Source organism: Elephas maximus, chromosome 26 (assembly GCF_024166365.1).
Source record: "Elephas maximus indicus isolate mEleMax1 chromosome 26, mEleMax1 primary haplotype, whole genome shotgun sequence".
In the NCBI taxonomy this organism is placed as follows: domain Eukaryota; kingdom Metazoa; phylum Chordata; class Mammalia; order Proboscidea; family Elephantidae; genus Elephas; species Elephas maximus.
The window spans coordinates 6,318,088-6,462,266 of record NC_064844.1 but is presented as its reverse complement, the minus strand read 5'-3'; the positions used below and the strand labels follow the sequence as shown (position 1 = coordinate 6,462,266).

The 144,179-nt window shown below is 42.0% G+C and overlaps 1 protein-coding gene across 2 annotated transcripts; it reads right to left on the bottom strand.

The window, feature by feature from the left end:
• Nucleotides 1-31,690: 31,690 nt before the first annotated feature.
• Nucleotides 31,691-103,206, bottom strand: EFEMP1 (EGF containing fibulin extracellular matrix protein 1). 2 transcript variants are annotated; one of them, XM_049870358.1, is made up of 11 exons: nt 103,123-103,206; nt 101,785-101,872; nt 97,440-97,488; nt 96,866-97,270; nt 54,159-54,281; nt 49,295-49,414; nt 48,180-48,299; nt 46,568-46,687; nt 40,961-41,084; nt 40,680-40,875; nt 31,691-33,068 (listed from the first exon to the last, which is right to left on the bottom strand). In XM_049870358.1, exons 2-11 carry the CDS (start codon nt 101,863-101,865, stop codon nt 32,907-32,909), a joined length of 1,500 nt encoding a protein of 499 aa, XP_049726315.1. In that variant the 5' UTR covers nt 101,866-101,872; nt 103,123-103,206; the 3' UTR covers nt 31,691-32,906. The 2 variants fall into 2 exon arrangements, with proteins under 2 accessions (XP_049726315.1, XP_049726314.1); XM_049870357.1 differs by lacking the exon at nt 103,123-103,206 and adding an exon at nt 102,958-103,098.
• Nucleotides 103,207-144,179: the final 40,973 nt, after the last annotated feature.

Below are 144,179 nucleotides of genomic sequence, written 5' to 3'. Positions count from 1 at the left end.
CGATAGTGACGTCGTAACTGAAGTCTGTAGTTTCCATCAGGGCTCACTTTGTGTTGTGCAGCCCTGTGGGTTTTGACAAATGTGTAACATCATGTGTCCACCATTACAGTACATGATGGTTCCACTGCCCTAAAAATGCCCTGTAATCCTCCTATTCATCCCTTCCTCCTTGCGTGACCCGTTGGCATATTGCTTTCTTAATGATGCATTTTTGAACTGGGCTATTCAAGGAAGGGTTGGGAGTTCCTGGGTGGCACAAAAGGTTAAGTGCTGGACAGGTAACTGAAAGGATGGCAGTTCAAACACACTCAGAGGCTCCGGAAGTAAGGCCTGGTGATCTGCTTCTCAAAGGTGACAGCCTTGAAACCCTGTGGGGCAGTTCTACTTTGCACACATGGGGTCGCCGTGAGTAGGAATCGACTGGACAGCAACTAACAACAACGACAGAGAAGGGCTTCTCAACCTCAGCACTGTTGACATTTGGGGTTGGGTGGTTCTTTGTTGCTTGGGGCTCTCTTGTGCGTCATAAGATGTTCAGCAGCTGCTCCGGCCTCTACTTATTAGATGTCAAGAGAACTTTCATTCTCTGTTGTGACAACCAAAAATATCTCCAAATGTCCCCTGGGCAGGTGGCAAAATTACTCCTGGTTGAAAACCACTGGGCTAGCGGAATCCATATCTTGCAGGCAGTAGCTTGTATCCGATGGTGTTCAGTTGCTGAGAATAGACCCCACTTGAGCTGGCATAGGCTGAGATGTTTCAGGCGTCTACAGAATTGGTCTTCAGGCTGAAGAAGCAGAGTCCCAAAGCCACACCATAACTGAGCCATCAAAGGAACTGCTGTCCTTGCCTTGACCATGATGTTGCCTGTCAAATGGAGAAGCTGCTGTCACAAAGCCACTTCTGCTAAATTAGGGAGTCAACAGTCCATCTGGACCAGCAGAACGATGCCTCCTATCCAGCCTTTCTTCCCATTACACTCAGTTCTGAATTCAAATTTTAAGAGCGCAATTGATGGAGGAGCCTAAATCATACTCCTAGTTGCAAGGAAGTTTGGAAAAAGTAGTTTTTCACTCACTAGGGAAATAGACAGGGAGGCCTTCCAGAGGAGGCTGGAGCAGATGCAGAATGAGTCCATCTAGTGTCTGCCACAGGGTTCTCTCTGGAGACCCTTAACTCACCACCAGGCACTCACCTCTTCCAGGCAACTGGGGTCGGCCCTAAATCAAACCAAACTCATTGCTGTTGAGTTGATTCTGACTCATAGCGCCCCCTGAGGACAGAGTAGAACTGCCCCATAGGGTTTCCAAGGAGCGGCTGGTGGATTTGAACTGCTGACCTTTTGATGAGCAGTTGAGCTCTTAACCACTGTGCCACCAGGGCTTCTGCCCTCCTTACTCCCTGTTTAGGTTTTTTGTATTGAGTTAATTTTCTCCTTGTTTTCTGTGCTCTAGTCTTTTTTTTCTCTTCATTCTTTCCCCCCTTCTTTCCTCTCCCTGTGCTAAACTCTAGGTTTTCTGATTTTTGAAGCATGTGTATTTCACACTTGGCTCCATCAGTGTGCATGCCATGTGAGAAGTCTTTGTTGATGACATGTGAGCTGAGACCTAGAGTACTCCGCTGTCATTATCCATGTCTCCAGCCCCCTGAAGACACTGTGAAAATGGAGGTTTAGGGGGCAGGGTCTTGTATCTTCGAATTGTGTTTTCTCTGGCTAGAAGAACAGAGCACCAGTGAACGTGAACGATCACATTCTCTGATTTAATGTACAGTGATCAGTAGCTTTGAGTCCAAGCAGGTAAGAATCAAACAGTGCCTTCTATCTCTGGGGTATAGGCTTTCACACCTTTGAAAAGGTCACTTCTTATGGTTGGGAGTAATAGATGATTGCTTACCTGGTGGAATATGTATTTCTTCCAGTGTCTTGTTCCAATCTCCTGATAATTACCATGGTTTAAGCTATGGGGACTTTGACCATAAGTGAAAATTTACCGAACATCCTGGGAGAGGTAGAAACATCCCGAGTGGTGAAAGCATCCTAACTCTTTAGAGTAGGGCTACCAGATAAAATGCAGGACACCAGTTAGATCTGAATTTCCAGTAAACAGTGACAGACTTTACTATAGGAGACCTGGTGGTGCAGTGGTTAGGAACTCACTGTTAACCAAAACGTTAGCAGTTTGAATCCACCAGCCACTCCCGTGGGGCAGTTCTACTCTGTCCTGTAGGGTCACTATGAGTCAGAACCGACTCGATGGCAACTATAAATAAAATTTTAGTGTAAGTATGTCCCAAATGTTGCATGGGACATACTTGTACTAAAAAAAAGTTTGTTGTTTATTCGACATTGAAATTTAACAGGGCATCCTATATTTGTATTTGTTAAATCTGGTGTGAATGAGCGGATGAAGCTATTTTCTTGAGAATACCTTTCTTGAGAGGGTCAAGGGATAAGGAAATCCTGAGGGCGATGGAGCCCTGTGACAGGAATAAGGGTGAGCAACTTGGCCTCCGTGCAGAAAGGAAGAGGGGCGACTGAAAAAAGCCAAACCCTCAACTGACCCTGGTTATGACTGACATGCGAAGGAGGCCCTTGATTTGAAGACAAAGTTGTGTTTCTGCTCTGCAGGTACAGCCATTTCCCTACAGCGTTTGGACCTGGTTCCCGGGTAGCATTCTGTTGCCTGGGCTGGACGAGCAAAGCCTGGAGGTAAGTGGAAGAGATGAGCAGCTCAGGCGCTGGATACCTTGGAGCCTTGTAATCTCGCTTGCACAACCTCCAGATTGCATGGTTCTTGGCTTCGGTGCAGCTGGGCACAATTTCAGCACACATCTATGGAGACCATGTCACAACAACAAAACAAACCGATGTAGCTGCGAGTTACACTCACAGCTTGAAAAAACAAGTCAACAGACTTGAAGACTGCTCTGGGAGCCCCTCCCAGGGAGTCAGCCTCTGGCAGAAAGGGAGATACTGTAGCTCCTCGTTGACACTGTTTTCGGCTGAGATTAGCCTGTATGATCTGCAGCGTGCCCCTTTCCAAGACTCCCCACCCCCGGGAGAGCCCGCAGGACTTAATTTGCTTTATCATCTGCATTATTGTTGATCAGCACTAGATCGTCCTGAGGTGAGGTATCCCGTATCACAGGCCAGTTTCTCGTCCTGAGATGGTTTCTGAGCTGCAGATGTCACAGCCGAAGCCACAGTGCATCCTGGCCACATCCTACTCATCACAAGTGCACGGAGCCAGCTTTTCCAAATTTCCTGGGGCTTCAGTCCCTGCCTGGTGGCAGATTTGTGGTCAGGAAGAGTTTCCACACTCCGCAGCAAAGTCTCATACGACAGTCTAAAGACGTTTGTTGGAGAAACCTTGTTCCTCATAGAGAGCACATTGTTGCTGTTAGCTGCCATGGACTTGGCTTCTGACTCGTGGTGGCCCCACACATAACAGGACTAAATGCTGCCCAGCCCTGTGCCATCCTCAGGCTTGGCTGGGCTCAGACCATTGTGATCCACTGGGTTTTCATTGGCTGGTTTTCAGAGGTAGGTCGCTAAGCCTTTCTTCCTAATCTGTCTGAGTCTGGGAGCTCTGTGGAAACCTGTTGCCTACCATAGCAACAGGCAAGCCTCCGCTGACAGACAGGTGGTGGCTCTGCATGAGGTTCATTGGCCAGGAATCAAACCTGGGTCTCCTACATGGAAGGCGAGAGCTCTACCACTGAGCCACCACTGCCGTCTAGAGAGTACATTCCAAAGTCAAAAAAAAAAAAAAAACCCATTGCCATTGAGTTGATGCCAATTCATAGCCACCCTATAGGACAGAGTAGAACTGCCCCATCGGGTTTCTGAGGCTGTAGATCTTTCCAGAAGCAGACTGGTGAGTTGGAACTGCTGACCTTTTGGTTAGCTGCCAAGTGCTTAACCACTGCGCCACCAGGGCTCCCTTTAGAGAGTGTGTTAGTATATGTAAATTAAGGCTGGTAGCACCTTGCCCATCACTGAACTAAGGACAAACGTGCTCCTTAAAGTATGTTAGTGGATCAGGCCAGGAATCTGTGTATGTTGGAGTCTTGCCAAAATCAGGAACCTCCTGTGCTCATGTATTTTCTTATTTCTGATTTTTACCCAAGTATTGATTTATGTGCCCATAACATTAGGTTAAAGATCCCTGGTGGTGCAGCAGTTAAGTGCTTGGCTGCTAACCCCAAGGCTGGTGTTTCGAGCCCATCAGCTGTTCGTGGGGGAAAGATGTAGCAGTTCTGTTTCCTTAAAGATTTATAGCCTTAGAAACCCTATGGGGCAGTTCTACTCTGTTCTACAGGGTCTCCACGAGTTGGAATCAACTCAACAGCAATGGGTTTCGTTTTTTACGGTAACCTCAGGGTGTCTGGATGAACGCACTGAGGCAATGGGCAAAAGAAGGAAAATTAAACATTTTGGAAGGGTTCTTTTAGCTGCTTAATGTGATATTTTTTAAAAAAACAAATTACAGGTATGCTTTACATTGCATCTTGAGTCTTTTTATCTGATTTGCTTACCCCCTTGGACTCCCCTCTCTTACCTCAGAAATTTCTTTCCCAAAAAATACAGTGGATTATAACAAATCTGATTTTTGCCTTATTCCATAAGTGTAAGAGTTACTGTTGTAGCTCTGTTGTAAAGAGAGCAGCAGCAGAATCAGCAAAGCCATCCTCATTTTCCTTCAGTTTTCTTTTTACCAAGCCTTTTCTGACTCATTTCCTGGGCTATCTTAATTTGCACGTTTCCAGAATTTGTTTTTTTTTTTTTTTTTTCCCATTTTCATCTTTTTTTCTTAATTCTTCTTTTTCTCATTATCTATTTCCCTCCCCAGCTCCTATTTTCATAGGTTCTCCCTTTTCTCCACCATCTCTTCCTATTTCTCTAGGCCTTTGTAGAGAGATTCAACCTTCTTCGTTCTATTATCACGGGACATTCCTGAGGTTCTGCTCCAAGTCCCCTTAATGTGTACCGAACAGATTGCCCTAGCTCAAGGGATTGCTACACTGGGAGACCTGGAATGACTCGGAGTTGCTATGAAGGAGGGTGGGTTATGCCGTCTCCCAGGTCCATCCCTCCCTTAGGATGCCATCATTCCATGAAGAGATACTCTTGGGATCGGTAGATCAGGCCAGATTAATTCATCCTCTTTTTGTGCATTTAGAGTTTCCAACTCAAATATTATAGTTCGAAGTTAACAAGCTGAGCCGGGAAACAGCAGGAAAATTCCCAATAAAAAATGTGACTGTTTCCAGAGAGGTCAAAAGGTCAAGACTGACAGGTGGCCAGAAATCTTTGTATCATCTGAGAAGAGATTAATTCTCAGAATGGAGGTTAGAGCCCAGAACAACTAGATGGTGCCCGGCTCCCACCACCAACCACTCTGACAGGGATCACAGTAGAGGGTCCCAGACAGAGTGGGAGAAAAATGTAGAAATTCAAATTCACATACACATACAAAGACCAGACTTACTGGTGTAACAGAAACTGGAGGAATTCCCGAGACTATGGCACCGGAACACCTTCCCAACTCAGAACTGAAGCTACTCCCGAAATCTACCTTTCAGCCAAAGATTAGACAGGCCTATAAAACAAACAGTAGCACATGTGAGGAACGTGCTTCTTAGTTCAATCAAGTGTATGAGGCCAGATGGGCAACTCCTGCTCAAGGGGAAGACGAGAAGGCAGGAAGGTACAGGAAACCTGGACAATGGACACAAGGAACCTGGGGTGGAAAGGGAAAGGGGGAGAATGCGGACATATTGCAGGGATTGCAACCAATGTCACAAGACAGCCTGTGTATAAATTTTTGAATGAGAAATTAATTTATGCTGTAAACTTCCACCTTAAGGCACAATAAAATTAAAAGAAGAAGAAGTAGAGAGATTAACTGGAGGGATTAACTCCTAATGCATCTAAAAAAGGGTTGGGTCTTTCACTGGCACACGTTGGCTCCCCTCACACGTATGGTAACAGGATGGTGCAAAAAGTTAGCACACTCTGCTGATAACCAAAAGGTTGGAGGTTCTTCTCCACCCAGAAGTGCCTCGGAAGAAGGGCCTGACACTGTACTTCCAAAAAATCAGCCACTGAAAACCCTGTGGAACACAGTTCTCTGACACACACGGAGCTGCCATGAATTGGAATTGACTCCGTGGCAACTGGTTTGGTTTATTCTTTTTTTTTTAATGGCAACTTAAACCTTCCCAGGGGAACTAGCAGTCCCCGATATGTGTAAGAACCCATGCCCTCCCTGGGATTCCTGTGGCCAGGGCTTTATTTGGGTGAAAAAGCTGTGGCCTCTATGGAACCATGCCCTGTATGGGAGCCAGTGAAAAGTGAAGCTACAAGGTGGCATGTCACAAACAATAAGCATAAATTCAAATATACTTACTAGGCCACATTTGTGCACTTGTTTGTTTTTTGTTTCATAGTTCACTTGGTATGTTCTAGGCACACTCGTAAACATTGGAGAACAGTGGTGAGCAAAGCCAGATATGGAGCTCGTAACCTTGTGGAGTGTATGGACCAGTGGGGAAGATGACAGTAATTGCGTGATCACAGAGAGGCATTTAAGACTGTATCAGTAATATGTGCTCAAAAGGAGAAGTACGTGTGGCTACAAGAGCATGCAATAGGTGGGTTTGGCATCTTATGAGGTAAGAGGAGAGCTGAAGGAGGAAGAGAAGTTACTTGGTGGTGGGATGGGGAGAGCAATTCCCGAGAGGTGACAACTGAAAGCTAGTGTGGCTGGAGTCCACGGAGGATGAGGCAGCAGGAGGGCAATACAGGAGTGGGCAGCAGGGCCGTATCTCCCAGGCCGTCAGAGACCAGGCTACAGATGATGTTGGTCTTTAATTCTAAGAACAATGGGAAACTATCAGAATGTTTTCAGGGTGGGGCAGTTGGGGAGATCAGACTTACGTATGGAACGTAATTCATTTAGATACCATAATAAGCACCGTGTCCAGCATAGTCGTCGTTAGCAGCCATTGAGTCCGTTCTGACTCATGGTGACCCCACGTACCACAGAAGGAAACTTTGCCTGGCCCTGCACTGTCCTCATCTTTGTTGGTGTACTCGACTCCATTGTGGAGGCCACCGTGTGTTTTGAATACCTTCCAACCTAGGGGACCCATCCTCTGGCGCTGTATTATTTTTGCTGCTAGTTGCCATCAAGTCAGCTCTGACTCGTGCTGACCTTACGTATAACAGGGTGAAACGCTGCCCGGTGCTGCACCGTCTTCCCAACGGTTGCTGTGCTGGAGCCCATTGTTGCAGCTATTGGGTCAATTCTTCTCTGGGAAGGTTTCACTTGTTTTTGCTGACCCTTTACTTTACCAGAAGCCCTGGCGATGAAGGGGTTAAGAGCTCAGCTGCTAACCAAATGGTATTTTGAATCCACGAGCCTCCATGGAAACCCTATAGGGCAGTTCTACTCTGTCCTATAGGGTTGCTGTGAGTCAGAATCAACTCGATGGCAACAGGGTTTTTTTTTTTTTTTTTTTGGCTTACCAAGCATGTTGTCCTTTTTAAGCGATTGGTCCCTCCTTATGTTGTGTCCAAAGTAAGTGAGACGAAATCTCACCATCCTCACTTCTAAGGATGTGCTTCTTCCAAGACGATTTATTCATTCTCGGGCAGTCCATGGTATATTCACTGTTTTTCTCCAACGCCACAATTCAAAGGCATCAATTCTTCTGTCTTTTTTATTCATTTTCCAGCTTTCAAATGCATGTGAGGTGATTAAAAACACCGTAGCTTGGGTCAGGTGCACCTTAGCCCTCAAAGTGACATCTTTACTTTTTAACGCTAAGAGTGTTTTGCAGCGGCTTTTCCCAATGCAATGCTTTGTTTCACTTCTTGACTGCTGCTTCCATGGGCATTGATTGTTGCTCCAAGTAGAATAAAATCCTTGACAACTTCAATTGAAATTTCTGGCACTGTACTGGACAATATTCTGTTGTGATCCATAGGGTTTTTATTTACTAATTTTTGGAAGTAGATTGCCACGCCTTTCTTCCTAGTCTGTTTTAGTCTGGTAGCTCCACTGAAACCTGTCCAACATGGGTGACCCTGCTGTTATTTGAAATACTGGTGGCATAGCAACAGGCCAGCCACCACAGTATGACAAACTGACAGATGGGTGGTGGTGTGTCTAAGTAGAAGATCTCAAATATTTAAAACTGAGGTATATTTTCAAAGGGTTAACATCTAGTTCTGGCTCACCTCCTAGGTAGCTGTGTATCTTGGACAAATCCTTCATTCTCTTCGTGCCCCAGCTATCATATCTATATGATTTCCTAGCCAACTTTTCAGGGTGATTGTGAGGGTCAACTTAGGCAGTAGATGTGAAAACATGTCGAGAAGGGTAGGTTGCTAAACAAATAAATATTAACTTTGTAATTTTTGAGAACCATGAGCAATCATTTCAGCAAATTAAAAACAAAACAAAACAAAACAGGAGAAGATAGCAGTCTTTGCTATGAATTACGTAGCATTGTGTTATATTTTCACCTGAATGAACTTAGTACAAAGGTGTTCTTGAAACTGTGGAATGGTTGTTAAATTATGATAGGGAATTCTGTCAGCATTAATAATGAGAGTTTCTTCTGTCTTTCTTTCAGGGTGGAGTTGCAGTTGAGTTAAATACCCTGTGTAGATGAAACAGCATCTCCTGACCCCACCTTTTGATCTTGCTGTTTTGATCTTGCCATCTTGACTCTATCATGACATCAAGGATATTTTGATCCCTTGTCTGCTCTTTTCTCTGCCACTAATAACAGTAGTATAAATTACAAAAGCTAATATTTATTGCGGGGCCCTGGTGGTGCAGTGGTTAAGAGCTTGGCTGCTAACCAAAGTGTTGACAGTTTGAATCTACCAGCTACTCCTTAAAAACCCTCTGAGGCAGTTCTGCTCTGTCCTACAGGGTCACCATGAGTCGGAATTGATTTGATGGCAACAGGTTTAATATTTATTTACTGCTAACTAAGTGCCAAGCCCTGTTCTAGGTGCTTTACGTGTATTCTTTTTTGTAATACGTATAGTAATTTGACGAAGTATACGATGTTATAATTCTGATTTTATAGATGAGCATACTAGGAAATAGTCAAAGAGCCATGTTAAGCAATTTGACCAAGGTTACTTAGTAATGATGCAGACAGTCCATGAATACAGCAGTGATTAGAAGTATACAAACCATACAACTGGCCAACCCTTAATAATAGATCAATCCTAGATTATCTGAGAGAAATTACTCATATATTCTCATGAATTGGTAACCAGGTTTTTTTTTTTTTAATTTTATTTGTTTTGTTGTTATTGAGAACGTACACCACAAAACATACACCAACTCAACATTTCAGTGACATTGAATACAGTATCCGAGTTGTACAACCATTCTCACCCTCCCTTTCTGAGTTGTTTCTCCCCCATTGACATAAACTTACTGCCCCTTAAGGTTCCTATCTGATATTTAAAGTTGGTGTTGTGAATTTAGTCCTATAGATAGTTTTTAAAAGAGCGTAATGCTCAAGGCAGATATTTTTTGCTAGTTAAGCTAAATGATTGGTTTAAAGAAGGTTTCAGGGAATATTTTTGGCTTGAGGTTTAAAGATTATCTCCGGGTACTAGTTTCAGGGATTCACCCAGCCCCCATGGCTCCGGAAAGTCTGGAGTCCATGAAAATTTGAAATGCCGTTCTGCAATTCCCCCCTTTTAATCAGTGTTGCTGTATATAATCCTTGATCAAAATGTTGACTAATGGTAGCCAGGCACTGTCCAGTTCTGGCCTCATGACAAACGTGGCAGTTGTTCACGGAGGCACTTAGCCACACATTCTGTATCCTTCTCCCGTTCCTAACTCTCCTTCCTCTGTTGCTTAAAACTCAACATCATAATGAGTATTATAGATATAAATAACCAGTAAGAAATAAAAATGATAAAACTTCACAATGCAAGACGTGTTATTTACCAAATTTAACTTTTTTTTATAACATAAGAATAAAGTATTCTTGACAAAATTTAGATTGCGAAATTTTTAGTTGGTTTGAAAAAATGGTCACAAAAAGGCAACTTGAAATTGTCGAAGGTATAATCAGTAGAATTTGATAATAGATGAAAACCTGATAAATGAATAAAATCTTCATTTTAAGATTTACCCCCAAAATAATTGATCTTGATGAAAGTAGTATTAGAAAATATAAAGTTAAAAAATTAGAAATATTATAAGTATGTGAATATGAACATATTCAGATATTTATAATGACTTAATGAAATTAACTTCAGAATATCTGTTCCCATAAAAATGTGGTCAAAATAGACGGGTAGAAATGCCTGAGACCTGTTCTCATTTTTTAGGTATATCTTATCAGTGTCTAATATTGGGTCTGTTCGTTATAGAAACTTCACTAATTAATGTGCTTAGTTTCATTGTCTTTCTTTAAATCAAATTTTACCTTAATTTTTTTGAAAACTAGTGAAAAATTAACCGTTGGAGCCCATATGTCATGTGGGAAAGGAAGAGCTAAAAAGAGGTTGATTTTTCATATTTAATCAATCAACAGCCCTTTTATTTATTTTAATCAATAAACAACTCCGCCTGTAAATAATATGGGTACTTGTTTGAAATTGATACTGTTTAGCCGCATCACAGTCACCTCGTAAGGTCTGCTGAATGCAAACACTCAATTAAATTAATTTACAATTTGACAGTGACTGTACTTTGCGATTTGTGATTTGTGACACAAATTTATAAACTGGCAACTTCTGACAGTGATTTGTAACTCGCTAGTCTGGAGAATTTTGATCAATTTAAAGGGTGAGATCAATATTTAACAAATAAATCATCTCCTATTTTTACCATTAAGAAAAAAATGCGATTGTGTTTTAAAAAGGGCTCACCTGAAGTTATGGTTAATCTCCCACTGGAAAGATGTATGCTCGATATCTTTCATTTACCCTTAGTGGAAACTGACCCCATTTCCAATCTGCATGGGATGTTCTAAAACCAAGCATAATTTTCACTAATAAATTATGATGAATGGAACAAGTTACGATTGATGACCAAACCCATTGCCATTCAGCCTATTTCAACTCTTAGTGACTGTATAGGACAGAGTAGAACTGCCCCATAGGGCTGCTGAGGCTGTAAATCCTTGTGGAAGCAGGCTGCCACATCTCTCCCGTGGTGCCTCTGGTGGGTTGGAACCACCAACATTTCGGTTAGCAGCTAAGTGCTTAACCACTGTGTTACCAGGGCTCCTTGTACCAGAAGAGACAGATGCTAAATGTTTAGTTAAAAAATAAGCAATCTTCTAGAGAAAAAAAATCCAGGTTCTTGAAAAATACCAGAACAAGTGCATAACTATAGTTCTTGAGCTAAAAGCAATTACATTAATTATAAAAATTAGTGAAATGAAATGCAACACGTTGGTGGAAAGGGTGACTTAAAAATTGTGCTATGTTGATTTATTCTACTGTTTTAGATCACAGTATAAAAGAAGAAAAACCTTGAATCCTGTATGTATAATGAAAACCTTTTTTAAGCTCTGGGGAATCTTTTTGCAAATCAGTCTTATGTAGTTTATGGTTGTAGATGTTAAGCCTAAATCTAGGCAATGCAGCGTAGTGGTTACAAGGGCAATCTCTGGAGCTGACAGCTTGGGTTCAAGTCCCTGCTTTCTCCTTATCAGCTATGGGGTCTCTAGGACCTTAGGGAAATTGCTTCCAGCCCTGGTTTCTCTATTTGTAAAATGGGGTTAACAACAGTGCTACTTCATAGGAGCGTTGTCAGGATTAGATGTGCTAACATGTCAAAAAAATTCCTTTCTCCTTCCTCTTCCTATTCTTCCTTCCAGTTCTCCTTCCCGCCTTGCCCCCCTTACCCTACCTTCTCCTTCCTCTCCTTCTCCTCCTCTCCCTTCTCCCCCTGATCTTCCTTCTCCTTCTTCTGCCTCTTCTCTTTCAAATTCTTCTTCTTCTTCTGGCCTACTCCAAATAAACTTCTCTCATTTTAATGTACAGTTGGAAGTTCCTTTCCTACCTAAATTGTTCTTAACTTCCATGTCCACTTTCTTCCTGAAAGCCCCTAGACAGCCGTGGGCTCTGTGTGTATGTGTGTGTGTGTTTGAGTGACTAAGGTCATGTGATGTAGCATGCTATCCTATTGTGATGTTGTTGTTGTTAGCTGCCTTAAAGTCGACTCATGGCAATCAGTTCTAATAGCGCTGGTATTAAAAACAGTAGAAACTCACTGAGGATAAAACGAATTCTCAGAAAGTACTTATAACTATGTGACCTTGGCAAAACTCTCTCTCATGTCTCAGCTTGTTTAAAAATATTTTTTAGCATGTAGAATGCGGGCATTGGACTAAATCCCTAAATTCCTTCCTGAGCGTCAGATTTACAATAGCCTTTCCCCATCTGAAAATGTTCCCCTTGTGCAGTTGGTCCCATTTTTAGGATCCTTGGGCACTTGGATCCTTGCATCACTGTAAAGAGTGCGTCACCTGGTTTTAACCCTCTCCGGGTTGTCAGTGGAAACCCAGCATAAGAGGCAAAGGTGTCTGGAAGGGAAGCACAGAGTTTCATAGGCAATGTTAATATGGAGGCAATGCTGAGGGAAAAAGATGAAGTGATGAAAAGCAGGGGCCGCCTGGACTCCTGTGGAGCTAATGCTAGTAGGTGTTTAATAACTCCTTACTGAGTTGAAGTTTCTTCAGGCTACATACCCCAGAGAGAAGCTGCAGGGGATTTCTACCTTAGTTAATGTCTGTCTTCACCACTCTGCCCTCTCTCCATTTATAAAACTCTCTGCTGAAGGGGCTGTTTGTGACCAGTGTTGATGAGTGTTGCCACCACCGAGAGCCCACCATTTTCAAGGTACTTGGCTGGGTGCTGAGTAAATACTTGCTGATGTTTGAATGCCAGCATCTCTTGAAAACTTAAGAGGAATGTTGTTTAGGCAGGGAAGAGGGAAAGGCAGAATAATTCCTGTCCTGCAGCTGTGCAGCCAATTTTGGAGGTCTGGGCTGAATGTGGAAACCCTGGTAGCGTAGTGGCTAAGAGCTATGGCTGCTCACCAAAAGGTCGGCAGGTGGCAGTTTGAATCCACCAGGTGCTCCTTGAAAACCCTACGGGGCAGTTCTACTCTGTCCTACTGTAGGCTTGCTGTGAGTTGGGATTGACTCGACAGCAACAACTTTGGTTTTTTTTTAGGGGGTACTGAATGTCTCCTGAAAATGTACCACACTGCTATCGCTTTAACAATTACTGTGTTGGGGGCCCGCATCTCCTTCAAGCTGCTTTGAAATTCTCTATCTCTCCTATGAGGAGGGCAAGGATTCTCCTACTCCATTTTGGGATTTGACCTAGGTTTGAAAAGGAATCACGGAAACGTAGGTCTGTAGGGGCTCACCAAAGTAAGCCGTTGACCGTACAATGAAGGTTCAGCAAGTTGCTTCATGTTTTCTGTTTCTAGCTGTCTCCTTTCTGTCGGTGATTTCGAAGCACCCATAAAACAAAATAGGCTCGTTAAATATGGGGGGGGGGGTAAATGATGTTGGCAGTTACACCTACTCAAGGAGCCTTTTCCTCTTAGATGTTTATAAAAAACAAACAAATAAAAAAAAACCCAAACCCACTGCCATCTAGCCAATTCCAACTCACAGCGACCCTATAGGACAGAGTAGAACCACCATATACGGTTTCCAAGGAGCAACTGGTGGATTTGAACTGCTGACCGTTTGGTTAGCAGCCAGGCTCTTAACCACTCCACTTATACTCCAGAAAAAAGAATAGAAGACAAATGCCTGTTTCTCAGTGGCTGCTCACGGCCTCCTTCATGAGGTGAGTGAGGTTAGTCAGGCCCAGGAAGATGTAGGCATTTTGCCCCAGAGTAGCACTCAACTGGCCCATGGTGGCAATGTCACAGTGAAACTGTAAGGTGGTCTTGTCACCATCATTTCATTCACGAACTGCATGTAAGAACAGATACTGAATACCCCGTGTTCCTTTCCCAACAGCCAAGGACATTTCTTCGTGACTTTCCCACATAGACACAGGCTTGACCTGGCTGTACTATTCTTGATGACAGGGACAAGCAACTCTGGCCCGTGGATCCCATCCTTAGGTTCTCTCCTTTCATGAAACTTTCCCTGCAGATTTGGCTCCTCTTCTGAACCTGCAGGATCTGCAATTTAATGAGCTGAGGGCTGCCAGGATACATAAGAGCTGGTTTTAACCCTTGAAATCTTACAGTCAGTAAATGAGGTAACGTGTGATGGTGTTCGGTAAATGGCCATGCAAATGTGAGGTAATTTGAGCTGAGCCTTGAAAGATGGAAAATGTTTTTATGGTCTCTGATTGTGAGAAAGGACATTCCAAAGTGAGGAAATAGTTGGAGGAAAGTACAGGATGTGTTTCTAATCACTGGGCACTCTCTTTCGCCCTTATTTTATTTGACCTGAGCAACGTTCTATCCTGTTGACCATTTGCTTCATCTTGAAGTGTTTTCCTGGCTTCTGTGATACCATAAAAGAGCACCAAATCAAAACAAACCAGTTATCCTGAGTTGATTCTGACTCATTGTGACTCCATGTGTGTCAGAGTAGAAGTGTACTCCATTGGGTTCTCAACGGCTGTAATCTTATGGAAGTGACACTGTCCTTCTGAAGCACCCTGTGGATTTGAACTACCAACCTTTAGGTCAGTAGTTGAGTGAAAACTGTTGGTGCCACCCAGGAACTTTTGCTTAGTAGCCAAGCATAAAATGTTTGTGCCACCCAGGATCTCCCCTGAGTTTCCTCCTGCTTTTCTGATGGTTGTTCTCTTTAAGCCTCCCTCCGGTTTTTGTGACCATGAATGTGGTGGTGATGCCTTGCCTGTTCTTCTAGCTCGGCCACTTTTCTAAAATTCAGACCCAAAGATCCAGTTCTTACTTAAATGCCCCCAGATCTGCAGCTTCCTCAGTGTTTCCTGCCTCAGTGACTAACATACATCCAGCTATTAAAGTCAGAAACATGGCATAATCCTTGACTCCATAGAATAAACCAACATGTTCCTTATATTCCACTTCCTTAACAGCTTTTGAACCTGTCCAGGTCTCTTTCTCCCCATTGTTACCTCCTTGGGTCAGCCTACGATCACCTTTTGCTTGGACTACTGCTGTAACTACCTGCCTTCAGTCTTTTCTTGAGCTAAAGCTTTCTCTGCATGCAGACAGAGGAGTCTTCCTAAAGCCAAATATGACCATGTGACTTCTTTCCTTACAGCTCTCTATTAGCTTCCCTTTGCCCTAAGGAAGTAGGCTTACTTGCCTTTCTTGCCTGGCCCCAAAAGGCTTCTCTTGCCTCATCTCTTGCCAGCACCACTCAGACCCCCTGAGCTTCAGTTATTCTTTTTTTTTTTTTTTAATTGAACTTTAGATGAAGGTTTACAGAACAAACTAGTTTCTCATCAAACAGTACACACATTGTTGTATGACATTGGTCAATAACCCCACGACATGCCAACATTCTCCCTTCTCAACCCTGGGTTCCCTATTACCAGCTTTCCTGTTCCTTCCTGGCTTCCAGTCCCTGCCCCAGGGCTGGTGTGCCCCTTTAGTTTTGTTTTGTTCCATGGGCCCATTTAATCTTTGGCTGAAGGGTGAACCTCAGGAGTGACATCATTGCTGAGCTGAAAGGGTATCTGGGGGCCATACTCTCAGGGTTTCTCCAGTCTCTGTCAGGCCGGCAAGCCTGGTCTTTCTTTTTGAGTTAGAATTTTGCACTACATTTTTCTCCAGCTCTGTTTGGGACCCTCTATTGTGATCCCTGTCAGAGCAGTCAGTGGTGGTAGCCGGGCACCACCTTGTTGTACTGAACTCAGTCTGGTGGAGGCCATGGTAGATGTGGTCCATTAGTCCTTTGGACTAATCTTTCCCTTGTGTGTCTAGTTTTCTTCATTCTTCCTTGCTCCCAAAGGGGTGAGACCAGTGGAGTGTCCTAGATTGTTGCTTACTGGCTTTTAAGACCCCAGACCTGAGCTTCAATTATTCTCAAGTGCACTTGAAGTTCCCGACTCACCAGAGTTTGTCAGGTCCCTGGGATTCCAGGCATATTGTCCCCCATCTAGTACACCCTTTTCCCTTGCTCTTCTGCTGGTCCCAGTAGGAAATCACTGTTCATACTGTATTCTGATGGCCGGTTTACTTGCCTGTATCCCTTTAGGTTCTAGGTAGAGACTGCCCCAATTGCTGTTTATCTCTAATACCTCTTGCAAAGCCAGGAACATACTGCATTCAATAGATACTTTTCAGATAAATACATGAATGGGAATATATGAAGTGCTTTAAAGAATGGCAGATCACCCAGTTAGACTGGAGTGTAGGGTATATGAAAGGTGTTAGTGAAAGATATGAGAAAAGATGGTTGGCTGTCTTAGTTTGGGTTCCCTGAATGCAGGCTCTGAGATGGAAATTTGAGTGCAGACAGTTGTTGGGGAGCAGCCTTGGGAGCAAAGCCTGTGAGGTGGTGAAGAAGGTAGAATCAGGCAGAAGGAGAAATTGAACTGAAGTGAAGCTGTAATAGGGCCTGTAGAAGCTGGCACGGCCCTGCAAAGTTGTTCTGAATCAATCACTGGATATGGGCTGCCTCTGGGGAAGAAAAAACTAGGGTCAAACAGCTCTATTTGGCCAAGGACAATTTCTGGAGTGGGATTCAACTGGGACTTGTCAGAAGCCAACAGTGCTGGCATCTGGGGGAAAGAGCACCTGTACTGGAGGGAGTCAGAGTGGCCCACCACAGCACCCACTAGCCTGGGCCGAGTGCATGCCAGACTGAGGGATTTATACTTTATTTGGTAGGCTTTGGGATGCCATTGAAGGTGTTTGCACAGAGAGCATGATTCAGAGCTGTATTTAGGAAGATTAATCTGGCCGAGCTGTTTAGATTGGATTGGAAGTGGGGGAACTGGAGACAGAGAGGCCAGCGGGAGGCTTTTGAAATAGCCCAGGTGAGAAAATAAGGCCTGGACAAGGGTTTTGGCAGTGGAAATGGAAAAAGTAGGGTGGTTGCAAGAGATATGACAATACTGGAATTCACTGGCCTTGGAAACTGGTTGAATATGGGAAGTAAGGAAGAGGAAGCAGACTCAAAGGTGGCTCCAAGGCTTTGAGCCTGGCTAAAATGTAAACATGATGGCGCTGGTAATAGAAATAAAGAAGGTTTGTTTGTGGATTTGTTGAATTTGCCGTGGAGCAGACATCCAAATAGAAGTGGGCAAATAGAAGTGGCTAGGCGATTTTTTTTTTTTTTTGGGCCAAATATACACAAATAAAAAAAGTTAAATACTGATGAGAATGGCCTCACAGCAGTGTAAGTATCAAATGAAAGTATAAACAATTGGCACTAAAGATGGTCAGAGAAGAGAGAAATCTGTGTGGCCAAGAAGTCTTCATGGAAGAGGTGGGATCTGAGTAGGGTCTGGAGGAGATGGGGGAGTTTTGATGGATGAAGGAGAGATCCAAAGGTGGGAAGATGACATTCTAAGTGAGGCAATGTTTTGAGCAGAGAGAGAGGTATTAATACATATGACATGTTCAAGGGGCCATGGAAAGATCAGTTGATCAGTTTGGCTAGAACAGAGGATTCCTTTAAGGCAATATTGGTTAAAAAGTTGGAAAATTTATTGTGGAGGGACCTGAATGACAGGACAGATGATAGGAAGGTTAGAGGGGTTTAGAAGACTCTTTGTAAAGCTTTGCCACTGTTTCTGAAGTTTGATCCTATTTGGTTGTGCGCCTCCTGAATGCGGGCTCTGTAAACCAATAGAACTACAACCTTTCACTCCAGAGGCACTCTTTGTGTTCTTTACACCGAAGTGGCTATGCGGTAAAGACTACTGGTTGTCGGCATTCTTCTTCCTGGAGATTATATGAAGGCACATTATGGGCAAACCCAGACTGCCTGTGCTTCTGGGGCTTTTGCTTCCAGTCTTTGCTTAGCTTTCACCAGGTGCAGAGCGTCTTCAGCCTCATTGGTCACTGGTTTACTAACTCACCCTTAAAAGTAAATATTGTGTATCTGCAAGTGGAAAGTCGGTGTGTGTAATCTAGCTGCCTAGTCACGTCTGCCCCAAATGCTGTTGAAAACTTTGACCAAGGATTATAAAACTCTCAAGAACTGGGGCCCAACCTTGCTTCCACACCAAGTAGCTCTTTACTGAAACTATTGGGAAGACAACATGGCATGTATTTGATGTGTTGGGATCTCACGTTTGCTATGGAAGCCTCTGGCGGAGCTACTGAGCTTTGTATTACATCACTTTTCATTTCTTACTTTTCATTTATCATATGCTTTGCTTTGTTGGACATGGAAACCTGCCCCACCCTCCTCTGAGCACACCCATAGAATAAATAGTGTAGCTCAATGTCACTTCGGTGACTTCGAAATGGAATCTTGAGATTGGCAGTCAGACCATTAAAAAAAAATAGGAATTTCTCTGGTGTCTTTGAGCAGGTGTTTAATTTCACCCTCCTCAGAGGTGACCATGGGCCACTGATAGGGGATTTCCCACTGCCATTCTGTAGCATTCACAATATTGTGTGTTTTTTTGGCATAATTTCCTCACAGTATTTGAAACATTTTGGGGGGAAAAGGGTGAGAATTTCTGCATAGAGGACTAACCTTTTTTTTTTTTGGAGCAGGAGGTGAATGATATGTGCTGCAGCACCTTTGTTGTTTTTGGAATGGCCTGCTGGCTTTGGGACCAGTGATGGAGGGCATGCAATTGATGATGTGCTAATGCGAGGTGGCCTTAGCGTGTCTGCAGCTTTCCTCACAGCTAATTGCATGGCTTTCACTCAGCAGAAGAAAGCATGCCAAACCTTGAGCAATTACAACAAACAAACAAAAATCCCCAAACATGAGCATATTATTAAGTTCCAAGTGATATTCAGCGGGTCTACACTGATCTCTGAGAAGCAAACAAATGAGTATTTATTGTCTTTCTTCCAGTGATTGTTCAAACTTGCACATTTGAATACATACTTCAATCCAAAGAAATGCTTACTGCTCTATAACATTTTTTAAAAGTTTATATCTTATTTAAATATCACTGTTTCTTATCTGGAAATCCTGGTAGCATAGTGGTCAAGAGCTATAGCTGATAACCAAAAGGTTGGTAGTTCAAATCCATCAGGCCCTCCTTGATATTCTCTGAGGCAGCTCTACGCTGTCCTGTAGGGAATTGACTCGATGGCAATGGGTATAAGCTATACATCTAGCATATACCTATATTTAGATGTCTGGTCTAAAGGAGGGGGTGGGGCGGGACATTTCAGTAATCCAAAGAATCTTATAAGGGTTATGCTGAGTTTTCAATTTTAATTAGAAATCTTAACTGCTTAATGCCTTACCTATTCCATTGAGGTCCTACCTGAATCTAGGTGAATTTTCACATCTTCTGCCTTAGACGCCTCTAGTATAAACTCTCTGTTTCCTCCCTATTTACCTGGGCTAGAGATGAAGGAGGAAGAGTCATTTTGAAACCCTCTGGTATGATGTTAGGAGTGCTGAGAAGACTTCCTTATTTCCCAGATCATTTCTCATAGACAGTTTTCTATTAGTAATATTTCTTTAACAGGAACCAAAGATCTTAACACAATTTACCTACTCGTGGTGTCTACCAACCCCACTCCCCTTTACTGAACTGTTGTAAAAAAGATGTTCAGCAAACATCCGTGGGCCACAAAGAACTATCCACTGACCGGTAAAGGACCATGGGCTTTCAGGTCAAGCTGACTCGAGCTACAGACCTGGCTCTGCCACTTTCTAGCTGTGTTGTTTGGCCAGTTCCTTATTTCTCTGAGGCTCAGTCTCTTCATCTTTAAAACTGGATAGAAATTCCCATGTCGTAAAATGAGATAATATCTGTAAAGCACACAAAGCACTTAGCAGAGTGCGAGGCCACACTGTATGGCATATAATCGGTGCTCAATTAATGTTAGCTATTTTTTTTTTTATTTTTATCATTACTGCTATTTAATATCTAGGCTTCAAAAAATGCCTTTCTTGGAAAATATTAATACAGATTTTCTGGCGTTAAGCTGCGCCCTTAGGATGTTTGAAGGCAAACCTGAAAAAGTGGGCCTTATATTTTTCAAATGAGGTACTGGCCTAATCATATCCTAGGAAATTGATGTGGACTGCCCAGCACCTCAATCCTGGCTCCCAAGCCTTACTTACCACTTCTGGATCCAAACCGCTCCCATAGTTTTTGCCTCTTGCATGTACTTGCTTGGCATCTGGCACATCTTGCTTCTGTTGTTTGGTAGCCAAGCCTCAGCCTGATTTCTTTCTTACCAAGGGGTTTGACTTTGTTACTGCACCTCATATACCCAGCCTTGACCTCCAGGCCTGACCCCTGATTTTTGGCTTTGCCCGACCAGGTCAGCATTGACAGACCTGGTATGTGAGCTGTAGAGAAGACACCAAGATGTTAAAAGCCTTGGTGAATGGGACTCATGGACTGTATATTAAAACACTAAAGAACATTTCAAGATCTATCCTGAAGAACAATGCTGTCAGTGATAGGATAATATCCATACGCCTACAAGGAAGACCAGTTAATATGACTGTTATTCAAACTTACACACCAACCACTAACGCCAAAGACGAAATAGAAGATTATTACCAACTTCTGCAGTCTGAAATTGATCAAACATGCAATCAGGATGCATTGATAATTACTGATGATTGGAATGCAAAAGCTGGAAACAAGAAGGAACAGTAATTGGAAAGTAAGGCTTTGGTGATAGAAACAACGCCGGAGATCTCACGATAGAACTTTGCAAGACCAATGTCTTATTCATTGCAAATACCTTTTCTCAACAACATAAACGATACATGTGAACCTCACCGGATGGAAAACATAGGAATCAAATTGACTGCATCTGTGGACAGAGATGATGGGAAAGCTCACTAGGCTTCAAAAAATGCCTTTCTTGCTGTGGAGTCGGTTCCAACTCACAGCAGCCCTATAGGGTTGAAGAGCAGAACTGCCCCATAGGTTTTCAAGGAGCAGCTGGCGGATTTGAACTGCCAACCGTTTGGTTAGCAGCTAAAAGCTTAACCACTGTACCAACAGGGCTCTGAGGAGACAGTATACACTTAAATATAGATCGAATGGATTAATAGGTATTAAAATGAATACATGAAAGTGTCAAACTAAGTAAGTCTTCTATTTACCCTTGAACACTAGAAGTTCATGAAACCAAAGGGTTATAGAAAAGCAAAGCAAAACAAAAACACACACAATTACAAATGAACCTGGGGGTTAGTAAACTCTTCTCTGCTCCAGTGAAATACTGTTCATTCCAGAATGAAGACTGTACTCATTTTCTAACTTTCCACTGAGGCTGAGACTATTAGCTAGCGGCCAAATCCATTTGGTCTTCTTCCTGGGCACACAGCTAGACTATTTCCCAGCCTTCCTTGCAGTGAGGCGTGGCTTAAGGAGAAGGAGCAGAGAGATGTAAGTCGCTTTCAGGCCTGCCCCATACCAAGCTCCCAGATTCAGTCCTCCAAGCTCTTTTCCCACTCACCTCTTGATGCAGATGAACACAGTGACCTCAGAAGCCACCTGATGAAGGTGGTAGAGCCCGACATGGACGGAGCCTGGGTTACTGAATCCCTACTGGAAAATGATAGCCTGCCTATCGGATCATGCAAACCAGAAACCTAGGCTCATTCTCAACAAATCATTTTCCCTCGCCTTTCACATCCAATCCATTTTAAGTCCTTGACTTTGCCTCCTGTGTATATGCAGAATCTATTCCTGTCTCTTCAGGCTCGCCATAACACTCTTGCCCTAATTAACGTATCATCTTTCCCCAGGCTGCTGGATTACCTTTCTAACCTGCATCCCTTCTAGCCCCCTTCCAGTCCATCTCCAGGTCAAAGGAAGTTTTCCAAACTACAAACTGATTGATATTACTTACCTGCTTAAAATATTTAAATAGCTTTTCATTGCTTTAACAATAAAGACACAACCCCTTCCATGATACCTACCTGTCTCTCTAGTCTTATCCTCTACAGTGCCACCTGCTAAACGTTCTTAGCTTCAGCCACACTGGTATTTCAGTCACATGGGTTCCCTTTTACAAAACGAACCCTTGCTCCAGAGGGTCTTAGCATAGCAGATCCCTTTTCTGGAATGCTCTTCTCTCCTTTTTAAAACTTCTAAATATCGTTAATCCCTACTTGTCTTTAAGATGTCAGTTTAAAGAGACACTTTTCCAGGGAAGTCTCAGCGGCTCGTTCTATTTCTTCCTAATAGGTGCCACATTCCTATCTTTTGTAGCATCTGTCACAGTTGCAGTTTTACATTTGTTTATGGGATTATTGATTAATTTGTTTCCCCAATAAACTGTAAATTCCCCCAGGGCAGAAATAGTGTCTAAATATCCATTTTATCTATGCTGAGAAAAAAAAAAAAATTTTTTTTTTTTTTTTGTACAAAGAAAGGAAGGAAGGAAGAAGCAATGAAAAAAGGAAAAAAAAAGATTGGAGAAATGAAAAAATTGATGGATGGATTGAGATTTGTCACCAGATAATTGAGCTATGAGTCGGAATCGACTCGATGGCACTGGGTTAGTTGAGCGTTAGGAGTCAAGATCTCGGCTGAGTGTTAGGAGCCATGAGGTTTATGAAGGTTGCTGACACGACCCTTGCTGTGTTTTACTTTCTTCCTTTGTGCATAAACCCCCATCTGCTGGAATGCCTTTTCTTGATAAACACTTTTCAATTTTAAAATGAGCTGAGGGTGCTTTCTCAGGCCTCCCTAATCAGGGTTAGCTGCCCTCTGCTCTGCTTCCATTAGAAAATAATCAGGCTTTGGAGAAAGATGGATCTGGTTTCCAGTCTTGGTTTTGCTCTTGCTTGATGTTTGGTCCCAAACAAGTCACTGATTCTCCTTCTTTACCAGTAAAATGGAGCTAATTTTCCTTCCTCATCGGATGAATGTTCGGAGTGAGATAATGGACTGAAAATACCTTACGCGTACTAAGTGTTCAGTAAATGGCAACTATTTTTTTCTATTGAACCCAACACATTGTGTTTAATTTTCAAACTAATACGTTGCATTTAATTTTATAAGCATATTGTAATCTCCTTGAGGCTAGGAACAATGTCATAATCATCTTTGTTCCCTTAGTACTTAATACAATACCTGGCACATGGTGGATGCCCAGTGAATGTAAATTATACTAGAGTTACGAAGCAGGATCCAGAAGCTGGGGTGTAATTGAGGGGTTAGATAGCTTCAGGTTGACTTCTTTGAGGCCCTGCTTTCTTATTAATAGCCAGTCAGTAATCCTAGGAGGAAACCAAGGCAGATAATCACTGCTAAGACAGAAGTAGGGGAACAAAATGTTGACACTGCAAGAGAAACTCATCTCCGGAGACCAAAGGGTGAATCAGGGTTTTCAACTTTTGAGCTTGAGTCAGAAACTTGTTATTAGGTGCTATCCAGTCTGCTCCAGCTCACAGCAATGTTATGTATGACACAAGGAACCTGTGCCATCTTTGTGATCATTGGTATGTTGTGTCCCTCGGTGTGGCTATTGAGTCAGTGCGTCTCATTGAGGGTTTCTCTCATTTTCACAGACCCTCTACTTTACCAAACATGATGTCCTCTTCTAGCGATTGATCTCTCCTGATGATATGTTCAAAATAAACGAGCTGAAGACTCACCATCCTCACATCTAAGGAGCATTCTGGTTACATTTCTTCTAAGACTGATTTGCTTGTTCTTTTGGAGGTCCAAGGTATATTCTTTGCCAACGCCACAGTTCAAATGCATCAATTATTTTTCCTTTTTCATTGTCCAACTTTGGCATGCATATAAGGCAATTGAAAAGACCATGGCTTGGGTCAGGTGCACATGAGTCGTCAAAGTGAAATTTTTTCTTTAACTTGTTGTCATTATTGTGTGCTCCTGAGTCCATTTTGACTCGTAGCGACCCTATAGGACAGAGTAAAACTGCCCCATAGGGTTTCCTAGGCTAGGAGCAGATCACCAGGTCTTTTTCTCCCACAGACTGGCTGGTGAGTTCGAACCAAGTACATTTTGGTTAGCAGTGAGCTCCTAACTATTGTGCCACCACGACTCCTCCTTTAACTAGCAAGTCTTAAAACTATGATTGCTGTTATCAAGACTAAATGATGCCTAAAGCTGGTGAGCAAACCCTGGTGGTGTAGTGGTTAAGTGCTATGGCTGCTAACCAAAAGGTTGCCAGTTCAAATCTGACAGGCACTCCTTGGAAACGCTATGGAGCAGTTCTACTCTGTCCTATAGGGTCACTCTAAGTCGGAATCGACTCGATGGCGATGGTTTTTTTTTTTATATAGAAGTAGGAGATGAGGGTTAAAAATGTATATGAGCCACGTGGATAGATTGCCACATGGATAACTCGATGGCAATGGGCTTGTTGTTGTTTTTTTTTTTTTTTTTTTTAAAGGTGGTGATGGTAAACTTGAGATAAAGGCCCATGTTCTTTACCTGAAATAGAAGTTTGGTGGCTCACTTTGAGGAAAAGAATACAAAATTAGGTACTAAAGTGAATTTTTATTTGGAATGACAAAAGAAATAATAAATTAGAAAATTTAAAAAGCTGACATACAGCAAATATCACAAAGTCTGGGAAAACCCTTTTTTTTTTTTTGAATTACTAATCAGCACCTTTACACTCTTTTGTAGTACTTGTTTTTTTCCTACACTTTTGGGATGTAGACCCATGGCAAAAAATTTGTAATATTTTCTGTAGAAAAAATATGTAGTTGCTAGAGGAAGAGATAGCTCAGTCTTTTCTCTAGCATAGTCGATGATTTTTTGTTGTTGATCATTTAGAGAAGTCTTTTTGGCTTCACAAGTTGTTGTCAGTAATGTCAGGCAAATTTTTAGGATTGTTGTCAAATTTGGGGAAACCTCGATCAAGTTTGTATCACACAAGAGCAGAAGGAGTTAAGTTTTTTCAAGTTTTCTTGCGCAGGGGCTAATCTTAAATACCCTTTGATATGGTTGCATTTATGAAAAAGTTAGTTGTCGATGGAGCCCTGGTGGTGCAGTGGTTATGAGCTTGGCTACTAACCAAAAGGTTGATAGTTCGAACCCACCAGCTGCTCCTTGGAAACCCTATGGTTCACTTCTGTTCTGTCCTATAGGGTTGCTATGGGTTGGGATGTACTCCATGGCAATGGGTTTGGGTTTAATGGGTTTCAGTTGTTGAATGCCCTTGTGGTGGTGATGAGTTACCAGTTTTATGTTATCTTCACTGATGTTATTGTTTCGTATCAAAGTAACAGGACATTTTGATCCTTTTGCAGTGTGTTCACACGATTCACCCCTCTTCGTTAATTTAATCATCCATCAAACCAAGAATCTGTTCTATCTGAAATTTTTTCTTCTTCCCCATAAATTACTGCTTTTGGTATGATCTGAAATTTTTGTTCTTGTTATAATTCACTTCTCAGTGTCAGAATAATTTCTGGTGAGTTCTTTGGAAATACGTGAAGGATATTTCCATTGTATGGTGCATTTATAATTCTATATGCTACATAACTGAGTATATTCCTGAACTAGGTATTGATTGAAAATCGAATCTTGTGCTTATGATTTTACACTTCTGGTGACTGGAAGAATTTCCTGTAGATTAGCTTCTGACTCTACGTATTTTAAAACTTGTTTTTCGTCTACTATCTACAAACTTCTCGTGCTGGGTGCTATAGGATACATTATATTGTGATAAGACCTCTGGTTCTGAACTTCCGTGCATGCGTGGAACCAACTGTGGTGAATAATATAAATATTTCCTGCTAAACCCAAACCATATGGACCCTCAATTTATTTCCTCCTTGGTCAGATCGCAGAAATGCTTGTGACCACTTTAGTGCACCCAACAGGAGGAAAAGTGTGACATGGGAAATTGGGGAGGAAAGAGACAGTAATCCTAACCAATTCAGCTAAATATCTTTTACAAAGTTTACAAAAATATATGACCACGTAAACACATTGCTAGTGTCCCTTCTAGGGCCTTAGAAGGACCCCGTACAAGGGGGAGGGCCCAAAGCTTAAGTTTCATTAGCTTCTCTGAGAACTGACTTCTAAATAACAACCGTTTTACATAGCACTCTGTAAGGTGGCCTTTGTGATGTAGTTGGGCTCTGGAATCAGATGGGCCCGTGGTGTTAACCACATGATACCACATAGTATCATATATGACTGTGTGTAATCCAAGTCAGTAATGAGTGCCTTGGTCATGAATTTGCTAATTGAATCCCATAGGAGAAAGCAATGTGAGCAGAAGAGAGAAAAGAAGATGGGAGAACCAGCGGAAAAAAGTCCAGGAAGGGGTTCATGTGTTGGGAAGCCATAGAGCCAACAACACATGCTTCATTGTCAGAGTTACCAAGCATCCCTGCCCACACCAGCTCTCCCATGGGAGTTTCCTGGGGGCTGAGGTAGACAGTTTAGTGTTGGCTGACGGCATCCCATCTCTAGCCTCTGTCACCCTTCTCTGCCCTAGGGCCTTCTCCAGAACCAGGAGCACATCCAGCTGCAGGCAGTTACAATTGAATGTGGGGTTAGTGCTCCTCGGGTCAGTGCTCCCCACAGGGGGAGTGGACCAAAAAAAAACAAAACAAAAACATACAAACAAAACTCAAACTTGTTGCCATTGAGTTGATTCCGACTCATAGTGACCCCACAGGGCATTGTAGAACTGCTCCCATAGGGTTTCCAAGGAGGAGATGGTGGATTTGAACTGCTGGCCTTTTGGTTAGTAGCCGAGCATTTAACCACTCTGCCACCAGGGCTCCAGGTAGATGGAAGTTGGTAGATAAATGCACCAGCCTATTGAGCTTCTGGTGGCACGATTCTGAGGCATATTGCTGACGATTGCTGAGAGAATCCGCAAAGGAACTGAGCCCCGCTTGCCCGCAGAGGCGATCCCCTCATTCACTCGCTCTTTTATTGGTTTTTCTCCCCTCTCTCCCTGGCTTTCCTCGTTCCTCATTGGTCCCGTGTGCTTCCTGAGATAATCTTTCAAATAAACTACAGTATCTGCATTCAGTTCTTGTTTCAGGTCTGTTTTCAGGGCACAACACACCGAGACACCTAGTTTAAGCCATGTCCAAGTAATTTACCATTTATGGAAACCGTCTAAATATTATGACACAAAAACACAGTACACAGTTTTTAAAGGAAATAAGTAAACAATTTGGAGGTATCTAAATAACTCGACAAAATCACTGATTTGTGTTATATGCATCTGCTTACAGAGAATGCGGAGATTCTGCGGAAATTAGTTTCTATGGGAAGATAAAAAAGAACTGAAGAATTGCAGTCAGGTCTTTAAAATTCTCTTGCGTTTATATTCCAACTCTGGTTTATTAAAGGGTCCTGTGCTTCATTAACATACACACACAATTACAGTATAAATAGCTTAACTACACATCTGCGTTGACTGCGTGTGAGAGGCAGTTACCTTCTTGCCTTGTTTCTGTTCCACCATCTTGATATGGTTGTCTGCTGGCTAGATGAAACAAGATTGTTTTTTTTTTTTTGGTAACGGCTGTGTCATAGTTTGGTTTTGTACTTCGCAGGTGCTCCCTCCAGCTGGGAAGATGGAAACTCACCATCTTTCTGAGATGATGATTTGAGATAGAGTTAGCAGGATGTTAAAAATAATTCGACATATTAATGGAGGGGTTTGTTTGTCCCTTGTGGTCTCCTGATGCATAGTGTCTGAGCCAGCCAGCAGCTGCTCTGTACTTTAAAAGGAGGGTCAGAAAGTTCGAAGCATCCGTGGCTGTTCAAACCATAAGCAATTGCTTGGAGTCATGGAAACAATTCAATAATAAATGTGTGTTTGTGAAGCTTCCTCTCCCCACCCCCAGTAATAACCTCACTGAGCTGTATTCAGGTGGTCTTACGGTATCAGATAACCATTCTGTTTCCATCTTTTGGATTCACTAAAAATATCTCCCTTGTGGAGGCGGAGATAACTACATTTATTAGATTTGGGGATTGGTTTCTAGCTCATTTCTACCCTCCAATTAAAAAATTTTTTTTCATTAATTTTTTTTTCTTTTTTTGTCATTTTCACCTAACCCTCATAAGACCCAATTATTTTCTGCTTTGAATTTTTTGTTGATTCCATGTGTTTTCATTAATGGAAGCATGCTGAATCATTGGGTGTTGTTGAATTTTTGGTAGGTAGTATGGATTTTTTTTCCTTGCCCCCTCCCTCAAGCCTACCCTTAGAGTCCAGATGGACGTATATTGTCCCACAAGTTGCGTCCCCTCAGGTGCCACCCCCCAAGTCCACTAGGACATTTGTGTCCCCCAATTTTTTTTCCAAAATTTTGTTTTTCCTGCCAAAAGTGCACACACCTCATACAATACCCTGTAGAAACAGCAATTTGCAACACATGCCTGTTTTATTGGCTTCAAACAGCCGTAAAGGCCCCTGCCTTGCGGCAGCGTGCACTATAAGTGGGAAAGCAGCCTCTCAAAGATGTCACCCTGAAGACTAAGGTGTGCCTGACCCAAGCCATGGTGTTTTTAATCACCTCATATGTGTGCAAAAGCTGGACAATGAACAAAGAAGACCAAAGAAGAATTGATGCCTTTGAATTATGGTGTTGGTGAAGAATATTGAATATATCATGGACTACCAAAAGAACGAACAAATCTATCGTGGAATAAATACAGACAGGATGCTCCTTAGAAGTGAGGATGGTGAGACTATGTCTCACATACTTTGGATGTGTTATCAGGAGAAATTAGTCCCTGGAGAAGGACATCATGCTTGGTAAAGTAGAGGGTCAGCAAAAATGAGGAAGACTCTCAATGAGACTAACTGACACAGTGGCTACAAGAGAGAGCTTGAGCATAACGACCATGAGATGGTGCAGGACTGTGCAGTGTTTCATTCTGTTGTACATAGGGTTGCTGTGAGTCGGAAGGGACTCGATGGCACCTAGCAACAGCAACAACAATGAACCTGAGAGGCGGAAAATGTTGACGGGCAACTGTATATGCCACCGGTCATGGAAAGATTGTGGCAGGAAGGACTCACAAGCCTTCTGGTCCAGCCGCTGCTGGAGGCCAGGGGAGCGTCAGCCTGGCACCGTCTTCGCTACTGTCAGTCACTCTCAAAGACCCCCTGTGCAGAGAGCTCCGCGGGATCTTTAGTAACAAGCTTTTTCTCTTTTCAAGATTGTCCCCTCAAGTATAGTAGGAGTCCCTGGGTGGTGCCAACAGTTAACACACTCAACTGCTAACCCAAAGGTTGGAGGTTCAGGTCCACCCAGAGGTGCCTTGGAAGAAAGGCCTCGTGATCTACTTCTGAAAAATCAGGCATTGAAAACCCTGTGGAGCACAGCTCTACTCTGACACACACGGGATCACCATGAGTTGGAGCCGACTGCATGACAACTGTTTTTTTTCCAAGTATAGTAAGGTCTATGCAATTGGTCCTTACGTCTCAGTCTCTCTCTACACGTCAGCAGTGCTTTGCCTAGGACAGCTACTTCTGCTTCTCCAGAGTTAAAGATGACAATCAGCCGCCTTTACAGAGAGTAAATCAGAATTAGGCCAAAACCCATGTAATTTCAACCTGGCTGTGTGACAGGAGCCCTGGTGGCTCAAGGGTTAAGAGCTCAGCTACAAATCAAAAGGTCGGCGGTTCGAATCCGCCAGACACTCCTTGGAAACTCTATGGGGCGGTTCTACTCAGTCCTATAGGGTCACTATGAGTCGGAAGCAACTCGACGGCATTGGGTTTTTCGGGAGGCGGGGGAGGGTGGGTATGACAGCAGCAGTGACAGCTGGTCACAGAAGCCAGCAAGGCTGGGCCACATGGTGAACACTTTGAGGAAGAGGCTTAGAAAGGGGAGGGATTGCCTATTGATGCTGAAATTTGGAATAAGACCGGTGGAAGAAAGCCCTAACCTAAGTCATAAGACCTACATTCTAGGTACCGCTCCTGCTGAATAAATTACAACCTTGAGCAAGTCTTAAAGATAAGTGGGTTTGACAAGGTATCATCTGAGCTCTGGAATCTTACTAGAAAGAAAGGTATGGAATAGGAAAGAGTTTATGTTTGGAGGGGAAGGAGATTGCAAGCCATCAAAGAAACTACGGAAGAGACAGATGGGGTAGCTGGAGGGACGTTACTACCCCTTTGGAGAGAGCTTGATAAATAAGAGGTCTCTTCTAGTCAGTGCCAGGAAATAACTCCGTCCAGTCAGAGTACCTGGAAGTGTCAGAGCCCAGGCCTAGGGCGTTAGAATGCTGAGATGATGGGAACGACTAGGTCAGTCCTCATTCCCGAGGCTTACTGAGTCAGAATATATGCATTTCCCTGGAAGTGTGTTTGGAAGTGTGGGAAACAATGACTGGCCTTTTTTCCACCAGTGAAACGAAGCAAAAAGGCTTTCAGTTTAACACGAGTAATCATGCATAATTTAAAAAGAGGGAATTGTGGAAAAAAAATTTATTTTGAATTATAATTAAAAAATATATAGCTAAATTGGATTATTTCTCATGTCCTCGATGTTTCCACATTGTGAAGACCTGTTTTTGGGTACCTGTTGCCATTGAGTTGATTCCGACTCATAGCGACCCTATAGGACAGAGTAGAACTGCCCCACAGGGTTTCCAGGGGGCTCCTGGTGGATTTGAACTGCCGACCTTTTGTTTGGCAGCCATAGCACTTAGCCACTATGCCACCAGGGTTTTATTATAACCTTACGGGACGTGGATGTACATGCAGTTGGACGTTGCCCAAACGGACGTTATGTGGCATGTGACTATGTATTTGGAGGTGGGTGCAGAGGGTCAGGGCCTATGTATAAATATTTCAGAGAGATCCCCGTTTCCTCTACAACCCCCTATGGAGTTGTAGGCGGGACCCCTGCCTTCTTGTTTAAGAGCGAAAAATCTGCTGGAAGACTTGCAGGCTTAAAAAAAAAAAAAAAAAACCGTTAGGATTCCCAGCTCTGACTTGAGAGCTGTGTCCATATGTAGAAAAATCACAAGATTGCTTAAAAATGGAATCATTTAACTCAAGGGGTAATTGATCTGGACTCCTAGGTAATCATGTTGACATGTTGACAGGATGCAAGGAATAGACTCAGCAGTCCCGCCATGTTGCAGCTGGTTGTTTATTCTCTTCCCCTGTGATTCCCTCAGCCAGGCCTGCTTTCTCTTCTTCAGTTTCTGTGCGCTTTCGCCCTTTAAAACCCCGCCCTGACTCTACTCACACAAGAGTTTGTGTTTTGTTCCTTGATCTCTTGGTGAACCTTTTTTTTGATAACTACAGCACTGCAAATTTAGTCAACTCTTTGAGAAACACTTGTTTCAGCAGCAAGGTTACCTGGTTGTCAGAGGCACAGATGAGTAAGTGCCGTTGAAACTGGATGTAAGAAAAAAATTGGCTGTACACCACTTTTCTGGCATTATCTTAAGTCTTTTTGTTTCCTTATTTCCTAGTTGATTTATTAAGAAAAAAAAAAATCAAAGTCATTCTTGTTCTGATAACTGATTCTTCTCCCCAGACACAAAAATTATGTTGGCTGTTATTGGTTACATTAAGAAAAAAAACCTCCAGAGATTGGGTGATCCTCTAAAAGAATATTTATTCATTTTTTTATTTAAAAATATGATACATCAAAGTGAAGCAGTTTCATTTTAAACAAATAAGAAGACATAAAAGCTTTTCATGGAGTTGGGAGGGAAGGTCATTTGGTTTACTTCACTGTCACTCTGGATGCCAGGAGTAAGTTTTCTTCCTCTGTAAGCATTGAGTACAAAGATGAGAGGTTTTAGTTTCTAGGTAGTAAAGTGTTAGGATTTTAATGTTATCCAGAAATTAAAACTTTCTCAGTGAAAAAAAACCTTCTCTGCATTTTGCTCTACATCCTGTAGAAGTCTTGAATTTAGGGGATGCTGTAAGCGTTTGGCTGCTAACCAAAAGCTCGGCAGCTTGAATCCAGTCACTCCTTGGAAACCTTATGGGGCAGTTCTACTCTGTCCTATAGGGTCGCTATGGAATCGATTCGAGGGCAACGGGTGGATTACATTTACTGAATTTGCTTCTTCAGTCCAGTGCCAATGTGGCTGAGAAACAATTTGTTCTCTCACCTCCTTTTCATAGATTTCTCAGTACAATAATTTTGTAGTGATAATTTATTCATTTTGGAGAATTTTTGTTTACTATTTTTTTTAATATACATAATGATAAGTTTCATACAAAATTTAAAACATCCTACAGAAATCAGCATGTTATACAATAATGCCTCATTACTATGTAATGAACAGCCACCTTTAGGTTAGATGGATTAAAAAATAAAAGCCAGCACAAATATGGTAGATCCTCATTTTTCTAAAGAAATATATCTTTATTGACTTTTTTCATTTTCTTACAAAGCAGTTAAAAAACTTGACCTTGCATGCTATTCAATGTCACGATGGCTGCCTCCTTAGGAGACTGGAGTGGCTGTAGTAGAAGTCTTCGTAAGCACCACAAAAGATCACCATTGCTTGGTCCCACTTTTACAGGAAAGGATCCAAGTTTCACCAGATAATGTATGCTTAGCTCTCTTGAATCAGACCAGTTTAGTGGATTAATGTTTAATTTACATACAGTAATAAAGACAAACTGAATCTTTACAGACTAAATGCCCACTTTATACCATGGTGTAATTGTTTGACTTACGGGTGAGTGTACAGAATATAGCTGTAAATGTACTAGATATGTCTATAAATAAAATAGTGCTTTAAGGTAACATTATTCTTTGGCTGATTTAAATGCCTGTGGTGGACTCTTATAAAAAGACTAAAATGCAAATGGCCCCACGATTATCGTCAACCGTAACACTGAGCTTGTGCGGAAAGTTCCTATACTGTTCACTGTCAGCATCTCCAGGTCCACAATGTATTCTCTGGGTCCTGATAGAGGCTTCACTAGCACAAGCATTGCACTTACAGGACTTGTTTGCTAGAAAAGAAAAAGAAAAAATAAAGGGAGATCATTTTTCTGAATTTGAGTTTCTATTATTTGTGAGTATACCTCCTGTAAGATTTAGGGGAAGAACTTTGGAGCCTTGGTGGCTCAGTGGTTAAGAACTCGGTTGCTAACCAATAAGTTAGCTGTTTGAATCCACCAGCCGCTCCTTGGAAACCCTGTGGGGCAGCTCTACTCAGTCCTGTAGAGTCGCTGTGAGTCAGAAGAGCTACTCCTTAATCCCTTTTTGATCCCAACAAGTCCCCTTATCCCTTGGCCACCCATAGTCATCAGCTCCAAGTTACAAGGACTGACTTTTCTGGGGAGTTCTTTGTTTTTCATTCCTCCCTTTCTTGTAGCATCTCTCTAGAGTTCAAGCCAGAATCTGGTAATTTTTGAAATGGCGAACAAAGTTGTCATTTTTCTACTCCTTAACACTGCATTCGCTTACATTTAGTAAAGTTGTCATTTTTCTACTCCTTAACACTGCATTCGCTTACATTTAGTAAAGTTGTCATTTTTCTACTCCTTAACACTGCATTCGCTTACATTTAGTAACCGAAGAGAAATGTAAATGGTTAACTGCAGCAGAGTGTGGCAAATGCTAGGATCTACAGGGACACACAGAGCATGCGTGAAGACACGTAAAAGTGCATACACACAGGGAAAAGAGGTGGCACTGAAGGAAGGCTTTGAATGCCCAAGGAGAGTCACCCAGGATAAAGAGAAGCTCTGCAAAGTAGCATTTTCAGGAGACCTGGATGTGGTTTCATTTTATTGAAGAGTGTGATGGATGCTGGGGGAGTGGAGAGGGATGAGGCTGGAGGGCGGGTAAGTGGATGTGTGAGTGTGGATGCAAGATAAAGAGGGCAGGGAGAGAGACATGGGTTAGGATCCTGCAGTCATTAGAATCGGTGGCCATTAAACCTGGGAGAGAATGCATATGTGACAAGGCTACCCTTCTGGGAGAGGCTGACATTTATGGAGTGGGCAGAGGAGAAACTGTTGAAGGAGATAGAAGAAACAGATGGTTAAGTGGAGAACAGTTGAGTGGTCATTCATGTCAGGGGAGGCTGAGGATGACTGGGAATTCAATATGCCCTCTGGATTGAGCAGTATGCGTGTGGTTGGTGGCTTTTTTCAAGAATAACTTCAGTAGAGTAGTGGGAACAGAAAACTGAAGTGGCACTATGAAGTGAGGAAGCAGAGGCTGTGATTACAGACTCTTTAAAAGCATTCCTATGAAAGGAGGGGAGAGGGACGGCCATATCTAGAAGGAGAAACTGAATTATGTAGGGATAGAGGGAAGTCTGACAGAACAAGATTCCAGAGGAGATGGAATGAAGAATACAGGTGGTGGGTTGGCCTTGATTGGCAGAAGTGAAACCCTGTTTTTGGGAACTAGAGGAAGGGGAAAAGAAGGGGACACATGGATTTTAGCCTGTAGTGGAGTGGGATGAGAAGTTCAGGTAATTCTTGCCTGTTGGGCTCAGTGGTATCAGAAGAGTAAGAGGTGAGGTCACCTACTGAACATGAAAGCTGTAGGGACTTAAAGGGTGTCCCTGGATGATGCAAATGGTTAACACACTCAGCCACTAACCAAAAGGTTGGTGGTTCGAGTCCACAGAGACACCTCAAAAGAAAGGCCTGGTGACCTACTTCTGAAAAACCAACCATTAAAAACCCTGTGGAGCAAAGTTCTACTCGGCCACCCTTGGGGCTGCCATGAGTCGGAATGGACTCGACGGCAAATGGTTTTAGGAACTTAAAGAGAATGGGGAGCTTTGGGATCAGGGACTGAGGAGAATGAGAGAAGTGAGAAAGAGAAACAGGATTATGGAGCATACTGAGGACTCGTCTGAGTTGGAGACCAAGATTTGATAGTGTTACCATCTGTGTTGTCAAGCTGGGTATGAAAGTAGATATGGATTTTGGGATTGATGCAGAGTTTCTGGGCAGGGAGTTGAGGGGGTGGTGACAGAGCAATTCATGTGTCCACCAAGCTGACAGACTGGAATACAATGGAGGGGTCAGGGGACTAATATCACTTTGAGGTGAAGAGCAGATCGCGTGGGAGCGAGGGCAGGGGTTTGATGGCAGAGTGGCATGGAGCTGGCGGTCATGGGAGTGAGATGACCAGGGAATCTGCAGACCAAGGTACCGGGTGATACTGAGCGTGCCCAGATTATGTTACGGAAAGGAACACTCTTTTTAATCTAGCCCCACCTTATCCCAGTCCCTCTTCTCTTCTGAGTGACTCATCCACTTCCTACGCACTCTCCCTGGTTGATCTCACCCATGTCCATGGCTTCAGTCATCATGTAATTATTCCCAGTGACTTGAAATATCTCTGTTTTGTGTTCCAAGCCTACATATCCAGCTGTGTGTTGCCCTCGGGGGGACCAGGACCCCACATGTCCAAACTGAACGACTCATCTTCCCCTCAATGTGAGCTCTCAAGACAGAGACTTGGGGTTATCCTTGTTGCCTCCTCCTCCTTTGTCCCGCTTAGCAAATGGAACACCAAGTCCTGTTCTTCCTACATCTTCATACACATGTCCACTTTGTTTTGACCCACTGCTGCCCCCTAGTCTCCCATCTCTTTAACACCTCACTGCTCTCCCCGGTGCCATTCTTGCCCAGCTCCAATCCAGGCTCTACAGTGTGGCCAGGCACCTTTTTTTTTTTTTTTTTTCCAGTTTTGAAAGTACTTTTGAATTTTATTCTTCCACATTTCACGTCAAGGACTGTCATGGATTGAATTGTGTCCCCCCCAAAATATGTGCCAACTTGGTTAGGCCATGATTCCCAGTATTGTGTGTTTGTTCTCCATTTTGTGATTGTAATCTTATGTTGAGAGGATTAGGGTGGGATTGTAACACCATCCTTACTCAGATCACCTCCCTGATCCAGTGTAAAGGGAGTCTCCCTGGGGTGTGGCCTGTACCACCTTTTATCTCTCAAGAGATAAAATGAAAGAGAAGCAAGCAGAGAGTTGGGGACCTCCTACCACCAAGAAAGCAGCACCAGGAGCAGAGCATGTCCTTTGGACCTGAGGTCTCTGTGCCTGAGAAGTTCCCCGACCAGGGGAAGATTGAGGACAATGACCTTCCTCCAGAACCAACAGAGAGAGAAAGCCTTCCCCTGGAGCCGACGCCCTGAATTTGGACTTGTAACCTACTAGACTGTGAGAAAATAAATTTCACTTTGTTAAAGCCACCCACTTGTGGTGTTTCTGTTATAGCAGTGCTAGAAAACTAAGACAAGGACTCATCTAACTTTTCATCTGTTTTCATTCCACCATCTGTCAGCAGTAATTAAGGCCTAGTTATTACTTAAACTCACAAAAGGATTATCTTATATGATAGAAGGGTAAACGGGGCTTTTGTTTTTGTTCATTGTTTTTTCCTGTTAGATATTAGCTAGTATTCACTCTTCTTCTTCTTTTTTTTTTTGGCCAGACATGTTTTTAACATGAAATCCGACAGTGATTCTTCAGCTTAAACCCTTAACGTGGCCTGTAAGGCCTTGGGTGACCTAGCCCCTGCCAGCTTTCCAAGCTCCTACCAAGCCACTCTCCTTCTAGCTCTTCGAGTTCCAGTCTAACCACAGTGCTTTTTCGTTATTTCTTTAGCAGACTTTATTTTTTTAGAGCAGGAGCCTGGGCGGTGCAAGTGGTTTGTGACCGGCTGCTAACTGAAAGGCTGGCAATCTGAACCCACCAAGTGGTGCTGCACAAGTAAAGCCTGGTGAACTGTTTCTGTAAAGATTACACTCAAGAAAACCGCACGGAGCTGCTTCAGCTCTGTGACACTTGTGGTTGCCGTGAGTCAAGGGCTGACTTGACAGCAGCTGACAACAATAACCAACAACAACAGAGTTTTAGAGCAGTTTTAGGTCACAGAGAAATTGCGCAGAAAGTACGAAGAGTTCTTATTTATGTTCTGCACCCTACACTTTGTGTCTCATTCCTGCTAGACTGCGTTTTATTCCTTCCACCCTTCCCCTGAAATACTACTTCCTCCAGGAGATTCCCCAACCACTCTGCTCTTGGTTAGGTCCCCTCGTTATACACTCATGAGCAACTTGCAGCTTTGTTGTAATGCTCAGCATACTTGTGAGCTCTCACTCTGTGTCTGGACTCTAGGCTCCACTGGGCAGGGCTTGGCTTGGGTTTATTCCCTGCTGTTTCTCTAGGACCTTGCACGGTGCTTGAGCTCTTATAGGCAGTAGTTGTGGGTACCAGTGATACCTTGCAGGTAATAGTGGATTGAATTAATCCATCCATTTAGAAATGTTTTCTGAGCACCTGCTATGTGCACGGTCTGTTCTACCTGCTGAGGAGGGAGTAGCGAACAGATAGGCAGAGGGTCTGCTGTCATGGTGCCTACATTCTAGCGGTGACAGAGACAAATGAATAGCATGGCAGGTGGTCACGGGGTGATGAACAAAAGCAAGGGGTGGTCAAGGGGATAGAGAATGGAGGTGGGGGTGCTGGTCTACCTTCAATTTCATGTAGTACTTCTTTACAATATGTCCCCTGTCATGGATTGAATTATGTCCCCAGAACTATGTGTGTCAATTTGGCTAGGCCATGATTCCCAGTATTGTGTAATTGTCTACCATTTTGTGACCTGTTATGATTTTCCTATGTGTTGTAAATCCTACCTCTGTGATGCTGGTGAGATGGGATTAGCGGCAGTTATGTTAATGAGGAAGGGCTCAATCTACAAGATGGGATTGTGTCTTGAGCCAATCTCTTTTGAGATAGAAAAGAGAGAAATGAGCAGAGAGACAGGGGGACCTCATACCACCAAGAAATAAAAGCCAGGAGAATAACGCATCCTTTGGACCCAGAGTCCCTGCATTGAGAAGCTCCTCGACCACGGAAGATTAATGACAAGGACCTTCCCCCAGAACAGATAGTGAGAGAAAGCCCTCCCCTTGAGCTGGCACCCTGATTCGAACTTCTAGCCTCCTAGACTCAGAGAGAATAAATTTCTGTTTGTTAAAGCCATTCACTTGTGGTATTTCTGCTGTGGCAGCACTAGATAACTAAGACATCCCCTTTTACGTCTTCTCCCAAAGGGAATAGAAATATAAACTCTATATTCCGTGTATCCTTTCAAGGACCAGGTCAAGTCTCCTGACCATCAAGAAACCTTGTATTTCAGCTATTATGAATTCACTGATGTCTTTGAACCACAGAAGTAAGCACACAATTGTGCCCTTTTTTCGTACATGTTAACTTCTGCCTCCCAGTAACATTTGAAGCTCCCTGAAATCAAGAACTGTGCATTTTGTCCCTCACAGCATCTAGCATGGAGTTGAGCACACAGTAGGTGCTTAAGTAAGGCCTGCTGGTTGATTCTTATATATTAAATGCCCTTTGTACAAGTGGAGGAACCCTGGTGGTACAGTGGTTAGGAACTATGGCTGCTAACCAAAAGGTCAGCAGTTCGAATCCACCAGCTGCTTCTTGGAAATCCTATGGGGCAGTTCTCCTCTGTCCTACCAGGTTGTAGAATCGACTGAATGGCAACTGGTTTGTCTTTTTTCGTTTTGGTACAAGTGGAATTTCAGCTAAGAAACTTTGCAGGATTTGATCTACCTACTTTTGAAATTATGTGATATGAAATAGTCTTGAATGTCTATTTTTGTTGTTTTGAATAGTTTCTTTTGTTTAAAATAATTTAAAATTATTTAACTCTGGAATTATCAAAATTGGCAATGTTTTATTTCATTAATGAGAAAAGAGTTCTAGTTTTTTATTTGGGAAAACACTGTCAGCATTTATATTTGACAATATCAGGTTGAGAAATGCACTGACAGGAATTATAAACAACTTTCCAAGTGCCACGTTTATTGCGCAGAAAAAAAGGCACTGAAACTTTGTTTAACTGTTTATTGATTCTGCTAGGAAATTTTATTTTCCTGAGTTATGGCTCAGAGTTCATAGTGGAAAATTATTTTTAGAAAAGATTTTGAGATGAATCTATTTAATTGTCATGGAGTTACAAATGTTATTTGGGCTAGAATTATTAAATTGGCATATTATGAACTGTGTGAAATTCAATTAAAAGAAATTTCTTATATATCTGGTATATTTTAAAGTTAAAACATCCAATGTTAAAGTTTATTCTTTCCTAATAGAAAAAAGAATATCAATAGATTGTATTTTGGGTTGGGTTTTTCTCTTCAGAAGTTGGTCAGGAGAAATTAATCATTTCTAATTTACTGGGAAAGAAACAGAGAGCCACATAACTCTGTAGCTGGAAGGGAACTTGATATCTCAAAGACAACGATAAACGTGTAAACATTTACAATCTATAAACTTTACAAAAAAAAAAAAAATCCAAAACCAAACTCGTTGCCCTCAACCACAAGCATGAATTTTCCGATTCAGTTTTCATACTCTCACGATGAAATACTGACTTTAAAATATGGAGAAGAATGAAGGGTGCCCAAAGGAGCTTTGAGAAAATTGTAGGTGGAAGAATAAGATCCTTAGCATTAAACAGTTACCTCCATAAACTGCTTGGTGGGGTGCCCTCATTTTCATATGAAGTCATGAGCTGTATTTAAAATATGTCAGAATTTTAACCTAAAATGAACTTGCTGAGATATTGCAGGGGGAACTGGAAGGCTGAGGACCTGGAGTCAGGGAGATCAGCTAGGAAGCCTCTGGAAGGGATTGGGGAGGTAAAGAGACCCAGTACAAAGAAGCGTGGGGAAGCCAGACAACCCAAGAGATGAAGTAAGGAAAGAAAGACATGGGCGACTTCAGAGAAGGGTGTGATACAGGCAATGAGAGCAAAGGCAGAGGCTGGAAGTTTGCTAGAACGCTCCGGCCCCTGACACACACGATACGTGAGGTGGGTGGGGGCGCTTCTCAGAAACAGGGGGGTTTTAGTTTTGGCGCAAACGTGAACCATCTTGTCAGTGTAATAATAAGGAATTAAGGATTTCTGAAAAGCTGTCCAGGAATTCTTGTTTCTACAATTAAATAGCTGCCGCTGATTTGCGGCTGCTATCTGGGGTCGCTATGAGTCAGAATCGACTCGACAGCACTGGGTTCACTGGGTTATTTGGGGTGTGTGTGTGTGTGTGTGTGTGTAAGCGCGTGTGACCAACAGGTCAGCACATGACTCCATCGGAGTCTGCAGGTTGGTATCTGAGTGACTCTAAGGAAGCTAACAGAAACCCTGGTGGTGTAGTGGTTAAGAGCTATGGCTGCTAACCAAAAGAATGGCAGTTCGAATCCACCAGGCACTGCTTAGAAACTATGGGGCAGTTCTACTCTGTCCTATAGGGTCGCTGTGAGTCGGAATAGACTCAGTGGCAACGGATTTGGTTTAAGGAAGCTAATAGCATCCCTGAGTCTTACTTTCTTCCCCTGTAAAAAATGGAGATAAATATTAGTATCTGTTTGACAGTGTTACCGAGAAAATTATATGGGACCCCGCACACAGAAAGGCGTTACACAAAGCCTGCATATATAAAAACTCTTTAAATGTTAGCTTCCCTTCCATGGGAATACTTAAAAAAAAAAAAAAAGATATTTCCACCCTTCTCAACAGCCAAGGCTGCCTTCAGGATACTTACTCTTAGGTAGAACTCTCCATTTTCATTTCCAGATTTAATCCGAAAAGTATTGATAGTGTTGGCGTAAATAGTTGTGGCCTGAATCTGGAAGATGTCCGAAGGCACTGACCTATCAGATCGGATGCTCATGTATTTGTAGACTATGGACTGGGGGAGCTCTCGGCACACGGCGCTGGAGACCGGGCAGACACATCGGCTGTAGAGAGAAACGTAAACATTCACCAGCTTGGCTTGGTAAAGACCAGGAGATTCTCACTTTCAAAAGTTCTGATTTTTCTTACTTCTCCGATGTTAGAACGTAGGGGTCTTGACAAGGATTTCGTGGGTAACAACGGAAGCCGCCGTGATAATTCCAACACATTTCATCCTCCCGGCATTCGTTTGTGGTCTCGCATTCGTTTATATCTGTAGAGATGTAAGGTCAAAGAGTTTCCTGACCTAGGGAGATTGTACAAGTGCCATACTCTGGTTTTCCAGGATGGAGGTGTGTGAACTCTGGTGTGTGTTTAATCTGCTTTTACACACGAGACTGAGTAGGACCCGAGTCCATCACACTGAATTCAGGACAGGTGAAGCGGAGCCACTTTAGACTGATGAATATGCATCGTTCAGTTATATTTTATTGCGCATGCATTGTTCATGTGTTGAATGCCAGCCAAATGCCAGCCAAATGCCAGCCGTTGACCCTGCTTATGTAGAAGTACAGACACCCAGTTCCTGCCCTCAGAGAGATGACAGTTTAGTGGGGACTTTAGGGTCGCTTGAGTCCAAACAGACTCTGTGGCAGGAGGCTTTTGGCTTTTATAGATATGGCACGTGTCCCTGGGTGATGCAAATGGTTAACGGGCTTGGCAGCTAATCAAAAGGTCAGAGGTTCAAGTCCACCCAGAAGTGCCTTGGAAGACGGGCCTGGTGAGGTACTTTGGAAAAATCGTCCGCTGACAACTCTACGGAGCACAGTTCTACTGTGACACACATGGGGTTGCCATGAGTCAGAATCGACTTGACGGCAACTGGCTTGTTTTCTTGGTTATAGATATGGCCACAGTTAGTTATAAAATAAAGTGTAATTAAATAAGAGATAGATGAATGCCTTGGAAGATTGGAAGCAGACTTGATTAATTCTACCTGGGGGATTAGGGAAGGCTGAAGGAAGGAGGAAGCATCGCAACTTAACCTCAAAGGGTGATTCTGTGGGGTTTTCACGGCTGTGGCGGGGAGGGCCTTACGGGCTGAGAAAGCAGCAAGCAGAAGTATTGAGAGGGCAGTTTACCATCTGGCTCAGGAGCTTGAAAGAGAGGTGCGGGCTAGGAATGTGGCCCTAGTACGCCTCAGCATGCAGGTGGGAGCTGCCACTCTGGGAGTGGATTACACATCCTTCCAGGTTAGTACAGAACCAGACGTGAAGCTATGGAGAGTTCCACCTCCCAGAGCAGAGCCACGTGAGAACTGGGCGGAAGAAGGGGAGCTGAGAAAGGCGCTGTTGGTGGAGGGAGGCAGCCAAGGAGAAGGCAGTGCTGAGGGAGCCGGAGGGGCGGAGAGTCGGGGAAGCAGACACACTGGGATAGACCAGGTTGGACAAGGACGGACTTTGGATTTGGTAATTAGGAACCCCCGGAACAGTTGCATTAGAAATGCATTACAATTAAAACACCAAAAATCGGTATCAATATCCATGTCCATGACCAGTTGCTGGCAATTTTATTCTGACTCATGGCAATCCCATGTGTGTCAGAGTGAAACTTTGCTCCATAGGGTTTCCCAAATGGCTGACTTTTCAGAAGCAAATTGCCAGGCTTTCTTCAGAGGTGTCTCTGGGGGGAATGGAACCTCTAACCTTTGGATTAGCAGCCGAGTGCGTTAACTGTACCCCCTGGGGGACCCCATCTACATCCATATCTATGTCTACATCCCTTTACATTCAAATAAAATAGTGATTTTTATTTTATCCAGTAAAAGCCTTTTCAAAATCATGACTTCCCACAGTTGGATATTTTCATCTACACATTCAATAACTTACTGAATTCTGCTACAAGCCAGTCAAGATCATGGGCCTGGGTTATGATCTCTTTCTTTTCCCTGAATTCTCATACCTCTGTGTTCCTCTTCTAGGCCCTGTTGTTTTCTGCTTTGCTTTATTGAAATCTCTGTGTTTGTCTTAACGCTTCTCTTAGCTTCTAGACTCCTTGAAGGCAGGCGCTATCATAGTTAGTCTTCTTTTATCCCTTTCATCACTTACCATCACTGCACTGAGAGCACCTGGTTTTCAAGAAATGTTAAACTGAACTAAGTTGCTTCTCTCACAAACCATGCGGAGACAGGCAAGAAAGATAATCTCCATTTGACACGGAGGAAACACAAATAAGGGTTAAGTGACTGGCCCAAGTTCACACAGTTAGGGAGAGGTATCTTTGGTACTGCGCCCTCTAAATGAGAATTATTCCATGGCTTGTCTTTAGAGCAAAACATTTTCTTTTGGCCTCCAAACTGGCTGAAGTTATCCTGAGCCCAGGAGGAGACTGGAAAAGCTACGTAGCTTCCAAGAGTCAGTTACAAGAAGTGTCTTCTTTTGGACTGGTTGTGGCTAAGCAAAGAAACCTAGATCCTCAGAAGAAATTGCAGTTGACTTGTCCTTTCCGTGGCTTCTTAAGGGCCGTTTGGTTGCAGGGGAAACTAAGACTAGTTTGCTACAGAGAGTCCAACAGTGGCAAGAGGAAATTTTATGTTATAATTTCATTTATTATTAATTTAGAACATAGCATAATCAATACCTTAATCCTTTTGGAAGCGTTTTCAGAAATTATTAATAGTGTCAAAATATTCAATGAGTGTGTGTGTGTTTTTTATTTTTGCCAGGCTGTGGAAATGAGAACCATTATTTTATCCTCCAAATAAACCTTTTGGAGGAAGGTAAGAATCCAAACTTCTCCAGTTTTTAATTTAGTTCTATGGTTGAGGCTGGGAAGGAATGATTTTAGTGGGGGAAAGCAATGATGTTGTACTTTAAAAGAATGTAACTGTCTTTCACAAAAAATGCTCTGGCTTAACCAAGCATTCTGAAGCTGCATGTCTTCAAAATATAATACTCATGGCACTCATTTGCAAGTCTAATGTCTTTTTTACCTTTAATTGCAACAGATATAATATAGGCAAAAAAAAATTCTCATCAAGTAGACTCTGACTCATAGGCCCAGCAATGTAGAAGACTAGTAGCAGATCTTTTCTAGACAGTTCTTTTTAGTCAGAATTGCAGAGAGGGCACACAAGGGCAGTAAAGAGGGAAGAAAATGTTAACAGAAGGAGACACTGGAAATTCTCAGTCTATACCATGATTTTGCAGGGAAAGTGTTAACTTTGAGGAAGATCCATGACCTGGGGTTTTATCAGGCGTACGATTATTCAGCTAGACTCCAACCACTAAGTATAAGCATAATTAGCATTGTATGTTAATTTGCTTCCGTCTTTTGCTGAGCATCAAATCCATTTATGATCACAAATGCACAGACACTTGTTTTAAGGACTCCAGGAAAATGGGTGAAGCTATCCCACGGGCTAACATTCTTCTGCATGTAATATTCATGTTAAAATTCTCACAGTTAGGATCTAGAAAGTAAAACCATTGATATGCAATGTTTTCCTCCAATTAACATTTACAGAGTCTCTAGTAACCTGGAAAGAGTTATACAGATGTTCATTGTGCAATGAACGCCATTCTGATTATGCTTATACTTAGTGGTTGGAGTCTAGCTGAATAATCGTATGCCTAATAAAACCCCAGGTCATGGATCGTCCTCAAAGTTAACACTTTCCCTGCAATATCATGGTATAGACTGAGAATTTCCAATGTCTCCTTCTGTTAACATTTTCTTCCCTCTTTACTGCCCTTGTGTGCCCTCTCTGCAATTCTGACTAAAAAGAATTGCCTAGAAAAGATCTGTTACTAGTCTTCTACATTGCTGGGCGAATTTCGTAACATCTAGAATTGTATAGGCTTTATAATTTACACAACATTTTTACATATTGTGTTCCATTTCATTCCTTCAACTCCCTTTTCCAAATGAGAAGGCTGAGTCTTAGAGAAGTTTGGTAATTTGCTCAAGATGGCACAGACAGAACACAATAGAGCTAGGACTCAAACAGATTTCTGTCTTCAAGTTCAGTCATTTTTTTTTTTTTTTCACTCTCTAACTGCTTTATGTAAATTTAAGTGTTGTTCTATCTTTGCCTTGGTTATTTACACTTTTGGTATTGACTAAGCAGTCTTTTCTGTGTTAAAGCAATTTTAAAGTACACGCAGCATTAGCTGTGGGGGAAGAGGGTGCGTACTTTCCGATCTCCCTGAGAGACTCTGAACTCGCACCCTGTAGAAAGCTGCCTCTTCCACAAATGTGGAGGTGTGAAGATCACCCAAGTGTTCTTATTTTGAACCTGGATCCAAAGATATTAGCTATATTTGGATCAATAGTTTTCTTCAAAGAACTCAAGCACTTTTTAGTCCACATTAGGCTGATTTTCTCAGGACTGAAACTACTACCTAATGTATAATCTTGGGGTTTTGGAGAATTGAGAATGGTTTGAAGAATGCTTGGAACACACGTTAAGCTTAGGCTCTAGGTTCAAAAAAAAAAAAAATTTTTTTTTTTTTTTTTAAGTCACGGTAAAATATTTTAATAATCGAATCTTTTCTGGTGGTTGATTGGAAGATACCTATCATCGAGATTATGTAGGCTATAAAGAGGGGTGTCAATATTTTATTAAAACTATTTATATTCAAGAAAAAAAAGACGATATCTAAATTTCAAGAAAAGTCATTAACACTGAGTACCCTCTTTATGAGATGTGCAAACCTCATGATGGACAGGGGAAGAAAGAGCTCAAATTCAAGGTGGGAAAAATGGAAGTCCATGGCAGAGAATCCTGCTTTTCCTGGCTAACTGAACACTTAACAGATATATCAGTTAGAACTCTCTAAAGGAGCATAAAATGAGTACACAATACTGGGGAAGCCAGCACAACTTGTACAAAGCAAGGTCATGCAAGCTCCATAGACACATCCAAACTTCTGAGGGACCAAATTGCTGGGTTGAGGGCTGTGGGGACCATGGTCTCGGGGAATATCTAGCTCAATTGGCATAATATAATTTATAAAGAAAATGGGCTACATTCTACTTTGGTGAGCAGCATCTGGGGTCTTAAAAGCCTGTGAGTGGCCATCTAAGATACAACACTGGTCTCACCCCTTCGGGAGCAAGGGAAAATGAAGAAAACTAAAGATACAAGGGAAATTAGTCCAAAGGACTAATAGACCACATCTACCACAGCCTCCACCAGACAACTAGATGGTGCCTGGCTACTACCACCGATTGCTCTGACAGAGATCACAATAGAGGGTCTTGGACAGAGCTGGAGAAAAATGTAGAACAAAATTCTAACTCACAAAAAAAGACCAGACTTACTGATCTGACAGACTGGAAAAACCCTGAGAGTATGACCCCCAGACACCCTTTTAGCTCAGTACTGAAGTCACTCCTGAGGTTCACCCTTCAGCCAAAGATTAGATAGGCCCATAAAACAAGACTAAAAGGGCACACCAGGCTAGGGTCAAGGACTAGAAAATAGGAGGGAACAGCAAAGCTGGTAATAGGGAACCCAACGTCAAGAAGGGAGAGTGCTGACATGTCGTGGGGTTGTTAACCAACGTCATAAAACAATATGTGTACTAACTGTTCAATGAGAAACTAGTTTGTTCTGTAAATCTTCATCTAAAGTACAATAAAAAAAAGATTTTCTTTAAATGACCATTCAATTATAAGGTCAAAAAAAAAAAAAAAAAAAAAGAAGGGGCATAAAATGTACCATCAGAGCAGATGAGAAACTATGAAGCTTACCCTGGCATGTTCTACTTCTCATCACCTGGTATCCCTGGGGGCACATGCATGAAAACTTCCCAGGTTCATTGACACACTGATATTGACACAGGTAGCTGGAGGTTCTGCATTCATCAATGTCTGTTGGATTAGACAAGAGCAAGGACACAGAGCTGAAAAACTTACACTACTTTGATGATTTTTTTTTTCTAGATGAGCTAAAGAGGGTAAAAACACTGCAGACTCTGAAACAGAGTTACCAGTTTTTTATAAGAATCTCAAGGGCAAATTCTAACCATATCAGCTCATTTCCTCCATGATTTCATAGCACAAAGAGTTTTTCTTGCCATCAGTTTTACTGAATCATTGCTGACAGTTTGGCTAATCCTGGACCTCTCAACATTAGCTTAACAGACTGAATGGTTGGCTTGTGGTCGACGCTCTTCACTTTGGGCTCTGCAGACCCACCCATACTGCGGATTCACTTTTGCCTTCTCAGAAAGTGGGTGGCTCTGCCGCCTGAGTTCATCTGAGCTTCAAACTCCAAGTCCCATCCCTGTGCTAGCTTCCAGAGAGGGTGACGTCTTGGCAGGGTCTGGCCTTCGGGGGAAGAATGCTTTGCATTTCTGAATGGTGATGTCCCAATAGTTTGCTCAGAAGGGCAGAGGCAGCTGTTCTGAGCCAGCCCCGTTTGGTTTTGAGCACAATAGCGTGATGTGAGGCCTCTCTGGGTGGGGTGTGACCTTTGTGGCCCTCAAGTAAAGCTGGGAGGGTCATGAGGAAGTCAAGGAAATCAAGTGTCAGTGGAATATGTCTCAGGAATGTCGTATGCCTTTTGAGTTACACTGTGAAACATGCGTATGCAATGGTCTCTGAAGGTCGTCCATCTACTTAAATGGTCCTCTCTCTACTCCAGTGGAAAGTGAAGCCCAGGCAGCTTAAGAAGTGTCCCTAAGTCACTCGATGGCAGGAATGAGACTAGGGACCTGGTCTCTTGGTTTCTAGTCTAATGTTCCTGATATGCAGTCAGCCCTTCTCACACTGAAATGTGCACACCTGTCACCTGGAGAGATTGGTCAAATGCAGATCCTGACTGTAGGTTTGGGATTTATGCCTGAGATTCTGCATGTCTCTCAAGCTCCCAGGAGGCGTCAGTGCTGTGGGTCATCTGATCACACTTTGAGACACGAGAATACACAGCAGCCCTTCCAGGGATTAGACCGCACTGCATCTGCCATTTCACCTGCTTTGTTTCTTCTCTTGATGGAAACCCTGGTGGTGTAGTGGTTAAGAGCTACGGCTGCTAACCAAAAGGTTGGCAGTTCGAATCCACCAGGTGCTCCTTGGAAACCCTGTAAGGCAGTTCTACTCTGTAGTGAAGATCTAGAGCAGCCCTTCTAGTCATTAGACCCACACTGCATCTACCATTTCACCTACTTTGTTTCTTCTCTTTTCTCTTGGTAGCATACTGGAAAGCTAATGTTACCACTGATCAACTGGATCCTAAAATAGAATTTCCATGGATAAATATCTGTTTTCACAAATCGGTACATCACCACAAAAAACAACAGCAATGACAGGGATTGCTCCCCTGAACTGGAGTCTATTACACATTATTTGGAAAACCCTTTACCTTCGCAGTTGAGCCTGTCACTGCTGAGCTCGTACCCTTGATTACACTGACAGATGAATGAGCCAAGAATGTTGTAGCATTGCTGAGCACATTGGTTGCTGGCGTCACATTCATTTATATCTGAAAGGAGAGGTTATAGATGCATGTATCTGTACATAGATCCTTGCTCTTTTGTACCTATGTCATCTGATGATAAGTGAGTGATTCCCCAGCCGGATTCTTTGCCCTGCAGAAGCTCATTGGAGAATATCCATTCTGGTTTCATATTTGCTGGAAAACCTTCAAACGTACGTCTAATACTTCTTTTAGAAACACCAACGGTTTTTTTCTAGGAATGACATTTAGTTTGAAGTTGTTTGATGAATCTTTCCAACAGAATTTAATGCTTCTAATAAATATACATTCCACCCATTATTTTCTTTTGTTGCTGTTCAGATACCAAATGCCAAGTCTATAAATTATTGATGTAAGACACACATACTGATATGGTCTCTCAGCATGTTGTAGCGAAGATTTATCTGTGCTATTTATTACTTTTTAAATGGGTTCTGTTAAATTCCATTACAATTATAAGCCTTTGAGACCCATACAGAATTTTGCAACGATCTGAGGCACTGAAAATATTGTGAGAAGGCATTTTCCCTGCCCTAGATTCTTTCCATGTCATGCCAATCTTGAAACTGTGTGCCGTGACATTACATTCTGAAAAGGGAGAAGCAACAAGTAAAAATCGGATGCCTTTTCAGCAGGACATCTATGTACGTGAACTTGCAGCAGCCCCTTTGGCACCTCCAGCATTTATATCGCACACTGTTGACTAATTGGTGTGTGTATATCAATTGATCTGCAGTTTTTTTTTTTTTTAATACACCCATGAAGGAGAACTAAAACCAAGGTTAAAAAAGTTTTCCATTCACATCTTGATATGTTTTAAGAAACAGATTGGTTATTGTCTGTTCGGCTTTACGATTGCTTAAGGGGAGTTGATAAAAACCAGTTCACTTGAGAACGTAGAAATTTGGAAATTCTGCAACGTGGCATGGGATTTGCTTTTTTTTTTTTTTCCCCTGAAGACAGAAACCAGTGATTCAGGATGGCAGGTCCCAAAGGCTTACCTACGCAGGTGTAGTTGTTTGCTGCCAACTGGAACCCAGGACTGCACTGGCAATAAAACGAGCCTGGCGTGTTCACACATCTTTGGTGGCAATATGGCGTGATGGTGCATTCATCTATGTCTGTGTCATGACAAACGCACAAAGAAAGAACCAAGTTATCGACTACCCCCAGCTGCTGGCTTTCGAGTTCTCAGTAGAGCATTATCTAGACAGCCTATCTAGGGAAGACCGCATTTTAAAAGTAACTGTCTTTCTCTTGATTTCGTTGTTGTTGTTAAAATTAGGGTGTATGTATTTTGAATACACTTTGGTCTGCATCCCACAGTTAAGCTAGATGTTAGGAGCGAAGACTGAACGTTCACGCCATTCGGTGGCAAAGAAACCTGGTTGTGTGGGTTGAGATTTAAAGGGAGAAAAGTACTTAAGGCAATTTCATATATATATGTAAAAACATCAGTCTGGGGGTAGGGGGCTAAAAGCTTATTTATAATGACAGAAGTGAAAAAGAACTACGGAAGAATGGAGCAATGTGAGCCCAGGACTAAGGAAGAGGAGCTGTGGGCTGCCGTTCAGATGGTGACCTTGACTGAGGCACTTGGCCATTGAGTACCTTGGTTTTTATTTCTGGAAAACGTGCAAAGCAGTGCTTGCCACGCCTATCTGACGAAGTTTCTGTGAGCATCAAATGACAGAAGGCTGTGGAAAAAATAGGATACCTAACAAGTTACCTCTTGAGAGTTCCCTTCTGACCCACTGATGGAGCATTCCAGCCCCTGTCTTTCTCATATAAACATTTTCAACTCTCAAATGCTCAGTGAGAACTTGCAGAGTACACTAACACCTTAGAAGCGTAATAAAGTGTCATTATTCATGACTGTACACTTTGTGTCAATTCCAGCATGGCACATGTAATTTCAGACAACAATTATGCATGTACAGTGTAGCAGCATATCGTGGCATGGTTGTATGTTGAAAATAATAACAAAACAAAACTATGCTGAGCTCTTTGGGTACTCTAATAGCTAAAGATAGGAGAGGCAGGGTGCTCAAGTGGCCTCAGGGGAACTTGAGTTTGGATCTAGGTTCTGGCAATGACTAGTTTGGTCTTAGCCTCTCTGAGCTTCCAATTCCCCTTCTGTAAGGAAGAATACAACAATGTGATGGAGTTGTCCGGAGGACTACATGAAATAACACAGGCAACGTTCCTGGCACATAAAAAAAAATAGACAGGATCAGTTACTAATAAAGAAGTCCCTGGGTGGAGCAAATGGTTAATTGCTTGGCTGCTAACCTAAAGGCTGGCAGTTTGAATCCAACCAGCGGTACCTCAGAAGAAAACTTGGCAACCTACTTCCAAATGATAACAGCCATTGAAAACCCTATGTACAGTTCTACTCTGAAACATATGGGGTTACCACAAGTCAGAATCGACTCAACAGCATGGATTTGGGTTTTTTTTTTTTTTGTTGTTATCAATAAGCTGCAAGATGGATTTAACATGAATATTGAAATAAATGATAAGAGGCATAGTCACATGGCTTCCTCCCTATGCCTCCACTCAAACGCACCTCCTCAGGGAAGCCATCCCTGGCCACTCTTCTTCCTCGTCTCTCCCTTATCCTGCTTTATGTTTCTTCGTAGCCCTTGGCATGCCCTGACATTGTGCTAAGTGTTTATGTGTCTGTTGTCTATCTTTCCCAGTATAATGTATGGCAGGTAAGACCTGTCTCCTTTCCCTGAGGTGGAGTTGAAGGGTATTTTGTCTGTTCGCCCCTTACTGCATCCTGAACACCTAGAACAGAGCCTGGCGTAGCAGGTGCTCAGTGAGTTTGCTGAACGAATACAAACACCATACTAATGAAGAGCAGTTTTAGCCCAGTGCCTCCTATTGTTGTGTGCTGTGGAGTCAATTCTGACGCACGGCGACCATATGGGACAGGGTAGAACTCCCCATAGCGTTTGCTAGGCTGTAATTTTCATGGGAGCAGATCCCCAGGACTTTTCCCCTGTGGAGCTGCTGGTGGGTTTAAATCACCGACCTTTCAGTTAGCAGCGGAGTGCTTAACCACTCTGCCACTAGGGCTCCTCCTAGCCCGGTTCCAGTTTCGATAGTTAATTTATATAAATGGTAGTTTCTAAAAGCTCCGTGAGGGCTGTATTTTGTAAAATCTGTTTGTTCACTTCTATAGCCCAGCACCTGGAACAGTGCTTGGTACACAGTTGGCACTTTGTAAATATTTGGTGAACGAATGATGCGTATCTCCTTAATCAGCACGCAGTCATTGGACCACTGTTATCTGCGAGCATTGTGCCAGGCACTGCAGCTTTATAAGGACGGTAAGTATGCCTGCGTTTTACTTCTGTCTGGCCTGGAAGACAGGCGTGACAAATTACTCCATGGTATGACAGCATCAAGAGTAGAAATATGTACAAGGGACAGAGAGGGTGCCATGCTTCTCTTAGTGTGGCCCTCTGACTGCTGCCGGTCCACGGCCCCCTGACTGCTGCCGGTCCACGGCCCCCTGACTGCTGCCGGTCCACGGCCCCCTGACTGCTGCCGGTCCACGGCCCCCTGACTGCTGCCGGTCCACGGCCCCCTGACTGCTGCCGGTCCACGGCCCCCTGACTGCTGCCGGTCCACGGCCCCCTGACTGCTGCTGGTCCATGGCCCACTGACTGCTGCTAGTCCATGGCCTGTTCAGATTGTTCTGCGAGGAGGAAGTACAGAAATTGTGAGTACATGCTTAGGAATAGCAATTTTACATTACCAAAGCCTGTTGTTGTTGAGTTGATTCTGACTTACAGCGATACTATAGGACAGAGTAGAACTGCCCCATAGGGTTGCCAAGGAGTGGCTGGTGGATTTGAACTGCCAACCTTTTGGTTAGCAATCTTTGTTCTTAACCACTGCACCACCAGGTCTCCTTGACATGACCACAACAGTTTTATTGTACTTTACAAAAATACTACTTTGTAACAGATTGGAAATTTATAAAAAAAAGAATCCCTCCGTGGAATTTGAAAAGTACTGACAGAGGAGGGAGTAACTAATTGTGCTTGGATGGATCACAGAAGGCTTCCCAGTGGAGGTGACCTTGAGATGGGACTTGATAGTTGAATAGAAGTTTTCCAGTTTCCTGGTGCTGGAAAGAGTTTGTTTAGAGGCATAAAAGTGTGATTGCAGGATGTTTACGGGGAACTACAACTAGTGAGAAAAAGATGGAGTGTAATATTTTTTAGGGGGGTGATGCTGATGGAACAGAGCTGGACAAGGGTCCGTTTGGTGAAGGCCTTCTGTGCCCTATGGGGGAATGTGCCCTCCCTGCTATGTCATAAAGGGCTGTGCCCACGGGTTCCATCTTTGATTCTTCCCAATGTAAGTTGAGTTAGTTCTTCTTCTATACTTTTTATGCTCTCAAATGTTTATTTTCCTGACTAATACAGTGAGCAAAGCTTTGGTGCCTGTTGAGTTTTCCACATCATCTTTTCCTGAGTCAAAGCTTTAGTCACTCCAAATGCTGGGCTTCATCCGAGGCTGGGCACCGACCCCAGCCTCCAGCCAGGGCCCGATGGCAACAGAGCCAGGCTGGTGCCCACAGGGAGGACAACGTTGACATCCAAATGTCAACAGCTCACATTCTCAGGAGAAAGCTGATGCAGGCTGCCTGTCCTCATGACCTCACCCTCTGTTGCTACGAGAAATAAGGATTCCTGGCTGATCTGTGGTAAGAGGTGGTATGTAAATAAATGGACAGAGGGAGTCAATTGCAGAGTTGCCTGGCTAGTGCTGGGCTCGGGATTGTACCCAAACACTTTATTTTGTATCTCTGTTTTTTCCCAGTCTTCCTCCCTACTCCATGTTCTTCCATACAGTCGTGTGGCGGGCAGTCTTCAGGGACCTGGCCCCTGCCCTCTGGGATCTCGGGCTCCCGGACCCTCAAGTAGAGATACATGGTGTCCTTGGCTTTGTATTCCCGGCACCGGGCACAGGCTTACAACATAAAGGGTGTTCAGTACAGGTCTGTTAAATGACTACATACTAACGTTGTTGCTGGTGCTGAGTTGGGCCCTGACTCATGGTGACCCCATGCACAATGGGATAGGATCGTTGTGACCCATAGGGTTTTCACTGGCTGATTTTTAGAAGCAGGTCACCAGGCCTTTCTTCCCAGCGTGTCACAGCTGTGCTGAAACCTGTCCGGCATCATAGCAGCACGCCAGCCTCCACTGACGGAAGCTCGAAGTCTTCGCGGACAGGTGACCGCTGTGCCTGAGGTGCACTGGCCGGGAATGGAACCCAGGTCTCCTGTGTGGAAGATGAGAGTTCTACCACTGAACCCCCACCGCCCCTTCCTAATAGCACATGGTATACGGCACAGGACCAGGCAGTGGTCCTAAGCTCTAAGTGCCTCCTACACAGGAAGCTGTCTCTTCCTAGTGACAGCTCTGTAAGAAAGGGATTTTTATTATCTCCGCATTACACATGAAAACAGGGAGATACAGCAAATTTAAGTAACTTGCCCAAAGCCTCAGAATGAGTCAGGGGTAGATGTGGGCTTGTGTCCTAAACACCAAGCTACGCTATAAACCAGTGAATGAAGCCCAGATTGCCTGTGTTGTGGCCCCCAAACAGCTAATTTAAAAGTATTTTCTTGGCTCCATTTAGGGTCTCATTCATACCCCAAATTTCTGCTTCTGCTTAGTCTAACATGTTAGTGGGGGAAATGGACTGATAGTCCATGAAAGAATAAGCAAGTGTTATAGCTGTAATTTCTCAAATAACTGTGAGTGCCTGGCTTTGAATGGCCGAGATTTAAACAGGACGCTCACGACAGGACTTTGCCTGCCATGCCGGGGTACTTACCAACACACTGCTCGCCTCGACTCTGATAGCCGGGGTGGCACTGGCAGGTGAAGGAGCCTCGCAAGTTGACACAGAGTTGGTCGGCCCTGCAGTTGTGAGTTCCGGCCGTGCACTCGTCTATGTCTGTTAGAAACAACACACAGCACAGAAGGGATTGTAACTGTGACGGACGTTGGCGTTGTCTCCTTTTTGCTGTCACCCCTTTTGTTAAAGAAATTGAGTTTTCACTTTGTCCTTAAAACGTTACTCTATGATACTTTTTTTTATGATATGGTTTTATGGAAAATGTTTTAAATTATTTCACATGCTCAGAAAGCAATTTCATAGATACAGTGTGTACCACTAACACTTGCCGTGCTGGCCTTAGCTCACTTTATTTTGTGAAGAAATGAAACATTTCAGATATAGTTAAAGTCTCACTCCACCCTGTTCCTTTACCCGCTTCCCTAGAGGTAACCACTATCCTCATAGGTGTGATTCCTTCCTTAAGATATTTTTATACTTTTATTATACATGGAGACCTGGTGGCACAGTGGTTAAGATCTTGGCTGCCAACCAAAGGTCAGCAGTTTGATTCCACCAGGCGCTCCTTGGAAACCCTGTGGGGCAGTCCTTCTCTGTCCTATAGGGTTGCTATGAGTCGGAATTGACTCCAGAGCAACGAGTTTGGTTTTTTTTTTTTTTTTTTTAATTATACCTGGATGTATCCATTAGAGTATATAGTATTGTTTTGTGTGTTTTAAAATTAAGAGAAATTGTCCGATCTTGCTTTTTTCACCCAAGATTATGCTTTTGAGATCGTTTCTATTGACAGATCTTTAAAACTCTTCTCAGACATTGGGAATAATCAAACTCTGATCTTACACATTTTTTTCTCAGTTTGTTTCCTCATGGATGTGCAAATTCTGTTGCTGTGTTTTGCACTTTTGGGGGGTAACGTGTACGTATAAACCCTTCACTGCAAATTGCAAAGTGCTAAGGATTCAACCTGGTCATGTTTTCCTGGAAGACACAGGTTAGTTAGTTTCAAGGAAATATTTTCCCAAACCATTTGACTTCTGGGACAATTTGCTTAGTGTGCTTTGAGCAGGCAGATTACAGTTCTAGAAAGTAAAGCAAAAAAAAAGCTCAGTCAAAACGTAATAAACCTGTTAGAAAGAATTTGTTTTTGTGGTCAAAATGCAACGTGAATTTGTGTGTGTACATTCATATTTACAGTAATTTCTAAATGGAATTTATTTTTTGCTTTATCTACACCGCTTTTGTGCTCATTCAAATCTCCCATGTTATGAAGGTAAACAGCACAGTGAAAGGATTATGCAATTCTGGCATTCTTCAACAACTGAAGACTGTAAGCTTCATTCTAAAATATCTTAGAACTTGTGGTTTCTAAGTGACAAATTTAAAATGAAGACCCAGACAGTCTCATGGGGGTCTTAGATCATCACAGTGGCAGACACGGGGTGGTGCTTTAGAAGCAATGATGGGCTCTGCTATACACAAAAACAATTTTGACCCAAGAATCAATAAAACAATAAGCCATCAGTAATTAGAATTTACTCCTCAATTCCCGCCTCCCCTTTAAGAAGCTCTATATCCAGAGTTGCTATGAGTTGGAATTGACTCGACGGCACTGGGTTTGGTTTGTTTTTTTGGTATATCCAGAGTAGAGTCCTTGGGTGATACAGAAGGTTAAGTGTTTGACAGTAACTGCAGAGTACCCAGGGATGCCTTGGAAGAAAGACCTGGTGTTCTGCTCAAAGACCCTATGGGTGTTCTGCTTAAAGACCCCATGGGTGTTCTGCTTAAAGACCCTATGGAGCACAGCTCTGCTCCGATACACGTGGGGTTATCATGAGTCGGGGTTGACTCGGTGGCAAATGCTAGAGGTTGGTCCCTGGTGTTGGTCTGTCTTTCATTTTTCTGTATTTTCGAGTGGAGTTGCCACAGTTACACTGTGTGAATGAAATAATGTAGGAAACTGAGACTGTAAGAGGGCTGTCCAGCGATATTGGCTTCAATTAGCTGAGTGTGGGAAAGAGAGGAGAGATTCTTTCCATAAAAAAGAGGGAGGAGGGATGAGAAATCCCTGAGTGAAGTCTGGCCAATGGTTGGATAATAACCTATAAAAGCATCTACTTGCATAATTCTTTGAACCTGGTTTTAAAGTTTTGGCTATTTTTTTAAAAAAAAATTTGTTTTGCAATTGTTTGTTATTTTCATGTCAGTGATCACAAACTCTGTCCTTTTTTTAGATACTATATAAAGTATACCAATCTCCCTTTGAAATTATTTGCTCTTTGTTGTATCTTTTATTATTTTCTCATCTGCACTTGACGGAAACATTTCCACTGGGGTTTCTTCAGAGTTTTATGACTCTGTAATGCAGCAATGACAGCTGAAATCCTATTGTTTTATGTCAAGAACATTTGCCAGCATTTGCAGTGATAACAGCCCTGAGAGATGCCGCAATGTTAGATTCAGATGTGGCAAGTTTCCTCAGTCCGTGCTGGCGGAGGATCAAGGGCTCGGGCAGGCTGCTGCATTTTCTAAGCAAAGCCTCACCAGTGACTGAGGCTTTTCTTCTTGAGGCATCTCTCTGCAAACCGCCTCCACCCCATCACATTCCTGATGGCCTACCATCTTCTTCTGCTTTGTCATCGTTCATATCTAAGTCACCCTGATAAATAGACTATGTTATATATCCTGTGCAATTGTTGTTGGGTGCCATCAAGTCAATTCCAACTCATAGTGGCCCCATGTGGCAGAGTAGAACTGCCCCACAGGGTTTTCTAGGCTGTAATATTTATGGAAGCAGATCACCGGGTCTTTCTTGAAAGGAGCCGCTAGGTGGGTTTGAACTGCCAACCTTTCTGTTAGCGTCCGAGTGCTTACCATTTGCACCACCGGGGCTTCCTTCTTGTGAGGCTGATACATCATTAAATAGATTTTAAAAGTAAAAACTAGTGCTACGTGGACCTACTCCTTCTTAAGAACCCAGTAGGAAGGATATCTACAAATAAAAGATAATTATTACAAGGTAGAGATCAAAGCTTGATCATGTAAACACATTGAAGAGAGGTGGGCTAGGGGACAGAGGAAATGTACTGTGACATGGTTAAAATCTTGCCTCTGAAAGGATTGTTTAATTAAAATAGTACATGGGTTAAAGTAATTTAATTAAAACAAAAAAATGACACCTCACCCACTGCCCCCATGTTATTTTCCTTTCTTGCTTCCAACCAACAAACAAAACTGCCACAGGATTCACCTTGCCTATGATTGACTGGTGATATTTTTTTTCTCACTGCCTGCTTACCCAACTCACTTGACCCTAACATGGTCAAAGAAGCAACCTCTGAGGCCAGGAAGTAGCTTTCATTAGTAACCCCTCTCTCTACTGAAGCAATCACGTGCGTTTTTATTAAAAAAAAAAACTGATCTTTTATATCTTGCTAAACTGTCAAAAGTCACCCTAATCCCCGATAAGAAAAGTATATGCAAGACATATCTAAGACCTGAAACCGGTGTGGAACCTGTGTTACACCAGACTGGAACCAACCATCTTTTTTTTACCTGTTCCTGTGTTAAACAATTTTGTGATGGACATACTTTTTTGAATCTATGCTAAAGTATCCTGAGAACAAGCTAACATAACTTAGCTACTTGCTCCAGGAAATACGTGGTCCTAGAAGGTAAGACTGTGAATCAACTAACGCAAATTCTTTATCAAGATGAACAGCTTGCTTGTTGAGCCTTGCTATGAAACCCCTACTGCGCTGTGCCCACATATCCAAGACTGTTATGCTGTAATCTCTGCTCAAACCCAACCAGTTTCCCACCTTGCTAGACCTTAAAATCAATCATCCAGCCCAGTCCTAAAAACTCAATGTCCTGCCCTAATTTCTTCACTTTGAGAGACTACGAAGACTCTCAAGGTAGCGTTCTCCCTTATTGCAGCAAGTCTAATAAACTTAGCTTTGTCTGATCAACAGATATTTCTGGTAGTCTTCTGGGGGAGTTAATAGTGACATGCAAAATAGAAGCAAGGTCCACTGGTCCAGTAGGATCAGCCAGCACTTAGTGTGACAGCTACTGAGTGTTATAGTAGTATAAGTATTTCTTCTGAATAGCTGCCCCTTTCTGTCTATTCCCAGAAGCACTGCAGAACACATGTCTGTGATATTATAACAACGTCGCAGTCAGTTTCGTCTGTCCCCTAAACCACCTCTCTTCTTGAATGCAGCCTGTTTACCTGATCAAGATTTGACCTGTACCCTTTTATTTGCATATGTCTTTTCTACCCAACGTGGTAGGAAGTCCTTAAGGGCAAAGAATATATTTTCTAATTCTGTAGGAACCACAATATGTTTGCGTAGACTAGAAGCTCAATAAATGTTATTTGAATGACTGTGCTATAGGGTTGCCATGAATCGGAATTGACTTGAAGGCAGTAGGTTTGGGTTTTGTTCTTATTATGGGTCATATGTATTTTGGTTGAACATGGCTGCTACTTGCAGAGTTTTTAATTTAGCTTTGTTATCAGAAGCCTTTTGATGAGCTTTTAATTTTTTTTATATGGGAAACCTCTTGAAATTCAGCAAAGTGTAGTGGTCTGAAATCCAATTCAAGATATTATTTGAAAGGAGCTGAGTGCATGCTTTACCATATATCTTGAGCTGGATCTGCTAGTAATTCAACTGACGGTTAAGAGCTCAGCAGCTAACCAAAAGGTCGGCAGTTCGAATCCACCAGCTGCTCCTTGGGAACTCTGTGAGGTGGCTTACTCTGTCCTGCAGGGTTGCTGTGAGTTGGAATTGACTCGAAGGCAATGGGTTTTTTTTTTTTTCCTTTTTATTGGTTTATACTTTCATTTATGGCTTTTCTCACTAAAGTTTGGAATATTTGCCCTCTTCCTTGCTGTTAGCAGATTAGCTAATGTTGAAGGATGTAGATACTCTGAATTTCTTTGAATTATTTTCATTACAAATGTCAATTTGCTGGTTTATTTAAGTAGCACGATTGTATTATTTTGAAAATTGTACTTTGAGATCCTGTTATTGCTTTCTCAAACCTCTATACAAAGTCCTATCAAAAACCATTATACACTAGTAAACTTTTTTATGCTTGCCATTTCTACTTGTACGCATTTCTATTTCCCTTAAATATTAGAAAGTTCAGTGTGATGAGAAAATTACTAAAATATGTCACAAAACAATATGTGTATAAATTTTTGAATGAGAAATTAACTTGAGCTGTAAACTTTCCCCTAAAGCACAATTAAAAAAAAGAGAGAGAGAGAAAAAAAGAAAATAGCTAAAATACACAACTGTGTCAGAAATCCAAAGCAGAATACCCACCCCTGTGCAGATGAAACAGGACACTGGCTCTCCCAGGAGTGTTGGTGGAAACCCACATCAGCCCTGCCTCCATCTCCTCATGACACCCAACAGCATAAAAAACAAAAACAAAACTAAACTAAACCAGTCGCCAGGTAGTCGGTTCAGACTCAAGGTGGCCTCGTGTGTCGGAGTAGAGCTGCGCTCCACAAGACAAAACTAAACTAAACCAGTCGCCAGGTAGTCGGTTCAGACTCAAGGTGGCCTCGTGTGTTGGAGTAGAGCTGCGCTCCACAAGACAAAACTAAACTAAACCAGTCGCCAGGTAGTCGGTTCAGACTCAAGGTGGCCTCGTGTGTCGGAGTAGAGCTGCGCTCCACAAGGTTCTCAGTGGTTCCGCTCTTTCGGCAGTGGGTCTCCAGGCCTTTCTTTGGAGATACCTCTGGGTGGACTCGAACCACCAAACTTTTAGTTAGTAGCCAAGTGCTTAACTGGTTGCACAACCCAGGGACTTCTCCCTACAGTATAGACACAGCCCCTTGTAGGCACCTCCATAGTGTTTTTTTAAAAAAATAATATTTTATTCTGTTTAAGGTGAAAGTTTACACAACAAATTAAGTTTCTACGTGAATTATTCAGTGACGTAGGTTACATTTTTCACAATGTGTCGTCATTCTCATTCGTTCCGTTCTGGTTGTACCATTTCTAGTACTCTAGTTTCCCCACCCCCTTACCTTCTCTACTTTGCTTAGAGTACTTTTTGACCATTTGGTCTCATACAGATGATTTTTAAAAGGACTCATTACTCATGGGTGATATTTTTTATTTTATGAGCCAATCTGTTATTTAGCTATCATGAGGGAAAAAACTCAGGTCAGCTATGATTTTCCTGATAATCTAGGAAAATCTAATCTCTAAGGGAGAGGAGTCTTTGTTTTGTGTTTTGTCTAGAATTTATCCTTGGCAGGTAGTTAAGCTCACAAGGTTCTTTAGGTGGTCAGTTAACACTTCCTTGAGCCAATACTCAAGCTCCTTGAGCGTGGGGCCCATGTCTTACCTTTTTCTGTATTCCCAGTGCCTAGCATGTTCATGGAGCCTCTGGGTGGTGCGAATAGTTAAGGTGCTTAGCTGCTAGATGAAAGGTTGGAAGTTCAAGTCCACAGAGAGGCACCTTGGAAGAAAGGCCTGGTGATCTATTTCCAAAAAAAAAAAAGCCATCGAAAACCCTATGGAGCCCAGTTCTATCTGACACACATGGAGGTTGCCATGAATTGGAATTGACTTGATGGCAACTGGAGCACCGTGTATCTGGAGCCCTGATGGCACAGTGGTTAAGAGCTCAGCTGCTAACCAAAAGGTCAGTGGTTCAAGTCCACCAGTTGCTCCTTGGAAACCCTATGGGGAAGTTACACCCTGTCTTGTAGGGTTGCTCTGCATCAGAACTGACTCCACGGTGATGGGTTTGGTTTGGTTTAGCACAGTGTATAACACTTGGCAGTTTTTCAAAAATACTTGTTCAATAAATGGAGAAGTGAATCATAATGGTTTGCTAAGGACTGGGGCCTAGAGTGTAAGGAAGTGTAAGAGGTGGGCCACTGCGGAAGCTTTTCTAGGGGAGGTGAGTGTTGAGCTGCATTTTGAAGAAGGTGAGGTACATGAACTGGCAGAAATAGGAGGCTGTTTCTAGACGGGGACAGGTCATATGCAGAAAACACTGATGAGACAACTTGGTTTTCATGAGAAGAACGGCTGTGCGTGAGCAGCCTGGTGCAGTGCCTGGTTGAAGGTGCTCAGAAAATGGTAGGTTAATTCTTGAGCAAAAATCGGGGCCTTAAAGGTGGGAGTAGAGGGTTTGGATTGAACACCATAGCAAGTAACCGGAAACTATGTAGACAGTCCAATGTAAACATTACCAAAGAACAAAATAATAGATCGTGCTTCCTAAAATACCACCACATGGAAATCTATTTACATCTTACTATTCTGCTACATTAAGAATAGCTAATGGCAAAATTTGTTGATTCCCTCATTTTTCAAAAATGTGCCCAAGCTGTCCCTCCTGGTGATTTATACCATTGCAGGTCCCTCTCCTGCTGACTTTGGCACGACCAATTGCTTTAAATAATCCAGTCTGATCTTTGCTCAGCTCTCACTTCTAGCCTCTTAACCCATTGACCCCCCCGTCTCATGGAACTGCATCCTGGATTTTCCCTCAAAGGCAATGGAGACCACTGTGTCCACGGCTCCGTGGTGTCCATTAAGTCCCTGCCTTGGCCTTCTCTCTGCGCTTTTGGCTCTTTCCCTCAAATCTGACTCATATTTCCCAAACCCCTGACTCATGCTGCTTTTTCTCTCTTATGCAACATTTTAATCTCTGCAATGTTCTTTCCATAATTTGATAATTTACCACAACGTGGAGTCACTTTAGAGTGTTTTCATGGGCAAGAATGATCTGCACCTTGACTTCTAGTAGACTTTCTAAATTCCTGGAGTTTTGAGATTTATGGAATAATTTTTATTATTCCATAAATTTTTAATAAGCCACTCCAGACCAGGTAAGAGAATGCATTGAAATAGGCAGAAAGGGATTAAAATTCTTTTGGTTCTGTCACTGACCCTGTGACCCAGGGCCATGGTTCCCATTCTTGTTCTCTGTACTTCTCCATCTGTAAAACAGACAGTCTGTCATTAACAAGGAGCCCTGGTGGGGCAGTGGTTAAGAGCTTGGCCGCTAACTGAAAGATCTGCGGTTCCAGTTTACCAGGCACGCCATGGAAACCCTATGGGGCAGTTCTACTCTGTCCTACAGGGTTGGTATAAGTCGGAATCGACTCGATGGCAACAAGCCTTTTTTTTTTTTTTTGGTGTTGGATTGTTAACAATAGTGCACAGATTCAGTAATGTTCAGGACCTTCAAAACAGGTCTTTTTGTTTTCAGACTATAAACCGGTAGAGTAAAATGACCACATCTTTCCTAGTTGTGTGTGGGATGCTGTGGATGCTTTAGAAATATTATTTCATGGCGCTGTTCTTTGAACTGTTGTGGTTAAAACAGGTAGTGGTTAAATTCAGGTTGCTGATATTTCTTGATCTGTGTGGATTTAGAAACTTACATCCGTTTTCCCCAGCCGTGTTTAATTAATCTCATAAACGTAGTAAAGTAGGAAAAAGAGAAGTTCTCATTCATGTTAGCTAGAAGGAGGAGTTTCTTGACTCTTGGCCTCTTTTTTTTTTTTTTCAAAACATTCTTAAAGATTTATACATATACCCACCTGCTCAGAATAGTTGGCCTAATCTTCCCTAATGACAAGGCAATAAATTAGTTCCTACCCAAGTGTTCTTTCTCCTTACTCTCTGAAACTTTTTAAATAAAAGGGCCTCACTGGATAGAGATCTTAAAGCTATTTTGCTATTCATCTTACTTTTCAATCTAAGGTCCTGGAAGGCAGGAGCTATTTCAATGAGAGCTGAGGACCTTATTGTTTTCACTAGTCCCTTGTCCAGCAATGGCACTTGGTAATGATTATCTGAGTAATCAAGACAGATTAACCGATGCTGATCTTAATCAGATTAAGAGGACGTGTAATATTTTAGATGGCTTCATAGACAAGTTTGTTAAAATTCTAAAATTAATGGTACAAAAATAGGTAAATGCTTAGCAATATGAACAACAACAACAAAAAAACCATTGCCATAGAGTCAATTCTGACTCATAGCAACCCTATAGGACAGAGTAGAACTGCCCCATAGGATTTCCGAGGAGCACCTGGTAGATTCGAACCGCCGACCTTTTTTTTTTTTAAATTTTTATTATGCTTTAAGTGAAACTTTACAAATCAAGTCAGTCTCTCATACAAAAATTTATATACACCTTGCTATGTGCTCCTAGTTACTGTCCCCCTGATGAGACAGCACACTCCTTCTCTCCACCCTGTCTTTCTGTGTCCATTCAGCCAGCATCTGACCTCCTCTGCCTTCTCATCTCCCCTCCAGAGAGGAGCTACCCACATAGTTTCATGTGTCTACTTGAGCCAAGAAGCTCACTCCTCACCAGTACATTTTCTATCTTATAGTCCAGTGCAATCCCTGTCTGAAGAGTTGGCTTTGGGAATGGTTTCTGCCTTAGGCTAACAGGCGGTCTGGGGACCATGACCTCCAGGGTCCTTCTAGTCTGAGTCAGACCATTAAGTCTGGTTTTTTAACAAGAATTTGAGGTCTGCATCCCACTGCTCTTCTGCTCCCTCACGGGTTCTCTGTTGTGTTCTCTGTCAGGGCAGTCATCGGTTATAGCCAGGTACCATCTAGTTCTTCTGGTCTCAGGCTGATGTAGTCTCTTGGGCACAAAATTACCTTGTGTCTTTAGTGTTCTTCATTCTCCTTTGCTCCAGGTGGGTTGAGACCAATTGATGCATCTTAGATGGCCACTTGCTAACATTTAAGGCCCCAGACACCAATCTCCATTTTCTTAATAGATTTTATTATGCCAATTGACCTAGATGTCCCCTAGAACCATGGTCCCCAAACCCCTGCCCCTGCTACGCTGGCCTTCGAAGTGTCGAACCGCTGACCTTTTGCTTAGCAGCTGTAGCTTTTAACCACCAGGCCACCAGGTTTATCATTTGATTCACAAACCAGACTTACAAAGCCTCTGACTGAACCCTAACAACATCCTTGCGGGGTAGGTGAGAGCATCACCCACAATTTACAGATGAGGAAGGAAGATGTGACTGAAATGTAGACGGGGAGGTGACCTGTCCAGTGTCACACAGCACAGAGATTCAAATCCCAGATTTCCATTTTGACCCTGCAATTTAGGTCCCCAGAAAGATTTTTTTCCCCTGAGTTTTGGATTGCAGAGGTTCTGCTGTATTATATATTGTTGTAAATACTTTTTTAGAATTAAAAAAAAGGTTGTTAATCTGTAGCACCTTGATTCCCCCCTTGCGTCTTTCTTGCGCATTAGAATAACATTCCTAACTCTCTAAGTTTTCTGGTTCCCTCCCCACTCCTTAGCCAATTATCAACAATTTTTGTCAAAGACTTTCTATTTCCCTTGCTGCTTCCTTCATAGTACTGGAATCAGATTTATCTGGGCCAAATGCCCAGTTCTAGTTAGCTTTTCACCCTTCTGAAATTATCAGCTAGAATTCACCCAAGCTAAGCAGTTCTAGTAGAGAAAATAAATCCTGATATTAAGTAACAAAAGAAGACTGTCTTCAACGGTGGCCAGCCGTGGATTTCTAGTTCTTGACGCTTATCAGTTCTGGCAAAATGCTTGTTAATAGTTTGGTGTGCTTTAGATAATAAGCAAAAATATCACTAAAATCAACAAATATCGCCCTCCCGGATGGTTCATTTCTTTGTTTTAGAGAGTGGTGAATCAAGTATCCTGGAAGTCCTTGGCATTGCACTGTGTTATATCAGAACCTTGTAATATGATGTTCCCACACTGAAAAATAAAGCTGCATGTGCTTGGAGCTGCCTTATAGACGATGATAATGGATTCGCACTGCAAATAGACCTTCTCTCGCCTAGCCTCCTTTGTGGTCAGTGGTGTTCAGGGGATTGAATGAGGTTAGACATACAGTTTGTGAACAAAGGGAGGAAAATCAGTTGGTGCGTGTGAACGATAGATCTGTGAGGACCCTGTGCTACACACAAAACAAGTGAACCAATTGGCTAAAATAGGAGAACAAGCAAGCAAACAAAGGCCTTAATGCTCATTCTTCAGCTCATTTTCATACCAGCAAAGTTGAAACATTGCTTTTAGAGTCTTAAAGAAACATCTTCTACTGATAAAAGATTGTTGATTGTCAGGGGTGTTCTCTGGCATCTCTGGGAACATGTCATTCCCAGCTAAACTCTCTCTTTTCTTCTTAAACCGAATTATCCAATAAAAAAATGCCTGGGGAAAGCTGACCCTGGTATTGGGGATGCTGTTACAACAAATCATCAATCTATGACTGTGTGGAGGTAAAACTGTATTTTGAAACAACCAGCACCATCAGCCTTTGCTCCACGGTGGCTCAATACCAGGAATTAAAAGATCCTCAATGTGAAGGTTCAAGCCCATCCCATACGGGCTGGGGACCTGCTTCAAACTGGATTGCCTTTGGGGGAATCGTGATCCTACCCTTTTATGGGACGCCTTTGCACTGACATTTCAACTGTGTTTTCCTGATGCCCCAAATTTGCCTCCCACCCCCTAGTACTCCCACCAGATCAAACCCCTGAAGACTGATGGGCCGAATGGAGGCTGACAACATTCAACTGAGTTCACCATGCCTTGCCTATAAGCACTGTGATTTGATTCCTGGCCCCCCTCCCTGAATCCTTACAGCCAGATTAGTCAGTCTCCCCAGCCCAGAGAACACACATTCTTGGCTTACTCTTCCAGGCCAGTCATCACTTGAGGTCACATTAGCCCTTGGCCATGGCAACGCCAGTTATAACAAGCATGGCCTGGTGACCTTCTAATTGTATGAGTCCAATTGCATTATACTTGTTGTTAGTTCAACAATAAGCAGCTTTGTGCCCACTAAATTGAGGCACACTACTCAATTTGGTGAGTGTAACTTGGCAACCCTTCTCTAACTCATTAACTGCCTAAGGCTTTTTAAAGGGAGTATATCTTTGTGCCTCTTGCTCATAGAACATGTTACCTTCTTGTGTGGATTTTCCTATCCATTTCATTACATCCTACTTATGATGTCTCCGCACAATGTTTCTCCATATGCCTCAGGGTCCTTATTTGTTTCTGGAGTACAAACAGAGCAGAGAGGTAGGATGAAGTGGGAGGACTCACCAAATGTGCATTGGATTCTTTTTTTGGTTCAAAATTCCTCTACTCACATCTACCAAGACCTCCACCAGACTGAGTCCAGCACAACTAGATGGTGCCCGGTGACCACCACTGACTTCTCTGACAGGGATCACAATAGAAGGTCCTGGACAGAGCTGGAGAAAAATGTAGAACAAAATTCTAACTCCAAAAGAAAGTCCGGACTTGCTGGCCTGACAGAGACTGGAGAAACCATGAAAGTATGGCCCCCAGACACCCTTTCAGCTCAGTAATGAGGTCAATCCTGAGGTTCACCCTTCAGCCAAAGATTGAACATGGAACAAAACAAGACTAAAGGGGTGCAGGGACTAGAAGGCAAGAAGGAACAGGAAAGCTGGTAACAGGAAACCTAGGGTTGAGAAGGGAGAGTGTTGACAAGTTGTGGAGTTGTTAACCAATGTCATACACCAATATGTGTACTGTCTAATGAGAAATTAGTTTGTTCTGTAAATCTTCATCTGTAGTCCAAAAAAAAAAAAAAAAAAAAGTCCACCACAATGAAGAGCAATGACAAGGTAAATATGTAGGTGAATCTACATGAATATTGACTATATAAAACAATATTAGTAAAGTCTTTTAGAATTCTTAAAATATATGGAAATAAAATACATGAGCATAATATCATATATATAAGTAGACAGGAGGGTTGTTGTTATGGTTAGCTGCCATAGTGTTGGCCCCAGACTCATGGTGACCCCATGTACAATAAGATCAGACTATTGAGATCCATAAGGTTTTCGCTGGCTGATTTTTGCAAGTGCCATATTTTTATGCAAATAACATGTACCTTCTACATTTGTTTGCCAACCATGCCCTCCTCCGTGAGGTATTTTCATAAGTACCACTATGCCAATGTTTTTTTTTTACATGTTGCTGTAAAAAATGAGCATAGCATGCCTACGAAAACACCTCATGGGGGGAGGGCATGGTTGGCAAGCAAACGTAGAAGACGTTTGTTATTTTTGTAAAAATATGGTAGATTGCCAAGCTTTTCTTTCTCAACCATCTTAGTTTGGAAGCTCTCATGAAACCTGTTCTGCATATAGCAACACAGGAGCCTCCACTGACAGGCAGGTGGTGGCTGCCTGCATGTGAGACGCATTGACCAGAAATTGAACTGGAATGTCAGTGTCCCACATGGAAGGCAGGAATTCTACCACCGAACCACCGCTGCCCCGGCAGAAGGGTAAATGGAGTTAATTATTTTAAGGCCTTGGCATCATTTTGGAAGAGGTAAAACTACTACTTTATTTTAGACTTCGATATGCCATTGATGCATGTTCAAGTATTCCCTTGGAAAAACACTATAGAAATAGTAAAAGGATATAAAACTATGAAGCTCCTAGAGGGGAAAATGTAATAATACAAAATAGTCCCAAGAAAGGAAAGTCAAATGTGCAGGAAAAGTTAACGGCAGATAGTAAAATGGTAGTTTTAAATACAGACATGGTAACAGTAAATGTGAGTGCTCTCACAGAAAAACAGAAATTACCAGATTGGTTAAAAAAATAAAACCCAAACATGCTGCTTCGGGAGACACAATTTAAATGTAAGTACAGAGATAGATTAAAAGAAAAAGATGGAAAAATATACTACACAAACAATAACAAAGAAGAAAATTGGCTGTGAAATATTAGTATCAGACAAAGTTGACTTTAAGGGGAAAAATTAATGGAGAATAAAAAGGGACAAGTACATAATGACAAAAGTTTTAACTCAGTAGGAAAGTGGAGATATTCTAAATTTGAATGCATTTAATCACACAGCCTAAATATAGATAAAGCAAAAGCAGACAGAACTAAAGGAAAAGATAGGGAAACACAATTACAACAGGAGATTTTGACACACCTCTCTCAGCGATTGAAAAAACGAGCACGCACCTTTTCAGAAATGAGTAGAAGATAATGTGATTAAAAACCGTGACCTCGTTGTCATATCTAGAGCACCATACAGAACACAGAATCTTTTCAGGTACTGAAGGAACATTAAAAGAAAACTACTACATACTGGCTGTAGAGCAAGTCAACACAATTTTCAAAGGAATGCAATATACAAATTATGCTCTCTAACCACAATGCAAAATAAGAAACCATGGTAGCAACAATATTACTGATGTCATCGGTTTAATTATGTCCCCCCAAAATATCTGTCAACTTGGCTAGTCCATGGTTCCCAGCATTGTGTGATTACCCAACATTTTGTCATCTGATGTGATTTTCCTATGTGTTTAAATCCTATCTGTATGATGTAATGATGTGGAATTAGCGGCAGTTACGTTAATGAGGCAGGGCTCGATCTACAAGATTGGATTATGTCTTGAGCCAATCTCTTTTGAGATATAAAAGAGAAAAGCAAGTGGAGACAGGGGGACCTCATACCACCAGGAAAGCAGCGCTGGGAGCAGAGCACATCCTTTGGACCTGGGATTCCCGCTCAGAGAATCTCCTAGACCAGGGGAAGATTAATGACAAGGACTTTTCCCCAAAGCCAACAGAGAGAGAAAGCCTTTCCCTGGAGCTAGCTGCACCCTGAATTCAGACTTCTAGCCTACTGGTCTGTGAGAGAATAAATTTCTCTTTGTTCACCTGTCCACTTGTGGTATTTCTGTTACAGCAGCACTAGATGACTAAAACAACTGATAATACTAAAACTAGAAAAATTCTCTGTTTTGGAAAAAAATGACATACATGTCAAAACAACCCATGGTTTAAAGAAGATAACGAAATTGAAATTAGAAAATACTTTAAATAGAATGAAAATGAAAACACTACATATCAAAACTCATGGAATGTCGTGAAAGGGCTGCATAGAGGAAAATTCACAGCCTTATATGTGTAGTTTCGAAAAGAAGAAAGCCTGGCAATTAATAACAAGCATTTTTTATATATCTCAAGTTTTATACAGACTATCTAAATAAACATGAAGAACATAATAAAGAGCAGAAATTAATGAAATGGAAACATACAATAAAGGAGATCAACAGAGCCAAACCCCTCTGACAAGATCGATTAAAATAAAAGGCATAAATAAATAAGCAATAAGGGAATAAAAGAGTAGACATCAGTATAGATTCCACAAATATTAAAAACAGATATTAAAAGGCTCCTACAAACAAACAACTTTATGCCAGTAAATTTAATAATTTAGATGAAATAAACAGATCCTAGAAAAAAACTCTCACAATTTATCATAACTGACACAAGGAGACATAGTAAACCTAAATAGTCCTAAAAGCATTAAATTAAATTCATACTTAAAAGATTCCCAAAAAGAAAATTCCACGCCCAGATGGTTTCACTGGTTATTTTTACCAAACATTTAAGAAAGAAAGAAAAAAAAAATGCCACTCAAATTCTTCCAGAGAAATGAAAAGCAGAAACACTTTGCCACTCATTTTATAAGGTCAGGATATTACAAGATAGGACAATTCTAGGCTAATCTCACTCACGAAGATAGTTGCAAACATCTTAAACTAAATACTATAGCAAACTGAATGGAGCAAAAAAAAAAAAAAAAATGAATGTACTTAATGACCATCCAAACCCAAACCCAAACCCGTTGGCACGGAGTCAATTCAAACTCGTCGTGACCTGTAGGACAGAGTGGAACTGCCCCAGAGGGTTTCCATGGAGCAGCTCGTGGATGCAACTCCTGCTTTTTGGTTAACAGCTGAGCTCTTAACCACTGTGCCACCAGGGCTCCACTTTATGACCCAGTTGGTTTTATTCCAGAAATTTAAGTCTAAAATCAATCAATGTAATTCATACATGAACAGAATCCAGGAGAAAATTTTTATTGTCACCTCAATAGATGCAGAAATAGCATTTGCTAAAATTTAGCATTCATTTATGTTAAAAATTAAAACAAAAAATTACAGCATGCCTAGCTTAGAAGGGAATCTCTTAATCTGATAAATCTTCAAAAACCTCCTAGAAAACATTATGATTAATAGTGATAAATTGAAATTTTCCCTTTGAGACTGAGAATGAGCTAAAGAGGCTGGTCATTGCTACATTTTTAGCATCACTACATTTTGGTATTCCTAGCCAAAATAATAAGATTTAAAAAAGGGGAGAAGGAGGGGATGGTTAGAAGAACTGGAAAGGAGTAGACTGTACTTCATGGAATAAACTGTCATTATTCACAGATAGTATGGTCTTGCGCATAGAAAATTCAAAAGAATCCACAGATAAATTATTAAAATAGTAGTAGCCCATAACTGGAATCAGCACAATGTCCGTCAGTCATTGATAAACAAAATGAAAAGGAATGAATCACAGAAAACTCTACGGAACACAGTTCTACTCGGACACGCATGTGGTCACCACCAGTCAGAACCAACTCAACGATGGTTAGTGATTATGTCTGGGAAGAACAAAGGAGTGGTAATTAGGAGGGGCAAAAGGGGGACCCCAGGGTTCTGGTAATATTGTTATTTGTTCTGGTGGTGGTTATGTGGGTGTTCACATTGTATTAAGTCACAAAGCTGTTTACTATTTGTGCACCTTTCTGTATGCATCCTTTATTTCATTAAGAAAGTCAGAAAAAATTCCAACCCATAACAAGGCTTTTAGCCCCCTCCCTCTGTCCTCGTGTCATCTTAAACTTTTCCCTACAGCCTTCAATTTGCAAGTGAAGAAAATACCAGGTGGCGAAAAGGAAAGCACTCAATCATGTCTTGCCCAAGGACCGAGAAAACCCAAACCCCAACCCACTGCTGCTGAGTCCATTCTGACTCATAGCAACCTTATAGAACAGAGTAGAACTGCCCATGGGTTTGAAGTGCCAACCTTTTGGTCAGCAGCCGAGCTCTTAATCACTGCACCACCAGGGCCCCTTCCAAAGGGCAGAACTAGGATAAATGGGAAGAAATTCGAGGACGGCAAATTTTAGTTAAACATAAAAAAAAAAAAAAAAAAAGTCCTAGACGTTAGAATTTTTAACTTCTTAGGAGCTAATGAGATTCCAGTCACTGGAAGTATGCAACTGGTGCAAAGTGGATCCCAGCCCTGGATGGGGGATCTGACCAGTCTCCTGTATTTAAAAAGGATGTTAAGCTGCTGCATGGGAATTTTGGAGTCTGGATGGTGGGTGTTCAGTAGTCACTGTACCACACATTCAACTTTTCTCAGTTTTAAAACGTTGACAGTAAAAACTGAAAAACAGATGCTACATTCACCCTAATACAGAAAATTGTGAGGATTCAACAAAACCGTTTATCTGTACTTTCTCTCATTGGACACGTGGTGCATAACTGTGTATTTTTGTATAGTTGTGGAGTTAATTTTTAAACTTTGATAACCTATCCTCTAACATATAAAAGGAGCCCTGGTGGGACAGTTCAAATCCACCAGCTGCTCCTTGGAAACCCTATGGGGGAGTTCTACGCTGTCCTGTAGGGTCGCTATGAGTCGGAATTGACTCAACGGAATGGATTTGGGTTAACATGTAAAAACTTGCTCAATGATGAAGTGTAGCAAGGGAAGACCTCATCTTAAGTTACTATTTATTCCCTCCCTGTACCTTGGACAGGGAAGTACTTATGATATCCTAGACTAACTATTCCTTTTCCTGTGTGAAGTGTTTTCCAGGGAGGGAGACTTTGCAGCCTTCAACATATTAAGGCATACGACTAGTCAGTGATCAAAATGTTAAATATGAAAGACTATCAGCTTGTACCCAGATCTTTCAAGTACCATTAAACCAAGTGAGATCTGACTCTGGTTTAGTTCCAAATTGATACTAAAGTTATCATTTTCCCCAGTTACCCAAGAGTTATCATGCATACTTTGCTTTAATCTGCTGATAAATTGTGTTTGACGTATTCTGTGGAATTTATTTACTCTTCCCTCTCTGTGTTAAAACACTTTCAGATTAGCTACACATCAAGCATCCCCATTCAGGTAACTCCAGAGTGTTATTCCAAGGAGTACCTAAAAGCTATAGGAGATGGGGGGGGAAAAAAGCTTCAATAAAAGTACTGATCCAGGGGATGTTTCAATTCTAAAAGACTTCTCAACACTAGCACATAAAATAGACTCTGGACTTTTAAATGTGCCTGGGGCATTTTATCTTCTATTTCCATGGAGTCAGAAATAAATTTGGATTATATATTCTCTGAGATCTCTTGCAGCTTCAAGAGTATGAACTTAACAGCTCATCTTGCTAAATTCCTCAATGCGCTGGCAAAAAAAGTATTTATTTTCTAGCTGTCATCTCTTCTGTCCTCTTTGACTTAAAATGTTGGCTCTGGGAAAACCCGAATAACATACTATCGTTTTCTTGGGGCCACTGTCCCAGGTCTCCATTTCTTTTCTCTTTTTTCATTCTTCAGCAGTGACTTCCCCTCTCCCTAACCTGTAGAATCAAAGGAGGGTCTAAAAATGGATTTGCCTTCCTGGACAGAATTAAATGGCTCTGTTAGCCGAGTGGGATGAATAGAAAGTTCTCTTCAACATTTAAACGCATTACTGTGTACCTGCAAAGTCACACACTTGTCAGGCATTTAGAGTAGCTTAATGTCTATCTGGCAGCATAAACTCTGATAAAATCTCGAGGGAAGATATGCCCTGTGCATGGTTTCTGTGACTGTAAAGTATAAAGGAAGGTGGACCTGTGCCAGATATGAAGTTGATGTGTTAAAGGTAGACGCCAAACTAAGTCAGTCTTAAAGAGAATTTCTTGGCACGAATAAATACAGATTAAAAAAAATCCCCAACTCTGTGTTCTAAGATCTGTTGTATATACTTCTTAAAATGGTTACTGCACAGAGCATATCATATGGAGTTTATCGTATTCCAAGTTTTCATTTTGGAAGAAATGGAAAAATTGAGCAACTCATATTGTTAGAGTTACTTTCCCCTAGAAATGTAATAATTTGTTTATGGAATCCTTTCAGTGAAAACTGTTGGCTACAGGCACACATGTGGTTGAAGTGGATAACTATGAGGCTGCCAGGCAGGTGTAGAAGGGTCCCCTGTCCATGACCTTCAATTACAGATCTCTTTCTATGGTTTTCAGAATTAGAGGAATTATATTGTTCTCTTCTCTGTAGTATTTTTAAGTTCAAAGTTGTTTTGAGATTCTATTTTTCTTGAGTTGCTTAAGCTAGCTTTTTGATAGCCTTATTACACTAAGAATTAATATCTCAAGTTTTTAAGGGAGGACTCGGTCTTTCAGAATGTCTCTGAACTGCAGAATAAATTTTTTTCTCAAGCAACTCACAGACAGAAAGATATAAAATATGATTGAGAGACAAGAAGAGGTAATATCACGGGTTTAGTGTCCAGTAGGTTTCAGTTCAAATCCCTGCAACTCTATGTTGTAGTTTTATGTCTCGGGACATTATTTAACCTTTTCAATTCTCACTGCCACATCTGTCAAGAAGGGATAATACCAATATTGTAATATTACTGTGAGGACTAAATGAACTAACCCATGCCCAGAATGGTACCTGGTGCGCAGCAAGTGCTCAGTAGACTGTCCTCAATAGTGTGAAATGACTACACATTGATAGTGGTCAGAGCAGTTTCTCCATTATGTACAGACAGAAGGAAGCAAGAGAACTGCAGAAAGTCAGGGCTTTTCTTATAATTTTCTATGTACTTGCATAGCATTACATATCCCATTGTCCTTTCCTGGCTCACTGTCATATTCTGAATGTGGTCTGCCATGACTGAAATCCTATCAGGGGAACGCCACAGCATTGGACCATCTTCCTTCTCTTGGTGTATCCCAGATGAAGGAATGAATGCAAGAAGAGGAAAAGTCCGCCTTTCTCTCTTGAAGTTATTTCTTATTAGAGGAACTGTGAACAAAGGGAATCTAGCAAAACAAAACAAATCTAGCATGGTTTGCATTTTATAAAATTTTGTGGTATGAAAGGACTGTTGATGGCTACAAGACCCGTTCGTGGCAATGGAGCACTCATGTTTACAAAGACTGCTTAGCAAACATAGCTCAAACTAGAGCTGTCATTAAGATTCACGTGTAACTCCAAGGGAGAGCTTCTCTGTGAAGTTCATGCTATGCAGAAGTTTACCCATGTAAATTTCTGCAGCAGTTTTTCTTTATTATCTTGAATACGTCAATGATATTATGGTTACCATCTTTTAAGGCAGTTGGAAATTGTAAGTCTATAGAGACAGGGAGTATTGTCAAATGTAGCAGAAAGAACAGTGGTGGGTTTCTGTTTGTGTATTCCCAAGGACAAGACTCAGAGTCAGACTCCAGGATGGAAACACTGGGTGGCTGGCTTCTCAAACATGCGGACCCGAGGAGTCTCCCCAGAATGGAATGGTGATCTGTACTGCGTGTATTTGATGGAGCATCCACTCCCCGATATCATACAGGAGAGCTTGATTTGGATGCAATTTTTCTTTTGTAAATGCTGTGCTAATAATATGGTAAAACTGTGGCAAATTAGAAAAATATTCTTTAGTAGAATTTTGGTTTCCTTAAATCAAAAGTGACCTCCTCAAATGCTTTCATTATGTGTGTGTTAGGCACTGCCTAGTTGGCTCTTAGTCATAGTGACCCTGTGTACAACAGAATGAAACACTGCCCCATCCTGGGGCCATTCTCATGATTGTTGCTATGCTCGAGCCCGTTGTCGTAGCCACTATGTCAGTCCATCTCATTGAGGGTCTTCCTCTTTTTTGATGACCCTCCACTTTACCAAGCATTATGTCCATCTTCAGGAACTATCCCTCCTGATAACATGTTCAAAGTATGTGAGACATGTCTCACCATCCTTGCTTCTAAGGAGCATTCTGGCTGTACTTCTTCCAAGACAAATTTGTTCCTTCTTTTGGCAGTCCATGGTATATTCAGTATTCTTTGCCAACACCCTATCTGATTGTCTCTCTTGTTCCCATATTAAATGTGTAACAGAGAGAACAATCAGGAAAAAAAAAATGACAACTCGCCATGCTTGTGGTCATGGTGTGATGAATCAGCAGGCGGCTAGGCTGACTCCCTTCTCTGTCGTCTTCTCACCCCACCATTCTCCATCCTGCATTTCTGACTCTTCCTCCTTAAATGTTCGATTTTGCATGTGTCGTTTCTCCACTTCACTCAGGTCAGACAGACCATTCTTTTAACTCGAGAGCTCTGTTTGCCACCACATCCAAGGTGGTGTGAAGACTGCCTTCTACTAGCGTGTAGGCCTTGGGCCCTGTTTCTTCAGCAACGGTGTGGGGGAATGCTGTTTCTCTACCCCCATGCTGTGGCTCTCCAGGGCACCTCTGGGAGCTCAATGGGACTGCCTTACCATCTTCACCTCCCTAGTAGGGCTGGGCTGTTGTTGGCTCCCAGAGCTCCAAGACCTGTTTGCTCCCCTTGTCATTATGGTACACAGATGTTGATAAAATGCAGAATGCCCTGTATGATTGCTCTGGACCTTAGTGCAATGTCACAACTCCTCAGTGTTGTCTTACACAGCCCTCCACATCACCCAGGCTACATAACCGCCATGTCTAACGCATTTTCTCCTCTGCCTTAGCCCATGAGTCTCCCTCCAACCTTTCTACTTTACCTGGATAGATTCCCCTGTAAGGCCCAGCTCACATCCATCTTCTTTAGGCTTCTTTTCCTAGGTTCCTTGGAAACCCTGGTGGTGTAGTGGTTAAGAGCTATGGCTGCTAACCAAAAGTCAGCAGTTTGAATCCACCAGGGGCTCTTTTGAAACCCTATGGGACAGTTCTACTCTGTCTTATAGGGTCGCTATGAGTTGGAATTGGCTTGACGACAATGGGTTTGGTTTTTTTGTTTTGTTTTTGGCCTCCATAAGATCATCACAGAGAGCAGCTTATCCAACTGACCTGTGGGACAGCTTTATTCACAAATTATCCTTGTTAAGAAAGATGAACAGCAGCAAACTTGCTCTCTCTGGAAAGTTCGCTGACATGGTGAGGTCGTTGAGATATCTGCTCCCCGCCTCATCTTTAACTAGGGCCACCTTAAGGATGAAGGGGTGGTCTGTGGTACATTACCTGGCTCAGGGTCCTAAACGATTTTGTCCTGGACACAGAGTTCTGGTGTTCTCCATTAGGAAAACAACTAGACAACCCTAGTGGGCCTATTTAAGTTTATATCCTCAGCGTGTTGAAGGTACCAAATTGAGCTCTCCATTAGATCTGGTGTATAAATCCTAGTACTGTTATATTATAAGGTGGCAAAAAAAATTAAGATAAGTGACTCCAAATGCTTCCATAGTATTTATACAATTATATTCTCACTACAGCAATTTTTCACAAGATCAGGGGATGTTATGTCTAACCCAAGCCATGGTGTTTTCAATCACCTCATATGCATGGGAAAGCTGGGCAATGAATAAGGAAGACTGAATATTGAATATACCATAGGCTGCCAAAATTTTGAATGACCAAATATGTCTTGGAAGAAGTACAGCCAGAATGCTCCTTAGGATCAAGGAATGCGAGACTTCGTCTCACGTACGTTGGACATGTTATCAGGAGGGACCTGTCCCTGGAGAAGGACATCATGCTTGGTAGAGAAGAGGGTCAGGGAAAAAGAAGAAGACCCTCAATGAGACGGATTGACACACAATGGGCTGCAACAATGGACTCAATCATAAAAATGATTGTGAGGGTAGTGCAGGGCTGGACTGTGTTTTGTTCTGTTGTACATAGGGTTGCTATGAGTCAGAACTGACTCGACAGCACCTAACAACAACAACAACATGCCAAATAAGGTGAATGTGTGGAACTTTCCATAGCGTCTGCAAAGGCTAAGGAACAATTTTGTTTTCAAACAAGTCTTTCAAGATGTTTTAATGCAAACTTGAAAATGGAACAGACCCTATATAGTAAAAATCCTTGAAGAGTTACAGTTAAATTATGTGTACATAACGACTGTAAATGGTCTGAAAAAGCGCAATAAATCCTGAGTGGATTTTTCAGTCTGGATATGACTTTGGGCCAAGATATTTTCCCCACTCTATTATGTTGGGTAAAATTGTAAGCTTATAAACAGAGTTATGCTATTTTTTAGAATGAAATCCACAGTTAATTTGCCTTTGTAGCACTATTCTAGAAGGAGAATAAAACCATTCCAATAAAGTTACAATAAAATCCTCTAACCAGGTTAACAAATTTAGAATTCAGAAATAAGTTTTCAAAGCAAATGATGTGTGTCATGCGTTAATCACTTTTCTGAGCAAAGAGGGTGGACCGCAATCGGATTTGTGTAAGTAATTAAGTTTCAAATTGGTATAGGGTGTCTTTCACTTGGTACAAAAGGAAGCAGATTCTGTCACTTCCCACCGTCTTCAGGGTGACATGCACGGCCCTTCCTGACTTAACTCTTGCCCACCCTCAATTCTGGCTCCATACTGAAGTCAGACAGAACAAGTTACTCCCTTCTAATCATGTTCCACTCACAGCCTTACAAACACTGTTCTCTCTGGAACATTCTTCTTCCTCCTTTCATTCCCCCAGTTCTCCAAGGGTTCATTTCCACAACTCCCTATGCCTGAGATCTGGTGTCACCTTCTCTGTGAAGTAAGTCCCTCCAATGGAACTCAAAATGCCACGTTATAATTATTGTCTGCTTCCTCATAGACTGAGCTCCTTAAGGCCAGGCAGGCAGCATAGCCTTCTCCCTTTGCGTTTTCAGCACTGACTGTGCTTTGCATATAGAAGTGACTCAACTCAGGCTTGTTGAGTAATCTCGTGCTTAGAAATTGTTTTAGGGATCCAGCTGTAGGATGCTGAATCTGTGGTCTTGTGCCATCTCTCAAAACGTAAGTAACAAAACAAATGTTAATTTTTTTTCTCCATCCTCTTATCCCCAAATCCAACATGAAATGAAAAAGGTAAATCCAGACAGCCAACCAATCATCTGCAGCAGACCCCACCCTTGAGAAAGGGAAGGACAGGCGTCAGTGTTCATGGAGTGTTCTAGAACGGAAACTTAGGTCGGTAAACGGACGAACCAGGCGTTTTACTTTTTCAAAAATCTAGCTCTAGGGAGGTCTTCAAAGAAAAAACAGAGAGTTAAGACTCAAAGTGAGACCTAAATCCAGTTAAAATTCTTTTGGATTATTCCATAAGCTAAAGTATATATTCCTACGCTCTTAAATTCTTGCTTTATTACATTAGCAGTCTAGCTTCACCCTCCTCCCAAACCTCTGTTCCTCCTTGCTGTTCCCCTTTTAAGTATTTATTTTTTAAACGAAGATGATTTTTAATGGTAAAATTCATTTTCCTTAGACATACTGGGAGAATCAGTTGCTCCCCTCTGTCTGTACCAGGTTGCTCCTCAGTTCAAGCTTGTTTGCAGAACGGATGGTGGAGGGTTGTGGGGGAACAGTGGACCTATGGATAATTGCCTTTTGCCATAATTTCATATAATTGCAAAACCTTGTCATAATCAGGGCATGGCTCTGTTTAAGTTCATTGCATTTTGCAGGGTCTCAGCCTTAAGCATGTTAAAATAAGAGTAACTGCTATTAACAATCTGTGTTTAGACATGGTTTATGGCTAGAGACTTGCTCCATATTCCTTCAGCTATACTTTATGACTAATGAACATTCTACAGTTTAATGGATGTGGGCATGAGGCAGAAAGGCTCATTGTTCAGAAGATCATTTGAGGGTTTATTCGGCTCCTAGTTGAGTATTTCATGGGATAGGGGAGCTGAAATGGCACCAAAACATTACTAATTTGTAATGTGATGTTTACTTTTGTAGTACCTACAAATAAATAAGACTGCTAAACAGTAGTCTAAACTGTTTACCCCACTTGGGGTGGAACTTGTTTATAAGCACCCTTTGACTCAGGAAAAGCACTTGTATGGAGAAATAGTGAATATGTCCATTGGAAACAGTTTTCAGCTAGTTATTATGGCCGCAAAAATAGTCCTCGTGGATCAAGGACTCCCTTTATGCCTCTTACTAGCATCGTTACTGTATGTATACAATTCAGGGACTTCCCAGGGAAGGTGACACCAGATCTCAGTCTTAGGGAGTACTTGAAAGCAATATGATTCTTTCTCAGTAGACTCACTCCCTTTTTGATAAATCAGGCTGACATATGTCCTCTCAGGCCCTTCCCCTCACCCCTCTTCGCAGTCCCGTTAGGATGATTTAACACATTTAGCCGTATGTGTGTAGATTTACCCTCCATTCCCCATCCTAGAACTGCCTGGAATTACCACTTCTTGCTCAAAATCTTTCACTGGTTATGACAGTACTAAATCTACATGGATTCGCCAAGAATTCAGGGTCTTACATAAAACTGTCTTGCAGTGAGTTTTGCAGTCTTGTTTCCCACTGCCTCCACGGGAGCCCCCTCTTCCTCACCCCAAACAGCAATGCAATACTGTCACCATTATTCTATGCACAGGGTGTTGGCCCAGCAGACCCTACCCTGCTCTCCTGCTCCACAGCGTTTCCAAGGAGCGGCTGGTGGATTCCAACTGCCGACCTCCTGGTTAGCAGCCGTGCTCTTAACCACTGTGCCACCAGGGCTCTCTCCTCAGATTTTCCACATCCAATTCATCCTTCAAGACCCAGCCAGCCCTAACTGATCACCTGGGTTGGACTGACCATTCTTCCCTCTGGATTCCTATGGTGTTTTCTGTAACCACCATTTACAATTCACTACCCTGGGACTGGAGCCCTGGTGGCAGAGTGGTGAAGAGCTCGGTGCTAACCACAAAGTCAGCAGTTCAAATCCACCAGCTGCTCCTTGGAAACCCTATGGGGCAGTTCTACTCTGTCCTATAGGATCACTGTGAGTCGGACTCAATGGCAATGGGTTTAGTTTTTTTTTGGCTTACTCCAGAACTGAGGCCCTCAACTGGGATTTGCTGACTTGAATCAATAAGTTGAATTATTTGTATCAGTTCAGTGTTTTATCTGAGCTTATCTTGTCTTTTCAGATAGAGTGAAAAGTCCTTGCAAGAAAGGTGTTGTGTCTCGGCAGCCAGTACAGTTTGAACACATTTTAAAAAACTGAATGCATGGATGCATGGATTGATGAATAAATGACTAAAATAATTGAACAAATGAGTGCATGAGTGGTGATATTTCAGTGTTTACATGCAGAAATATATCCTAAAACTGCAGCAACAATTTAGGGACTAGCAAAGTAAGGAAAGGCTGTGCTCTTAAAAGCCAGCACTGTTGGTATTTAAATTATCCTTCAATGCCTACAGAGCAAGGAGTAGTGGGTTCACCAAGAACCGGGGTGGAAGCAGGTGCTTTCAGCTCCACATTGCCACAGTGGAGCCCCTCATGCTTGTGAATTTAAAAGCAGCACGAGGTGGTGGTGACAACCTGAGCACACCACGTCCCCTTCCCCTCTGCTCAGGGCGAGATTCTGTCCTTGTTCTCTTGGAGATGGGCTCTCCTCCAGTGCATTCACAGACCGCCTCTGGAGGATCAAACCCAGTGCAGATGGGGTGGGACAGAGTGAATCTCACTCAGAGAGCATGCATGGGTTCTGGAGGGAAAACTCATCTCTGAGTTTTATAATTTTTTTTTTCTTCTTCTGAACCTTTGAAAAGATCAACTCTGGTTTCAGTTTAATTTTTTTTTTAAAGAAACCTACATGGCCACTTCTTCAAATTTGTTCCAGATGGATTTAGTCATAGAATGATTGATTATCCACTCAGTTGTGAGCTATGTGGTTAAGCGCAGAAACCTACAACAAACTGGTTTGGAGCCGTGTTTCATGGTAAGTGGCAGAAAGGATAATCCTTAAGGTGTCATTTTAGAGTTAGTGATGAGGAAAGAGGAATTCAGAGGGGCTACTAATGTCAAGAGAATGCGTTTGCAAATGTTTGGCTGGATATGAGGAAGTCTCATGAGCATAATGCTATTTTCCCCATTCTGGGCTTCACCATAAAGGGAACCAGATCTGACTGGGAGCACCCCGGAGGGCTGCCCCAAATCTCACTGCCTGCTTTGTGGACCAGCCTACCCTCCCCAGGATGCTCCTGGCCAGAGGCAGGCCTCTACCTGGCTGTTGCCATACCCATTTATTCTCCAACCCACTCAACAGGCCCGTAGAGGTTTCTATTATCAGCATCAGAGACACCTGGACAAACCCGGAAAATAATTCTGGGGGAGAGAGGACGGAGGAGAAAACTTACTGCACTCCATACAGGGCTGTGTGATGTGCTTTAGAAAGCAGTTTAAGAACATGTGGTCCATTTCCATCTTCTTTACCAAAAAAAGAGAAGAAAACACTCTCCTTTGGGTTTTAGTTACTTGCTCTTCCTTAATTCCTGAATTACCCTTTGCTCTGCTCTTTCCTGCTGGCTCATCTGGTGGCACAGTGGTGTAGAGCTCAGCTGCTAACCAAAAGGTCAGCAGTTCGAATCTACCAGCCACTCCTTGGAAACCCTATGGGGCAGTGCTACTCTGTCCTATAGGGTTGCTGTGAGTTGGAATAGACTGGGTGGCAACGGGTTTGGTTTTAATGTACAACCTGGCTTCTAGAATATTCTTCTGGAGGAGACTGGGTGTGGCTGGAGGCCTTCCCTTCATGCCACCATCTGATTTTCCAGACCTTTCTATACATTGTTCAATTTCTTGGTCTCCACCTTCAGTGATTTTTCTGTTTTTCCTTATGTATCTTTCCTCTTTTCCATTTCCCTTACAGTGTTGCCCTGCTTCATTAGTGATCTCTTGTAAAAATAAATAAATAAATAAGCCATTACCCCACCTCTTATTGAGATACCTACTCCTCCGGACCCTAAGAAAGTTCTCTTTGGAATTTGTTGTTTCTGAATTTTTAACTCGTACACAGCCTATTTATTGTAACCATAGGTTATGTTCAGAGCATGTCTTCCAGTAAACTTTGAGGTGAAAGAAAAGATGTAAACACATTTAAAAGTAAAAAGGATAAGTCTAGGAGCTGGCTTTAGAGTAGGGTATAGCGAGAATGAGCTGAAATCAACTCGATGGCAGTGGGTACAGGAAGAAAGACGTGATCAAAGAGAACATGAGGATTTCAGTGGGGGAGATGGAGAACCTTTCCCACAATTCCCTGACAGACACACAAATATCACAGGTTTCCAGGACAAAAGCTAGCGTAAAGACAGAACAGTGTTTATTAAATTTCTGTACGTAACAGGCATGTGGGTACATGTTAATCTACAAAAATAAGTGTTTAAGTGCTTGCTTATAATGTTTTTGTTTCATGGATATTATTTATTTGTAGAGTGGAATAATGGAGTATTTCAATAAAAATGCTTTTTAAAATCAAAGGAGATAGCACTAATGATTTAGGAGTGGTTTGGGAGCATATGGATATCATTTTAGAAGTCCCGGGTCAATGAAGAAGAACAGTTGTGTAGATTGACTCTAAAGGAGGCGTTAGACAGTGCTTTGCCTATATCAACCACACCCGTCGGGCTGTGTATCTGAGTGACTCATCCAGACCTCTGTACTACTTGGGGGGGGGGGTGCTTTAGCTCATATTTTGCTTTTTGAAAACCATTTAAAATTCTAGATTTAACTGTAATGGTTTGGCTGAAGTCAATTCAGGGAGAACTTTAATTACAGACTGGGTAGGCAGCTTCTGAAATGGTTCCCAATGATCCCAGCCTCTTGGTATTCATGCCCTTGAGTGTAGGCTGGACCTAGTGACTTGCTTGTAATGAACAGCAAATGGCAAAAGCAATGGGGTCGCTTCCTTAATTAGGTCACAAAAGACTGTGACTTCTGCTTGTTAGCACACTCTCCCTCTAGCTGGTACCGTCTCTTGCCTCCTAACCTGCTTACTCTAATGAAGCAAGCTGCCATGTTGGGAGATGCTCTGTGGAGAGACCTAGATGGCAAGGGATTGGAGGAAGAAGAGCTTGTGAGGAACTGAGGCAGGAGGTGCCACAACCCACTCGAGTGAGCTAGGAAGCAGATCCTTCCCCGCTGAGCCTTGAAATGACTGTGGCTTTGTGGGAACCCACTTGTAGACTTTAAGTGAATCATTCTTTGCTGAAAGGCACTGATGTCCTCAGTGGAGACAGAACATCTTAATTCAAAATGAAGAAAATAATGGAGGGCCTGCTATATTTAGTGAGGGCATCTTTGTATTTTAAGGCAGTCTGTATTACCATATGCAAAAATGTAACTACTGTGCACAAAAATAAAAATAACTCCTTTTGGAGCTAGGATTGAAACGCAGTTCTGGGATGTGGCGTAAACCGCAGTAATCACCCGTGTCCGTGCCCGGGGAAAAGACTGAGCAATCTACTTTTAAAGCTTGAGTGATTCGGTCCAGACTTTCAGCAAACAACCAGTACTAGGTGTGAACAATTTTGTCAATAAGGCTCCAAGTCATTAGAGCTGTCTGGCTTTTTGTTTCTGAGTCATTAATGCTGTTAAGACCACAGAATGCACCTGGATTTTTCCCAGGGCAGATTATAACTTGCCTTGGTATGTTTTCCTGATAAAAACGCCATCCAAAAGTCAAAGAAAAACTCCTGTCAGTAGAAACGGTTTAGATGCCTGGCATGTATCCATCAGGAACAATATAGTTACCATACCTCCAAGGCTTGTAAGCTAGGCAGGGTGCTCTCTCTCCAATTCTTTTTAAATTATTTTGAATAAGAGGTGGAAGGAACTCCCCTTAATTTTAACAGCTGGGAACACTGAAGCCCAGAGAGATGAACTGACTTAATAAAGTTAGAGTCACTTAGGGGAAGACCCAGATGGGAACCTATGCCTCCTGCTTAGACTGGTGGGGTTTCCACCAATCTTGGCTGTCAAAGACTGCTTTCTGGAATCCTCCTAAGCATTCAAGCATACACACACTCCACTAAAGACGAAAATTCTCTCAATTAGTAAGCCAGGGAAATGTCTGTGTACCGTAACCATAGTTGTAACAATGGAACTTATATTGCAGAAACCGAGTATCTAATTGAAAGAGGAAAATACCTTTTTGAAAAATCATCACACACGAATTTGATTCTATCCAAATTATACCACATTTTAGTACTGCAGAAAATTGAGAGTGAAGAATTGTTAGACGTATCAGCTTCTTGGTGGGAAGCACAAATTGTTAGCTACTGGAAAATAGGCTCTTTATACACGTACTTTATAATCTTGCTACTTGATGTGTGCTATTTAACATTTTTTTTTAATCAGCTATTCACCAAGGAATCTTTCAGAGCTATCGTTAGGTGCTTAAATTGCACCACAATTAAATTTCCTTCTTTCATTTAGCTTGCTTTTATCATTAGCCTTTTTCAATCACTGAAGAATGGAGGTCATACCCGTGAAGTTCAGAAAAAAGCCCTGCATCTTTCCTGGGGTTCTGATATGCCTTCCACCAGCTTGTGTGGGAGGACTTCTTTTTCTCTGGCTACCTGCCTGAATTGTTATTCTTCTGATACCACAGATCATGAACCGTTTCTACAAAAAGGGCCCACTGCTTTTACCGGAAAGTTGAATTCATCATGAGTGACTGGAATTTTCTGCCTTGCTTGTTGAGTGCAGTTTTATTCCCAGTTGCCTCCTGACTATATAATTTACCAAAGTCTGAAGAATAAAAGAACTTGGGGATCCAATGTCAGTCCCAAATAAGTTAGTATTTTCTAACTCACTCTATGATGGTTTATCTAAAATGCTTATTTTGCCAAAAATTCAGTTGCTTAGTATAGAATACATAGGTGGGCCAGGATAGAATCCAGACACATCCTGAAGAAAAATTAGTAAAGACATGGCCATGGAGCTGCAGAATCATAAGATAACAAAGCCTCAGTGGTTACCTCTTAACGGTCTTGCTTCTATTTCGTTGACCCTTTCTGTACTCAGTCTAGCAAAATTCTTTGCTGAGCCGTAGTGCAGTAGCTGTCCAAGGTGCCCTATTCTCTTGTGTTAGGTAAACACATGAATTCAGAAAGCAGTTTACAATGTAGATTTTACAGGCGTGACGGGGACAGACTATGCTCTGAGTCTCTTCGGAAACACCTTCAGCTTTGATCAGTTCAATTTGGTACGTGTTACTTTCTCACCTAAAATAATGGTGTGTGTACGTGTGTGCGTGTGTGTGTGTGCATATGTGTGTATGGGCGTACACATGTGTGAGTGCAAATAGCTGGAATAAACTAAATCTAGGCAAGAAAGTAGACATTTAGCACAGGTGGGTTTCTAAGGCATCTTTTAATCTCTCCTCTTATTTTTTGGATGAGTGATCTTTCGGTGTCACAAACTGCTCAGAAAAAGACACGGATAAGGAGGGAAACCATCTGATACGATAGTATCTCTTCAGGTCTTAACTTATAAAAATCAGCAATTAGAGAAAAGTTCATTGGTGGACTTTGCAAAGTTAAATGATGTCGGATTCCTAAATAACTCACATTTTTAGGAGAATAATTAAAGAGAGTGAATTCTCTAAGAAGCCTTGTCAAATTAAAACAAAAAAAATTCTGAGGATTCAAGAGCATACCGACAAACAGAATTTATACTGCTCTCTGCCATGCTGGTATATTAGAAAACATTGGGATGTTAAGTTTTTAGAGAATAGGAAAAACGTGAATGGCAATTTAACGGCATACTCGTTTTGTGAGTGTAGGTATGAGAGGAGGGCTTTGCTGCATCTAACTGCAACTGAATAAAAATTATTTCCTATTCCAGGGTGTGATTAACCTGGTCTTCAGGGTGGACGCTGAATAGGAGCCCCTTGTTTTGTTTCTCACTTTGAATGATGTCCCATGGCTTCACTCAAGGCGGTAGGATTGGAGTCCATGTAGCCTCATGGGCAGCCACCACCCATTGGTCAGCAGAGGATTGCATCCTGCTATGCTAAGCAGGTTTCAGTGGACCTTCCAGACTAAGAAAGACTAGGAAGAGAGGTCTGGCGATGAATACCCTGTGGGTCACAATGGTCTGATTTGCAGCTGATATGGGGATGGCACAGAATGGGGCAGCATTTCATCCTGTTGTGTATGGGGTCACTATGAGTTGGGGGCCAATGCCCTGGCAGCTAACAACAACAAGCACATCCAGCTGTTTCGTATATAAAACTCACTTCACCCCAGTCCCTGGAGCATTTTGATATTTAACTGTAAGCAAAAGACAGTTAAGACTTTCGTCTTGATTCTCAGTTTGCCAGGCACACATAAACCTATATACGCAGCTTTTATGGTTGTCTCTAGTCCTGTTCCATACTTCACTCTTGTATCGCCTGCAGGTCAAGTACAAGCTAGTTGCTTGCTCCTCAGAGGCCCTCCTCCCCCAGTAAGATTCTTTCTTCCTGGGCCCCTGGGATCCTCACTTCTCTAGCAGTTCACCTCATCCTTCCTTGGGACCAGATCAGATCTGCTCTTCTCTAAGTCACCTAAATCTAAGTAACTTTCCTGGATTCTGCCCTTTAGCATTTGAACAAATAGTTTTTAAGAGCATAATTTCTGGCCTGAAATCCAGGCAAATGTCTGAGATGGATTAATCTGATCCCTTTGTCCTTTGTTACTCTTATTTCACAGAGCTTCATCAAAAGCTTTGGGCTTCTTTACAGAATCAGAGAGTTCATGTCAATATTTGCCAGTCTTACGATATTCTCATGTCAGCTATCATTGATATTAATATCCCCCCAGCCCAACTGTGTTTTCATTGCTCATCACTGGACTTCTGAGGAAGGATATATTTGACACAGAGATGCATCCATTGGTTTTGTGACATTTCAGAAAATAAAAAGAATTCTAGTGTTTTCCATTGCTAGTCTTGCTCTGGGAATAATGGCAACCTGTTTATTCACCAAGGTTATTAAAAACTGGTGATCCAGGATGTAAAGAATAAGTTTTAAAGCTCCTTTTTTTCGAGTAGCTTAAGCTTCAAATGGAGCCCTGGTGGCACAGTGGTTAAGAGCTCGGCTGCTAACCAAATGGTCAGCAGTTCAAATCCACCACATGCTCCTTGGAAACCCTCCGGGGCAGTTCTACTCTGTCCTGTGGAGTTGCTATGAGTCGGAATTGACTCGACGGCAAGGGGTTAAGCTTAAAATGGAAGCCAGGCATCTGAGATATCCATTGATATCCTCACGCGATGGAATGAATGCTTTCTTTCAATAACTACTCATGGACCACGCTGAAATTTGGTAACATTTATAGTTGCGAAATATACCCTATACACACAAATATACCTATGGTGCCCAATAGGTCATTTTCAAGGATGGCTTTGGAACTCAGAGTAAACTTTCAGCATGAGTTCTCTGATGATTAAAAACAAACAAACAAAAATCTATTTACTGAGTGCCTACTAAAAAAATAAGTACAACTGAACACGGTTCAGGAAGGCGTTCAGACAGCTGGATGAGCACATCTGTATTCTCTTGGGGGTGTTACTGAGTATGGAGCCAGTGGCAGCTGTTTGTCCTGCAGTGTCAGCATCATTGAGCTTCCTGGTTTGATCTTTCTCCCATCCTAACCTCGTTAGCATTCCTGTCAGCAGGACACTGCTTCTGGGGACTCTCATGGGAAACCACTCTTGGACGGAAGGAACGTGGATGCAATTTGCTTCTTACCTGTCCTGCTTGGCTACAGGATGACTGCTTTTTCTGATGTTTGGCTCTTAATCTGCTTCATCAGACCTCCGACCTCTCCTCATCAGTCTCTTCTAAATTTGCCATTTTGTCCAGGGAGGAAGCAGACTTTTGTCCTTGACCACGTTTCTGAAGTCATATTTTCTTTTTTGCCCAAATATGGGCTGTAGTAAATTGTGGTGCTCCCTTCTTCTTCCTTCCACTTTTTGCAATTCATCACATACTTCTTGTGATGCCCATTGTGTTACTTTATTGAGCTGCTATTTGTTTCTTTTGTTGTTATTTGATGACACACGGGTCAATGATGCTGATTTCCCTAACGACTCTGGCCATAGCTTCCTTATCCTTTGATTCTCTTAAAGGACCTTACGACAGAGAGTGTTTGGTACTAAAACCAAAAAAAAAAAAAAAAGAAACCCATTGCCGTTGAGTCGGTTCCGACTCATAGTGACCCTATAGCATACGGTAGAACTGCCCATAGGGCTTTCAAAGAGCAGCTGGTGGAGCTAAATATCTATTTACTGATTGAATTTATTGAACCCTAACTGAATGGTTTTGTTTTCTGTTTGATCAGGTTCACTCATGATGTTGCCTCGCCACCCTTGACTTAGTATTAAAAAAACAAACCAAACCCATTGCCGTTGAGTCGGTTCCGACTCATAGTGACCCAATAGAACAGAGTAGACCTGCCCCCTAGGGTTTCCAAGGAGCGCCTGGCAGATGCAAACCGCTGACCTTTTGGTTGGCAGCCGGACTGTTAACCACTGCGTCACCAGGGTTTCCATTATAGATGTATGTTTATTTGAAAGGTAGCTCAAGTTTTAGAATTTGATTTTGCCCAAACATCCAAGTTTTTTCATCTCTTTGGTACACATTTACAGGGCATTGAGTCTCTGACAGTCCATCCTTTTAATCTCTGGTGGCATGAAATTGACAGCAATAAAGTACCCTTCTGCTGCCAAGACCTTGGCCCATAGCCTCCCTTTCATTTCTTCACTTTGTCTTTATTGAATGTTTACAAATTTAGGTTTCAGCGACAAGCCTGCAATTGGGGCTAAATGCTTACAATGACAGCTGTCTTGTCCTGCCAACGTTTGAGTGCAGTTTTCTTGATCAGCTCTATTTCTGAGTGTGCAGTTTGCAGTTACCTCCGGGAAAGAGCAGCATGCTAATAAATTTCAGATGTGATGGGAATTACTTATTTGTACATTCGTGCAAAATCAAACACATTTCGGACAAATTTTGTTTACTCCTTGGTTTCAAAGAATGAAACTGTGCCAGTAATTCAACAAGTGCAAAGGCAATCCTTACAAAAGGGGCCACTTGTTGATTTCAGAAAATACAGCTCAAGACTTCCCGCTGGAGAAAGAAATAATGAGCCCGTACCAGTGCACATTCCTGAAGTTACCCAGGCCTGCGATTCTACTCTGATCTGCTTCTTTTTTGCTTCTATGGGCAGAGGGAAATTCATTCCACAGATTAATAAGCGTTAACTAGTTTTAACAAGAATCTCCTAGCCTTTGATGGGAGGCAAATCTTTGATCAAGTTTAAATTGAGCAGAAGACACTTGTGTGAATACTCTTCAAATACCTGACGACTTAGAGTCTGAATGGAATGAGGTGGTCAGCGGTGTATCTGATACTGAAAGGGTCCCCTATCTCTCTGATAACTGAAAGGTGCTTTTAGGCCAACGTCAGAGTCAACCACCCTTCCTTTCCTGGCCCTACACGAACCTCCAAAGAGCACCTTCTCATCACACAAGTTTGCGCCATGGAGCTTAAATGGGGTCTGTGTGTGAGGTACAGGTATCACTTAGCACATAGCCTACTGACAGTTTATGTACAGTTATTTATATTATGTTATTTCACGTATACAGGGTTTATAGAGCGATTTGGGGCTCCCCTCCTTTCTCTTGAAGTGCCCCCTCTCCTCAGGTTGCCTGTGTCATATGCTTTGTTCAGGGATACGGTCCTAACAGGGCCCATGACCATCCGTACCTGGGGATCAGAGTACTGGTGACAATTATAAGAAAGGCGAGAGAAGTTAAATAGATATATTATTCTACTCTAGAAGCAGAATGTATAGGGACATATTTCTGGTGCTTTCTCTTCAGTGCTTCCCATATTCCATGTAAAGATTTCCGTCCTTGCCCCCAGACTTTTGTAGCTGGATGCAGCTCCTTGGAGTTTAGTTAGGGCACTTAAGCAGACTTAAGCAGGCACGAAAACCGCCTGGTGGGGCTGTGAAAACACAGACTGCTGGGCCCCATCTCCAAAAACAAACAAACGAACAACCCACCAAACCCACGGCAGTTGAATCCATTCTGATTCATAGCGACCCTACAGGACAGAGTAGAGCTGCCCCACAGGGCTTCGAAGGAGCGGCTGATGGATGCGAACTGCTGACCTTTTTGGTTAGCAGCCAAGCTCTTAACCACTGAGCCACCAGGAATCCAGGCCCCACTTCCAGAGTTGCTGATTTTGTAGGTCTGGGATAGAGCCCAGGAATTTGCATTTCTAACATGTTCCCAGATGACGATGATGCTGCCGGTCCAGGGATACGCTTTGAAAACCACTGATTTACGTAGTTATACAGCATATTTTGAAGCCCTGGTGGTGCAGTGGTTAAGGAGCTTGACTGCTAACCAAAAGGTCAGCAGTTTGAATCCGCCAGCCGCTCCGTGGAAACCCTACGGGGCGGTTATATTCTGTCCTATGGGGTTGTGATGAGTCGGAATCCCCTCTATGGCAATGGGTATAGCGTATTTTGCTGTGGAAGTAAGGGTTTTCATCCTGCCCTCTTCCATTCCTCCCACCTTAAACAGCTGTAATTCACTTTTTATGAAGGAATTTTAAGGACACTTTCTGACTGTTCATGACTCAGATACATATGTCCACGACTGTATATTAAAAATGAGTTTTAAATTGATTAGAAATTAAATGACTACGGTATTTTGAAAGGCAAACTAGGAAATACTACTAGATTTTTTCAGGAGTCAATCACCTCTGTTACTTTGCATCAGCTTAGTTAAAACATAATTAAGTTTTCCCTACAAACTCAACTCATTTCCATTGCTATGGCGTTAGAGAATTTTTAGGTACTCGAAGGCCATTAACAACTAAAAACGACGAACAGCTGAAGGCAGGGTAAAAGCCCATTTTGGTTTCTGCTTGAAGCTTTTTTTTTTTTTCTCTTAGTATTACAACTTACTCAATTACAGTATTCCTTTTGCAAAATATCTGTTTTCTGAGATCAAAGCTCTTTGCCGGGCTGTATAATTATATGTAAGAAAAATTAGGCATTTCCTCACAAAACTAACCGAAGCAACCAGAGACCCTAATGACTTTAGCCAGGATGAACAAAGGGGCAGTGTCTGTGCTGTTGGTAATGACAAAGCCAGGTACGCTGAGCCACTTGGTTACACTATAATTTATAAATCCCCTTTTGGCTATGAGTTTCATTTAAGTTTCAAATGAAAGAAGGCAAAGAAAGACATCCCTAACATTTAAGAAGCTGTACATGTTAGTTCAAGTCTCTCTTTTTTAAAGGTAGATGTATAGATAATAACTTCTTTACTGTTCAAAACAGTGTTTTAGTTATCCTTACATAAATATGCAGTTTATAAAGAAATGTGCAGAAGCTGATACATGGTCCCAGGAGTATACAGCTTTTTTATCCTTAGTATAACTTGCTTGTTCCTTTAGGATTTGTAAGAAGCTTTTCTCCCATAGCTTTTTAATTATGCCTGTGTCACAGGTGATAATGATAAAAAAAGAATCATTGAAAAAGAGCCGACAATTAGAAAAAAAATAAAAATTTTTAGCAAACTTAAATATTTATAGTTCATGCCTGGTATGTGAATTTGGCCATGTGGTGAAACTTTTCTAAGCAGAAATGTGAAAAGATGAGCTACCTATGGTGTGACGTGTATCTAAGTAAACCCAGTGCCGTCGAGTCAATTCCGACTCATAGTTACCCTAAAGGACAGAGTAGAACTGCCCCATAGAGTTTCCAAGGAGAGCCTGGTGGATTCGAACTACCGACCTTTTGGTCAAGTGCTAACGTTGGGGTGTCCTACCTATGCAAAGACTAGAACAACGTGGAAACGAACCAGCCCATTGACGAACCAGCCAAGGGGGTGCTGACAACTGCAAAGAAAGGCCTGTCCAACTACCTAAAAAACCAGTGAAGTCTGGTGTTTAAAATTTCAAAGCCAATTTTAAAGAAAGTCTCACTGGGCAAACAGTGCTTTCACCTGAAGGAATGGCTGAAGCGTCGGGGCTTGTCTTTGGCTGCCAGGGGCAGGAAATTTGGGCACAGGTGTATGTTAGGGTGAGCAGCCATCGCCTTTGCCTGGGACTGGGGCGCTTCTCATGATGTGGGAGAGATTTTCAATTTTAAAGCCAGGACAGCGCCGGCTAGACAGCTCGGGTGGAAACCCTGGGGCATTTTCAGCTACACCTCGTATAACACAAACAGGTAGCACACTCAGGACGGACTCTGTAATCCGCTTCCTTATGCGTTTGTATCGAGTCCATGTCTTGATGGTGCAATTTCTTTACCAAGTAATTAACGATACCTGCCAATCCTAACCAAGCTTTGTAATGGTTTAACTACCAGCTGTACCAAATATCCTATGTTTAATTTCTTAAGGTTCAATGAAGTGAACAAATTCCTTCAAATTGGGCAATCGATGCTTTCTCTTAAACCCCCAAAACCAAACCCGTTGCCATCAAGTCGATTCTGACTCATAGCGACCGTACAGGACAGAGTAGAACTGCCCCATAGGGTTTCCAGGGATTCGAACTATGGACCTGTTGGTTAGCAGCCGAGCTCTTAACCACTGCACCACTTGACACCTCCCAAGTGATTTTTTTTTTCCCTACAAGAATGGGACTCTTAGAAAATTACAGATTATTAATAACAATAATGATAAAAACCTTTCTCGGCTTGAACTAGCAATTTCTAACTCCGCGTCCATTAAAGAGGATTCCACCACCAAGAATATGCAATAAGATGTAGGAAACAATGGTGAATTATGAATGGGTTATAATACAGTCCCCATCCATCCAATTTCCTCTAGGTGCCAATGCTTATCAGCAGATGCAGATGAGATCTTAAGGAGAAGCAATTTCTAAGGAACAATTGATCTCTGAAACTTTATATATGACTCTGGGTTTGTAATATTGAAATGACCTGGTACTTTATACCTGTCAAGGTTCACACCTGTCATTTGAAAATCTCAATGTAGCTGGCTTCTATAGATAGCATCACCCTCAACTGGCAACTGTTACCTGAAAAAAATCTGCTCGTTGCAACTTGATCTTTGGATGTTATATTGCATTTTAAACCCCTTGTTTTTGTACAAAACTGAAAAACTCTGGAAAAATACAAGGAAAGGAGTAAACATATCTTGTTTTCATTAAACTGTTAACACACGGACAGCTGGTTAAAAGACATATTTATAAAAGAACGTACACTTAAAAATATCCAATGGCATTATTTAAATTATTAGGCGCCACCTGCGACTTCTCACAGGGCATTCAAAGGCACCAGATATTTTAAGACTGAAATACAGCTCCGATTTCAGCAATTACACACACACACAAATGTCTTTCGTTTTAAGTTATGCAGTGATAAAGTGTACCTGTTGAAAAATAAATGTGGAAAAAAGAAATAATTTTTATACAAATGTGAGTCATCTGTAGGCATTCATTTATTCCAACCCAGCCAACCCGGTAAATGTGTTTGGCTTTCTGAGCATAAGTGTGCAGTGCTGAAAAGGGAGTAGAGATCTTTATGGAAACAGAAGGCCCCTCAGACTCCACAGTGATGTCAGTCATACAGGTCCTTGGAGCACATTATTGTTTCAGGTAGAAGTCGTCACACTTTCACCCTGGTTATAAAACATTATTTTTGTGCTGCTGGCCTGGAGCAAGAATGTCATACATCTGCAGGCAATTAGAAGATGCTGGACTGCTTGTTTGATTAGCTCAATAATAAACGGGTACAAGTGTGACTGGATTTATGTTCGTCGGATTCCCTAGACAGATTATCCTGTTGTTATCATATGAAATAATCCCCTTTTATCAACAATTAAGTAAAGCCACATTTATGGGCACTTTGCAAAATTGTGAGGTGGGAAGAAATCCAACTTAAGCCGAAGTCATCCAAAAAACTTTTAACCCTGCTTTCAGTGGCACAGGCCCCAATCCCAAATTTTAGAAATGGGTTGGATTATAAAGAAGCATTTGGGTTGGAAATGCCCTGTGTGCAGGCAAACAAGTACATATTTAGCATCTACTGTAAGAAAAGCGTTTAATAGTTTTAGCTTCTAGGTTAAAAAAAAAAATCCCCAAGAATTAAGAATTGTAAATGTTTTAATATGTTTTATTTGTAACGTATTCAAAAGCCTTTCTAGAAAATTAAATTAATTAGGATTTGATTTTCATGATTCATAGTATAGTTTCTACTGTAATCAATGCATGTTAACCAGGAAAAAAAACCAAACCCATTGCCATCGAGTTGATTCTGACTCAGCGACCCTATAGCACAGAGTAGAACAGCCTCATAGAGTTTCTAAAGAGAGGCTGGTGGATTCGAACTGCCAGCCTTCCGGTTAGCAGGCTTAGCTGACCGTAGCTCTTAACCACTGTGCCACCAAGACTGCCAACACAGTCCTGAATTTGTTTTATTCTAGAGCTCCATTCAGTTCTAGACATTGTTCTTGAATTCAACCACAAGATCAATGGTGGACTATAAACTACTTTGGGATGTGACCCATTCATTTATCTGTTTTTTCCCCAACTACTGTAAACATTTGAAGTTCTAAAACTAATTCTGTATATGAAAGTCAATACTCGAGAAACATTTCACCAAAATTTTCAGTTTTAGAAAAAATAGCACCAAACCTTTCAATTACTTATATATTATATATTTAAATAGCGGAATTAAAAGTTGTTATAAATGCAAGGTATTTTTTTATCAATATTTCTCTCTCTGTATTTATAACCTCATCAGTTTATCTCCTTGACATAATTCTTAAATTAAATATAAGTATCAAGCAGATGCTGAAGCATTCATCATCAATATTGGAATTCTGACTCATGACAGTAACACGAAACAGATGCTAATATCGTAAGCCCTCTGAAAAGCGACACCATCACAGCACGGCGTTGCTCTTGATGTGGCGGTACTTAACGTTTGAACACAAAACATAAAATAATAAAAATCAGAGCATGGTAGGTTCTCTGACTTCATTTTGTAAGCCATCCAAAATCCAGTGTCTCTTACACAAAAGTTAAAATGAAACATTGGTGAATGAGGGGCGGCATCCCGGGGGACCAGGAGATGCTGCTTTCGTTGATGTGGTAGCTGGGTAATCCCAAGTGAACCCCTCAGTGTGGAGAGAGGAAGGTACCCTCTTCCTCCCTCATGAATTGTTGTTGTTAGGCGCCGTCTAGTTGATGGCTACGCACAGCGACCCCATGTGACAGAGTAGAACTGCCCTGTAGGGTTTTCTTGGCTGTAATCTTTACGGAAGCAGACTGCCACATCTTTCTTCTGTGGAGCTGCTGGTAGGTTCGAACAGCCAAACTTTTGGTTGGCAGTTGACTGCTTTAACCGCTGCACCACTAGGACTCCCAGGCCCTTTCCATCAGGCAACCTGTTGTTGTGTGCCGTCGAGTCGATTCCGACTCATAGCATCCCAACCCTACAGAGCAGAGTAGAGCTGACCCATAAGGTTTCCAAGGAACATCCTGGTGAATTTGAACTGCTGGCCTTTTGGTTAGCAGCTATAGCTCTTACCCACTGCACTACCAGGGTGGTGAGGTGAAGCCCTTAATATGGGGTCTACCGAGTGAGTCCCTGGCAGTTAACAGAGGAAGCTGGGGCTCCTAAGGCCCCATCTCTGTAACACAATCTCTGCACCAGGCCACTCTGCAAGGGTTTGCTAAGAAGAAAAATGAAAACAAAATCCCTTAACACAGTCCAGTTAGCCAATATCCTACATGTCTTCAAAGCCTGAGATTCTTATCACTTTGCTAGCAAGAGTCTACAGCTGTTGCTGGAATACACAGTGATGTGTATACTCTTTGTGAAAATAAACAGAAAAGCCCAGGCAGACAGTGCCATGGTGTACTGATACAGGGGAAATATGGTCAAATGAGAGCCTTAAAAGAGAGACCAAAGTGAGCAGAGGAGACTCCCTCAAAAGGTAGCAAGAGGCAGGGGCCCCACTTCTTTATTCCTGAATGAGGAAAATAAGTCAGTGGCAAGTTCAGTGAAAAGAAAGCTAGAGAAACCAAAGGGGCCAATTTGTGGAGTGGCTTGACGACACGGTTTCACATGCCAAGTGAGTAACCTGACGGCTCCTCCTGACAGCTGTACCCTGGTCCCCGCCTGCCTGCCTGGGCTTGGAGGCAGGTCCTGCCCTTCTCACCTGTGCAACCTCTGGTTCCCCATTTGGCTGCACACTGGAACCATGGGAGAAGCTTAAAAAAAAACCCACGGTTGCCTGGATCCCATCCTAAGACATTGTTATTTAACTGCCTTGGGATTTGACTTGGGCATTCGGAAGTTTAAAGGTTCCCCTCAAAACCAAATCGTTGCTGTCGAGTTGGTTCCAACTCATAGCAACCCTATAGGACAGAGCAGAACTGCTCTCTAGGGTTTCCAAGGAGCACCTGGTGGATTTGAACTGTTGACCTTTTGGTTAGCAGCTGAGCTCTTAACCACTGCGCCACCAGGGTTTCCCAGGTGCCCCTCAGTATGTGCAGCTAAGGGTGAGAACCCTGGACGAACTCCCCGAGCCAGTATCCTCATCTGCAAAATGTTGCCCATACCAACAACTACCTTTTGGGATGACTGTGATGATGAAGTATGACAATGCGGACAAAGCACTTAGCACGATGGCAGGCACGTGGGAAGACCACAATGAACCCAAGCTATTATCGTTCTCACCACGAAGCGCACCTGGGTGAAAACTGTCTTGTCAGCATAAGTGCGCTTACCTTGGCACACGTTGTGTTCACTCTGCTCGTAGCCGGCTGCACACTGGATGCGGTGAGGGGGGCTGGAGGAAATGCGTTGGGGGTCAGCTGGGTTCCTCCGGATGACAAAGTTATTTCGGCCAGTCTGCATTTCAGGGCCGGCCACTGCGGCAGCACTGGCGATAAAGCCACCCCCGGGCACCACTCCACTGGCGGCCATGCCCGCGGCACTGAGCCCTCCACCGCTGGCGGCTGCATTTGCAGCTGCACCTACGGTCTCAGAGGGGGCTGGTGTTTCTTGCTGGGGTTGTTCATTGTTGACAATAATCTGGGCTGTTTTAGGAAGACAGAGGTATCCTCCGTAGTGGTTGACACATTTCATTCCGCCTTTGCAAGCGTCTGGGACGATGTCGCATTCATCAATATCTGGGGTCAGTAATAAGATAAGTCAGGCATCTTCTCAGAAGGAAAACCGAGCATGCAAATAAATATACACTCATGCCTTTTTGGTACAATGCAAACGGGACAGGAAAAGTGGCGCATGGGATGGAGCCTGAGAGCCAGGCTCAAACGGGAAGACTTTGAAGTAGCTCACCTTTGCACTGCTGTCTAACAGGGTCCCACTCGTATCCGTCCGTACATTGCTGTGAAGAAAACATCAAAGATGGGGCCAGGAAACAGTTAATTGGTGAATTCTTTCTCTAACAAGTCAATTTAAAGAGCTGCATTCTTGTGGCACAAATCCTTGAGCTTGAGCCCTAGATATATGATGAGATTGGCAGTTTAGCATATTCTGGCTATTTTTTAACGCCATGTCTGTGCCCTGGATAGTCTCAAGGGTCCCTTCCCAATCACAGCTGCCTCAGCTCTCCTCTGGCTTGTGGTTGGTGTGGTTGCCCATCACCACTTTCCTGGAATTTGTTTCTCTGTCTTACTACTAATCTTCTCCGACCTCTCGCTGCTTTTTGTTTTGTTTTGTTTTATTTGCCCTTTCTTCCACATGGTAAATTTTACCCAAAAAAATTACACTAAGTTCTTTTTTGTAGCCCCTGGCTGTTCCCCCTCTTTCTAAATCCTCTTAGAGCATTCAAGCGCATGGCTTTCCTTACCATTGCTATTCAGCTGAGTCCCACGCTTCTCTCTCACACCCTGGCCTTCCTCCTAGCTTCAGTTCCTACAGATCTTGTCTGGTTTGCCCACTGAATGAACCATCTACTGAGTATCTGCTCATGCCAGGCTTAGCACTAGGCTCTGGGGATACCCAGATGATCGAAGACCTTGTCTCTGTCCTCAAGCACGGGCCAGGAAAGGAGACAGGCAGGTAGACAAGTTGAACAAGACACCATGTGTCGGAAGTATGTGTAGTGATGGAGTTACGGACTCTGTCTAGGACTGGGTGGGCCTGACATGGTGGAGGGGAAGGAGATGACAAGTGAACTGGGTCTTACAGGATGAGTAGGATTTCTCCAGGTAGATGTGGAAATGGTAGGAAGAGGGACCATAGTGAGTACAGGCATAAAATTATTAAAGGGAGAAGGAGCTGCTGGTAGTTCAGTGTGAGGTGGGGGATGAGGTTAGAGGAGTGGGCAGGGCCAAACCTAGGAAGTCTTTCTTTGGAACAAGGAAGGACTACCCTGAAGAACAGTGATTCCAAAGCTTTATTACGCCTAAGAATCACCCAGGGTTCTTGTTAAAATGCAGATTCCTGGGCCTACCCAAAGGATCTGATTCTGTAGGTCGGTAGGGGACCTGATAATCCGAATTCCTAAAAAAAAAGTCCCAGGTGATTTCGATTCAGGTGGTCTGTGGGCAGCCTTTTGAGAAATCTCGCTGTAGCTGATGAGAGGCCATTGAAGAATTTTTAAGCTCAAGAAAAAAACTTGATCAGATGTGCATTTGAGAAAGTCACTGTAAGGAAGATGCTTTGGAAGGACTGGGTAAAAGTGGAATAAACAAGTAAACAAACTTAAATTCTTTCAATAGAGCCAAGAGTTGCTTATGCACTCCCCAGATGCATGGCCAGGAAGGAGCTAGGCGGAGGCAGTAGGATCAGTTTACATGTCCTACTGATACCTGACATTTCACATGGTGAAAACGCAACTCACTTTCTCTCCCAAACTAGTTCTTTCTTGTTTTCTCAACAATACCAAGACCATCTTTCTCAGGACTTACGATTATAATTAGCACTGAATTTTCCAATTATTTTCCTTCAAGTTCTGCTGACCTTGGGTTCACTTCTACATCGACCACTTTGGTGTAAGTTCTCCTGGGCTCCAGACTAGACAAGTCTTCTTTGCTGTCTCCACATCTCTGCATTCTATACACAGCCCCCATGATGATCTTTCTTCCTGTCTTGTTTGTGTCCCTTTTCATCTAAGAACTCACAGTGGCCTGTAGACATCTCATCTCGTATGATCACCATCTCTGTGTTCTCCCCAATACCTAGCTCCAGTCGACTGGCCTTATCATCTCCTAGACTTTGCCTTGGTTGTTTCCACCTCCTCCCTTTCATATGCTACTTCTGTGATTCAGGTGCCTCCTCAGCTCCTCTAGGTCAATCCAAGGTCATCACTTCCTTTAAGAAACCAGCATGGAGTTCCAGCTCCTCCAGTGTGCCGGCACTGACATTGATCACCTCCTTGCTTTTCTATTTCTTCAGCAACTTGTATAATCTGAATAATAATATGATCTGTACTTGCTTAGGAACTTTGTCCTTCTCCACAGTGCCTTTCCAGGGTAAATTCCCTGAGGTTAGAGCCCAATTTTCTCAGTAAACAAATAAGCATGAATTCTTTTGACAGTGCTGAGAGTTGCTCATGCACACCGCAGATACTTGGCGAGTAAGAAGCTGAATGGATCCTGTCTTTAACGAGGACGGGGAATATGGGGCTATCTTGTGGACATGAGCCATCCTTCTGAAAATTAGCTTTCAAAACAGGAAAAATGGCAGTTCCCTTGAATAATTTGTATGGTAAATCAAAAAGACTTGCAGTTAGTTTTCGGTATTTAGTTCCAAGTACATTCAATGTGGATTGACTATTAAATAAGCCTGGGCTGAATTTAGGTGTTTAGCTATGCTGCTTGTTAGCTGGGTAGCCTTAAGCAAGTTAGACAACCTCTCTGATCTTCAGTTCTACTAACAAACAAAAACAAAAAACAAACTCGTTGCCGTGGAGTCGATTCCGACTCATAGCGACCCTATAGCACAGAGTAGAACTGCCTCATAGAGTTTCCAAGGAGTGTCTGGTGGATTCAAACTGCTGACCTTTTGGTTAGCAGCTGCTCTTAACCACTATGCCACCAGGGTTTCCAGTTCTACCACTAGCAGAAGGCAAATGATGCCACTTACCTCAGACTGTGCTGTGGGGCTACCAGGAGGTACTGTCTCCACAGCTGGGTACTCGAAGATAGTTACCTCTTGTCCTTTGCCCATGAATTATCAGGCACACCCAATTCGAGAAAGAATACATCTAATCTTAGCACAAAAGGGGTATCATGTCTGGAAAATCCATTACAATGAGTGAACCTGCCTACGGTCTTAAAATTATAGTGTTTAAACCTGAGGGAACTTTCTCTGCTCAAGATGAGTAAAATCTAGGTGATAAGCAAAGGGAAGGAGGAATGAGATTAGCATTGTAAAAGCAATAAAACCTTATAGTACATGATTATAAAAGTGGTTGGCTCATTTAATTTGAGCTCCCTGAAGAAGGTAGCTCAGTTTATCCTGAACAGCAGACCATTTCCATTCGAAGACCAACAGCTCATGCATTTATTTCTCTGGCTTTATTTATCTTCAGCAGAGGCAGCGACCACATTTAACATTAAGTTAACAAAAATATTTATATTAAACTCTATTTAATTCGTAGATCATCTGAATAACATGGAGGGGTGCTTGCCAGATGAACACAAACATCCCAGGGACAATGTGCTATCACAACGTGAGATAATGTTTACTATCAGTAACTGACATTAGCTCACTTGTAAGAATTTCATTTAAAACCTTTTTTTTTTTCACATTCTTTCAACTAGGATTACTTAATTTTAAATTGGGAGCAAGGAGAAAAATGTGTTTTTCATATTCCAATGCAGGACAAATGTCATTTGCCTCACAGCACTGATTAAGGACTAGAAAACACAAAACAGAGGTGTAAACAAACTCACCAGCAGTGAGGTAAGTCCTGCCCTCCTCTGTTCTCACCATATCCATTCCTGGCAGAGGGAGGTGGCAGATGATACTGCCAATATTTTATTAAACATTAGCTTTGCCCATGCAATTGACCGATTAGTCAGATGCTACTTGGAAATGTCACATATGCTACTTAGAAAAATGCAAAACCAAACTCCACACACTGCATTTTAAGACTGCTTTTTTTTTTTTTTTTTAAGCAAATGCTGTGTCCTAGTAACACATAGTCTATTTGAGGGGCATTTATAGAGTCATCAGCTACACTGTAAATGAACACACAGTCTTTATAAAAAATGCAATAAAGCCACTTACATGAGAACATAGCCATGAGGTAATGGGCTTTTATGATGTCTAATGTTTTTATTTTACTTGAGTCTTATTCTCCAAGTTTTGGTTTCATCTGGACGCATGTAGGAGCCTAGGCTTTCGGGTTTCTCACATCCATGAGTTTATTGAATGTGTTGGGGACATGTAGCTTACTTTAGTTGTAGTTTTAAAAGCGTTGCCTTTTTTTTTTTTTTTTTGGACAAATCATGGCATTTTGGCACCTATCTCAATTGGTGATCTAAATGAACTTTTGAAAGGACCACGGGCAATTTGCAATGGATTCTAAACAAGAACCATGCTCAAGCGTCCTTTAATTTATGACCCTTCGCAGAGGACAGCCCACATACCCTGGCAGGGGTGGGTAGAGGCTCTCCTGTGTCACGGAATCCCGCTGAACGCACTTATCTCAAATTCCATCACCCCTTACCGTGTACGTGATGGTTTCTTCGGTCTCCTGTGACTTGGCCAGCGCCAGAGTCAGCATAGTCAGGAAAAGGGTTCTCAACATCGTGAATCTCAAAGAAAACACAGGACAGAACGATGCTTAGTGTCTGCTGCGGGGGTCAGAACAAAGCTTTAGCTGTGAAGGAACCGGCAAGGGAGGGAGAACCGGAGAGGCTGCGGCTCCTTGTACCCACGTCCCCTCCCCCTGTTGACCCTTCCCTGTTGCCAAAGCAGGCTGGAGACTGTAAAATGCTGCGGAATTGCATTTCATTGGACTGCATCCGGGAGCGCTCTGCATATACAAAGGACGCTCGCGCGTGCATTTTATTTTGCGCCTACACAGCAGGCTCCAGAAAGCGGGTGGAAGGCGAAGGCTGGAAGGTGATCAATTTCAAAGGAGTCGGTGCCTTTTTTTTTTTTTTTTTTTTTTGCAGGAGTGGATGTGGGGCCGCAAATCTTGTACTTCCCTGGAAGTTAAGGCTCTCCCTACGTCCTCACTCCAGCTAAAGTTCTTCGCACAGCTCAGCAGAAATACCTGCGAACCAACATGCATTACCTTGGCCTCAGACTTTTTGTTCAAACACCCAAACAAAACTTGAAGTGCAGTCTTCTCCCGGGTTAAGTGGAATACCAGCCCCCCTGGAGCACCTTCTCACAGCCCCCAGCACAAGCTCACACAGGGGCATTTCCCGGCTGTTCTCCGAGCGCAGCTTTGTTTAAATATCCCATGTCGCTCGGAGGAGTAGCTCACAGTGCCCGATTCTCTTATGCTTTATCAGCCCCTCGGTCCCCTCACATGCTACCCTCTAGGATAGGGGCTGCCTGCAGCTGGAATCGGGGGATCGCACCGCAGCCCCGGGTACCAGTTTCGGGGCGGCCGGCCTGGCGTCCGCGGGGAGGTGAGGTCCCCTTTTTCAAAAGTAAATTAACAGGCAGCACTACCCGGGAGCTGCTTAGCGCTCCAGCTTCTAACCCGCTCCTGCGGAATCCAGGTGAGTCTTAAGTCTTAAATCACATTGGTCTCCTGAAACTTCCTAAACCAGGTTTCTGGTCAAAGCCATGCCAGCTGGTTATCGGCGCGCACACACATGCCATCAAAACAGATGTCACCCCGGTACTCGCACAAGCTGACAGATTGCATTCCGAGACTGCGCACCTTTTCCTCCCTCTCAGCCAGAGACCCGGCACAACCCAGGGCAGGTCCTCGTTCTCGGGTACACGCGCTCCAGGACCCCTCCAGGCTACCCCACCTTACCCCCCGGCGCGCAGATTCGCGGACACTGGGCGTGCTCAGTACACCCCCTGCGCAGGGGGCTCCTACCTGCGCGGCCGCGCTGCGCTCTGGGCCCGGGCGGCGAGGGGAGTGCGCAGGGGAGAGCAGCCCCGTGGGTCTGAACTGGTGAGGTCTGGCAGCGGCTGCAGCCGCAGGAGGGGGAGGAGAAAGGGAGGGAAGAGGGAGGGCGAAGGGGGGCGGAGGAGGGAACCGTGGGAGGCGCGAGGCCTGAGCCAAGCGCAGCAAGCCCGGCAGGAGAGCGCGCGGCGCAGCTGGCTCCGCACCCCCTCCTCCAGAGGCAAAGGGCCCCTCCGCTGTCCCTGTCCTGCCGGCTCCTGCTAGCCCTCTCGCCCCCAGTTCTCAGACTCGCCGCGACCCCCACAGGGCTTCGCTTTTTTTTTGAGGCGCCAGGAAAGATAAGCTGAAAATGGTACTTTTGGCATGGGATGTTCTGGATTTGGAATCAACCTTGAAGATTCCCTAGCCTCTGGGGCGCTTACTTGTGCCCCGTGGAGAGGGAAACTTCTCTTTTGGAGAGCTTCTGAGGTTCCTAAAAAATTGCTTTATATTTTTATTTTTTCCCGGCGAGTCCTGGGAGCGGAAATCAACCCCATTCGCAGAACCCGTCCTTATGCCTTTTCTTTCAGATGCTTCTTGGGGGGAGGGAAGTCTCCTTCCTCAAATGGGGAGAAATGAGAATTCATCCATCCATCCATTCATTCATTGAACAAATATTTGTGAGCCTACTATGTGCTAGCTACTGTGAATGGGTCAAGAAGAACTCACAGTTAACAAAATTGTGAGGCTGGTGTTTGTTTTTGCTCTTTCTAGCCTCCTTTTAAAAGCCCCTTTTGGGAACCCTGCTGGCATAGGGGTTAAGAGTCAGCCCTTCATATTCACCAGGCACTCCTTGGAAACCCTATGGGGCAGTTCTGCTCTGTCCTGTAGGGTCACTATAAGTCAGAATCAACTCAACGGCAACAGGTTTGTTTATTTATTTTTTCTCATCTGTTGCTTCTCTTCTTTCCACTGGTTGACTTGCTGAGGTCCCCAATACTAAGCATTCAAAGCTGAGCATTTCACTTTCACCTTTCTTGCTAATGGTGGAATTTCAGGAATCTGGAGAGAAAAGAAACCATACTCAGTCAAATCATACCACACAGATTGTGGGTATCTCTGAAGGCTCCCACTCTGAAGTTAGATAAATAGCTTGCATCCAAGGCAGCCATATCTTCTAAGAAGCCAGCCAACAGCCAAATACAATTTCACTAATGAGGCATCCCGCAAAGTGAAGAGGCTAAGGCCTGCCTCTGTCCATGATAATAGAGGCAGAGAGCAGGAGGAAGAGGAATGGCTTCCTTCCTTACCTTTCCCAGATGAACTGTGTAGACTGTAGAAGAGAGAGGGTGGTCAGGTGGAAGACTTTCTCCTTATTTCTGGGGACAGCCAGCCGGGCAGCCTGAACTTGGCAAGATGGTAGCAAGCCACAGAATATTGGATCAGAGGTGTCCCATGACCCTGAACCTTACTTGAGTATATCAGTTTTGCTAATTGTATTGAAGATTTTTACTATCGAAATTCTAGTGAGTCCAAACTTTAAAAAAATTAATAAATGGATCTTTGTTTTTTTACAGTAAAAAGATCTGTTCAAATGTTTTCCTTTCTTCCTTTTAACCCTTTCTGTTTGTCCTCAGCCTTTTCCCCAGAAAAAGTGGGGTAAGAATTCCCACGTTTCTTTCTCCAGCCTGGAATTCTTCCTATATATCCAACTGTTGACTTGGTATCTCCATCTGGATGTCTACTGGGGATTTCAAACTTAAATGCTGATTCTCTCCTCTCCACAAACCTACCCCACCCACCAGCTTCACCAGCTCAGTTAACAGCAATTGCATCTTACCAGTTGCTCAGGTCCAAGGTCATGGAGTTAACAGCAATTGCATCTTACCAGTTGCTCAGGTCCAAGGTCATGGAGTCATTCTTGATTTCTCTTTTTCTCACACATCTGCATTCAATCCTTCAGAAAATCCTGTTTGCTCTACCTTCAAAATATATCCATCGGACCACTTCTCATCACCTCCTTTGCAACCACCCTGCTCCACCATCTTCCACTTGAATCATTGCAGCAGCCTCCTAATTGGTCTCCTAGCTTATACCCTTGCTCCCCTTAGGTTTTCTCAGCAGAAAAGTCCCAGCAATCCTTTCCAGACCTCAGTCAGATCTTGTTACTCCTCAGCTCAAAGCTTCTAGTGGCTCCCCAGCTCACTCAGAGTAGAAGCCAAAGTCCTCAGAACAATCTAGAAGGCCCCAGTCATTACCCTTCTAACCTCATCTCTCTTTCTCTCTCCTTCTCTGTTATCCAGCCATCCATTCTTGCTCCCTTGAATACACCAGGCCTCTACGGTTGCCATGGTCTTTTCTTGGATCACTTCCTGTCTCCCTCATCTTCTGTCCCCTTTACTGCATGGCTTCCTCCTTCACCTCCTTCAAGTCTTTGCTCAGATGTCACCTTTTCAGGGAAGCTTTCCTTAACCAGAAGCCCTGGTGGCACAGTGGTTATATCACCCAGCTGCTAACCAAAAGGTTGGTGGTTGGAACCCACCAGCCACTCTGCAGGAGAAAATTGTGGCAGTCTACTTCCATAAAGATTATAGCCTTGGAAACCCCTTGGGGGCCATTCTGTGCCCCCAGGACTCTGTCCTGTAGGGTTGGTGTGAGTCAGAATCAGCTGGACAGCAATGGGTTCCTTAACCTTCCATTCAAAACTGTGACCCCACCCTTTAGCACCCCCTAATCACCTTCTCTACTTTGTTTTTCTGCCTAGCACACATCACACATCACTCTTTAATGGCCTCTATAAATTATTCTGTTAATTTTCTTTATAGGGGCAGGGAGTTTTGCCTATTCTGCTCACCTGTGTAGCCCTAGCACCTAGACATTGTGTAGAGTATGGAGGGCCATTACTACATAGTGTTGAATCAATCAGTGTAGTAGGCTGCATGGAGCGGAGTAGAAAGAGCTCCTGCCCCAGCTCTGTCATTTACCACCTGTGTGACCTGGTGTAGGCTGCTTCCCCTCCCAGCTTTCTCATCTCTAAAGAGAGGATAATAATGAGCTCTGAAGACTAAATAAGACATGGTACATGGATTCCCTCACAAACAATAGGTATTTCTACATGTGTTAGTTCCTTTATTAGCAAGGAACTGGTAATTATACACTTCCCACAGCCCAGGCCCTGTGCTAAGTGCTGTTGTTCATTATCTCATCTAACCCTCACAGTAACTCCATGTGGTACCAACTATTAGCAGCCACATTTTACAGTTAAGGAAAACACCTGTAATGGCAGCTCTTGAAGGCCCAAGGTCCTTCCATGATGGCACATTACAAATGCATGGAGTATCTTTAATGTGCAGTTTGTAAGTGAGGAAAGACCTTTGGTTGTCTAGCACAGCGGAGGGAGACCCAATGTGCAGCCTGGAGACATGGCTTGGGTCTTGGTCTTGATGTTAATCAGCCAGGTGAAGTGGGCTAAGTTGGCTCCTCTGAGTTTCTGTTTCAAATGTTAACGTCAGTGACCACTAAGATATTTTGTCTCTAAATTAAGTGCAAAACCACCAGCAATGACAGAGAAAAGGAGGCTAGGTCCTCTGGAGGGTTTCGTGATGGATGGAACTGAGGGATTTGGGAGACTGCGCAGGGGTGTGGTTACCAATGGTGGCTGAGGAGTTGCACTACCTGCATTTGAATCCTGACTTCTGCACTTACTAGCAATGTACCTTGAGCAAATCTTGGTTATTTTAAATAAATTTCACTGAGGTATAATTTATGCAATAAATTGTATCCATTTAAAGTCTAGAATCTCATATGTTTTGACAAATGGATTTACCTTTATAGCCACCACCACAATCAAGGTAGAGGGTATTTCTATTTCCCCCTCAAAATTTCCTCATGTGCCTTTGCTGTCAACCTCCTTCCTGCCTGTCCCCCGCCCCAGGCAACCATTTATTTGCTTTCTTTCGCTAGAGAATTTTTTTGTCTTTTCTAGAAGTACATGGATGTGTACTCTTTTGTGTCTGGCTTTTTTCACTCAGCCTTTGAGATTCATCCTTGTTCTTAGATAGATCAGGAGTTCATTCCTTTTTATTGCTAAGCAGTATTCCATTGTGTGGAGATGGGTATTTGGATTATTTATGTCTGTCAGTTTGTCGTACTGTGGGGGCTTGTGTGTTGCTGTGATGCTGGAAGCTATGCCACCAGTATTCAGATACCAGCAGGGTCACTCATGGAGGATAGGTTTTAGCTGAGCTTCCAGACTAAGACAGACTAGGAAGAATGACCCAGCAGTCTACTTGTGAAAAGCATTAGCCAGTGAAAACCTTATGAATAGCAGCAGAACATTGTCTGATACAGTGCTGGATGATGAGCCCCCCAGGTTGGAAGGCACTCAAAAGATGACTGGGGAAGAGCTGCCTCCTCAAAGTAGAGCCGACCTTAATGACGTGGTTGGAGTAAAGCTTTCAGGACCTTCATTTGCTGATGTGGCATGACTCAAAATGAGAAGAAAGAGCTGCAAACATACATTAATAATCGGAACCTGGAATGTACAAAGTAATGAGTCTAGGAAAATTGGAAATCATCAAAAATGAAATGGAACACATAAACATCAATATCCTAGGCATTAGTGAGCTGAAATGGACTGGTATTACCCATTTTGAATCAGACAATCATATAGTCAACTATGCTGGGAATGACAACTTGAAGAGGAATGGTGTTGCCATCGTCAAAAAGAACATTTCAAGATCTATCCTGAAGTATAATGCTGTCAGTGATAGGATAATATCCATATGCCTACAAGGAAGAAGAGTTAATACGACTATTATTTAAATTTACGCACCAACCACTAGGGCCAAAGATGAAGAAATAGAAGATTTTTATCAGCTGTTGTAGTCTGAAATTGATCCAACATGCAATCAAGATGCATTGATAATTACTGGTGATTGGAATGCGAAAGTTGGAAACAAAGAAGAAGGATCAGTAATTGGAAAATATGGCCTTGGTGATAGAAACAATGCCAGAGATCGAATGATAGAATTTTGCAAGACCAACGACTTCTTCATTGCAAATACCTTCTTTCACCAACATAACTGGCGACTATACACATGGACCCCGCCAGATGGAACACACAGAAATCAAATTGACTACATCTGTGGAAAGAGATGATGGAAAACCTCAATATCATCAGTCAGAACAAGGCCAGGGGCCGACTGTGGAATAGGCCATCAATTGCTCATATGCAGGTTCAAGCTGAAACTGAAGAAAATCAGAGCAAGTCCACGAGACCCAAAATATGACCTTGAATATATCCCACCTGAATTTAGAGACCATCTGAAGAATAGATTTGATGCATTGAACACTAGTGACCGCAGACCAGATGAGTTGTGGAATGACATCAAGGACATCATCCATGAAGAAAGCAAGAGGTCACTGAAAAGATAGGAAAGAAAGAAAAGACCAAGATGGATGTCAGAGGAAACTCTGAAACTTGCTCTTGAGCATCGAGCAGCTAAAGCAAAAGGAAGAATTGATGAAGTAAAAGAGCTGAACAGAAGATTTCAAAGGGCCTCTCGAGAAGACAAAGTAAAGTATTATAATAACATGTGCAAAGAGCTGGAGATGGAAAACCAAAAGGGAAGAACATGCTTGGTGTTTCTCAAGCTGAAAGAACTGAAGAAAAAATTGAAGCCTCGAGTTGCAATAGTGAAGGATTCCATGGGGAAAATATTAAATGATGCGGGAAGCATCAAAAGAAGATGGAAGGAATACACAAAGTCATTATACCAAAAAGAATTAGTTGATATTCAACCATTTCAAGAGGTGGCATATGATCAGGAACCGATGGTACTGAAGGAAGAAGTCCAAGCTGCTCTGAAGGCATTGGCAAAAAACAAGGCTCCAGGAATTGATGGAATATCAATTGAGATGTTTCAACAAACAGATGCAGCGCTGGAGGTGCTCACTCATCTGTGCCAAGAAATATGGAAGACAGTTTCCTGGCCAACTGACTGGAAGAGATCCATATTTATGCCTATTCCCAAGAAAGATGATCCAACCGAATGTGGAAATTATAGAACGATATCATTAATATCACACGCAAGCAAAATTTTGCTGAAGATCATTCAAAAACGGCTGCAGCAGTATATTGACAGGGAACTGCCAGAAATTCAGGCCAGTTTCAGAAGAGGACGTGGAACCAGGGTTATCATTGCTGAAGTCAGACGGATCTTGGCTGAAAGCAGAGAATACCAGAAGGATGTTTACTTGTGCTTTATTGACTATGCAAAGGCATTTGACTGTGTGGATCATAACAAATTATGGATAACACTGCAAAGAATATGAATTCCAGAACACTTAATTGTGCTCATGAGGAACCTTTACATAGATCAAGAGGCAGTTGTTCGGACAGAACAAGGGAATACTGATTGGTTTAAAGTCAGGAAAGGTGTGCTTCAGGACTGTATTCTTTCACCATACCTATTTAATCTGTATGCTGAGCAAATAATCCGAGAAGCTGGACTATATGAAGAAGAACGGGGCATCAGGATTGGAGGAAGATTCATTAACAACCTGTGTTATGCAGATGACACAACCCTGCTTGCTGAAAGTGAAGAGGACTTGAAGCACTTACTAATGAAGATCAAAGACCACAGCCTTCAGTATGGATTACACCTCCGAATAAAAACAACAAAAATCCTCACAACTGGACCAGTGAGCAACATCATGATAAATGGAGAAAAGACTGAAGTTGTCAAGGATTTCATTTGACTTGGATCCACAACCAACAGCCATGGAAGCGGCAGTCAAGAAATGAAAAGACGCATTGCATTGGATAAATCTGCTGCAAAGGGCCTCTTCAAAGTGTTGAAGAGCAAAGATGTCACCCTGAAGACTAAGGTGAGCCTGACCCAAGCCATGGTATTTTCAATCACACCATATGCATGTGAAAAGTGGACAATGAATAAGGAAGACTGAAGAAGAGTTGACGCCTTTGAATTGTGGTGTTGGCGAAGAATATTGAATATACCATGGACTGGCAATAGAACGAACAAATCTGTCTTGGAAGAAGTGTGGCCAGTTTGCTCCTTAGAGGCAAGGATGGCGAGACTGCATCTTACATACTTCGGACATGTCAGGAGGGATCAGTCCCTGGAGAAGGACATCATGCTTGGCAGAGTACAGGTTCAGCAGAAAAGAGAAGACCCTCAACAAGGTGGATTGACACAGTGGGTGCAACAATGAGCTCAAGCATAACAATGATTGTAAGGATGGCTCAGGACCGGGCAGTGTTTTGTTCTGTTGTGCATAGGGTCGCTATGAGTGGGAACCGACTCGTCGGCACCTAACAGCAACAACATGCACAAAGCTGTCATGAACATATGAGTAAAAATCTTTGTGCAGGTACATGTCTTAATTTCTTTTAGATAAATACTTAGGGGTAGAATCGCTGGGTCTTATGGTAGGGGTACGTTTAACTTTATAAGAAAGTATCAATCTGTTTCCCAAAGTGACTGTACCATTTTACATTCCCACAGCAATATGAGATCCTGGTTATTCCACATCCTAGCCAAGGCCTGGTATCATCAGTCACTTTTAATGTTAGCCATTGTGGTGGGTGTGCACGTGGTATCTCATTGTGGTTTTAACTTACATTTCTCTGATGTCTAGTGATGTTGAGCATTTTTTTATTATGCTTATTGTCCATCCACATCTCTTCTTTTGTTACATGCCTGTTCAAATCTTTTGCCCATTTCTTTGTTGTCATTTTTTGTCTTATTATTAGTTGTAAGGGTTTTTTTTTTTTTTAATTTATATTCTTCCTACAAGTTCTTTGGAAACCCTGGTGGTGTAGTGGTAAAGAGCTATGGCTGTTAACTAAAGGTGAGCTGTTCGAATCCACTAGGCACTCCTTGGAAACCCTATGGGGCAGTTCTACTCTGTCTTATAAGTTTGCTATGAGTTGGAATCGACTTGACTCAGTATGTTCTGGTACTGGTACAAGTCTTTTGTCAGGTATGTATGTTTTGAATATTATCTCCCGGTTTTTGGCTTGCTTTTTTATTTTCTTAATGCTGTCTTTTGAAAACATTGAAAATTTTGATGAAGTCTAATTTATTAATTGTTTTCTTTTATGGTTTTTGCTTCTTATGTCCCATCTAAGAAGCCTTCTGTCAAGCAAATCCTGTAAGATCTGTCAACCTCAGTGACTGGTTCTGGGCAGGATAATACAGACTCTACTTCTTAAGGCTGTTGTAAGAATTGAATGAAAGACTCAAGGCAAATGCCAAACCAAACCCACTGCCGTCGAGTCAATTCCGACTCATAGCGACCCCATAGGACAGAGTAGAACTGCCCCACAGAGTTTCCAAGGAGCACCTGGTGGATTTGAACCACAGCTGTAGCAGTTAACCACTACACCAGCAGGAAAATCGCAAATGTTTTTAAATGATATCAGCTATTAGAAGGCATTGCCTAGGTGGGTATAGTAGGCAATTTTTTTAGCATAAACCAATGTTACTTAGGCAGGCTGTCCATTCCTCGGGGTCCTTGGGTAGTGCGAACAGTTAACGTGCTCAGATGCTAACCAAAAAGTTGGTGGTTTGAGAGGTATCTAGGAAGAAAGGCCTGGGATCTACTTCCAAAAAATAAGTCATCGAAAACCCTGTGAAGCGCAGTTCTGCTAACACACATGGGGCTGTCGTGAGTTGGAATTGACTTGAGGGCCACCTTTTGTTTTCCCGATTCCTAGCTCTAGGGGTGTCTCCTAACTAGTCTACAGCAATGCTATTGCTTTGGGGTAGGTAATTGTCCCATTTGGGACAAATTGGAACCGAAAGGAAGAATCTGTTTTCTATAGTTAGAGAAAGGCTTATGCTGGAGAGAACAGTGACTCCCGTTGCCCCACTTGCTGCTGGCAGCCATGTCACAGAGGGAGGGTAGCTGGTCTGAGCACACAGGTGATACACACTGTCCATGGCCAAGGGGGAACCTTGATGGTATTATTCACAGGCTGACTGATCCACTAGGTGCAGTAGGCGCACTAGACATTCCATGCCTGGAGCTTGGGATACTTTTAGGCCCTCCAAATGTTTTAATTTCAGAAAATCAGAAGAAAAGAATAAGTATCATCCAGCCTGAGTTATATTTACCTCTATACTATTGTAGTTATAAAATATCATTTTGTTGTTGTTGTTGTTATTTTTTGTGGAGGAAGAAGGGGCCCATGAAGACAAGAGGGTTTAGGGCCCATGGAAGTCATAGTGTGGGCCTGATCATTGAGCTTCTGAATCAACCAAACCTGCACCCCGTCCTACCTCTGCAGTCCAGTTTTATGAGATAGTATATTTGCTTGTGGCTCAAGCTAGGCTGAGTCATGTTTTCACTTGCTTGCATCAGAGGAGACATTCAGTGATGGCATGAGGCAGCCTCCTGTGCTGGGAGCTCTGCCCTGGTGCTGGTTTAATGGTATATCAGCCACGTTTTATGCCCTGGACCTTGTAGGTAGTATGTTATTCTGGTTCTAATGCATTTAGCAGAGCCCTGGTGGAGCAGTGGTTAAGAGCTCAGCTGCTAAACCAGAAGGTCAGCAGTTCAAATCCACCAGTTGCTCCTTGGACACTCTATGGGGTAGTTCTACTCTGTCTTATAGGGTCGAGATGAGTCCAAACCAACTCACGTGGCACCTGCCAACACAACAATGCATTTGGTGTCTAGGTGGGTCCCTTTTGAAATGCGTGAAACTCAGTAGTCTGGAGTTGGAGCCTCATTATTGTGTAGGCTGAGCATTCTATTAGGTGATGCTTCCTGGATGGGTTAGTTTTGTAAACTTTTGCCTTTTTCCCCTTTATTTCTGTGAGATTAAAAAAAAATGAGATAAGGCTTATAAACATAATTATGACTTTCCTGTGTGATAGGGAGCCCTGATGGGTTTATTTTGGTTTTTCTGTCTCATGTTTGGAAAACCACAGGTCACCCATGTAACTTAATGGACAGGTACCTGCAATAAACTCCCTATTTAGTTCTTATTGGTATATTGTCATACCACAGATCAGTGGCGCCAGAGTGCCACTCGCCTTATTGGTGGCAAGCATTACCAGATCATATTTCCAGAAATCCTTATTACTAGCAAAAAAATTTTAACACACTGAATTAGTAAGCATGCATTCCAATACTGCAAACACATGCCGTTAAAAATTTTTTAAAAATAAAATTAAAAAGTAATGAAAGGGCTAAAGTACACTTACTGTACTTACCTGTAGTTATGATATTGTACTTACCTGTAGTTTTTCTCAGGAGAGGCTGTGTGAGAAATTCCCAATGCTTCCGTCCCTGGGTGAGCTGAGTGTTCCAGCTACTCCTACTCTGATCAACTTTGAGACCAGGTTTTGTGTGTACGTGTGATTTTCGAAGACGTGAGATGTGAATTCTGTCCTGAATAGTCACTGCCTGTAGAAAACAGCCTCGGCTTCTCTTCATGTGCCTTGAAAGTAACGAGGGAACGGCTTTATAAGGAGCCCTCTGCAACTCAGTTTGAGATATTATGTGTGTCTTAGTTTCCTAATGCTGCCTTTCAGAAAAGCCACCAGTAAAACCAGTAGGTGGCTTTAAAAAACAGAATTTTATTTTCTCAGAGTTTAGAAGGCTAGAAATTCAAATCCAGGCCTTAGCTCTAGGAGGAAGTCTTTCCTTGCCTATTTCAGCTTCTTGGTAAAATAGACGATCAGCAAAAGAAAGAAAGACCCTCAAAGAGATGGATTGACACAGTGGCGCAATAACGGTGTTAAGCGTAACAAGGATTGTGAGGATGGCACAGGACCTGGTGGTGTTTTGTTCTGTTGTAGGTAGGGTCGCTCTGAGTCAGAAGCAACTCAATAGCACCCTAACAACAACAACAACATTTCAGCTTCTTATAGCTTCCGACAGTCCTTGGAGTTGCTGGGCTCGTCAGTGAGCCTGCCCCTGTCTGTCTTCCTCTTCCTCCTGAGTCAGAAGTGATCAGGGTTAGGATCCACCCTGCACTGGTATAACCTTAATTGATTTATGGTATTACATCAGATTGAATTACTGAAGGTAATTACATTACGTTAGATTAGATTACATCCACAAGTGTAGGGGTTAGGATTCCAAGATGTATTTTGGGAGGTACACAATTCAATCCATAACAATATGTATCACAAGTTAAAAAAATATATTATTATGTTTTCTTTACTATTTCCTTTGTTAAAAATTCCCTGAAAATCATTAAAAGTCTGGATCTTTAGTTAACTGAGTCATGGAGCCAGTCAGTCCTGTGGTTAAAACTTGGCTGAGAATATTCATTGGTATTTAGTGGATTGGAAAATGAGGTCCATGCAAAAGCGAATTCAGAGAGAAGGCAGTGAAGATGGGACAGTTACATGGGGGTTAATAGTAGGGTGGCTGACTCGTCCTGGTTTGCCTGGGACTGTCTCAGTTTTTGTGCTGAAAGTCTGATGTCCTGAGAAATGCCTCGGTTCCAGGCAAACTGGGACAGTTTTTCACCTTAAAGGTGTTGTGGAAAGAAAATGAGACAGGTAGTCGGAGTTCTTATCTGGACTTTGCCAAGCTCTGGCCGGATAGCCGTGGCAGTCACTCAATTTCTTTGAGTCAGATTTGCACAGATTTTGGCCAATGTAATAGCACTTACCCGTAGTTATGATACTGTACTTACCTATAGTTATCATATTGTACTGACCTGTAATTATCATATTGTAGTTCCTTTTTTTATAGTTGTGATACTGTTCTTACCTGTAGTTGTTATACTGTATTTACCTGTAGTTGTGATACTGTACTTACCTGTAATTATGATATTGTACTTACCCATAGTTGTGATACTCTTCTTACCTGTAGTTATCACATTGTACTTTTCTATAATTATCATATTGTACTTCCTGTACTTGTGATACTGTACTTACCTGTAGCTGTGATACTGTACTTGCCTGTAGTTATGATATTGTACTTACCTGTAGCTGTGATACTGTACTTACCTATAGGTATAATACTGTAGTTACCTGTAGTTATGATGCTGTACTTACCTGTAGGTATCATACTGTACTTAACTGTAGTTGTGACACTGTACTTACCTGTAGTTGTGATCTTGTACTTACCTGTAATTCTGGTATTGTACTTAACTGTAGTTATGATATTGTACTTACCTGTAGTTATGTATGTAAAATGGGGATAACAATAATTCTTATCTCATAGAATTTTTATGAGGATTAAACAAAGGAAAGCATATAAAGCCGTAAGTAGAGATCTGTGCACGGAGCTATTGGTGGTGTTGTTATGGTAATTGCTCATGGAGGCCCATCACTCATCAGTCTGTGCCATGAGCTTAGTAAATCAGATTTATTGTATGATAGGATAAAAAAAGTTGTCATCGTTGAAAAAAAGTGTCTGCATTTTTGTTCCTAACCATCTCTAGTTTATGGGATATTTAGAAGGAACAAGGTCTCAGAACTTTGCCTCCTGTAGTCATGGTGGCTGGGTCATGGTAACATGTGGCCTCAGACTTAGCAGCATTCTGAAACGAAAGTATTTTTGGAAAAAATGGCTCTCAGAGATCTTTCTGAATTTCAAGTGGCTTATGGAATTATGCTTCCTTACTGATAGCAAATAGTAATAGTTAACACTTACATAGCACTTACACTGTGCCCGAAACCGTAGTAGGCATTTTACCTGTGTTAACTGAATAGCGCTATTATTATTCACATTTTACTAAAAAGGAAATTGAGGCACAGAGCAGTGAAGTAACTTGCTCCAAGTCACTTAGCTAAGGAGCAGCAGAGTGGGGGCTCTAAAGCAGGGGTCTGGTACCAGAACATCTGCTCAAAATGTTCCTCTATTTTTAATGAGATGGAGAAACAAATCACCAACTTCAAATAGAAGGAAAGAGGCCCGGATAAGTAAAGCATTACTGCAATGTTATCCATAATTTGTTATGATCCACACAGTCAAATGCCCTTGTATAGTCAATAAAATACAGGTAAACATCCTTCTGGTATTCTCTGCTTTCAGCCAGGATCCATCTGACATCAGCAATGATATCCCTGGTTCCATGTCCTCTTCTGAAACCGGCCTGAATTTCTGGCAGTTCCTTGTCAATATACTGCTGTAGCCATTTTTGAATGATCTTCAGCAAAATTTTGCTTGCGTGTGATATTAATGATATTGTTCAATAATTTCCACATTTGGTTGGATCACCTTTCTTGGGAATAGGCATAAATATGGATGTCTTCCAGTTAGTTGGCCAGGGAGCTGTCTTCCATATTTCTTGGCATAGATGAGTGAGCACCTCCAGCACTGCATCTGTTTGTTGAAACATCTCAACTGAAATTCCATGAACTCCTGGAGCCTTGTTTTTTGCCAACGCCTTTAGAGCAGCTTGGACTTCTTCCTTCAGTACCATCGGTTCCTGATCATATGCCACCTCTTGAAATGGTTGAACATCGACTAATTCTTTTTGGTATAATGACTCTGTGTATTCCTTCCATCTTCTTTTGATGCTTCCTGCGTTGTTTAATATTTTCCCCATGGAATCTTTCAGTATTGCAACTTGAGATTTGAACTTTTTCTTCAGTTCTTTCAGCTTGAGAAACGCTGAGCGTGTTCTTCCCTTTTGGTTTTCCATCTCCAGCCCTTTGCACATGTCATTATGATACTGGAAGGTTTTACACTGAGTGAAATTAGTCAGTTGCAAAAGAACAAATATTGTGTGAGACCCCTATTATAAAAACTCAAGAAATAGTTTAAACAGAAGAAAATATCCTTTGATGGTTACAAGGGTGGGGAGGGAGGGAGGAAGAGGGGTATACACTAATTAGATAGTAGACAAGAACTAATTTAGGTGAAGGGATAGACAACACAATACAGGAGAGGTCAGCACCACTGGACTAAGCCAAAACAAAGAAGTTTCCTGAATAAACCAAACACTTCAAAGGCCAGTGTAGCAGGGGCAGGGGTTTGGGGGCCATGGTTTCAGGGGCCATCTAGGTCAATTGGCATAATAAAATCTATCAAGAAAACATTCTGCAACCCACTTTGGTGAGTGTCGTCTGGGATCTTAAATGCTAGCAAGCGGCCATCTAAGATGCATTAGTTGGTCTCAACCCACCTGGAGCAAAGGAGAATGAAGAACACCAAAGACACAAGGTAATTATGAGCCCAAGTGACAGAAAGGGCCACATAAATCAGAGACTACATCAGCCTCAGATCAGAAGAACTAGATGGTGCCCGGCCACAACCAATGACTGTCCTGACAGGGAACACAACAGAGAACCCCTGAGGGAGCTGGAGAGCAGTGGGATGCAGACCTCAAATTCTTGTAAAAAGACCAGACTTAATGGCCTGACTGAGACTAGAAGGACCCCAGAGGTCATGGTCCCCAGACCTTCTGTTAGCCCAAGACTGGAACCATTCCCAGAGCAAACTCTTCAGACAGGGATTGGACTGGATTATAAGACAGAAAATGATAATGGTGAGGAGTGAGCTTCTTGGCTCAAGCAGACATATGAGAGTATGTGGACAGCTCCTGTCTGGAGGGGAGATGAGAAGGCAGAGGGGGACAGAAGCTGGATGAATGGACACAGGAATACAGGGTGGAGAGAAGGAGTGTGCTGTTTCATTAGGGGGAAAGCAAGTAGGAGTATATTACAAGGTGTATATAAATTTTTGTATGAGAGACTGACTTGATTTGTAAACTTTGACTTAAAGTACAATAAAAATAAAAACAAATAAAAAATGTTTCTTTAAGCTATTCCATCCTCACCCCCAATTGAATGTAGAGTTGTAGGGAAAGAACAGAGCCCTGATGGCTCAATGGCTAAGAGCTCAGCTGCTAACCAGAAGGTCAGCAGTTCAAATCCACCAGCAGCTCTTTGGAAACCCTATGCGGCAGTTCTACTCTGTCTTATAGGGTTACTATGAGTCGGAATTGACTTGATGGCAAAGAGTTTTTTTTTTTTTTTGGTTAGGGAAGAACATGGATAATTTCCTCAAGGTATTGCATCATTGGAGATTCAAACTGGGTACATAGATTAACAAACTACAACTGGAGACTGCACTAAATTTTTCTTGCTAAATTTCTCTGAGCTCAGCGGGATCTGAGATTTTAAAGGCTTGAAGATCTGTTTGGTGGTAAACAGTTCACAATTTCAGAAGAGATTCACAGATATCAATGACCGTGAATTGTGCTTTTAAGTGTTTGTATCCTTTGGTGTGTGTGTCTGAGCCAAGAGCGTCCCTTCAGTGTGGCTTAATTCTAAGAGCAACTGATTGAAGTGTAGGCCAACTATGCCTAACAGGGACCCAAGAGTATCCCTGGCATTCTAGAGACCAAGATACAAATTGCACAATTAATCCACAATTTCTGGTCATGTGGCCAAGCTCCAGGCAACATTTGGGTCCGCTAAGCTTGTAAATATTCTGTTATGAAGCTGTTGAAAGAGAAGACAAGGCTGGAGCCAGAGTTGATGGAAGAAATTACTCTCTTTTATACAAAGAGTTTATTTGTTAAATACCAGCATTCTTGATGACATGGTAAAAATTGATTGTTGACTACTGATATCCCTGTGTGTACTACTGCAAGAATAATGCCAATTAAATTATTTTCTCGAACAATTTCCTCCTGATGCTCAAAAATTCAACATTTTTGAATAGTTAAGTTTACCATTACTGTCTGTGAAAACATTCTTGTGGTGAATACACATATGGCTTTTTTTTTCTGATACACTTGCCATTACTGGAACACAGTTGTGTACATGTGGAAGAGATAGTTCCTTATGTTCTTTTCAGTGCTAAAATTCTTTGATTCTATGTTGTCTTTCATTGTTTCATCCATCACTGAATTGGAATCAACATCAGGCCAAGAGAAAAGATGAACTTAACTGAACTTTGGGAGGTACTGTCTTTCTTAAAAAAACAAACAAAAAAACCCACATACGTATGTACACACATATACACACACATCTATAAATGTAATTATAAACTTGTACATGGAAGATAATATTCATTGTTAAAATACAGCCCCCCACCCCAACATTAACCCATGTGCTTTAGAAGAAGTAAAGTATATTCATTTTGGATTGCAGCTTTAGCCTCAAAGAATACTGGCAAATTTGCATTATATGACATTCATTTGCTGAACATATATTGTTGGTGAGTGAGTGCCAGATGTATTCTTCTTTAGAATATATTGGTGAAACTCTTTTCCTGAATGCTAAATGGACGTGAACAAACTTTCAGTCATCTGGAGCCTGTAAATTGTTCTGAAATTTTAGGAATTTTATTGGAGGCTTGATTTCATCATAGAGTAGAGAATACCTTGGATAAATAAAAAGCCAATCAATCAGAAATGATTGGACCCAGTAATTATAATTTCCTTGGAGAGATAAAATGTATGATGTAAATTCACTGCCTTGGAAAAAAGACTGCTCACTAACAAGTTATCAGATCCTACAGAGCAACTTCAGACGTGGACACAGATGTGGAGCTTTATTTTGTTTTTGACTACAAGTTCCTTTCTTTTCTCTTTCAAACTTAGCTTTTCTGGAAACTTTATTTGGCTAATCAGGGATGATGGGGTTTCAAGATGATTGTATTATGGAGTATGAAATTATAAATAATACCCTTTGAAAGTTAGTAATTTTATTTCAATATGTAATTTAAAAAACTGGGTCATCACTCTTCCACTTCTGCCCATTTGAAACATTTCCATAATATTTTATTGACATTTAGAATTTTTTATGTTCCTCTTATGAACTTTACCTTATCTGAGATCTTTCCTCCTTTTTTTATTGGTGTAAAAATATTTATAAAACAACATTTGCCCATTCAACATTTTTCAGGTGTACAATTTAGTGATATCAATTGTATTAATTATATTATGCAACCACCACGAATAATTATTGCCTAACTTCCCATCACCATAAACAAACACTCACACTTCATTCTAAACAATGGTTCTCCCTTTCCTCCTTCCTCCTGACCCTGGTAGTCACTAATAAACTTTGGTCTGTATTCATTTGCCTATTCTCGTTATTTCATATAAATGAGATCATACAATATTTATCCTTATTGTGATTGACTTATTTCACTGGGCATGAGGTTTTCAAGGTTCATCCGTGTTGTAGCATGGCTCAGGACTTCATTTCTCTTTATGGCTAAATAGTATTCCACTGTATGTCTATACTACATTCTATTCATTTGTTTGTTGATGGCTATTGTGAAGAGTGCTGCAGTGAACACTGGCGTACCTGCGTCTGTTCATGTTGCTGCTTTCAAGTCTCTTGGGTATACACCTAGGAGTGGAATTGCGGGGTCATATTAAAAAAAAAAAAAAAGAAAATGGTAGTTCTATGTTTAACTTTTTGAGGAACTGCCAAACTGTCTTCCACAGCGGCTGTATCATTTTGCATTCCCGCCAGGAATGGATAAGGTTTTCAATTTCTCCATATCCTTGCCAACATTTGTTATTTTTTGTGTGTGTGTGTGTGTGTGTGTGTTTAATCTTAGTCATTCTAGTGGGAGTAACCTGTTATCTCATTGTGGTTTTGATTTGCATCTCTCTTTTTTTTTTTTTTAATTGACATTGAGCATTGTTCATGTGCCTGTTGCCCATCTGAATATCCTCTTTGATGAAATATCTGTTCAAGTCCTTTGACCATTTTTAATTATAATTTTTAATTTTAATTATAGTGAAAGTATGAGCAGCAAAAGACAAAATAGAGAAACGGGACCTCATAAAAATTAAATACCTTTGTTGATCAAAGGACTTTATCAAAAAAGCGAAGAGACAACCTACAGATTCGGACAAAATCTTCAGGAACCCATATATCCAACAAATATGTAAAATGTTTACAACTTAATGAAAAGACAAAACAACTTTTCCTTCTTTTTATTAAAATAGAAATGCTACTCATCTGCCCTTTTGTGAAAACTTAAACTTGTATTTTGATACTGATGATAGATAATAAAACAGGTTTTAAAATCTCTTTGAAAAATTTGAATTCATTTTTTTAGGGAACAATCTTTAAACAAAATCGTAGCGACTTTGTGTATATTGAAGTCTAGAATTTAAAGAATATGTAATAGCATTAGTAGGACTAATTTATGATTTTTATGTCACATTCTACATCAAAAGAATTGCTGAAACCAAAGCCTAAAATGGAATGGACATTATTTTCTTTCTACACTTAGAGGAATTTTAAAGCATAAATTATTTTAATAAAGTAACACTGACTTTCTCACTATAGAATGTGGAAAGGCTGAAAAAAACTGTCTACTTGGAATTTGCAGTATGTTGTTAAAATATAAGGAATGACATATCTGACTTTCATTGCTGATTAAACAGAGCAAATGTGGAAACTCTAAGGTAAGAGGTTGAAAGTTTACGTATCCACAAAGGAGATATTGAAAGGATATTGCTTGGATTTCGTGTTTTTACCTTTTTTTTTTTTTTTAATAACTGTTCAAGCAGATGCTTCAATTGTAATTAATCTCTAAAAGGGCCAAGAGTTATAAAACATTGTTGAATTTGTTCAATTCAGTTGGAAAAATGGTAGCGTCAGAAAGGACTTTCCAATCTGATTTAAGAATAGATGAAGTTATTTAATGGTAAAAAGGAAAAAGAAGGCAAAGAGGAGGTCTTAGCAATCATCTGCTCCAGTTCCTTCATGAAACTTGGAGTTAGATGACTTGTCCAACTTAACACCACTGCGTAACTGGTGGCAGAACCAAGGACGAGAACCAGTTGTCTTGACTCCCTGTCTTTGGAATGTTCCACTTCCCTGTCCTGTCTCTTTACATACAACCTCCTTTTTTAATTTAATGTAACTAATCCAAGCATAGAACTTGACCAAGGCAAGTTCCCAGCTCTCAGGGAGCTGTTGGGTGAGGCCAAAGTGTAAATGTGCAGAACGAAATGGATTTTCCCCCTCTTCTGCCAGGCGATGGTCTTCCCGAGGGCAGGGACTGTGTTTGTTCACCTCCCATCCTGCCCACGTTGCAGAATATGCTCTACCAAGCCTTATGCAAAATGCACTTGCTTCACAAAATTTCTCCACCTCTCCTATACTTTAAATGCTCTTGTCTGTTCTAATTTTTGTCCTATTGCTTCCTACTAGGAGTCCTCTTGGCCTATAACTCCTTTGAACCGACGATTAACTTGGTTAGCTTGGCTCTGATGTTGGTGTCTTTCCTAGAGATGATCTTTTACATTATTTCTCCTCAACACCATGCCCTACAGCCCTTGGCAAGTGACTCGTGTCTGCCCCTCCTGCAAGCGTCCAGGACACTGCCCCCAGTCCACACTAATGCCCCAGGATCTCACCTGCCTGAGAGCTGAAATTGACAGTCTCATCTTTGTATTGAGGGCACTAGTGGTTTAGTGGTAGAATTCTCAGCTCCCATGCAGGAGACCTGGGCTTGATTCCCGGCCAGTGTACTTCATGGGCAACCACAACCTTTCTGTCAGTGGAAGCTTGTGTGTTGCTAGGATGTTTCCGAAAATCTGCCAGTGAACACCCTTTGGACCACAACAGTTTTGTTCTGTTGTACATGAGGTTGCACGAGTAGGGGCAAACTCAATGGCAGCTAACAACGACCATCATTGTATTGCCTTGGACGAGTATATAACATGGCAGTTGGTGCATGATCAACAGATGTTTGTGGAATGAGTAGTAAAGACACTTGAAAGTATCATCTCGCCCTCCCCATCTTTTCATTGAATGTTCAGCTTGGAAATACGTTAAATGCCACGTGATTGTACAGTAGCTCATGGTTCAATTGATCACAATCGGATACATGAATATAACCTACTCTTAGCCTTGAACCTCCCGAAGGGTGGTTTAAATAAGAGGCAAATTCTATGAAAACCTGGTTATGTTTCTCCTCTCTCTATAGTGGAGGCTTAGTCTGAATATATTAAGGGACTATTTTCTCTTCTCTCCAAGGAAATATTTAATCAGTGTGAAGAAAATAGGGTTGTGCTATATACACATGCTAAGTTTCTCTTACTTAGTCTTCTTTTAAACACTTTCAGAAATTCTGGGCTGGAGTTAATTACTAACTAATAAGGAGCAATTTAAAAATGTGTGAATAGCTGTATTTTAGACGAAATAGTAGTTATTTTTCTTCTGCAGAAGTATATTTAAAGAGTGTAAGAATAGGTTAAAAATGACAATCTTGATTAGAAGGCTTATTTTCAGTGGCTTGCTAACATTTAAAAATGAATTTATGTTTCTAAACAGTCTGTAGCTTCCTTCTTCCTAGTGACTCTTTTTAACAATAATGTTTGTTTTTCCTGATTATAAAAGTAATCCATGTCCAATGTAGACATTTTATAAAATATAGAAAAATATGAAGATGTAATTAAAATCATCCATAATGAAAATGACTTAAATATTACCACTTCCTAAGTGGGTTGGGTAAGTGGTAATTGCTGTTAGCATTTTGTCATATTTCTTTCCAGACTTTATGTGAATGCTCTTTCTCTCCATATTTATTATAAATATATATACAGATATAGATGCAATGATGTTATTTTGGAGCTTATACATTTATATATACACAACATCTGTATATTGTTTGATTTTTTGCTCAACATTGCTTCTTAAGCATTTCCCCATCTTGTGTAATGGTCTTATAATGCTTGTGTTTGATCTTCTCTATGAACAACTTCCAGCCCTGGGTTCTGATCATTATGAACTGGACTGTTCTGCTTTCCTGGAGAATAATCATACTTTCCTTTAATTGAAAATCTGACTTTCATAGGAAAATTATCCTTCTTGCTTCTGACCCTTCCGGATGGGGGTAGATGCTTGTCTACTCTGCAGCAGCACCATGTGGATTTCCTTTATCGTTACATGTACCTACAGCCTATGTTTTCCACGGGTGTGCACATTTGTGTGTCTGTTTACCCGATGGAACCAACAAAAGTCCTTTGGGGACCAGGTCATATTAACATGTAAATCCCCAGCACTCAGGAGAGTGGCTCTGGTTGGTGCTCTGTATGTTTATTAAAGAGAAGTGAAGAAGTAGAGGCCTAGGCACAGTAAGTTAGTGGTCCAGGAGTGCAGAGTGTTTAGCCCCGCTGCTGGGAGGGCAGGATTAGCCAGCCTGAGCCTCTTTACCCAGAGGGCAGGACTGGTCTGTTAGTTTCTTTGTTGCAGAACTTGCTCCAGACCACAGCAGGCCTACACTGAGAGTAATAATCTGTTCTCTGCTTTTGTACCTGCCTGGCTGGTGCAGTGGCTAATTGCTATGGCTGCTAACCCAAAGGTCGGCAGTTTGAGTCCACCAGCTGCTCCTTGGAAACCCTATGGGACAGTTCTGTTCTGTCTTGTGGGGTCGCTATGAGTTGGAATTGACTCGATGGTGACAGGTTTGGTTTTTTTTTTTGTTTTTACTGCAGGACTTTCAGCCCCAAAGTCTCTCCTTCTGGGCAGAGCAGGCCTAGGGGTGGGTGGGTCTCCAATGAACTCATGAATCGGTCACCCCTGCTGACAGCTGAGAGCCCCGAGCCTACAAAAGGCCATGACTTGCGAGAGGACACAGTCTAAGGGTTTTACTGGGTACCGTGGCTTCCACGGTTGGACTGGAATGCTCGAGGTTCCAACATGACACTGTTTTCCTGAACCCCCAATGCTCTGACACCACCCTGGTCTCATACAGAAGTGAGGGCACCGTATCTTGCTCTCTCTTAGGCTGCATTTTGTCCCATGAGTGCCAAAATGGCGTTGTACCGGGGCTTGGTCTTTGCACAGTGAACAGCAGAAACAGCTTTTGAGACTGTATGCTCATTTCCACCTTTCCTTGGGAATCAGTGGCGGGGGGCTTTGGCCAGGAGGACTAATCTGGGTGATGATACTACACTTAGAATCGCTACCCTCCTCTTCTCCCCTCTGGCCCCCAACAACTGTGTCTTTGTTCTTGGATCAAGCTTGTAGTCTCCCCAGGAGCTCTTCAGTCCCCCAGTGCGAATCACCATGCAGCAGGTCCACCCGAAGAGTTCACCAGACAAACTCACGTGTCTGAATTGCGGTGGAGAACACGGCATATGTCTCTTTTTCTGAAATTATACCATTGTCTGTAAGGGTGAGCTATTGGCTGATAACGAAGGCAGGGACAATTTTGAACTTCTGCTATAGAGTGTAGAATCTTTGAGCATTTGCCAATTCTAGACTTCCTTTTAGATTTTCTGTGACAAAGCTGTACGAATCTTGCTACGTGTTGGCTCTTATTTGCTATGCCTAATCACTCTGTCCTGTAGGGTCGCTATGAGTCACAATTACCTTTTCCCTCTTCTCTGTCGCATCTGTTGTATGTTATTGCTTCCCAGCATCTTTTGGCCCCTTCATTTATTTTTTCTACTAGCTGCTGAGGAAAGCCAGATTTCTTAAACCAACATCATTGCATTTACATGGTACAGGTAACAACAGGGTCCCAGAAAATAAAGGTACCCTTGTCCCTTTTATTCCTACTCCTTTCTCTAAAAATAGCCTTGAAACTGGAGTTGAGCAAATTAAGAATTAGTTTGAATGAAATAAAACATTTCAGAGTTGTGTAAAAGGAACTGAATTCCTGTCCTCTGTATTTCAGCCTGCGGCTCATTTTTCAGGACTTTCTTGATCCCATAAGACCATAGTCTCATATTTATCAAAGATTCCACAACATTAAACAGGCACCAGTCTCTGTCTGGCACAAATGGTTAAACCCTGGACTAAGAGCTGAAAGGTTGGCGGTTCGAACTCACCCAGAGGCCTTGAAAGAAAGGCCTGGCAATCTGCTTCCAAAAGGTCACAGCCTTGAAAACCCAGAGGAGTAGAGTTCTCCTCTGCGACACATGGGATCACCATGAGTCAGGACTGACTCCATGGTGACTGGCTTGGTTAGATCTTTAATTATTTGACCTCCTCTGTCATTAGCGTTCTTTTTACAATTGTATTTAACCCAACCCCGCTGTTTTATAGATGAGGAAATATACCCGAGAAAACACACACATATACACACACATTTAATAGTTGAGCTGGATCTGAAATTCTGTTTTCTCGATTCTTACCTAATTAATATTCATCCATCCATTCCTTCTTAATGACTTTTCAAGTTCCTGCTATGTCCCAGGCCTTAGCCTGGACGTGGGAGATACGAGCAAGAAGGCTCAATCTCTGGCCCAGTTTGTCTGGAACGGGAGACAGACAATGCTTAATTCCATCTGGAGGGGTCAAAGGTCATCTCGGGCAAATGATGCCTGAGATGGGTTTTACAGGAAAATAGGATTTTGCTGTACAGATGCTACAGAAAGAGTTGGGTGTTTTCGAGGAGAAAACAGCATGCACAAAGGTACAGGGGCATCATAGTATTGCTTAGAGAACTATAGCACTTGGGTTGTTTTACTTAAACATAGGTACAAGGGGGGATGGTGGGAGGTGAAGTTGAAGGGGCGGGAAAAGGAGACAGAGGGTCGTGGGTCATGAGGATCAGCTTGGACGTTATTTGTGGTTGATGGGTGCTATTTAAGAGTTTAGGAAGGGAATTGATTACTCACACAATTATAAATATTACATTAATGGCAGGGTGGGGATGAATTTTTGAGGGGAGGTTGGGGGCAGTTGGAAACCTATTTGAATTTTTCTGGTAATGGATGGAGAGAAGATGCCAGACCCAAGGATATAAGGAAGTAAGCTGCTCAGGACATGGTGACTGTGGGAGGCAGGAGGAAACTCAGGTGACTCTTAGGTTTCTTTCTTGGGAGACCAGGTAGATGGTGGTGTCATTAACCAACAGAGGAACTAGACGAGGGAACACAGAGGAGAAGGAACGACGGCTGAGGCTGGGGAAATGAAGACGAAGAGAGAGAAGCTGATGAAGTTTTATGAGTGTTGAGGACTCTTTATTCTCCCAAAATAGGATTGGGTCTGAAATATTGGCTGATATCTTTTGAGACCCTACAATACACTTTTACAAGATAGTTATCCAGGTCTGGGGAATAGTTTATAAAAACAGAGTAAAATGATAATGTTGAATTATTGAGGTAATAGTCAACAGACTTATTTATTTATTTTTCTTTTATAAACTGCTGTCAAACATTCATTACATCTGACTCTAAGCTCCACAAGTCAGGGGATGTTTCTGTCCCGTCCACTTCTGTATCAGTGGTCACACTAGGGGTAGGTTCTCAGCAAAAATGCATTGGATGAATTATAGAATAGTTTTCTCTTAGAAGTTGTGGCTTAGTTAAAGAATCTCACAGAACATCATGAGGATATTGTCGAAAATACAGCTCACTTCCTCCAACCCCCTTGTCAAGAGAGATTGGCTTCAACAAATGTTATCGGGTTCCTTCTGTATTCCTGCTTTGCTACCGTTTTCTTCGGAATATTGAAAAACTTGATGGTTCTGCTATGGTAGAATTAATTTGTGTACATTTTAGTCTTTTCAACTAAATGACTTTAAGTGCAAATTTCTTAAACCAAGGATTTTTATCTGATTCTTTTGATTCCCTATTTCATATGCACAACGGGGAAATTTTAAAACACATAGAATGCTTCAGATACACCCTAACACAAAAACAGCTCTTTAGAAATTAAAGTGAACTTTGAGCTTGGAACTAAAGCCACTTCCAGAGGTCATCTTTTATCCAAATAATAGATTGACTTATAAAATAAACAATATCATTCTTGAGTACTCTGTTCCCTTAAATAATCAACCACACCTGCTCCTCTCTTACCGACATGGTTAGGTTCCAAAGACCAGGTTGTTATGAAAAAATTGGTTTTATGCAAAAATGGAGGATGACCACATCATATTACAAAATGGAGGATGACTTACATCATTACATAACCACCAAGTTATATCATTGGGTAACTGCCAAACCACTGAGAATGATGGCCCAGCCAAGTTGACATATAGCCTCAACCATCACAGCCAGCATTACTTTTTGCCTCACACCTTAGCATTTGTTACTGTCAGAAGTACATTGTTAATGCACAGAACTATTGGAGAGTAGATTTTTTACTACGGTCATAAATGCCAAATGTCGGATAATGAGATAGTCGGTAAGTGAAGAGTAGGTGTATGTGGGACCAAACGGTCAACATTTAATCTAAAGCAAAGATGAGAAGGTAAGCAGGGGCAGGGAAGCTGGATTAATAGAAACAGAACAATGAAGAATAGAAATAATGAGAAAGCTGACACATTGTGAACAATGTAACCAATGTCATGGAAAAATTTGTATAAAAATTATTAAATGGAAACCTAATTTGCTATGTAAACTTGCACATAAAACACAATAAAATATTATTAAAAATTAAAGTGGGTATTTCCAATATCATTTGTAAGGGGAATGCATTAAGTCTGGCTAGCTCCCAATTTGAGGAAATGAAGTTTATATGAGAAAACTTAGTTGTATATTTAAAACTGTTTATAGATTGTTTCTAGATTATAAAATCACTATAAAACCAGTGATTTTATGATCTTCGAGTAGCCAGTTAAGCCAGTAAATTCAGTGAAAAATAATACCCAGTAGCCAAATCATTTATGGGCAGTAATGTAGACTAAATAAATTATTGGCTTTACTGTCATACAGAGATTTTTTTTTTTTGAGATACCAGTGTTTAATTTGGTGGTTAGATTTAATTTGATGATTATATGCAGATTAACTGCTAGTGCATTTTATCTGAAGTTATTAAACACATTTTGATTGTTACAATTGAATCTTATGAATGGAAAGTTAAATTTAGCCAAATGACTATGTATAACTACCTGGATGACTTGTGTGTGTGTATATTTTTTGTAATTTTTAAAGGTCTCTCACTTCTTCTACAAATATTTGTAGAACGCATCCTATGTACTATGCGCTGCGTTTGTCACCTTGCCCTTAAGGATATCACGGTTTGGAGAGGGTGTCAAACATTTAAGCAGGCAGTCATAGTATGATGTGAGGTGGTAGTTGTCCCTGGGTGGTGCCATTGGTTAATGTCCTCAGCTGCTAATCTTAAGGTTGGAGGTTCGAGTCTACCCAGAGGTGCCTTGGAGGAAAGGCCCTGTGACCTACTTTTAAAATCAGCCATTGAAAACCAAACGGAACACAGTTCTACTTTGACACACATGGTTGGAGTTGTTTCAGCAGCAACTGGTGGCAAGGGGCCGAGCACGGAGAGCACAGAGAAGAGGCCACTTACCCTACTTTGGGAGGTCAGGAAAGGCTTGCTTCCCAGAAGATGTGACACCTGATGGTAGCCGTGGAGGAGGACTAAGGGTTACCCGGAACATGTGACACCTGATGGTAGCCGTGGAGGAGGACTAAGGGTTACCCGGAGCATGTGACACCTGATGGTAGCCGTGGAGGAGGACTAAGGGTTACCCGGAACATGTGACGCCTGATGGTAGCCGTGGAGGACTAAGGGTTACCCGGAACATGTGACGCCTGATGGTAGCCGTGGAGGAGGACTAAGGGTTACCCGGAACATGGACACCTGATGGTAGCCATGGAGGAGGACTAAGGGTTACCCGGAAGATGTGACACCTGATGGTAGCCGTGGAGGAGGACTAAGGGTTACCCGGAACATGGACACCTGATGGTAGCCATGGAGGAGGACTAAGGGTTACCCGGAAGATGTGACACCTGATGGTAGCCGTGGAGGAGGACTAAGGGTTACCCGGAACATGTGACACCTGATGGTAGCTGTGGAGGAGGACTAAGGGTTACCCAGAACATGTGACACCTGGTGATAGCTGTGGAGGAGGAGTAAGGGTTACCCGGAACATGTGACACCTGGTGATAGCTGTGGAGGAGGACTAAGGGTTACCCGGAAGATGTGACACCTGATGGTAGCCGTGGAGGAGGACTAAGGGTTACCCGGAACATGTGACACCTGATGGTAGCTGTGGAGGAGGACTAAGGGTTACCTGGAACATGTGACACCTGGTGATAGCTGTGGAGGAGGAGTAAGGGTTAGCCAGGGAGCCAGGGCGAGGAAGGAAATGACTCCTACAGAGTTTGGAAGAGGCTCCAGGGGAGCTGGACGTGGTTTAGTATGAATGGAGTAGAGAGATCACGGAAGGGAGAAGGGGGAGTTGAGACTGGAGAAATAAGCCTCATGAAGACTCTTGTTTTCCAGGCTAGAGGATCCGCTCTGCATAGTGCTACATACGGGGTTGTGAGTAGATCCGTCTAGAATTCAAAAAAGGGTTACCGAATTTAGAAACAGAAGTCATTTTGACTTTTAAAGAATGGTTTAACCAGACGGCAGCAGGTTGAGTGAATAAAAGATGATGGCATGAAGACAGTGGTTATTGTCAAGTCAAGAAGGTGCTTCCGTTTATGAAACATCTATGGTTTGTATAGTGTTAAAAGTTTATGATTAGTCAACTCGATGGCAACGAACGCCACCACTACAGCACGGAATTACCGGTTGGTCGCTCACAATGGCAGATGACAGATTTACCCTCGTAAACAACGGTCCATATGAATTCCTTGTCATGTGCTAACGTTAATTGTGTTTCTAATTGCATGGAGCCCTAGCGGTGCAGTGGTTAAGAGCTATGGCTGCCAGCCAAAAGGTCAGCAGTTCAAATCCACCAGTGGCTCCTTGGAAACCCTAGCGAGCAGTCCTACTCTGTCCTATAGGGTCGCTGTGAGTTGGAATCCACTCGAAGGCAATGGCTTTTTTTTTTTCTTTGTGTGGAAATGGAGGATGCTGTCTTGAATTAAATGTACACAGGGTCAGGGTTTATGGCCTATTGTGCTGTTCCATATTTTGTAATCCCTCTTGGCTTTGGAAGAGGAGAAAAATATCTCTCAATGTATGCTGATTTTATTTTACAAGAAGAGGCTGAAGAAAAGAATAGTTTGAGGTGATAAAAATATTTCCTTCAAAAAGAAGTGTCTTTATATGATCAATGCAAATGTCTTTTACTTAAGAAACAGGGTGCATCTGAGGTCAAATGAGTCCGTATTAAGCTCTGTCTCACGTGATTAATCGAGAGAAATTCTTACTTAACAGTAGACTGTAGTTACTACGTTAAGCAGGAAAAATTGGTTGGTCATTCATTTCATACAAGAGTTCTTTACGCCACTAAAGACACTAGTCGTTGGATTCTTCTTTGCCCCTTTATGCAAGTAAAATTCTTCTGTTAGTGCGAATTCCCCTTTCATAGTATTATGTAAAATAGCTCCTCACCCCATACTTCAAGTGGAGCCCTGGTTAAAAGCACGGCTGGTAACCAAAAGGTCAGCGGTTTGAACCCACCAGCCGCTCCTTGGAAACCCAAGGGGGCAGTTCTACTCTGTCCTGTAGGGTCGCTATGAGTCGGAATTGACTTGGCGGCAACAGGTTTGGTTTTTTTTTTTGAATACTGGAAGTGCTATGTCACTTACCTTTCAGTACAAATTATTATGTTTTTCAGGGTATGAGCGTTAAAGTGAAAGTAATAGATGGTGCTTCTGAAGTGAAAACTGCCACCAGGGTAGATAAACTGTGAAGTTAGTGACGCTCAAGTTTCAGCGCCCCGTGCAGGCACCTTTGTGTGTAACATTTTATTCATAACTTCATACTTTTTTCCTGCGGAGGACCCCAAATTGTATAAATCGCAAGCCCACAAAAACCCGGATCTGCCTCTGATTTCTCTGTTACAGGTAATGACTAGAACGAAGAACCATGATTTCAGTTTTTTTAAACTCCTGCTTTGAACTTTATTAAGAAAAGAGGAAAAGGAAATGAATGAATGGAGGACCAGACTCACTTAAATTTTAAACAGGTACAAATGACTACAGAGTATTTTTGAAAAAACGAGCAAAGCAAGAAATTCCTAAAACTCAGTAATTTTCCTTGGGTCATCGTGTGGGTGTTCATCTCCTCACCGGGGTGTGAGGTGGGGCTCATTACTACCTGCCTGTACCGATGAGGAGGCTGATGCCACCTGAGCTGAGGCTCTGAGCCCGGCCTGCCTGTGACTGATGCCTTTAACTTTACAGCATGCTGTTCAAATGGTGAAGACAAGATATTAAAATGGGCACGTTTGTCAGCTGGATACCTGGACAAATTTAATTCTTCACAGAGTAAGGGATCCAAAGGTGACTGTTGTTGTCAGGTGCCGTCGAGTCGGTCCCAACCCACAGCGACCCCGTGCACAACAGAAGGAAACACTGCCCGGTCCTGTGCCATCCTCACAATCGTGGTTATGCTTGAGCCCATTGCTGCGGCCACTGTGTCAATCCATCTTGTTGAGGGTCTTCCTCCTTTCTGCTGACCCTCTACTTTACCAGGGTGACTAGCCCTGGTCGTAGGGAGCGATTAGAGCCCCTGGCTGGCTCAGGGCACATCCATGACCACACAGGAAATGGGACTCCAAGCCTATGACCCTTCAGGAGTGAGTCTGTGTGTGGCATCATTGGCTTTTTATCTTGGCACACTCTGGGCAGCTGTTTCATCTGTGCCCTAAGGCATGTCGTTGTGAGAGCGCCAGACCCCTCAGAAATCCATTGGTGAATCTTGTTAGCACGTTTGAATGCTTATCAGAAATCTGACTTTTTAAGAATGGAAGGATAAAGTTATAATCTGACAAAATAAAAGAAGTGGACCTAAACGAACTATAGCCCTTTACCACCAAGTTGATTCCGACGCCTGGAGACTCTTTAGGACAGAGCAGAACTACCCTACAGGGTTCCCAAGGAACAGCTGATGGATTCGAACGCCTGGGCTTTTGGTTAGCAGCCGAGCTCCTAACCACTGCTCCACCAGGGCTCCAAATGAACTATGGCCACCGGGAAAAAGAAACACAAAACACTGAATAAAAATGCCCTTGAATAGTTTGCTGTTGTTAAGTGCTGTTGAGTTGATTCCGACTCACAGCGACCCTATAGGGGATCCTCCTGTGGTAACTGGCTTTTCAGGCGAGCTCTGGTCTTTAGAATTCTTTCTAGAAGCCAGAAAGGGTTTAGTTGTTTATTGCAGGCACTGTCCAGACTATTAAACCGCACCCCACTCCAGAAATATTTTGTTTTTGAAGGGGACCTAGTACTCCAGGCATGTTCCCGCTCCTAATCTGAACTCTCGGTTTTCTGGAGGTGGGAAAAAAAAGCCAACACCTAGGGTCAGGCAGTATCGACTTAGTTTTAGTAACATCTTTCATGTAGCTTTGGTTGATTTTATCTTTTTTCCTATTCTTTTCTGATTATAAAATTTAGTTTCAAAAGTTTGGCAGGACGGGGTGTTGGAACAAATGGCTTTTTGAGGTCTCATCACTCTGTAAGGTCACTCTCTAATGCTTTTTAGGGTCTCTGTATTTGGTAAATTAAAAAGAAAAAAATGTCCCTTATTAGAAACTTATCAAATCATTTTATAGCTGAAAGAACTGTTTCTGAATGCTATATTAACCCTAAATAGCTGACAGTTTTATTCTTCCAATAACCTCTCACCTCTGCCCCTCCAAACCCCTGTCTACTAGTCTTGTCTTATTTATTGCTATTATTGTTAGATGACTTTGAGTCAGTTTGGACTCATAGTGACCCTATGTACAGCAGAATGAAACCCTGTCAGGTCCTGAGCCATCCTCACAATCGTCGTTATGCTTGAGCCCATTGTTGCAGCCACTGTGTCAATCCATCTGGTTGAAGGTCTTCCTCTTTTTCACTGGCCCTCTACCTTACCAAGCATGATGTCCTTCTTCAAGGACCAGTCTCTCCTGATAACATGTCCGAAGTATGTGAGATGAAGTCTCACTGTCCTTGCTTCTAAGGAGCATTCTGGCTGTACTTCTTCCAGACAGATTTGTTCATTCTTCTGGCACTCCACGGTATATTCGGTATTCTTTGCCAACACCCTAATTCAAAGGCATCAATTCTTCTTTGGTCTTGCTCATTCATTGTCCCGTTTTCATATGCATATGAGGCAATTGAAAATATCATGGCTTAGGTGAGACACACCTTAGTCCTCAAAGTGACATCTTTGCTTTTCAGCACTTTAAAGAGGACTTTTGCAGCAGATTTGCCCAACGAAATACATCATTTGATTTCTTGAATGCCGCTTCCATGGGTGTTGACTGTGGATCCAAGTAAAATGAAATCCTTAACAACTTCAATCTTTTCTCTGTTTATCATGATGTTGCTTATTGGTCCAATTGTGAGGGCTTTTGTTTTCTTTATGTTGAAGTGTAGTAATCCATACTGAAGGCTGTAGTCTTTGATCTTCATCAGTAAGTGCTTCAAGTCCTGTTCGCTTTCAGCAAGCAAGGTTGTATCATCTACATATCGCAGGTTGTTAACTAGTCTTCCACCAGTCCTGACGCCCGTTCTTCTTCATATAGTCCAGCTTCTCAGATTGTTTGCTCATGTCGTATTTAAAAAATGAATAAATAACGTGTCTGAGTAGTTTGTGATGGCGTTTGGGAACTGTGAGATGCCTTCAACTGGAATTTAAATTTCTACAAGCAATAATCTCAATTTGTCAGATTTTGGGATCTCTGCCATCCATATTTAGCATTATTCAATCAGCATTTACAGTCATATCTCTAGGAAAGGGAAGGTCCCACTACATAAATCCAGTCTCTGAATGAAAGCCAACATGAGTCATCAGACACAACTCATTGGGCTTTCTTTGTAAAGAACTGTCTGGACTCAACGTTTTGGTAGCAAGTTGTGGCATAATTGTTCATTACCTGACGTTGTTGTTAGGTTCTGTCCGGTTGGTTCTGACTCATGGTGACCCAAGGTACAGCAGAAGAAAACACTGCCCGGTTGTGTGCCATCCTTACAATAGTTACTATGTTCGAGCCCATTGTTGTAGTCACTCTGTCAGTCCATCTCACTGAGGATCTCATTATCTGATAGAAAGCTTTTAACTCTATTGGAAAAACATTTTGCTATAAAAATATAAAATATGTAAGTTGTGGGTACTTACTGGAAGCTGCCTATTGAGAGGTTTAAACCCATGCTTTAAATGGAACAGGAAGCTTCGACTTTTTATGCTGGGGCATCAAATTTGAAATGACATTTAAAATATTTTTGTACTGATCAAGTGTGTCTTCTAATTACAGCATGGTTTAGTGTGTTTAATGAAAATTTACCGACAGTTGTATGAAAGGTTGGAGGTAGATGACTACACTTGGAACGTGAGCCCTGGATTTTTCACCCCTTCATTTCCTCTTTTCATACATGCCTGCAGTTATTGAGAGAATGGATAAAAATCAGGACTGACCTTTAATTTCTATAGGGTTTTAGGTGGAGGGTCCTAGTAGAAGTGCCACTTCGATACGTAGCTTTTTGGATTAAATGCGTTTTCTCCAGTTGAAGGGACCATGTAACTGCTGCGAATGAAGTGTGGGTTATAATTCTTAGTCATTGTTGATCTGGGCTAAATTCCAAGTAATGAACTAGAGGTGAAAGTCCCTAGGTCCTATTACAAATTCCCATGGCATCTTAGGTTTCTTTTTCTTTTCATTACATTATTAAGTATACATTGTTAGGGGATACGTCAAACTCCCATATGGAAGCACAAAGTATAAACAAGCTATAATTTAGACAGTTCCTCATCCTAACGTAGGGTGCTCGTATTTGAGGTATACCATTACTGAGCTCTAGATAACATTCTCATAATGTGTGGTTTCAACAGCTTTTATAATTTTTTCCCTGATATTGAGTTTGGATTTTTATGACTTCCTTGCTCTTTTATTTTAAATTCATTGTACATTACAATAGTCAAACCAAATCCATTGTGGTCGGGTTGATTCCAATTCATAGCGATCCTTTAGGGCAAAGTAGAACTGCCCGTAGAGTTTCCGGATCCGAACTGCTAACCTTTTGGTTAGCAGCTGAGCTCTTAACCACTGCACCACCAAGGCTCCATAAATCAGGCAGCAGGCTGGGATCTGCTGCAGGATATCTACGTGTTATAGTCTTGAGGTGGAAATCCTTCTCCCTGAAACCTCTGTTTTTGCTTTAAGGCCTTCAACTGATTGGGTGAGGTCCACCCACACTGTTGAGGTAATCTTTTTTTTTTTTTTTTAATTTTTATTGTGCTTTAAGTGAAAGTTTACAAATCAGGTCAGTCTCTCATACAAAAATTTACATACACCTTACTATACGCCCCAACTGCTCTCCCCCTAATGAGTCAGCACACTCCTTCCCTCCACTTTCTCGCCTCATGTCCATTCAGGCAGCTTCTGGCCCCCTCTGCCCTCTCATCTCCCCTCCAGACAGGATATGCTAACATAGTCTCATGTGTCTACCTGATCGAAGAAGCTCGTTCTTCACCGGTATCATATTCTATCCCATATTCCAGTCTAATCCCTATCTGAAGAGTTGGCTTTGGGAATGGTTCCAGTCTTGGGCTAACAGAAGGTCTGGCACCATGACCACTGGGGTCCTTCTAGTCTCAGTCAGATCATTAAGTCTGGTCTTTTTATGAGAATTTGAGGTCTGCATCCCACTGCTCTCCTGCTCCCTCAGAGGTTCTCAGTTGTGTTACCTCTCAGGGCAGTCATGGGTTGTAGCTGGGCACCATCTAATTCTGGTCTCAGGCTGATGCAGTCTCCAGTTTATGTGGTCCTTTCTGTCTCTTAGGCTCATAATTACCTTGTGTCTTTGGTGTTCTTCATTCTTCCTTGCTCCAGGTGGGTTGAGACCAATTGATGCATCTTAGATGGCCGCCTGCTAGCATTTAAGACCCCAGATGGGCATTCTCCAAAGTGGGTTGCAGAATGTTTTCTTAATAGATTTTATTATGCCAATTGACTTAGATGTCCCCTGAAACCATGGTCCCCGAAACCCCGCCCCTGCTACGCTGGCCTTCGGAGCGTTCAGTTTATTCAGAAAACTTCTTTGCTTTTCGCTTAGTCCAGTTGTGTTGACCTCACCTGTATTGTGTGTTGTCTTTCCCTTTACCTGAAATAAAACTTATGTACTGTCTAATTAGCGAAAACCCCTCTCCCTCTCTTCCTCCTTCCCCCCCTCGTAACCATCAAAGAATATTTTCTTCTCTGTTTAAACTGTTTCTCCAGTTCTTATAATAGTGGTCTTATACAATATTTGTCCTTTTGCAACTGACTAATTTCACTCAGCATAATGTTCCAGATTTCCCCATGTTATGAAATGTTTCATGGATTCATCATTGTTCTTTATCGACTGATGCATCGTATTCCATTGTGTGAGTATACTGTAATTTATTTATCTCTTCATCAGTTGATGGGCACCTTGGTTGCTTCCAACTTTTTGCTATTGTAAACAGCGCTGCAGTGAACATGGGTGTGCATATATCTGTTCATGTCAAGGCTCTTATTTCTCTAGGGTACATTCCAAGGAGTAGGATTGCTGGATCGTGTGGTAGTTCTATTTCTAGATTTTTAAGGAAGCGCCAAATCGATTTCCAAAGTGGTTGTACCATTTTACATTCCCGCCAGCAGTGTATAAGTATTCCAGTCTCTCCATAACCTCTCCAACATTTATTATTATGTATTTTTTGGATTAATGCCAGGCTTGTTGGAGTGAGATGGAATCTCATTGTAGTTTTGATTTGCAATTCGCTAATGGCTAATGATCATGAGCATTTCCTCATATATCTGTTAGCAGCCTGAATGTCTTCTTTAGTGAAGTGTCTGTTCATATCCTTTGCCCATTTTTTAATTGGGTTATTTGTCTTTCTGTTGTTGAGTTCTTGCAGAATCACATAGATTTTAGAGATCGGGTGCGGATCCAAAATGTCATAGCTAAAAACTTTTTCCCAGTCTGTAGGTAGTCTTTTTACTCTTTTGGTGAAGTCTTTGGATGAGCACAGGTGTTTGATGAGGTAATCTTTTTTACTTGGAACCAAATGTCTACATGTTAATCACATCAACAAAATATCTTCACAAAAACATCTAGACTAGTGTTTGACCATACAGCTGAAAAATATAACCTAGTCAAGTTGACATGTAAGGAAACATACCTGTACTCACCACCTGGTTTAAGAATAGTACATTTCTAAAATGTTTGAAGCCTGTATGAGCTTCTATCATATCACATCACATTCCCCTTCACTTCAGAGTTTATCAGTTTCCTGAATATTGTTCTTATTGTTTCCTTTTCTTTATAATTTTATCACAAATGCATCATTTCTAAACAATGTATTATTTAGTTTTGCATACTTTTGAACTAACTATAAATAGAATCATACATTATGAATTATTTTGTGATTTCCTTTTTGATAAATTCAAGGTTATCTGTTGAAAATCACCTATATTGATGCAAACTTTCAAATGTATGTGTGGTATTGTTCTACTCTATGAATATATTATTATTTATTCATTCTTCTGTTGATTCAGGTTTTTTGCTATTACCAAAAAACATACTAGCATAAACTTTCCTGAATATATCTCCTGGTGCATACTTAAAAAAGGTATATTCCTACATCAGAATAGCTAGGTTACAGGGTAAGCATATTTTTCACTTTAAAAAAAAAATTGCTTTTTTTTTTTTCCAAAGAGCTTGTGGCATTTTATACTCCTACTAGCAGTGTTTAAGACTCCTTATTTTTTCACATTCCTGTCAACTTTTGATATTATCCGACTTTAAAATCACTGGTGGATATAAAGTGGTATCTCATTGTGGTTTTAATTTATATCTTTCTGATTACAGATGAGGTGAGCATCTTTTTCATGCGTTTATTGGCCAATTGTAGATACATCTGTATCTTCTCACTGTATCTTACAAGTCTCTTGACCTCTCTTTAATATCTCAATCATTAATTCTGTTTGCTGCATGTGGGTACCTCTTTCACTGATTCTCTCTTCTGCTCTGTAAAACCTGTTGGTTATTCTGACAAATTTCTGATCTTAATTATTGTAGGTTTAATTTCTACAAGTATCATTTTGTCTTTTTCAAGTCTATCTTTTTAGCCTCTTGTTTCTTCATCATTTTCAGTGCAGTTTTTCTTTAAACATAATAAATTTGTGTATTTTTTATTCAGTATCTGATAATTCCGGTACCTGCAGTTTGTGTGAATTTGATGGAATTGCTTGGTGATTCTGCTGACTCTTGTTCATGGTGGCTTGTTTGCTTATGTGTTTTGTGATTTTTATCTGTGAGCTCACAATCATTGGACCTCAGTTTGTGGTAAGTTTATGAAGCCTGAGTTACTGGTACTTTCTATGGAGAGAATTTGCACTTACTTCTGCCAGGTAACTGAGAGCTACCAAGTCAACAGTGATTTTAGTCTACTTTAGTCTGTTTTTCAGGCTGTATAGATAATGTGAGTTCTGCTACAAAACCAAAATGAGAGTTGGCTTGAGGTTATGTGTTCTCAGCAGATTCTTCTTCTCTTTTCCTTCATCCAGAATTCAGAATCTTGAACTTTCTCTCTGGGGTAGAAAACATTTTTTTGCTGTTGTCGTTGTTGTTGCTGGTTGATTGTTTTATTAGTTTGTCTTTTCACTGGGAATGTCTCCTTTCATGATTTCGGCTTTGTTGGAATGTCTCAGTCTTAATGTCTGCCTTAAGTGGACCCTGTCTTCTGATCTTTATTAAAATAGAAATGTCCAAACTGCCAGAAATCAGCACATATCAGCAAATTCCCCCAGGCAACTGTGTACTTTAGTGCTTGGGTTACTTTTCTGTATTCCTGCTTTTGAGTCATTTTTGTCTCTGAAGAGCTTCTTTATTTTCTTGCCATCTAACCACCACTTTAAAGAGGGTTTTGCAATGTTTTATTCAGAATTTTTAGGTATTCTGTGTCAGAAAAAGTCCTTGGAGTATACCAGATTGCTGGATTAGAAATCTAGAAATTTAATAATTTGATGTTGTCAAATCTATCCAGATTTTCCTTCATGGGTTTTGTTTTGATGTTAAGCTTATGAAGTCCTGATTCACTTCAAGAATATTCACAAGTAATTTTATTTTATACTTATGGTTTCATGTTTTAAATATTTAATTCATTCGGAATTTGTCTGGATAACATTGGGAAGAATAGGAATTCCAGAACAGTTAATTGTGATCGTGAAGACCCTGTACATAGACCAAGAGGCATTCGTTTGAACAGAGCGAGGGGATACTGTGTGGTTTAAAATTGGAAAGAAGGCTGCAGCAGGGCTGTATTCTTTCACCTTACTTATCCAATCTATATGCTGAATAAATAATCTGAGAAGCTGGACCATATGAAGAAGGACACAGCATCAGGATTGGAGAAGACTCAGTAACAACCAGAGATATGTAGATGACACAGCCTTGTTTGCTGAAAGTGAAGAGGACTTGAGCACTTACTGAAGAAGGTAAAAGACCACAGTCTTCAGTATGGATTACACATCAACATAAAGAAAAAAATCTTTGCAGTTGGGCCAATAAACACATCATGATAAATGGCAAAGAAATTGAAATCGTCAAGAATTTCATTCCTCTTGGATCGACAATCAATGCCCATGGAAGCAGCAGTCAAGAAATCAAACAACACATTGCACGGGGCGAATTTGCTGCAAAAGACCCCTTGAAAGCGTCCAAAAGCAAAGGTGTCACTTTGATTACTAAGATGCGTTGGACCCAAGCCATGGTATTTTCAGTTGCCTCGTATGCATGCTAGAGGTGGACGATGAAAAAGAACGCCCAAAGAAGAACTGATGCATTCAAATTGTGGTCTTGGGAAGAATGTTCAATATACCAGGGACTGCCGGAACAAACCAACCCATCTCGGAAGAAGTACAGCCAGATGCTCCTTAGAAGCGAAGCTGGTGAAACTCGTGTCCCTTACTTTGGACATGTCATCAGGAGGGACAAATTGCTGGAGAAAGACATCATTCTTGGTAAAATCAAGGGTCAGTGAGAAAGAGGAAGACCCTCCTTGGGACGGATCGACACAGTGGCTGTAACAGTGGGCTCCAACACAGCTCCGATCGTGAGGAAGACACAGGGCGGGGCAAGGTTTTGCTCTGTTGTCCCCAAGGTCTGTACGAGTCGGAGCCAACTCAATGGCAACTCCCAGCAACATGAGAGGGAGAAATCTAATTTTAATTTTTTTTCTGAAATGGTTCACTTGTTCTCCCAGTTCCTAGGTAATTTGTTAACTAATAAATCAGTAAAGCCTGTTGCTGCCGAGTCTACTCTGATTCATGGCAAAACTGTGGGTGTCAGAGTAGAAGCCTGTGAAGTAACAGAAATCTGAAATAATGAAGGCTGAACTGATGATTACCAGTGAAAAGACTTGGGCATGAGTGGGCATAAGAAACATACTCTTTAGCTGTATAATATGGAAAACTAATTATGAAAATTAGTGTTTTTTAAGGTGTCTTAGTTTCCTTTCTACTCTTAGAAAGAGGATCGACTTTTAGTTCTTTGGTTTTATTTGCCAGAGCCTACTTTGGGAGATAATTATTTTCCCAGAAATTACTAGGATATTGTCAAGTGTTTTTTTTTTTTTTGTCAAATGAGGCATTAAAATCGGAAACTGGGGGGAGCTAAAGATTCCTTCTGGCCCATGCATATATTCTTTTTGTTTTCCTAAAATCAGAATCTTGCATATATTGAATTTCCTCCTTGTGACATAACTATTGGTGGTCTACCAGAATCTGAAACAGATACATATTAATTTGGAAGAGGAAAATGGAACTTTCTTATTTCTCCAGGGATGGAGCTATGAGGGTACAGAGAGGTGTGTATGAATGCTTCTACGGGAGACCATTAGGCTCTTCTTCATGGATTAAATTTGTATTTTCTAGTCAAGCTTTCCTTTCTCTGTGGAATCATTTTCATGCAAACTGGAAAATTCACTGTCCTGAGAAGTGAAATTAAACTTCTGATTGAAACTTGTAGCTCACATGTTCACAGATCTGTGTGGAAATCACATGGCTTTGGCATTGTGGACACTGTTTCAGTCACTCAGCTGTTATTTGTTGACCCTTTGAGACTGGATGGTAGGCCTTGTGTATGGTAAAAAGAGACATTAATATGCATTTGTTTGTAATGTAGAGAATAGGTTATTTTTATTAATGTTGTTAGCTGTCATCGAGTTGGCCCCCCGACTCATGGTGACCCCATGCACAATGGAACAAAACACTGCCCCGTCTTGCACCATCCCCAGGATCAGATGCACATCAGACTGTTGTGATCCGTAGGGTTTTCGTTGACTGATTTTTGGAAGTAGGTTGCCAGGCCTTTCTTTCTAGTCTGTCTTAATTTGGAAGCTACATTGGAACCTGTTCAGCATCTAGCAAAACGCTACCCTCCGCTGACAAGACGGGTGGTGGCTTCACGTGTGGTACATCGGCCAGGAATCAAACCCGTGCCTCCCACATGGAAAGTGAGAATTCTACCATTGATTCATCACTGCTCCCTATTTTTATTAACAGAACGTATAAGTTACTAATCACATTAAAAAAAAAAAGTCAAATCATAGTAGAAATAAATTTCTAACTAGAAGTATATGGAGAAGACTGGACCCTCTTTGGTACTTCAGGATTTTATGGTATTTTTCACTTCCAGTCCAAGTACTGGCTGTTACTGCCAAGCCCTGTGGTTACAGGTAACAAGGCGGTCAGAGGATTGCCTTTACGGACATGTGGGAAGTGCTTTATGGACCACATTTCTGAAAACTTGTTTACTTGGTATTTTTTCTTCCTAAAGGAGAAGTTATACAATTCTGAACGACATTCGCGACGTCTATTATGCGCCCCGACATCCAGCACAGTGTTAGGGACATAGTAGGCATTCAATAAACACCTGTAAGTTAACAGAAAAGGGGGCATAGGGAAACACCACCCTGTTTCTTTTAACTTTCTGGTCGGCCGCATTCTAGATAAGTGACAGTGTACTGTGGAGAGAAAAGCAGGTCCTGATGGAATGAATCTAGGAAAGATGTGGAAAACGGAGGTTGTCCAGCAGGTCAGGAAATTTGAACCTGTGGTCAAGAGTTGTAAATGTTTTTCCTGTTATGAGGTGCTTACCCATCATTAATTTTAATTTGCTTTTATGTGAGCTTAAACTTTTGGGTGATTTCTTGAGTAGTGCTTTTTTTATTGAACATTTTTTTTCCTTAATAATTTGCATTTTACTTCACAACAGCTGCCCAAAATATCCTTGAAAAAGGAGGGCTGTGTTCACCTTTAATACTTAAAAATCACTTGGAGGCAGTTCAAATGGGCATGAGTGTGTGTTTGCAAGAAAGTAAAACATAACCAGAATGAGTAACCTCTGTTCTCGGAGCCTTATTGCATATCATTTATGCTTGAAAAAACAGGGTGAATTTATTTGTTTTAATGCCCAAAAACTTTGACCCAAGAGTTAAAAGGAGCTCGCTGACCAATACAGCAAAAATAGCAGCAAACTTAACTTTTTAACTGGGGGAATGTTGAGCCTTCCATCTCTTGATCACAGAATACGTTGAAAACAGTTTGAAATAATTTGTAGTATCAGCAGCACGTTTAGAATTTCTGTTCTGGTAACATGGAGTATACAGATTGGCCAAATTATCTGAATAATTCAGGTCTCCACACCCACTCTGGAGATAAAAGAGAGTTATTTCTTCAGTGTAATTTATCCAAATTGCTTATCTTTTAAATCCCATGACACTCAGTAATTGCTCAGCCCTCATCTGCTCCCTGTTGCCTTGTGGACTGAGTTATGTTAATAACATGAAAGACTTTAAGGAAATAATATTTCAGGGATCAGCACTGAACGACTCATTTTACTTTAAAAATGTTGTTTTTAAATTAGAGATGATACGTGATAATTTAGTCAAACCCGAGGAAATCCTAGCCGGTTAACCTCCTCATGTGTCTATGTTTTGCTGATTAGTTCTGGGACATTTTGCTCTGTTGTTTTCCAGTTTCTCTAAAGGAGTGGGTGAGTCTTTGCTTCATTTGATGTTCCTTCCCAGGCCACTAATAAAGGCTCTTTCCCAAACGACCTTTTTATTATCTTCCTAGGAAAATGCTGATGACAGTATCTTTTCTAATTGCCCTTTATACTGAGCCTCTCCATGCCTTCTCAAGTGAATATGACAACAGTCAATCACTTAATATTTAATGAGTGATTTTGGGTCCAGCAAGGGCCTTTCCCCTCTTGCCACTCATTCTGCAGCTGTGAC

Excerpts from the sequence above, each read along its gene's own strand:
- EFEMP1 (XM_049870358.1), bottom strand. The coding sequence starts at position 101,865 with ATGTTGAGAACCCTTTTCCTGACTATGCTGACTCTGGCGCTGGCCAAG. Across the intron at positions 97,271-97,439 it reads TGTTAGACAGCAGTGCAAAG|ATATTGATGAATGCGACATC; the intron begins GTGAGCTACTTC and ends TACTGACCCCAG. Across the intron at positions 49,415-54,158 it reads TCGAGGCGAGCAGTGTGTTG|ACATAGATGAATGCACCATC; the intron begins GTAAGTACCCCG and ends GTCATGACACAG.